This window comes from Ovis aries, chromosome 12 (assembly GCF_016772045.2).
Source record: "Ovis aries strain OAR_USU_Benz2616 breed Rambouillet chromosome 12, ARS-UI_Ramb_v3.0, whole genome shotgun sequence".
Lineage (NCBI taxonomy): Eukaryota > Metazoa > Chordata > Mammalia > Artiodactyla > Bovidae > Ovis > Ovis aries.
This window is the reverse complement of record NC_056065.1, coordinates 50,691,376-50,807,401: the sequence shown is the minus strand read 5'-3', so window position 1 is coordinate 50,807,401 and position 116,026 is coordinate 50,691,376. Positions and strand designations below refer to the sequence as shown.

At 55.4% G+C, this 116,026-nt stretch overlaps 6 protein-coding genes and 1 long non-coding RNA gene across 37 annotated transcripts; 3 read left to right on the top strand and 4 right to left on the bottom strand.

The window, feature by feature from the left end:
- Positions 1-14,247: 14,247 nt before the first annotated feature.
- On the bottom strand, positions 14,248-17,895 carry HES4 (hes family bHLH transcription factor 4). The gene is made up of 4 exons (XM_027975853.3): positions 15,208-17,895; positions 15,000-15,095; positions 14,826-14,913; positions 14,248-14,743 (listed from the first exon to the last, which is right to left on the bottom strand). The coding sequence occupies exons 1-4, from the start codon at positions 15,313-15,315 to the stop codon at positions 14,367-14,369; spliced, it is 669 nt and encodes a 222-aa protein (XP_027831654.1). The 5' UTR covers positions 15,316-17,895; the 3' UTR covers positions 14,248-14,366.
- A 6,437-nt stretch (positions 17,896-24,332) lies between these two features.
- ISG15 (ISG15 ubiquitin like modifier) lies at positions 24,333-25,388 on the top strand. Its single transcript, NM_001009735.1, is given in 2 exon segments — positions 24,333-24,404; positions 24,851-25,388. Coding segments are annotated over 2 exon segments (474 nt in total). The 5' UTR covers positions 24,333-24,401; the 3' UTR covers positions 25,322-25,388.
- A 2,214-nt stretch (positions 25,389-27,602) lies between these two features.
- Positions 27,603-66,649, top strand: AGRN (agrin). Of its 9 annotated transcripts, none has more exons than XM_042229387.1 (39): positions 27,603-27,879; positions 30,054-30,315; positions 48,271-48,318; positions 51,786-52,001; positions 52,294-52,518; positions 52,711-52,935; positions 53,121-53,327; positions 54,389-54,607; positions 54,682-54,876; positions 54,968-55,168; positions 55,251-55,399; positions 55,486-55,591; positions 56,291-56,407; positions 56,494-56,658; positions 56,814-56,957; positions 57,064-57,188; positions 57,264-57,369; positions 57,462-57,794; positions 57,874-58,011; positions 58,467-58,594; positions 58,731-58,845; positions 58,924-59,043; positions 59,451-59,582; positions 59,699-59,891; positions 60,000-60,215; positions 60,678-60,907; positions 60,996-61,127; positions 61,225-61,321; positions 61,424-61,588; positions 61,703-61,814; positions 62,021-62,032; positions 62,264-62,380; positions 62,537-62,729; positions 62,809-62,896; positions 63,061-63,084; positions 63,760-63,792; positions 64,078-64,302; positions 64,768-64,871; positions 65,224-66,649. In XM_042229387.1, the coding sequence occupies exons 1-39, from the start codon at positions 27,673-27,675 to the stop codon at positions 65,379-65,381; spliced, it is 5,982 nt and encodes a 1,993-aa protein (XP_042085321.1). In that variant the 5' UTR covers positions 27,603-27,672; the 3' UTR covers positions 65,382-66,649. The 9 variants fall into 9 exon arrangements, with proteins under 9 accessions (XP_042085321.1, XP_027831651.1, XP_042085322.1 ...); XM_027975850.2 differs by having other exon boundaries at positions 59,235-59,582; XM_042229388.1 differs by lacking the exon at positions 54,389-54,607 and having other exon boundaries at positions 59,235-59,582.
- Positions 36,218-44,528, bottom strand: LOC132657471 (uncharacterized). Its single transcript, XR_009595733.1, has 2 exons — positions 44,429-44,528; positions 36,218-43,299 (listed from the first exon to the last, which is right to left on the bottom strand). It is a non-coding gene; the product is annotated as an uncharacterized LOC132657471 (long non-coding RNA).
- A 1,562-nt stretch (positions 66,650-68,211) lies between the features above and the next one.
- On the top strand, positions 68,212-80,234 carry LOC101107037 (tyrosine-protein phosphatase non-receptor type 11-like). 6 transcript variants are annotated; one of them, XM_042229381.2, is made up of 14 exons: positions 68,212-68,316; positions 74,094-74,216; positions 75,236-75,433; positions 76,118-76,304; positions 76,380-76,499; positions 76,699-76,812; positions 76,952-77,048; positions 77,283-77,329; positions 77,659-77,814; positions 78,027-78,158; positions 78,880-79,034; positions 79,141-79,208; positions 79,339-79,657; positions 79,823-80,234. In XM_042229381.2, the coding sequence occupies exons 1-14, from the start codon at positions 68,303-68,305 to the stop codon at positions 79,875-79,877; spliced, it is 1,785 nt and encodes a 594-aa protein (XP_042085315.1). In that variant the 5' UTR covers positions 68,212-68,302; the 3' UTR covers positions 79,878-80,234. The 6 variants fall into 6 exon arrangements, with proteins under 6 accessions (XP_042085315.1, XP_042085319.1, XP_027831642.2 ...); XM_042229385.2 differs by having other exon boundaries at positions 77,250-77,329; positions 79,339-79,450; XM_027975841.3 differs by having other exon boundaries at positions 77,250-77,329; positions 79,339-79,461.
- Positions 80,235-81,452: 1,218 nt separating this feature from the next.
- Positions 81,453-84,371, bottom strand: RNF223 (ring finger protein 223). The gene is made up of 2 exons (XM_027975843.2): positions 84,127-84,371; positions 81,453-82,692 (listed from the first exon to the last, which is right to left on the bottom strand). Exon 2 carries the CDS (start codon positions 82,681-82,683, stop codon positions 81,934-81,936), a length of 750 nt encoding a protein of 249 aa, XP_027831644.1. The 5' UTR covers positions 82,684-82,692; positions 84,127-84,371; the 3' UTR covers positions 81,453-81,933.
- A 4,248-nt stretch (positions 84,372-88,619) lies between these two features.
- On the bottom strand, positions 88,620-113,723 carry C12H1orf159 (chromosome 12 C1orf159 homolog). 18 transcript variants are annotated; one of them, XM_060396156.1, is made up of 11 exons: positions 113,696-113,723; positions 98,107-99,877; positions 97,626-97,732; positions 97,445-97,533; positions 95,848-95,923; positions 93,641-93,727; positions 93,263-93,328; positions 91,678-91,812; positions 91,015-91,040; positions 90,880-90,910; positions 88,620-89,794 (listed from the first exon to the last, which is right to left on the bottom strand). In XM_060396156.1, exons 4-11 carry the CDS (start codon positions 97,514-97,516, stop codon positions 89,697-89,699), a joined length of 591 nt encoding a protein of 196 aa, XP_060252139.1. In that variant the 5' UTR covers positions 97,517-97,533; positions 97,626-97,732; positions 98,107-99,877; positions 113,696-113,723; the 3' UTR covers positions 88,620-89,696. The 18 variants fall into 18 exon arrangements, 17 of the variants coding, with proteins under 17 accessions (XP_060252139.1, XP_060252142.1, XP_060252140.1 ...); XM_060396159.1 differs by having other exon boundaries at positions 98,929-99,877; XM_060396157.1 differs by lacking the exon at positions 113,696-113,723 and having other exon boundaries at positions 98,107-98,344; positions 98,929-113,070.
- Between the last annotated feature and the right edge of the window lie 2,303 nt (positions 113,724-116,026).

The following is a 116,026-nucleotide window of genomic DNA, read 5'->3' as shown; positions in this document are numbered from 1 at the left end:
ACATTCAAAAAACAAAGATCATGATATCCATTTCCATCACTTGATGGCAAATAGATGGGGAGACAATGGAAACAGTGAGAGACTTTATTTTCTTGGGCTCCAAAATCACTGCAGATGGTGACTGCAGCCATGAAATTAAAAGATGATTGCTTCTTGGAAGAAAAGCTATGACCAACCTAGACAGCATATGAAAAAGCAGAGACATCACTTTGTGGACAAAGATCCGTCTAGTCAAAGCCATGGTTTTCTAGTAGTCATATATGGATGTGAGAGTTGGACCATAAAGAAGCTGAGTGCCAAAGAATTGATGCTTTTGAACTGTGGTGTTGGAGAAGACTCTTGAGAGTCTCTTGGACTGCAAGGAGATCCAACCAGTCCATCCTAAAGGAAATCAGTCCTGAATATTCATTGGAAGGACTGATGCTAAAGCTGAAGCTCCAATACTTTGGCCACCTGATGGGAAGGGCCGACTCATTGTAAAAGACCCTGATACAGGAAAGATTGAAGGCAGGAGAAGGGGATGACAGAGAATGAGATGGATGGCAGAGAATGAGATGGATGGCATCACCGACTGGATGGACATGAGTTTGAGCAAGCTCCAGGAGATGGTGAAGGACAGGGAGGCCTGACATGCTGTAGTCCATGAAATCGCAAACAGTCAGATATGACTGAGTGACTGAACAACAGTTTTAAATTTTAAAGTTGTCCAAGTTATCAACAATTTCCTTTATGCTTATCACTGTTTCCGTCTTTTTACAGAACTCTTTGCCTGCCCCCCCCCCAAATCATGAAGATTTCAAGTTTTTAAAGCTCCATCATTTCACCTCTCTCACTGGGAATACAGCCCACGTAATCTCATATCAGTGGGCAGTGGGAACTGATTTCAGTGGGCGGTGGGTGATGGAGGTTCTATCACAATTTTGTTTCCAGATGGGCACCAGTCGTCCCAGCACCACGTCAGGACTCCATGGCCCAGGTGTGTGTGTGTGTGTGCGCGCATGCATGTCTACAGAAGCACAGCAGTAGAGTCCCCCCATGGGATTCACACAATAAGGAGGTTTGGAGAGTTTGGGGCAGGAGTTTTTCAACAGTTGCCTTGACTGCCCTGGGAGAAAGTAACGTTCTGCGGGGAGGCAGAGGTGCCTGGTTCCTGTGGCTGGAATTACCCGAAGTGCTCCCTTCCATTCCCCCTCCTCAATCATGGGCCTCCTTGTGGGAAGGTCTCTGGAGAACTTCTGAAGCACGGGGCCTTAGGTCTCCCGGGATACCAGTAAGGAGTACGAAGAATGGATCTGTCTGGTACGCGGCCAGCGGTACCGCAAGGCGCCACCAGAGGGCGCGCGGGCTCCACCGGAAGTCGAGCTAGTGTGCGGTTCCGGGCCCCGGTGGGGTGGCAGGTAAGGGAACATTTCGGGGGCGCTAGCTACCGTCTATGGGGGTCGCACAGAGTCGGACACGACTGAAGCGACTTAGCAGCAGCAGCAGCAGACCTAAAGGAAGCAGAAGATATTAAGAACAGGTGGCAAGAATACACAGAAGAACTATTCAAGAAAGATGTTAACGACGCAAATAATCTCGATGGTGTGATACCTAGAACCTGACATCTTGGAGTAGGAAGTCAAGTGGGCCTTAGGAAGCATTGCTACGAAGAAAGCATTGCTACAAAGGAAGCGAGTGGAGGTGATGGAATTCCAGCTGAGCTGTTTGAAATTCAAAACATGATGCTGTTAAAGTGCTGCTCTCAATATGCCAGCAAATTTGGAAATCTCAGCAATGGCCACAGGACTGGAAGAGGTCAGTTTTCATTCCAATCCCAAAGAAGAGCCATAACAAAGAATGTTCAAACTACCACACAATTGCACTCATTTCACATACTAGTAAAGTAAGGCTCAAAATTCTCCAAGCTAGGCTTCAACAGTTCGTGAACTGAGAACTCCCAGATGTTCAAGCTGGATCTAGAAAAAGCAGAGAAACCACAGATCAAGTTGCCAACATCCATTGGATCAAAGGAAAAGCAAGAGAGTGCCAGAGAAATATCTTCTGCTTCATTGACTACATTAAAGCCTTTGACTGTGTGGATCACAACAAACTGGAAAATTCTTAGAGATGGGAATACCAGACCACCTGACCTGCCTCCTGAGAAACCTATATGCAGGTAAAAGAGCAACAGTTAGAACCAGACAGGGAACAACAGACTGGTTCCAAATTGGGAAAGTAGTACATCAAAGGTGTATATTGTTACCCTGCTTATTTAACTTAAATGCAGAGTACATCATGTGAAATGCCAGGCTGGATGAAGCACAAGCTGGAATCAAAATTGCTGGTAGAAATATCAATAATCTCAGATATGCAGATGACTCCACCCTTATGGCAGAAAGCAAAGAAGAACCAAAGAACCTCTTGAAGAAGGTGAAAGAAGAAATTGAAAAAACTGGCTTAAAACTCAACGTTCAAAAAACAAAGATCATGATATCCATTTCCATCACTTGATGGCAAATAGATGGGGAGACAATGGAAACAGTGAGAGACTTTATTTTCTTGGGCTCCAAAATCACTGCAGGTGGTGACTGCAGCCATGAAATTAAAAGATGATTGCTTCTTGGAAGAAAAGCTATGACCAACCTAGACAGCATATGAAAAAGCAGAGACATCACTTTGTGGACAAAGATCCGTCTAGTCAAAGCCATGGTTTTCTAGTAGTCATATATGGATGTGAGAGTTGGACCATAAAGAAGCTGAGTGCCAAAGAATTGATGCTTTTGAACTGTGGTGTTGGAGAAGACTCTTGAGAGTCTCTTGGACTGCAAGGAGATCCAACCAGTCCATCCTAAAGGAAATCAGTCCTGAATATTCAATGGAAGGATTGATGCTAAAGCTGAAGCTCCAATACTTTGGCCACCTGATGGGAAGGGCCAGCTCATTGGAAAAGACCCTGATGCTAGGAAAGATTGAAGGAGGAGAAGGGGACGACAGAGGATGAGATGTTTGGATAGCATCACTAACTTAATGGACATGAGTTTGATAAGCTCCAGTAGTTGGTGATGGACAGGGAAGCTTGGAGTGCTGCAGTGCAAAGAGTCGGACACGACTGAGCGACTGAACTGAACTGAAAGTCAAAGAAACAGATCCAATATGGAGTCTAAATTTGCTCTTCCCTGTAGCAGTTGAAACTCGTGGGCTTGGTTACCTGGAGGCATGTGGAATCTTCCTGTATTAGGGATTGAACCCATGTCCCCCGCATTGACAGGCAGATTGTTAACCACTGCACCACCAGAGAAGTCCCTGGTCTTTTTATAATTAGTGTTCCATTGTTGGACATGCCAAGATTTGTTTATCCTTTCACATGTTGATGGACATTTGGGGCTATTATATATAAAGCTGCTAGAATATTTGTGTTTAAGTCTTTGTGTGAACTTACAAAAAGAATATATAAAGAACTCTTGGGCTTCCATGGTGGCTCAGCAGTAAAGAATCTGCCTGTAATGTAGGAGTCCCAGGTTTGATTCCTGGGTTGGGAAGATCTCCTGGAGAAGAATACCCACTCCAGTATTCTTGCCTGGGAAATCCCATGGACAGAGGGGTAGCAAAGAGTTGGAAATGATTTAGCAACTAAACAACAACAAAGAACTCTTAAGACTCACCAATAAAACAAATAGTACCTGGTGGTCCAGTGGTGAAGAATCCACCTGCCAATGCAGGGGACACAAGCTTGAGCCCTGGTCTAGGAAGATTCCATATGCCATGTGGCAACAAATCCCATACACCACAACTACTGGAGCCCACACCTGCACCACCTGGGGTTGCTTGGCACGGTTTGTTGTCCCTGCTTGGCAGGACACTGCCGGCAAAAATGCCCCATTTGGCCACAAGAGAAACATTTTTTATTTGTAGAATCGTTTCCATTACAATTAATCTTTTTTTTTTTTTTTTTAGCCTGGGTGAGGCCCCCCTGAGGGGGTTTTCTCCAAGGAGCAGGCTCTGTATATTGTGCATGTGTCTGCTTTAAAAGCGCCTTTGTTTAAAAAAAAAAAAAAAACACTCTTTATCTTTCTCAGCCTTAGGCAATGCTCTGGGAGGCCTTGAGGGCAAAGTGGGGAACTCCTGAGCCCTGGGAGGCGCAAGCGGAGGTGGCGGTTTTCACCTTAAATCAGAAAGTGGTGGATAAATTTTTAAAGGTTTGCGTAGAGGGGGAGGAGGCTCGCCAGGGCGCCCAGCTGCAGCGTCCTGTAAGCCCTCTCCTTCCTCAGGATGTAGAGCACAGTCTCCCTCCTTTTCTTCGTCAATGGCAGAAAACATGATCTGCGCAGAAGGTGGAGATCCACCATCCACCGCTGTAGCCTCCCCCATAGGCTATCTAACAGCCTCATGACGGGGGTCCAGGACATTTCTAATCATATTCCACAGAGCAAAGGCATCTACAGGAACCTTTTCTAGCCCATAGGTGAGATAAGGTAAGATGAAGTTGCTCAGTCGTGTCCGACTCTTTGCGACCCCGTGGACTGTAACCTACTAGGCTTCTCCGTCCATGGGATTCTCCAAGCAAGAATACTGGAGTGGATTGGCATTTCCTTCTCCAGGGGATCTTCCTGACCCAGGGATCGAACCCGGGTCTCCCGCATTGGAGGCAGACGCTTTAACCTCTGAGCCACCAGGGAAGCCCTTTCTGGCCCATGCAAAGTATAAAACAAACATAGAAATTTAGACAGTCTTCCTGTGCTTACTTTAACGCCTCTATGGGCTAACATATGAAGTAATATTTCAATTGGAGAAGGAGGTGGCGGCCCACTCCAGTGTTCTTGCCTGGAGAATCCCAGGGACGGGGGAGCCTGGTGGGCTGCCGTCTATGGGGTTGCACAGAGTCGGATACGACTGAAGTGACTTAGCAGTAGCAGCAATATTTCAATAAACATTTGTCTATCCTTAGATGCAGAGAAACCCATTCTTCTAGAGAATATTCTTATTGCTTCTGTACCCTCCTTACCCTGCCTAAACTGCAGAGGGGTGCTGGCCACCCATAGGTGCAGTCCTAACCGTCCCGCGTTACAATCTCAGATTACTTACTCTTCAGGGTGCCCTGTTCTGGGCGCCACTTGCTGGAGTCCAACTCCAGCAGCCAGGGATTCAACCTGAAAAGATGGATGGTGTCGGCGAGTGAGACAGCCTCTCAATTTTCTTTTGGACTGCCTGTTTATTCCAAGTTTAAGATTCTCTTTTATACTTTTACAAAAACGTTAGGCCAGAGGTTTGACATTTTCAGCTCCCCCTCTCCCAGATTTATTATCTCCATAAATCATTATTGCTCTTCAAACAGAGTTCCTGCTTCAGGGATTCTCTCGGAATCAGCCTTATCATCTATTATCTACCTCTTCTAATGTGTCCTATAGTTAACATTGTAACTCATGCTGCATTCCTCAGTTTACTACTTATCTTCCTAAATCCTGTTTGCCCCTAACATCCTGAGCTATCTCTTAAAAAGGCTTGTAGCTATAGTGTCTCTAAAAATTCCTAACTTCTATAAGCTATAGTAAAATATGCTAACTACAACATTCTTTAAATCTTTAACTTCTAACTATTTTAATTATTTCTAAGCCCTAAATTCAGTAAACTCCCTTGACATAAACATTCTCCTCACAAATAGGCTTCAGATATCAATCCCTCCCATGGCCTCAAGCTACGGCCTATGTGCTCATCCTGGAACACTCTTTTGTAAAAGTCCTTGAACAAATGTCAGCGATTAGCTTTATGAATTATTTTCTGAGCAATGCTGCAGAAGGCTTTGTGCCTTCTCATTCTCCTCTCAAGAACAATAAGCACCTTAATATTCCTTTTCAGTCAACTCAGCCGAAGAGAGGAAAAGACAAGTCAGAATTACAAGGCCTAACTCCTTCATCCCGGGATCCGTGCCTGTGGAATGAGGAGAGGGGGTCTGGGGCGGTGCCTCCATTTTGTCAGTAATGCCTAACGTGGCTCCCAACAATTTAGGTCTTTTAAAATTTTTTCTAAATGAATTTAGAATTTCTAAACAATTAATTTCTGTCAACAATGTTGTATATAGTTTTCAAAATACGTTTTGTTCTTCTTTTATTAAATTTATTCATAACATTTCTATTCTTTTTGATGTTATTATAAATTGAATAGATTTTCTTATTTCATTTTCAGATTGTTAACAATGCATGGAAATATAATTGATTTTAAAATATTGATCTTGTACCCAGGAAACTTGCTTAACTCATTTATTAATTTTAAAGGTTTTTCTTAGTGCATTCCATGGAATTTTCTACATATAAGATCATATCATTTGAAAATAAAGAGTTCTATTTCTGTTCTTCAATATAGATGCATTTTATTTCATTTTCTTGCCTAATTGGCCTGGCTAGAACTTCCCACACCTTTTGGAATTTTTTGTCTGTTTCATTTTTGTTTTGGCAGTTCTCTAACTTTACTGGACAATCAGCAGTTAGTGCTTATCCACATCAACTGTCTGTAGATTTTTTAAAGTGGTGGCATGTACATAGATAACCAATGTATAGAGCTTGTTTGGTGAATCTTCATCTTCACTACGCTTGAAGTCACTTAGTCGTGTCCGACTCTTTGCAACCCCATGGACGGAGGAGCCTGATAGGCTACAGTCCATGGGATTTTCCAGGCAAGAGTGCTGGAGTGGATTGCCATTTCCTTCCCCAGGGCATCCTCCAGACCCAGGAATCGAACCCCGGTCTCCCGCATTGCAGGCAGACGCTATATGCTTACATCTTTGAACAGAACTGGTGAGAGCAGAAATCAGTTTTATTGCTGGGTTTCAGCTATTTGATTATGATGTTTTAAAATGTAGTTATCTTCCAACTTCTTGTGCTTGGATCTGTGGGCTTATCATTTATGTCAAGATTGTAAAGCTTCCTGTCATTATTTCTTCAAATGTTTCTCACCTCCCCCTACCCCAGAAGCCAATGACACGTATGTCAGGCCCTTGATGTTGACCACAGCTCACTAATGCTCTTTTCTCCACTCCTAGTTTAAAACTGTTTTATTTTCAATAGCTTTTATTGTTATATTTGCAGTTTACTAATAGTTTCCTATTCTGTGTTTAATCTCTAATTTGCATTACTTCCACCCAATGTGTTCCTTACGTAAGACATCATAATTTTCTTTTATTTATTTGGCTATGCTGAGTCAGTTGCAGCATGCTGAATCTTCCACTACAGCATGTGAACTCTTAGTTACAGCATTTGGGATCCAGTTCCCTGACCAGGGATCAAACCCAGAACCCCTGCATTGGGAGTGTGGAGTCTTAGCCACTGGACCACCAAGGAACTCCCCCCCATCATAATTTTCTAAAAGTTCATTTGGGGTTTTTTATACCTTCAATGTCTCCAACACATTCAGTCTTTCCTCTAGCTTCTCAAACATGTGAACTACAGCTCTAACTACTGTTTCAGTGTCCTTGTTTATCATCTGTGACATTTCTAGGGTGCTTTAACTTGATTGAACTTTCTCCTTATCATGGGTCAGATTTTCCTGATTCCCTGTGTGCCCAGTAATTTTTTATTACTCAACACCAGATATTAATTTCAATGTGTTGGGTTCTAGATATTAATTTTTTTTCTGCTATGAACAATCTTGAGCTGTTCTGTGTGCAGCGTTACTTGGAAACAGCTTGAGCCTTTCAGACCTTGTTTGTAAACTTCGCTGGGCAGGCCTGGGACAGTGCTTCACCTGTGCTGAGTGTTCCTCACTGCTGGACAAGGCCCTGTCGGCCACTGGGCCACCCGCCCTGCAGTTGCAGGGTTTCTGTTCTGGCTGGTGAAGACTGGAACTCTGTGAACCCAGGGGTTGCTGTCTAACCCTCTGGGGGTCCTTTCCCTGGCCTGGAAGAGTTTCCTCACAAGAGTGTTCTCATCAGGTCTGAGGGTCCCCTGCAGCTCTCTGGAGTTCTGTTCTGGCACCTCTCTTCTTTCTGACCCCTGTGCTATGAACTCCAGCTGCATCTGTCCCTTAGGACTATCAGCTCCATCTCCTCGACTCAGGGAGTCTGCCTGGTTTCGGGCCCTGCACCGGCGCCCGAAAATTGTCTCCAGGTCGTCAGCTGGGGCCGTGTAGGGCCCACTCCACTTCTTTTCCACTTCCCAAGGACCAGTCTTTCATTTTCAATCTATGTTTTGGGAATTTCATGGTTGTTCAGTGGTTAGGACGAGGGCTTTCACTGCTGTGGGCCCGGGCGATGCAGTGTGCATCGGCGTCACACAGGAACCAGAGCTCCTCAAACAGGCACCTGCTCCGCAGAAAAGATCAATTTGTTTTCTTCAGATGTCAGCAATGAAACTTCTTAAAGAAGAGTTCTTCTCCAGCTCTGTAGGGGGTCGTGGTGACTTGCTGCTCCTGTGTGAGTGCTTACCTGGACAACGTATCCTTGGTGCCCATTATGTAAAATATCAGTATGTCATTTTGATGTAAGATGCTTTGTCTCAAAAATGTCTATGAGGGGAGTTCCCTGGTGGCCTAATGGTTAGTATGCTGGGTTTTTCACTGCGGCCCAGGTTCAAATTCTGATCAGGGAATTAATATTCCACGAGCTGTGCAGCGTGGCCAAAAAAAAGCGTAAGACTATATCTTTGATGTCATTGGAAAAGACCCCAATGCTGGGAAAGACTGAGGGCAGGAGAAAGGGGCAACAGAGGATGAGATGGTTGGGTGGCATCATCGACTCAACGGGCATGAGTTTGGAGCAAACTCTGGAAAATGGTAAAGGACAGGGAAGCCTGTCATGCTATAGTCCATGGGGTCGCCAAGACTCAGACACGACTGAGCAACTGAACGACAACGAAGGTGAAACAGTCCTCAGAACTCTCTGAGAATCTGCTTCTCAGGCTATAATCCTCAGTTTGGCTCAAATAAAATTCCCTTTTTTCCTTTTTGATAGTTAAATGACATTTCATTGACACATTACAGGCTTTATTTCATTCACTCCACACAATACTCCCCAGCTCCAGGCTGGGGCAGCTCCAACTTTCCCCAGGACCCTGGGGTTCAGGCTGGAACTCCTCCCAACCCAGGAAGACGTCGATCGCTAGGTTTGCACAGGAGTCAAATCTGTGTGGCAGGGAAGGACCTGGGCACAAGAAGCACCAACCCAAATACTCAGAACTCCTATTCCTGTCCTGGGAGGGACAGTCAGAAGCCCATTCCTGCCTCCTGTCTATGTAATAACATCAAGTCCAGGGGTCCTGGTCAGCCGGGCTGCCCTAACAGCACAAATCAACAATAGGAACGCAAAGGCAAATGCCAGCACGGGTGTGCGCTCCATGAGGACCTCTTCCCAGCGAAAGCTTGCCTTCTGGCCGTGTTCTCACAGGGCAGAGTGAGCGTGAGCTCTCCCTTCTCTTCCCTTTCGAAAAGGAAGGGCACTCACTAATCCCATCCGTGACTGAATTCCCTTCCAGGGGCCCCACTTCCTAAAGCCACCACCTTGGTGGGTAGTATTCAACATATAAGTTAGCAGGGCAACGGGCAGTTTGCAGACAAATATTCAGTCCATAGTACCTGGGCTCTGCTCTGGAAAAATCTAATCAAAGAGTTTGGGCTCCAAGTGGACAGACTGATCAGCTCAGTCCTGGGACGTTACCCTCACCTCTTAATTCAACAAAAGAAACTTCGGGGGACACAGAGAGAAGAAAATCCCATGTACACAGAGCCAGATGATGCCTTCTCCCACCTGGGGTTTGGTCCAGAACCAGCCTCCTGATCCAGGTAGAGGAAGAAACTCGGCCAGGTCTTCCCTAATACGTTATTGATCCTGGGCTGGCAGGAAAAGTCCAAGCCTAGGGCCCCAGAGGCCTGTGCTTTGAAAGGCTATGTGAAGGGAGGGTCAGGAGCTGAGGGACCCTGGCTGGAGCCCAGCCCCTGGACATCATGTATGGCCCAGGTCATGGTCAGCTCATATGTCAGGGGATGGACATGGCGGCTAGGAGAGGACCGTGGTGCCTCCCCACACCTGGAGCTGCTGAGCCCTATCCCACGTGCTAGACAGAGTAAGGGGTGCTGGGGGATCCTAGCGAAGGGAAGTCCTCCGCTTCACCAGCCTCTGGATCACTTGTGGGTAAAGACGGGAAGGCAGGAATTGGCCCCCACGTCCCCACACAGACATGCAGACTTTTTGTTTGAAGCAGGAACCCAGGAGGTGAACCCAAAGTCACCAGGTGGGTGGGTGTCAGGGTCAGGCAAGACACCAAAAAGAGACCTCTGAAGCAACAGCAGCCAGTTGCCTCTTGGTCACCACGGACACCAGGCTGCAAAAAGGGTTGATGCGCCCACTGGGGACAAGCCAGTGTGGCCCTGGGGGCAGGTTGCAGGGTTTGTGCTGGGAATGGCAGGGCAGATGGGAACAGGCCTCTCTGGGCAGGGCGGTCAGCTCTCTGGTTCCCAGCATGGAGCATCGCCCACACCTGTTTTTGTTTGAAATCTGGGGCCCCGGAACCCTCAACACCATGTTCTGATACACTGTGCCCCCTTAGTTACTGAAACAGAAATGGCCCTCAGCCCTGACCACAAGCCACAGGGAAGGGGCCTGGGCTGTGGCTGGTCAGCTCAGGATGGGAATGGAAGGGGACAGGGGGCTGGCCTGTCCCTACACGCCCAGCTGGAACTCACAGGGGAACTGCTTCCCAGTGGACATGAGTCCAGTCTGCTCTGCTCATCACCACCACTGCAAGGGCTGTTTCTGGGCCTCGCTCCACCCAACCTCTTCCACAACCCCATTATCAAGTGGGCACGTGATGCTGGCGGCCCTGGGTGACTGTGGGCACATTAGTTGTATATTGCTATTGTTACTTACAATTACTTTAATTTTACATAAAACATTATTGTTAATTATAGCTGTACAACAAATTAACCTACAATTTACCAGTTTAAAACAACAAACACATTATCTCACACAATTTCTGAGGGGTAGGAGTCCTGGAACTGCTCAGCTTGGTGGTCCTGGCTCTCAGTCTCTTCGGATTGCTGCTGAGATGTCGGCAGCAGCGGGGGTCCCATCTGAAGGCTGGAAACCAGCTTATAAACCCCACACTCTGTTGGCCTCTCCATAGCAAAGGACAGCCGGCCTCCTCCAAGTGGAGGATGTTAGAGACAGAGAGAGACAGGCCAGGATGCCCCTGCGACCTCATCTTCTACAGGACCTTACTGCTGATGCAGGTCAACCTCCGTACATTCAGAGGTAGAGTACCAGGTTGGGGCTCTTGGCGGGGAGCGGGGTGGGGGGGGGGGGGGGGGGGGGGTTTGCCTCCTGGGAGGCTGTCAACCCCAGGGCCTCTTTCCTTGCCCAGTGGTGCCTCCCAGGATAGGTATGGCCCTTAGAGCTTCAGGGGGCAGAGAGCGGCCAGGCACAGCTCCAGAATACCTCTGGGCTCAGCTTCTTTCTTGGGGGAAAGGGGAGCAGGTCCTGGAGCCTAGAGGCGGCTGTTGGGGCCTGGAAATAATCAGGCGATCACAGGAGCTCTGGTCGGGAAGCTAAGGGCTCTCCTTTCAAAAGTTAAGGCTCCCAGGAGCCCCAGGTCCTACCCCACTTCAAATTCCCAAGTGTCTGGAGTTTTATGGGCCTGGAGAGGCTGACTGCTGTCACCGTTAGGACCAACTCTTTCTCCAGACTTCAAACACCTATGATTTGCTGTCTTTGTTGGTCCTCAAGCCCTGACCTCACTGGCAAGAAAGAGGGACCCAGAGTCACAGGGTTCCACAGGGCCAAGACACCCACAGAGGCAGGCAGAGCGCCTGACTGCACACAGGAATTCAGCAAACATTCATTGACCCTTGGTCCCCGCCAGGAACTGGGCTGGACGGAGACTACAGAGGAACGCAGCTCCACCTGCCAGTGGAGGGGAAAAGGGGCCACACCCTCCCCCAAGAAGGAGGAAGTTCCCCACCCACTCCGCACGCTTGTCCAGAGAAGGTGCTTCCTCTATTATTCATCAAGAAAGTCTGCAAGACAAAAGCCAAAACACATACTTGGGGGGCGGCGGGGGGGGGGGGGGGCGGCGGGGGGGGGCGGGGGAGGGGGGCGGCGGGGGGGGGGGGGGGGGGGGGGGGGGGGGGGGGGGGGGGGGGGGGGGCGCGGTGCAGAGGAATTCCCCAGAGCCCCTCTGAGGCAGGGGAAGGACAGGCAATGGGTGGAAGAGCAGGGAGGGTGGGAGGAAGAAGAGTCCACCCCAGCTCTCCACACCAGGCAGGGGTCCAGGCTGTGTGTGGAAACCGCCATGGCTCCACCCCTAGCAGACGCCATGATACTGCCCTCAGCTGCCCAGGGGCAGCCTGGGGAGGGGGCCCAGCCTCAGCTGTGGTTCCTCAGACTCCCTAATCTAATCAAGGGTGACACTCCTTTCACACAAGCTAATTAATGAGGTCTGTATGGCCTGAGCGTCTTTCTGTTCCAAGCAGGTGCTGGGGATAGGAGTGAGTGACACAGACAGGGCCCTGGCCTCCAGAGCCCTCAGGGCCTGGGGTGGCCACCTCAGGTGGGAAAGTGGGGAGAGGGGCAGGGAGGGGGCTGAGTAGGGAAGGGACAGAGGGGGCAGGGAAGGGACAGAGACAAGAGGAACTTGCCTGTCTGAGCAACAGTGTGGTTCTCTCAGAGCCGGAGAGGTCCCTGGAGGGCTGACAGGGGCCTCAGCACAAACACCTCTTTGGCAACAGCGTCTTGAGGACAGATGACCAGGAATAGGAAGTAGGGAAGTAAAGGGAAGCACAGCCCAGGAACAGGGGGATCTGGTTTGACACTGTGATTGCCCTCTCCCTGAGGAGTGATGACCTAAGCTCCAGGTGACCTTCCTGGGCAGCCCTCCTCCCTCTGGCCACCAGGTGGGGAGCTCCCTTTTATTCCTTCAGGCCACATGGAACCCAGGTCTGAGGAGGCCTTGTCCACCCCTCTACCCTCCCAACCACCTGGCTTCATATCCCAACATCCCTTGCCTTCCCCTCCTGCACTGAGCCTCCACCCCAAACAGCTCCCGTTCCCCAAACAAGCTGAACTTCTGGCTCTTGAAATGGACCCTCTGCAACTCTTCTGCTGGGAGGGCCTCCGAGGCTGGTCAGCAGTAACTCCCCCATAGTCCTGCTGGTGACCCAGTGCAGCTCCTGGCCCACATGGCTGCCATTGCCTCAAACCACTGGCCCAGACACCCAGGGAGATGGGCTAGGCAGTCAGAGAGCAGGAGGGGACTGGCTTGGCGGGACTTGGAGGGCCCTGCTTGGTGTGCACAGCTGAGTCCTGGAGGGCAGATGAACCTTGCTCAGGAACTGTTGGGGCCATTGGAGGAAGAGATAAGCCTCTAGCAGTGACTCACCCTCCTCTTCCCTGATGCTCCCTGGCCCGGCAGGTGGCTGGCAACCCTCTGATGAAATTGGCTGTGGATGGGAAACCCATCTTGCCTTGACCTCAGAGGGCTCAGGATGAGACACTGCAGTGTCAGCCACATGACTCAACCACCTCCTCACTGCCCCTGGAGCACAGCCCCCAGCAGCAGCCTGAGACTTGGGACCACAGGACAGTGGCTCCCTGCCAATGCCCCACGCCGGCTAGGATCACTGTATTGTGGGGTCAGCACACAGCCAGTGTCAAGACAGGAGCATAGGCCTGCCAATGAACCCCCAATTCCTTCCTACTGTCGGGGGACTCCCCTCTCAGGGGAGGACTGGACTCTGGCGGGAGGTGAGCTCCAGTACAAAGGGCCCTTTGTCAGGCCGGTCAGAGGCCCTGCCTCTAGGACTCAGATGCCCTCTCCTGCTGGTCCCCATCTGCTAGGCAGACACTGGCTTGGGGCAGGCTTGACCCACAGGTGCGCAAGAGTATTTCTGTGCTCCCCCGAGAAAAGGCAGGCCGTGCACCAGGTCAGAACCCAAGCTTCAGCCCAGCTCAGCCGCAGAGACAACAGCGTGCACACGTCTCTGCCTTCTAGGGGCCTCAAGAGAGGTTGCTGGAAGAGAACTGTGCCCCAGGATGATGCACGACCTCTTCTCAGCACTGAGAGACGCTCTGGGAAAGTGGTAACTGTTCCAGTCCTGCCTGAGCCCCCCAGGACATCTCACACACACCCTCCTCCCTCGAGGCGGTCCGCTTCAGCGCAGAGGGACACAGCCAAACTCAAGGCCGGGCGAACCCCCTCGCGGCGCACCGGCCGGCCCAGGTGGGAAATGAATAAATCCCCACGGCCCGGCCCGGCCCGCCCCACCCGTACATGAGAAGACATCAACCGACTCTGCCGCTGGGCCTCGGCCAAACTGGACCCTTCACAAAGAAGACAAAACAAAATTCCCCACCCGGTCTCTGGAAATAACCATTTTCTGGCACAGTCTCAGTCGGTTCTAGGGCCGCGGCCTCACCGCAGCCACGGCCTCCAGGGCGCGCTCTGGCCCTGGGCCCCGGCCCTGGGGGCGGCGAGGACCAACCTCGGCAGGAAGATGGGTGCCAAGGCCGCCCCGGGGCGCGGCAAGGGGCAAGGGCCGTCAAACGCTGGCGGCGGCGGGCGGCCCGCGTAGATCTCGGGCTCCTGGGCTTCGGTGGCTGGGGCCAGTGGAAGCGGGCGGCGCGCGGGCCCCAGCCGGGCCAGGCAGGCTGCCAGATGGCCGAGCAGACGAGACCGCACGTCCGCAGGGACGCCCTCGCAGCCAGCCAGGAAGCGATTCACTTCGGCCAGACACTCATGGAAGCCGGCGCGATACTTGCCCAGGATGGCGGGGTCCGAGCGGAGGGCAGCTGTGGGGGTGGCAGGGACAGGCGGTCGGCGCCCGCGGCCGCAGCCCTGGCCCCTGAGCCCTCGCCGCCGCCCTCGCCTCACCTGTCACCTGCACGCGCCGCAGGCTCTGCAGGTGCCTCACGGTCAGCTCCAGGATGTCCGCCTTCTCCAGCTTCGAGCGGCGGGAGCTCTGAGGGCGGGGCCGGTGAGGGCGGCGGGCCGCCCAGGAAGGCAGGGATTCCAGGCTCCCCGATCTCGCCCCCACCCCCAACTCACCTCTTTCCTGAGGGCGTCCAGGAGGAGGCTCTGCAGCTGAGCCAGACTCTCGTTGATGCGCGCTCTGCGCCGCTTCTCCATGACGGGCTTGGAGGACTGCGGAGCCGGCAGCCACTGAGTTCTGCAGGCGTCAGCTCCCCTCTCCCTTTTGCGCTCCCCCCACCCCCGCCCCACGCTCCTGCCAACCCACGCCCAGCCAGGTTCCCACCTTCCGGTGCTCGGTCACGCTCCGGGGCTGGTCTGGAGTCCGGCTGGCGCCGGCCGGCGCTCCCGCCCGCGGCGAGGCCCTCGGCTTCCCCGGGGTGTCCGCAGGCATGGTGCGCCCCCTCGCCGCCCCCAGCCGAGGGTAGGCTGGGCGCGCGGTTTCCCAGGCCCTTCTCCCGCGGGTCCCAGGCTCAGCTACCAAGCGCGTGTCTGCAGCAGCCCGGCTATTTAAGGCAGCGCGGCTGCGGGGCGTGGGAATCCCTCTCCGCGTTCTTTCCCACACTCGCGCCAGCCAATGAGCCGCCGGCGCCGGGCAGCCCGCCCCCGGCCGCTGCCCCCGCCGGCTGTCAGTCACGAGTCAGCTCCCGGCCCACAGACCCCGCTGGCGACAAAGGCGAGCCGGGGCACCCCGCCCGCGTCTGCCTCGGACTACGCCGGCTAGGCGGGAAAATCGCCGCGCCCCGGTCCCCCGTTCCGAGCGATGCGCCGGGAGGGGGGCTCTCCGGGAGGGCGGAGGCGCGAGGCTCACCTTCAGGCCGAGCGGGGACCGCGGGAAGTCTGAAAGGAAAACTCGCCAGGGGCACTTATGCCCTCACGAAGAACCGGCGAGCCTCCGCCTTCCGCGAATCCGCCGGGGCCTTGGACCTCCGCGCGGCCTGCGGATCTGACCCTCGCCGCCAGCAGCACCTGCACGATGCCGGGGACACAGTGGACATGGAACACCAGCCGCTGGACAGGAGAGAGGCTGGCTGGCAAGGTCGTGAGGAAGGCAGAGTGGCATCACAGGGCCAATGAAAGAGATGCCGCAGAGCAGATAGTGACGTCATCACAGGCAGGATGATGTCATGGTATGGAATGTAAGGATGTAACTGGTCAGGCTGGTGATGTCTCCAGGTAATCATAGGTGGTGTCTCAGGTTTAAGGTAGATGATGACACAAGCCAGATGTAATGATGTATGGCCACTGGTGATGTCACTCTCTTCTGGGTTACCCAACAGTGATGAGCCAAGCAGCAGCTAAGAAAGTAGAACTCACAAAAAATGAAGGATAATTGTTACATTTCTGTTTGTTATTTCAAAGAAACACGTGGAGGAAAGAGGGCTAAGCTTATTTTCGTGTTTGATGTTTTCACTTTGAATTCCCTTGTGGGGCACAGTCATCTTTTGAGTTCTGGGATGCCAGCCCATGGTGGCCTGGGCAGTCTTGTCTGCATCCCACAAACCTCTCTGGAGGCCCACTGTGGGCCCGACTGCCCTTGGGGCTGGGGAAGCATCTCCTGGACTCTGAACTGATGCGGGAGGAAAAGGCAAATGAGCAAAATAAATAATGACATGGTTTCCAGAGACAGTAAGAAATGTGTAGGTTTTGGGGGGAGCAGAAAGCCTTCTTTCCACTGAGTGGTCTGGATGGTATTTTTGCAGTGAGCTCTGCTGGAGAAGGCAATGGCAACCCACTCCAGTGTTCTTGCCTGGAGAATCCCAGGGACAGGGGAACCTAGTAGGCTGCCATTTATGGAGTTGAACAGAGTCGGATATGACTGAAGCGACTTAGCAGCAGCTAGCTGCAAGTCCAGAGGAGGAAGTGGCATTCCCAGAATGGAAAGGAACCACAGGACCAAGGGAGGAGGAGCAGGGACAGGTGGGAGCGGGGCTCTAGTGGCTTCAGGTCCCCAGACGGGTCTAGGAGAGTCATGCTTGGCTTTTCTGAGCAGCAGAGAGGCCCAACTGGCAGCTCGGAAGGGCCACCTCCCACACTACATTCTACCTAGTGGGTGGCGATGCTGGCTGGCCCCCACCTCAATACCCTTTCCCAGGGGTCCAGTCTGGGGCCCAGTGCAGACGCCTGTGATGCAGGTTTGATCACTGGATGGGGGAAGACACCCCGCCCCCTCCCTGGAGGAGGAAATGGCGACCCACTCCAGTATTCTTGCCTGGGAAATCTTATGGACAGCCTGGGGGGCTACAGCCAAAAGGGTCGCAGAGTCGGACACAACTGAGCAACTGAAGGAAGGACCCTCCTGTACCTGTTTCCTCACCTGTAAAATGGGCTGCCTTTTCATTTAGCCCTGGGCTATAGTCCATGGGGTCACAAAGAGTCAAACATGACTGAGCAACTAACACTTTCACACTTTGACTGAGAAGATGAGATCTGATTTTGAAAGCACCCAGCACATGCAAGCAGGACGGAGTCACCTGGATTCACCTCTGCCACATGCCCCACTGTACCCTCTACCCTCTGAGACACCCCCTCCCTACCTGGGGTCTTCAGAAGCCTGTTTCTTGGCCTTTCCAGCCCCAACAAGGAGCCTTCTGTCACCCAGAGCAGAGTGAGTTCCCAGGGGTGTCATCTACATCCTTACGTCCTTCCCACTGGGCTGCACCCCCACTCTCTCTCTGGGCCCTCGTACCTCTGGCTGTCCGCCCCCTGACTTTTACATCTGGATTTGATCTCTGGTAGGACCTGGGACTCCTGGGGACTGTAGGGGCTCCCTTGCTCTGAGTAGGGAGGGAAAGTCCTAGGCTGCAGTGGGGAAACTGTGCTGAGAAATACTGATGTGGAACACTGCATTTTCCAAAGATGGCTACAATACATCCACCCCAAATACTCTACCTGTGTGTCCTTGGTGAGATTTTGTGATGACATTAACCAGCAAAGACAGGGGCAGTGGTGAGCTATAAATTCTGACGCTTGACTTTAAAAACGTTCATTTTGCTGTCCTGGGAAACTCACTCCTGGAAACCACTGGCCCCTCTGTGAGGAAGCCTGAACTGACTTCCTGGAAAGGCCCCATGGAGAAGCCTAGTATAAGTGTTGAGCTAGGAGCCTAGAAATCTCAGCTGCCAGACAGGTGATCCCAACCTGCCACTTCAGAGCCCTCACTCACACTTTCCCAGCTGCCCCTGTGTGCTCTGTTCCACTCTTGATTCACATGACTGGTGTTACCGTGACCCTTTGGGGTCATTCGTTATGAAACAATAGTAATTGGAACAGCTAAGATGGCCCAAGCCCTGGACCCACCCCCCTCCCCAGCACCCCCCTCCCACAACCTTGTTCCTTCCTTTCTCTGGTATTTACAGAGTCGCAGAAGCTTCCAGCACTGGCTGTCCATCTGACAAGGTGACTTTTGCAGCTATCCAAGGCCAACTATCTGTCCTAGATCCAGGCTTGAGTTGGCGAAGTCCCAGTAGGCTGATGGTCCCAGGGGCATCTCTAGGGACCACTGTTGGCCACCAGGCAAGAAAGGTAGTGGGGGAGTCTGTGTGGGAAGATAAGTGTATTTTCCAGTCCAGACCACTGGGCTGCAGCCTTGGGCGGGGGGGGGGGGGGGGGTGTCGGGGTCTTTCTCACATCTGGCTCCCATGACAGCATTCCACAACATTCAGACAGTGTCCCTCAGGGGCCTGCCAGATGCTGTCTGTGCATGGGCCCCTCCCAACTTCTGACGGGGGCGTGGCACCTGCACTTGCACCCTGCCCCTCAGCATTCCACAGGCACATGGGTCCCAGGATATCAGAGATACCATAGAGCATGATCGGCAACCCCATCCTCCTATTCCCTCCTCTCCTGCCAAGGGGCAACAGCCTGTGGACTCAGGCAGCCAGAACCAGAGTTGCCATGTGACCAGGCTAGAGTCATTGCAGGGTCTCTCCTGGAGCATGGGAGTTGGGTGCTGGGATGATAGAGTGGCAGAGACTAGGGCTAGAGGAACCCAGGATTCAGTATAGAGAAGAAGGAAGCAGATGACCAGGACCCTAATCCTAACCCTGAGAGGCATCTTTCATTTTTACGGGCCAGTGGACCAAGACACCTTCCCTTGGCCCTTGATGCTGGGTAGTTGGAGCATCCCCCCAACACCTGATGCATGATAGCACCTCCACCAGGTGGAGGCCCACCTGGTGGACGGCCCACCAGCTCTGGGCATTGTCAACATCTTTCTCCATTCTTGAATGTTGACACCTCTCCACACTGGGGAAACCACGTCCCCCCAGTTCTGTGTGGTGACAGAGCTTCCCACTCTGTCTGCCTCTGCCTGTGATGCCACCTCCCTGTGGGCTTCCAAGGGTGCATCTGTCTCCAGTCTCCTTGGACCACCACTCTCTGGAGAAGTACGCTTCGCTCTCCTGCTGGTCACATCGAGACTACTTTCTTCTTCACCAAAAAAAGCCCCAGCTTTGAACCTCATCTTATTAACAGATCTCACCTTGTGAAGTCCACTGCCACCCTGGGGGCGCCTCTCCATACCTTCTGAAGGTTCACTCCTGATTCTCTGTCACTTTCTCCAGCGGCTCCTGTCACAGTCCTTGTTGACTTCAAAATTCACATGGTTGATCTTCTGAACTTCCTGGCCTCCATGGGGCATCCTGGTATAGAGTTGGCAACTAAGCTTCCAATCCTAGGTGCTGGGTGTTGACTGTAGCCCTCAGATTCCCATCCACCCTGGAGGACACGCCCACCAGGAAGCCCCGCCCACAGGGCTCAGGTCAGAGTCTGCAGTACAAGATCCCTGCTGCTTTTCCAGGGTGACCTGGGGTCCTGCCTCCTCCCTCCACACTCTCAGCCTCTTGTCTCAGGTTCTGCCTCCCTCTTCTCCTTGTGCCTTTCAGTCCTCTGGAACTTGGGGAACAAGTCTTCACCCTAACCTTTCTATCCACACAGCTGGAGCACTCTCTGCCCAGTGGTGGCAGAATCCTCCTCTGAATCTGACTGTTCTCAGTTCTCAGACCAGCATTCTGCCATCATCCTTGACCCTCAGAGTTCACTCCCAGTGCTTTCTGGCAGGTCTTCCAGTGGCTCTATCTCCCTGATGTATACACACACCCACTTCTGACCTATTGCTTTTCCACCAGTGGCTGCAAGCCGCCACCAGCTTCGGCCTGGAATTTTGTAGTTCTTTGCCGTGGCAAGGCAGCCAGTCTTGGAGCCAAGTGCTCAGTGGGGGCAGGTGGACAGGAGAGGAGATTAGAGGGTCAGCAGAGTGGTCAGAAGAACAAGCCTAAGCTCCTCTCTTCTCTCGGAAGATTATGGGAAGCCATGGGAGAGAAGGTTGTGTGATCACTCTGGCTCTTGGCTCCACCACAGATTACGGGGTCAGCATAGAAGCATAGTCACTTGGCTGTATCCACAGCAGCCTCAGTGGACGAGGCGCATAGGTATAAGTGAGGTCATGGATGTTCTTGGGAGAGTTTTTTGTTGTTGCTGCTGCTGTTAGATGGTTGAAGGGCTTAAAAATAAAAGCAAGTATATTAAATGATATAGATACTGTTTTAAAGGTTTTAGGAAGTTTAAGTTAGTTTGTAAATGAAACCAAATATTAACCAAAGACCCCTTTATAAGTGGTCATTGTAACTTCATAAATAGGATATTCAGGTTTTTGTCTAGAATATATGTATTTTGTGATCATGTTGTTAGGTGCATACAAATTAAAAATAATTTCATTTTACCATTGAGCTCAACCTTTTATTGTTATGCAACCTTCTGCATCTAATACGACCATAAGGTTCTTTGTTAATCTGTTAGTAAAATTGTTAATATGGTCACATCTGCTTCCTTTTAGTTAACATTCACACAGTAGGTTTCCTTTCATCCTTTTACTTTCAGTTTCCTGTACCTTTATATTTCATATGATTTATGTCTTCTGTAAGCTGTGTAAAATCAGATTATTTTTAATCAAGCTGACAATCCTGGTCCTTTAGTTCCCCTGGATTTCACACCTCTGCTCTTTAGACCTGTGAGGGAATACATTTCTGTTGTTTTAAGCCACCCAGTTTGTGGTGGCTTAAAAGCCTCCAAGATACGGAGACATGCTATCAGGGCTATCATTTTGCCTGCCTAAAGCCTTTGCTTCTAGTTCCTCTTGTCCAAAGCAGGTGACATTCAGTGAAGTAACTAAAAGAAAATGAAGGTTCTATTACTGTATATACCATATTTTTGTTATCTTTTAAAAAATTTTTATTACTTAAAGTTTTTTTGAATTGTTGTTTCATTCCTTTATCTTTGTGCCATATTTAATAATGGTCATCTGGGGACTTTCCTGGTGGTCCAGTGGTTAAGACTTAGTGCTCCCAGTGCAAGAGGCATCAGTTCAAACCCTAATCAGGGAACTAAGATCCTGCTGGCTGCATGCCATGCCCAAAACAACAACAACAACAACAAAACACAAAAAACAGAATCAAAATAATGGTTTTTTGAAGAAGACAGGGATTTTCACATTCTGTAATCTTTGTTTTGTTTGTGGCTTTCTTTTTATAATACTAATATTATTTATGCAAGGAATGAGTCAAGTTAGAAATTTAGAATAATATAAACAGTATTTAAACTGTTTTATGCATGTTAACAACTTTGGTGCCCTATAAGATTATTTTGGGGGAATTAATGAAATGATTAATTCATATGAAAACAATTTGGTTTCCCCCATTCCTTTCATTTATTTAAAATTTATTTAGTTTAAAATTTATTTTTTAAATATTTAATTATTTTTAGGTATTTATTTTTATTTTATTTATTTATTTTGGCTGCAGCTTGTGGGATCTTAGTTTCCCAACCAGGGATGGAACCTGTGCTCCTGAAGTGAACGTATGAAGTCCTAACCACTGGACTGCCAGGGAATTCCCTAAGTATTTATTTTTATTTTTAGCTAACATATGCCTGAGATGTGCTATTTGTAATAGTAAAAATGTGGGAACAACCAATATTTATTCAAAAATATGAGACTGGTTAACTAAATTATACTTTATTCTATAATGGACTTTGTTGCTATGGACAACAGATGCACATATGCAGCCATTAAAACAACTTGCATAAAAGTATGAGGCCTTACAAATAGCTGAGAAAAGAAGAGAAGCTAAAAGCACAGGAGAAAAGGAAAGATATACCCATGTGAATGCAGAGTTCCAAAGAATATCAAGGAGAGATAAGAAAGCCTTCCTCAGAAGCCTTCCTCAGTGATCAATGCAAAGAAATAGAGGAAAACAATAGAATAAGAAAGACTAGAGATCTCTTCAAGAAAATTAGAGATATCAAGGAAACATGTCATGCAAAGATGGGCACAATAAAGGGCAGAAATGGTATGGCTCTAACAGAAGCAGCAAAAGAGGTGGCAAGAATACAGAGAAGAACTATACAAAAAAGATCTTCATGACCCAGATAACCACAATGATGGTGTGATCACTCACTTAGAGCCAGAGATCCTGGAATGCCAAGTCAAGTGGGCCTTAGGAAGCATCACTATGAACAAAGTTAATGGAGGTGATGGAATTCCAGTTGAGCTATTTCAAATCCTAAGACATGGGGCTGTGAAAGTGCTGCACTCAATATGCCAGCAAATTTGGAAAACTCAGTATTGGCCACAGAACTGGAAAAGGTCAGTTTTCATTCCAATCCCAAAGAAAGGCAATGCCAAAGAAGGTTCAAACTACCACACATTAGCACTCATTTTCTCACACACTAGCAAAGGAATGGTCAAAATTCTCCAAGCCAGGCATCAACAGTACAGGAACCAAGAACTTCCAGATGTTCCAGGAGTTGGTGATGGACAGGGAGGCCTGGCGTGGTGCAGTCTTTGAGTCATGGGGTCTCAAAGAGTCCAACACGACTGAGTGACTGAACTGAACTGTGAATGAAGCAGGTTTCAAAATGTTGAGAGTAGCAGGAGGATTTTTTTTTTCAATTTTCTTTTTTACTGAGGTGAAGCTCATGTAACATAAACTTAACCATTTTATAGTATATAATTCAGTGGCATTTAGTATATTTAGTACAACCATCACCTCTATCTAGTTCTGAAACATTTTTATCATTCCCAAAGGAGGCCTTATCTCCGTGAAGTGGTGTCTCCGCCTGCCTCCTCCCCGCAGCTATTACTAATGTATTTCAGTCTCTATGGACTTGCCTATTGTGGATGTTTCATATCAGTTGAATCACATGCTTTGTGGCCTGTGTCTGTTATTTTTCACTGAGCATCATTCACACTGCAGCCTGCGTCAGTGCTCCATCCTTGGTTATGGCTGAGGAGCATGCTACTATAAGGAGGCACCACACTTCATGCCTCCACCTGCTGATGGGTTTGGTTCTTCCCCCCATTTCAACCATTCTATGACTAGAGCTGCTGTTAACATTTGGGTGCAAGCATCTGTTTGAACACCTGTTGTCAGTTCTCTGGGCATACTCTAGGAGTGGAATTGCTGGGTCATATGAAAATTCTATTTAACCTTTTGAGGAATGACTAGATTGTTTTCTGCAGTGGCTACATAATTTCACAATCCCATCAGCAATGTATGAAGATTCCATTTTTTTGACATCTTCACCAACACTTATTATTCTCTTTTTAATTATTATTATATTCATGCTAGTGGGTGTGACATAGTACATCTGGTTTTGATTTGCATTTCCCTGGTTCTCATCATTTCCAACGATGTTGAATATATTTTCATGTGGCTGTTGGCCATTTATGTATTTTCTATTTTAAAATGTCTATTTAAGTCATTTGCCCAACTTTTAATTGGGTTGCTTATCTTTTAGTTGTTGAGTTGTAAAAGTTCCAGACGATGCAGATACTAGACTCTTATCTGACACATGGATTGCAAATATTTTTCCCCATTTTGTGTAGTTTTTTCACTTTCTCAACAGTGTCCATGAGTTCATTTTTATAGAAAAGATACATTCTTTTTCATTAAAACAATCTGAACACATATTGTCATAAACACACAGTGATTATCTCTGAGTAGATTGTCAATATTTTGTTATTTTGGAATTAACCCTGGAAATATTTTTCAAGGTTAGTAATTTTGCAAATTGGTAAATGGAAAGTGAAAGTTTCTGATTCTTAGCTCATGTTATTACGATATGTGTGCATCTTGGAAAGGACCCGAGGTGTGGAACATGCAGGGATTTCTGAACACTCAATCCTGGAGGTGGGGATGCTATCACAGTCCCAGACCCAGCTGGTCAGGTGGAAAGCCCCCCTGCCCAGCCCACCTCAGTTCCTTGTGTCATCGGCATGGTTTCCATTTCTCACTCTGGGGCTGTCCTGGGAAAAGGAAACCGAAACTGAAGCTGAATTAGCCTATGTAACTCTGACGTGGTTTGCTCAGGCTTTTAAAGGGCTGAGCTGCCAGCGCTGGAGAGCGCTGAGAGCGCTGAGAGCGGAGAGGCGGCTACAGCCAACCAGTGTCTGCAGAGAACCTGGCACCAGAACCCACGGCCATGGTGAGTGGTGAGGCGGGTTTGACAGGTGGGGCACGTGGGCGCTGTACTCCCCTGCCTGGTGGCATCTCCCAGGAGAAGAATGCCTACATATGCACAGGCAGGTAGTGCTACTCAAAGCATCCAGTTCCCTAAGTTTGAGGGGAGGAACAAGGCTCTTTCTGAAATCAGGGTCTGGGTCCTGAAAGGTGGCTTCTGCCCAGCAGCCAACTCTGAGATCCCTTGGGATCAGCACAGGGCAGGGGGGTATTTTGTTGGAGAGATGACATGAAGGTTGTGGGTAGTGGCTCTTCTGCTCCCTTGCATTCTCCAGTGCCTGGGGTCCCCCTCCTGGTGGATGGGAAGGGTGGAGAGGAGGGAGCTGCATCCCTGGGGTCTGACACTCACCCAGCTGTCAGTGCTGCATGTGCAGTAGTCCCAGGACTTCTAAATCTGTGTGATGCCCACAGGGCGGGGACCTGAAGGTGAAGATGCTAGGGGGCGAGGAGATCCTGGTGCCTCTGAGGGACTCCATGATGGTATCCGAGCTGAAGCAGTTCATCGCCCAGAAGATCAATGTGCCTGCTTTCCAGCAGCGCCTGGCCCACCTTGACAGCAGGGAGGTGCTGCAGGAAGGGGTGCCCCTTGTCCACCAGGGCCTGAAAGCTGGCAGCACCATCCTGCTGATGGTGCAGAACTGCAGCGCCACCCTGAACATCCTGGTGAGGAACGACAAGGGTCGCAGCAGCTCCTATGAGGTCCAGCTGACGCAGACTGTGGCTGTGCTCAAGCAGCAGGTGTGCCAAAAGGAGCGTGTGCAAGCGGACCAGTTCTGGCTGTCTTTTGAAGGGAAGCCCATGGATGATGAGCACCCGCTGGGGGAATACGGCCTCACGACCGGGTGCACCGTGTTCATGAATCTACGTCTGCGGGGTGGGTAGGGAAGGGCCAGGAGGGCCTTAGGGAGGGCTCCCCATGCAGCGTAGTGAATAAAGTTGTAGCAAAGCCAAATGTGAAGTGTTCATTCCACCCTGTTTAGCACCCCACGTCATCAGCCCTCCATTCGGCACCCTTCTGGTGAGATTGGGGGAAGGGTGGAGGAGGGACTGGGTGAGGGGACCCAGGGTCACTGGGTGGTCACCAGGCTAAAGTGGCCAAGTTAAGGGACAAACCTTGTGGGATCAAAATGGTGACACCACCCCCACCCTCTGGAGAAACTGAAGATGTGTCCTCAGCTCTTTGGGAAATTAACTTCTAGAGAAATAAAAAGAGGCAGGTCTGTTGAAGCCCATCCCTGTCTTCCTGTTGAGCCTCAGTCAGCCCTGCACAACTGGTCCCCACCCTCACAGCTGGGTCAGCAGATAGCACAGGGAGGGAAAAGGCCTGGCTGGGTCCCAAAGGCCACACAGTGAGTGTCCCTGGAAGTGGTGAGGGGCTGAGTCCCTAGGGCCTTCCTTGGCCAGTTGTAAGGGAGGCTCCCCCACACCAGCTGGGGGCTGAGGGCCTCCAGGACCCATCAGAATACACTGTCCAGCCTGCATTGGTCTGGAGGGAATTGCGGACTGGGCCTTGGGCACACACATCACCATTAGGGTGAGCTGCTCCTTCAGAGTTCACTTCATGGCAGGGACAAGCCAGCAGGTGAGGGAGCACCCACGATGGGGGTTCCTGTTGTTCACATGGATGGGAGGGGAACAAACTACACCTGCTTCCAAACTAGATGGTTCTTTCTGTGCCAGTTTCCCAAGTGAGTCAGCCATGGACAGAACGAAGTGGGCAGGGAGGGGGACATAGAACCTACACCTCTTGGGCCAAAGTCCATGACTCTGGGAACACTCAGACCTCAGCTTTTGGACTCTTCAGGGGCATTTGGCTGGAGACCCAAACCCCTTTCTGATCTGTAGGAGTTTGCATCTCAGCAGGGGGACCCCCAGGTCTGGCTTGCCTGTGACACTTATGTGTAGACACGCAGGTGTGTGTGTGTGTGTGTGTGTGTGTGTGTGTGTGTGTGTGTGTGTGTGTGTGTGTGTGTGTGTGTGTGTGTGTGTGTGTAGGGGGACTCCTGGCTCTAGCCTTCCTGGGCCCCCATCCTCACCTCTTTGTCATACTGTAACTTAACAAGTGTGAGCACACCCTCTCGGTGACACCCTCCTTTCTTGAATACCTTCAGCAGGGTCTGGGCGAGGTAGGGTCCTTCTCCAAGGTGCCTCTGGGCTGCTCACCCTCCATGGCCTCTGGCTCAGAGATCTGTGGTTTGCTTGGGTGAGGGGGTGTGCAGCAGACTCAGCCCTGGAGGAACAGAAGGGATCTCCTCTCCTCCCATTCCCACCATCTTCAGCTAGGTCGGGTTCTAATTTGCACACTCTGGATCTCGGTTTATCCCCCTGGACCCAGCGGGAATGGCTGGAGAAGTGACTCAGGGGAGCTGGGAAGGGGGCGTGGCTGGCCGTCCATCGCTGCTGCTATTCCCACCTCAGTCAACAGGGGGAGCCCGCCGCCCTGCAGAGGGCTGGGAACCGACCCGGGATCGCGAGGTGGGCGGGGCTGCGCTTCGCTGCGACCAATCGCCGCAGCTCCCAGCCCGCATTGGTCCCCGCTGGCCGGTGGTCCCGGGCGGCCGAGCTTCCGTCCCCAGTTCCAGTGAGGGACTAGGGTCCCCCGTCAGGTTCCTCTCGCCGGGGGAGGGGCGCAGCCCTTTAGGGCGCGAGGGGCGGCAGGGCCTCGGATCCGGCAGCCCCTTCCTGCGGCCAGGGAGCCCCCGCCGCCCCAGCCCTGGCGCAACCTGGAGCCCCTTGGAAGTCCCGTCACGTCGTCTCCAGATTATGCATTAACCCGATTTCAGCCGCATTTCCTGGCGGGGGGGTGGGGGGGTGGAACGTCCGCGCGAACGGGGGAGGGGCGTCCGTGGGAGTGCGCCGCAGCAGGGAGAGCACCCTCGTGCCCGCCCCAGCCCCGCCCCTCGGCCTCGCCAGGCCCACCACCCACCTTGGCCAAACCTAGACCGGCCCCCTCCCTCCCCCAGCCAGGCCTCCGCCCGGCGCCGCTTTCCCGGCGCTTTGTTTGCGGCTGCCGCTGGTCGCAGGGCGCCGGGAGGGCCGGGGGCGGGGGCGGGGGCGGGCGGGCCGGGGGAGGGGGGCGGGAAGGGGGTGGTGCTGCCTCAGGGCCCGCCCCCGCGCCGCCCGCGCTCCCGCCGCCTCCCCAGAGCTGCGTCCCGTCCTGTCCAGTCCCGTCTCCGGCGCGGCCCGGTCCGTGCGCTTGCTCCGGCCGCCTTCCGCCGTCCTCTACCCGCGCCATGGCCAGCCTGCGGCCGTTCAGCCGGGCCCTGCTGCAGCCTTTGCTGCTGCTCCTGGTGGTGGCCGTGCGCGCCCTGCCCAGCGCCGACGGGACGTGCCCCGAACGCGCGCTGGAGCGGCGCGAGGAGGAGGCGAACGTGGTGCTCACCGGCACCGTGGAGGAGATCCTCAACGTGGACCCGGTGCAGCACACATACTCGTGCAAGGTGGGCCCCCTGGGAACCCCCGGGACCCTGAGTCCCTTCAGACCCTTCTAGAACCCCTGGTTGGGGGCCTTTCCCCCGCGATCCCGGACCCCTAGCCCGGAGGTCTTCCCGTCGCGATGCCGGCCACCCGCTGAGACCCCCGCCCCGGGCCGTGGGAACGAGCCCTAGACGTTCTGCAGCGCCAGCTCCGGCTCCCGCTCCCTTGGCGACCGCCGACCCCCGGTGGGGGGGCGGGTGCGGGTCTGAGAAAACTCGCTAGCGCCGGAGGGAAAGTTCCTGCTGTGCCGCTGCAGTCCCGCTCGCGGTGCCCGGGCCCTGGAGACCCGATGGTGTCTATTCCTTCACCCCAAACCCACTCCCTTACTGGAAACAAGTGCGCCCCGCCCCCCGGAGAATGTTCGGCTACCGCGCCCCTTCCCCACTGGCCAAAGGAAAGGGGACGAGGGGAGGTGACGCTTTCTGCATGGGGTGGAGGTGGTGATTTGGCCTGCGGTCAGTGCTGTCGCCCTCTCCGCAGAGGTGAGAAGGGGTGGTCCTGACAGAGAGGAGGGGTGCACACCTATCTCCCAACCGCGGGGGTCCTGGTGGGGCTTGCTGCAGTGATGGGTGTGGGGTCCGAGCAGAGAAGTGGGCGGGGCCGTTGCTGAGCCTCAAGTGCGGGGGGGTGCAAGGCAGGTGCCCCATCCCTGGGAGAGCTGTATATATCCCCTGGCCTTAGGGAGAGGGGCCTTGCCTGGCCTCTCCTTCAGTTGGATCTGGGAGCTCCCGGGGTAGGTCTGGTGGTTTTTTCCCCACAATCTGTTCCTAGGGAGGGCTGAAGGGACCCAGGCCCCTTCTCCCCTCTGGCCCCTAAAACCACCTCCCTGACCAGAAATCGGATCATTCCTCTTCCCTGGAGATGGGGAGGGGTGGCAGCTCCTTTCAGACTGGCCTGTGCTGACTACAGCTGGGATCCCCCGCCAGGCCCCCTCCCCTCCACCACCGCCAGGGCACTTTGCCAAGTCCCTGCAGGATTTTCCCGACTTCCTCCCCGCTGCTCCTGGGTGTGGCTGGGGTGGGGGGAGGCGATGAAAGCCGCCCAGCCCGCCCCTGCTGGTTATTGGCCTTCCAAAGCCTACTCTGTATCTAGGCATGCGGGGTGGGGGGAAGAGTTGGCACCCCCACCGTCCCTGGGCCACTGGAGGGTGGAGGGAGTCCCTGTAGATTTTGCAGACCCAAGGCTCCCAGCAGGAGGGGCCAGGTGGATGGGCCACTGTTAGCTTTCTCTCCCCTTTCCAGAAGTCCTGGCCCCCAGAGATCCTGAAGAAAGGGGTGTCTTCTCAGAGACAGCATTCACAGGCAGTCCCCATGGGCCTGTTCCTTTAGGGCAGCTCATTCTGCCTGCAGTGCCTGTGGCCCTCCTGCCCCCACTGCCAGTGGTCTGTGGGCACCCCAGGGCTTGGTTTGTCTGAACAGGTGCCCTCAGGGCCCTAAGAGCAGAGTGTGGAGGGTGGGGCTGCCCTGTGCTGCCCAAACTTGATTTTGTGGTTCACAGGCTGCCTTGGCAGCGCTCACTGTAGGAGCCTTGCAGGAGGAGGGGTCTTTCACCTCCTGGCTGGCCCATGTCTTGGCCTACCCACAGGGCTGCATGGAGCCAAGCTGGACAGCAGCCTTGAGCTCAGAGCCCATCACCTTGAAACTTCATCATCCCTGTTAGTTGCTCCTGGCTCTTCCCAGATGTGGGCCCAAGTACTGGGTAGGTTGACAGGGAGAGTAGGGTGTGGAAGGCAGGCACCCCAGGCTGGATGGGTCCCCTTCCCATACCTGAAGTGAGGTGGACATTTAGAACTGGGGTGGCTGGGGTCACCTAGACCTGAGGGTTGGGGGGCTGCTTCTTGAGGGAAGGGGTGTGTTCTCAGGCCAGGTATCCTGGAGTATAACAAGGGCAGCGGCATCTGTCACGTGTGTGTGCTTCCCTGAAGCTTCCTCCTGGGCAGGGGCGAGGGGCACTGACTCCACATATCTGCCCAGGGTTTGGGTATACTCTGGACATCTGGCCTGAGCAAGTGAGGTGGGAAAAGAAGGAAAAGTCCAGGCACCAGTCTAGTGTTTGCCTCTGGCCTCGCCACCTCCCCTGGTCTACCCAGTGAGAAGAGAACCGCTGACACTTGAACACCCCCTCATGTCCACTCTAGGTTCGGGTCTGGCGGTACCTGAAGGGCAAAGATGTGGTGGCCCAGGAAAGCCTGCTGGACGGAGGCAACAAAGTGGTGATTGGCGGCTTCGGAGACCCCCTCATCTGTGACAACCAGGTGTCCACTGGAGACACCAGGATCTTCTTTGTGAACCCTGCCCCACCATACCTGTGGCCGGCCCACAAGAATGAGCTGATGCTAAACTCCAGCCTCATGCGCATCACCCTGCGGAACCTGGAGGAGGTCGAGCACTGTGTGGAAGGTGTGTGGGGGGGCCGAGCAGAGCACGTGACTTGGGGGCGGAAGAGAACTTGTCCTAGGCTAGGGCACATGGCATCTTGTGGTCTGACCTTTTCTGGGTCCTGGCTCCCTGGTTTCCTGGCCACCTCAGCTCCAGACTCAACATAAGCAGCACTCCCCACCCTGGCCCTAGCAATGCCACTATCTGTCATCTTGGAGTCTCAGCCCTGCAAAGGGATAGGCCTCCCATTCTTCCCTCCGCCTCCCCAGCTCTGCACACCCCTTCGTGGAGTTCCCTCTTCTAGGAGAGAGGCTGGGACCAGGTGAATGAACACCGGTTGTTTGTGTTCTGCAGAAGCCTGAACACATGTCTAGACGGGGCCCAGATGTTGAGCCATTGGGGTGGGGCTTAACGATTGTGCTGGAGGGGAGGCTACCCTGTTATGTGTTGCCAGAGGCCTGCCATTTCTGGGAAGGGACAGTTATGTGGAGTGAGCTGCTTCTAGGAGTTTGAGGGGTTGTGGAATCCCCTAACAGAGGTGAAGTATCTTTCCTTGTCTGCTGTCCCCATGTGTCTACTCTGAATGGCTCAAGAGCAACCCGCCCTCATCCTAACCTCTGAGAGATGAGCAGGAATCACATGATGGCTCACCCATCCCCTTCACCCCAGGAGAATCCCAGTTGGGGGCTGAGATCCTTGGCTGAGGAATGTAGCAGGGAGAAGTAGGAACTGCCTGTCGCCCTCACATCCTGTCTGTCCCCTTATGGCTGCATGGCGAGGGATGTATGGGAGTAGGCGGAGAGATCGCTTCCTCCCAGGGCAGCAGGAAGGGTCCCTGACTTCCTGTCCTGGGAAGGCGACCCTGTCCCTGTGACTTGCTCTGTTGTCCTGTAGGGAAGTTCCATCTTCTACCCAACTTACTGCTGTGGTGCTGGCTTGCTTTTGTGGGATCCTGGATGGTGGATTCATCTGGCCTGGGGCGGACTATGTGTGTGGGGGGATGGTGTGGAACCTGAAGTGAAGAGCCCTGTAGCATCCTGCTCAGCCTGTAGTCATTTGCTCCTGGGACTGCATCTATGGTCCTGATGCAACACCGCATAGAGATGCCAGCAGGGCTGTGTCCCTGGTCCCTTCCCAGCACTAGCTTAGCTGAGGGGTCCAAGCATGGCCCTCCCACAAGGTGAGGACTGGAGACCCTGACTGTGCTTTGGAAGCTTGTACTCTAGGGGAAAGATGGGAGAGTGGCATGGAGAGGAGGCAGGTTGTGGAGTGTGATCCCCAGGTTTGGAGGATGAGTTGGAGGCTAAGGAGAGGTGGGAAGAGGGGGTCAGGCTGCAGAAAATCTGTTTCTGCAAGATCAAGAAGACAAGTCATTAACTCCATAGCCGGTAGGGTCTAGTTCAAGGATCTGTGGAATCAGAGGGCATGTGGCAGGGGGGCCACCCCAGGCAGAAGAGGGTCTGCCATCTTGCCAGGTCCTACTCTACCCAGGCCAGGCCCTGGCTCTGGATATGTCAGGCTGGGCACAGGACCCCTGGAAAGGAGGGTCTGCAGAGAGAGCCCCCAGTGAGACTTCATCTGCTGTCTGCTGGCTACCCAGGATAGGGACCAGTCTAGGGCCCCAGCTCCAGCTGAGCCAGTATGGGGATGGTGGTAGAGGGGAAGCCCCCAGGGAGGGAGGGGCCCAGAATGAGAAGCTTGGGGTCCACTGTAAGGCTCTGGGGAGCCCTGGAAGTTTTGAGCTGGTGACACGGATCCCTTCTTTGGAAGGAAAGCAGTGCCATAAGGGGCAGGGGGCCAGGGAGAGGGTAGATTAGATGCGGTGCTTCCCTCTAAGGATCCCCAAGGCCTGAGGGACAAGGCTCTCAGGAGCTGGGGCCAGGCTTGAGGAAGGCACAACCCTCTTCCCACCTCCCACAGCAGGGAGCAGGCAGGAGAAGGGCCTGCCTCTCATTCTGTAGGTGATGCCTCCCATTCCGTAAGAGAGATAAAGACCTCTGACTCCACCGCAGGCTCTCCAGGGAGCCAAGCCTCACCTTAGCATGGGGGTTAGGGTTAGGGATGGGCTGAGCTTGAGCTCCAATGACCTCTCATCTGACCCTGACCCTTTGCTGCTCCTTGGGGCCCCACAGCTGCCCCCGTCCCTTGGGACCCAGAGTGAAGGCTGTGAAGCTACTGATTGTGGAGGTCACCCCAAGACCTGTGTATCTATCACACCTGTCCCCTGCCCCTAAAAGGCCCACAGGAGCCAAGGTCAGGGGACACATCCTGGAGGCCCACCCCCCTGGATGCCCCCACCTCATCCCTACCTGGACCCTGCTCCCTGCAGGGGTACCTGCTGCTGGGGGGCATACCTGGTCCCCAGCTCCACTGGGATTGTCTTCCTCAGTTTCTCCCTTAGGGCCTGCAGGGTCTTCCTGGCTTCCCCAGCCTCCAGTCCCCAGGAAGCTCCTCCTCCCCAACCCTCTGCCTGGGGAGCCACATTCCGAGCATAACTGAGACAGGTATGTGTCCCTCCCTCTGCACCACTTGTGGGTGAAGGAGACTGCAGGTTTGCTCCAGGAAGGAGGGAGACCCTCCCGCCCTGCTTTGTCAGGGAAGTGGCCTGGCCTCTTGCAGTGCCAGCTGCCCACGCACCATGAGCTGCCCAGGCTGGCAGCTGAGCGGGCATCTCCTCCAGCCCTTGGCCACTATACCCTGGTCCGGATACCACTCGTACACTCCCGCCACCCTCCTCTCCCCCACCTAATGAAGACTGGTTCTTGGCCCCCCTGAATCCCCTAGGAGGGATGCAGGGTTGGGGCCCTTCCCCAGGCCTTTCCCTCCCCAACTCCGAGCCAAAAGCAGAGAAAGGAAGTGTTGTCTGCCCTCTCCGGGCCTGGCACAGGAACAGGGTCGGAGAGTCTGGCATTAGTCCAGACCAGCCCTGCCCAGTCCTGAAGCCGGGGGTCCTGGTGGCCACAGCCTAGCCTGGCCTGCCTGATTCCAGTGAACACCCTCCCTTCTTCCCTGCCACGCCAACTTTTGGGCCTTTGGGGAAGGTAGTCCTAGGCTATAGCTCAGGCCAGAGAGATGCTGGGTCCCGGGCCGCCGGCCTTGGCCTTGGTGCAGGCCCTGTGGCCTGGGAGCCGGATGTGGACACAGACACCCCCAGACAGGGACTGGCTCCGCAGAGCAAAGCAGGGCAGGTAGGAGCCCAGGGCAGGTTCCAGGGCTAGCTCCCTCAGGGCCAGAGCTGGCTCCCTCTGCTGTCTGGCATTTAGCTTCTGTACCCCCAAGTCCTGAGCCCGCCCTACTCCCCCACATTCCTCCCTGCCGAGGTGGGAGGTGGCTTCTTCCTGTCCCTGTTTCCCTCTTGCAGACGTAAGTTCTCACCCCACCCCCTCCAGACCCGCCCCATTGCAGCCCGTGGCCCCTCCCCCAGGCAGGTCCTTGGAGCAGGGGCAGGCCCAGGCTGGAGGCGGTGCGCCTAGGCTTTCTCCTTCCTTCCAGCCACTGGGGGCGGGGCATCTGCTCAGGTGGAGCGTGGCCTCCTCCTGCACTGTCCTCTCTCACCTAGGGTCCCTGGTAGGAAGTCTGCGAGAGCATGGGCTTGTGGGACCACAGCGGGCTGGCTGATACCCTCACTGGGGTGGCCCCAGGGCTTGGGGCGCAGTGGGGGGTGGGGAGGGGGGGTGCTGCTGAAACCAAAGGGCTTTGGATCCATCACTTCAAGGCAGTGCGCTCCTGAGCTGGTAGAAACAGCTCCTGACTTTTTCCAGACCCCACCCCATCACCCTGCTCCCCACCCAGAGAAGTGCCCCAGCCTCCATACTCCCCAGCAGATTGTAAATGGAAAAAAAAAAAGTTGTTTTGAAACTGTCCTCTCCTCCCCTGCTGTCTATACCTGCCTTCCCCAGGGCTCTGGACAGAGTAGATTCCAGTGGGGCCTGCCTGTGGAAGGAAGGCAGAGCCATGGGGGTGCTCGCAGCCTCTCTGGGGTGCTGGGAAGAACTGGATCACCTGGTCAGGGCTAGCTGGTCTGGGTCTGGGGCTCCAGCCCCCTGCCCCGCCAATCCTTTCAGACTGAGGTAGGGAGAGTGCAGAGGGTGGGATGAGGCTGCCCCAGGTAAGGTTAGCAGGGGAGTGAGCCCAGACTTTAGGGTTGTAGATCTAGCCAACTGTTGCTTGCCCTGTACAGCCTCCTCCAGCCTGTTTTGCTTCCTTCCTAAAGGGTTAATCCCCCAATCCCCTGAGAATCAAAGCCTGCCCCCACCCCATCACCACAGGGGGGTGGAAAACAGCTGGTGAAATTGACCTCTTTCCTGCCCCTGCCCCCCAAGTCCTTTGCCTTCACCTGAAGGCCCAGGCCAGCTGCCCAGAGGCCTGAACTGCTCTGCTGGCCCCAGCAACCCCCTCAGCATTGGGATAGGGGAACTGTGGCTCCCCACACAGGCCCCTGAGGCCCAGCCCAGCAAGCTGGGGACTGCAGGCACAATCCCTGGAGTAGCCCCAATAGCACTTGACACTCCAGAGTCCCAGGAAGTGCCCACCTCTCACAAAAAGAAAAAGGGATCTCAGAAATGAGACAGTGACAGCCACCCTGATGAGAGTGACCCAGCTCATCAGAGAGTACTGTGTCCCCATAGGCTACAGGGGGCTCAGGAGGGATCTGGGCCCTGTTCTAGGCTGTGGCTAGGAGCTGGGGAGGGGTGACCTAGGCCTCTGGGGGGCCTTAGGGGGCCCTAGGCCTTCCAGTGGGGAGGGAAGCTCCCCTCAAAGGGGCCTCTCCCCCCAGAGCAGAGCCTGAGAACTTCCTCTGAGGAAGGCCCCCTGCTAGGGGGCTGCTTACAGCTGGACCTGGGAAGGGGAAGATGGTCCCTCCCATTTCCCCTCCCACTGAGGCATGGGAGGGGCAAGCTCTCTGTCCTCACAGGCAGCCGGCTGTTTCCAGCTGTGTGGCCTACACTTGTGTGTGTGTGTGTACATTTGTATGCACGTGTGCCTGCAATCTCAGGTGTACCAACCAGCACACAACAGTTCTGGTTGAAACTCCAGCTGGTGGCCTGTGGTTCCTGCCACCCTTGTATTGCAGGACTCAGCCTGGGGAGGGGACCCTGCAGATACTCTGCCAATGCGATGGTACCCGGCAACCTTGGCTTGTGTCCCAGAGTTCTGAGAACAGGGCTGTGGGCCCTCTGTGGGTCCCATCTCCTGCCTGTTGCCCCAGTGTCCAGCTTTGCTCCCCTCCCACCACCCCATCTCCAGCAGAGAGCTGGGCCCCTCTTCCTGTGGGCTCTGCCTCTAGGTTTCTCAATGCCAGAGATGGAAGAGCTGCACTGGACAGGAAGAGTCCCTGGGGTCACTTGGGTTCCCTGCCCCCTCACATGCCTGCTGGACCCTGTGTCTGGCTAGGTTAGGGAGCAGGGCAGGTCAGGAGAGGCGGGTCTGCCTTTGATGTGAGGTGGGCCTGAAGCTCCCTACCTCTCCCCTTAGCAGCTGCCTCTGCACTGCCCCCTTTGCATACCAGGCCCAGAAGCAGCAACCTGCTGTGGCTCCCTGAGGCACCTGTCCCTCTGGCAACAGGTACATGATTTCTAAGTACACTGAGGAGACATAAAGGCACAACATCTGGGGCAGATTATGGCCTGTCCTGACCCACGAGTGGGGAAAGGATGTGTGTCCACCTCTGTTCCTGGAGGTGGGGGCAGTGAGGCTTGCTAGAGTCCACTCATGACTCCACCCATCAGTTCCTTCCTCACCCACCCGTCCACGCAGGGCCTAGCAGCAGACCCTCACAGGACCACTAGAAGAGCTGCTGCAGCTACCCATGTGGCTCTCTCCTGTCTGGTCGGTCTTTCTGTCCCTTTGTTCCCAGCTTCTCTTGGTTCCAATGTTGTAGCCACGCGTTCTGGGAAACACACTCACTCAGAAGGACAGTGCAGATAGTGGAGTGCAGTTTATTACACCGGCGGGCCCAAGGCAGAGTCTCTTCTTAGCCAAGGACCCCAACCAGTTTTTCTGAAAACTTTATATACCCTAAGTGTACGTGCCCAAACCCACCTCCCCAAATTCCCTGAAACTAGTCTGAACAAAGGAAAAGAAAGATACGATCAAAGTTAAACCGTGATTCATATGCCTTAATCCTAGGTAGTTAACGTGGACAATTATTAATAGGCCTGTGATCATACCCCAATAAGCATAATATAATTTATGATTCTATTTGGTTACACAGATAATTAGGGTATTCTTTTAGGTAACAAACAGTCTAGGAACGAGCCCTGAGGCTCTTCCATCCGGGGGTCTGGTTTTCCAGTTGGTATGTCATTTCCATAGATACTGGGCATAGAGCTCAAAGTCCACGGTCCAGCCCAAGATGGAGTCCTGCTTTCAAGATGGAGCCTGTTCTGTCTGTTTCCTCCTTCAGTCCCTCTTCTTGATGCTCTTAACTCATAGTATGAGCAACATTCATAGGGGTAAATTGCACCCTGACTCTCCGACCCCCAATTTGGGAGAACAACATCAACCTTTGGCTTACAAAGTTCATAATACATTGTAAAATAAAGGGTCCACAAAGCAGAACTATCAAGGCAACTATAACAATAGTAAATATAGTTTTCCACCAATCACACTTTACCCAACATAGGACTGAAGTCCAAAAAGGAAGATTATCATCAGACATAAGTTTTACCTGACCTTTCATGTCATCTAGGGTGGCTGATATATAGCTAGATAAATCAGGAATATATATACAACATTCAACTTTAATTATAGCACAGGTCCCTCTTTGTACTGAAACTATGGTCAGTCTCAAGATGATACCAGCAAGTCCTTGTATCAGCAGAGCTTCACCTCTTGTTCTTCTTTAAGGTGATCTTGGTTTCACGGGGATCAGAGGGGTCCTTTGTGTAGTCTACTAGGCGTCCTCCGGGTCTGTGTGGTATGCTCTCTTCACCCTTATGTGGTGGATCCAGGGAGTGACACCTGCAACTTTAACTGCAGTAGGTCTGGTTAGAACAGCATATGGACCCTTCCAATGTGGGGCCAAGGAGTCATGTTTCCAGTCCTTGACCACACCTGATCCCTGGGCACAAATTCGTGAATCTGTTCCCCAAGGTGGAATGGCACCCTTTCTTGTACAACCTTAGTTACCTGATTTATTACCTTACCCAGTTGTTCCATCTGCTGTGAAATCTCATCTCCCCTTACCTGAGGCAAATTTGTTGACACCTGTTTTATTATGGGAGGGGCCTCCCATACACAATTTTGTATGGAGAAGAGCCATGGGACTGTGGGGTCATCCTGAGTCTGAACAGAGCTGTTGGAAACAAGTCCACCCAGGAACAGTCAGTCTCTAAGATCCACTTGGAGAGTGTCTCTTTAAGTGTCCGGCTGGTTCCTTCCACCATCCCAGAACTCGGGGGCCTATATGCCGTATGTAATTTCCACTTGATGTTTAAAGTTTTGCTTACTTGTTATACTAAATCAGCTACGAAAGCCGGGCCATTGTCCGATCCAATGCTGGTAGGAAATCCAAATCTGGGAACTATTTCCCTAAGCAGGCACAGGCTACTTTTGATGCTCTTTCAGTCCGGGTAGGAAAAGCTTCTACCCATCCTGAGAACATACATACTATGACCAGCAAGTAATGGTAGTATCAGTGAGGTTTCATTTCAGTGAAGTCCACTTCCAGGTGTTCAAAGGGCAGCGTGCCTTTTACCTGAATCCCTGGAGGTTTCTGTCTGTGCCGAGAGGCAGCATTGACCTCAGCAGGCAGTGCAGTTCTGAGATTTTGTCCTGCATAGGGAAGAGAGGTGGGGAACCAAGAAATAGTTTCAAATTAGCTCTTCCAGTTTATCATGGCCTATATGGGTCCCTTGGTGTGTTTGGCTTACCAGAGTGGGTGCCAGCTCCTCCGGTACCAATAATTTGCCACTTGGCAATTCCCACCATCCCTTTTCAGTCTTGATGGCCCCTTCTGCTTTGGCTAGTTGGTTTTGGGCTTCAGTGTATTTTGGAGAGTCTAGTGTTAGCTCAGGTAGCTCCGCCAATATGAGAGCTTTAATAGGGGCTTCATTTGTCACCCCCAAGCCCTCGGCTGCTGATTTAGTGGTCTTATCTGCCAGTCTGTTCCCTGAGCCCGGGGGGTATCCTCTTTTTGATGTTCTCAGCAGTGTATGACTGCAATCCTTTCTAGTTCCCAGGCAGCATCTAATAGGGTCTCAATTTCTTATTTTTAATATCTTTTTCACTAGCTGTCAAAGGCCTCTCTCCTTATACAGGGCCCTGTAGTATGGCAAAAGCATACTTGGAGTCTGTGTAACTGTTTGTCTTCTTACCTTTTGACAGCTGGAGGGCCTGGATTAGAGCATATAGTTCGGCCTGTTGAGCGGACCAGTGTGATGGCAGAGAGTGAGCCTCAACGATGGTTTCTTCCATGACTATTTCATATCCTGACAGTCATTGTCCTTGTTTTACCAGGCTGGTGCCATTGGTACACAGGACCAAATCTGGGTCCAGGATTGGCTGGTCTCTCAAGTCAGGGCTGCTGGCATATGTCCTTGGAATCATGTGAGGGCCCACATTCTTCCACAAGAAAGAGTGGCCAGATTCAGGGCCTGACAAGGCTCAGTAGTAACATGGGGGTTCTCACATAACAGTCCCAGGTATTGCATAGTCTGGGATGTTGACAGCCATTTATGGCGGTCTCCTCACAGGAGAGTGTTGACTTCATGCGGGACTTTTATGAACAAATCTTGGACCAAATCAGCTTGGTTGCCTCCCGGACCAGTAAGACAGTTGCAGCAACTGCCTGTAAGCATCCCAGCCACCCAGTGTCAACATTGTCCAGCTGATTAGAGATAAGTCACAGGTCTGTCCCATGTCCCCATAGTCTGGGACAACACTCCTATAGCCACCTTGTCCTTTTCAGTCATGTAAAGAGTAAACGGCTGAGCAAGGTCTGGCAGGCCCAAGGCGGGTGCTGACATAATTGTACCAGGTTTGAGTTCTGTTACCTGTGGGACTTGTTTTGCAAGCCTGGGGGGGCTGTCTTCCGCCCAGACCTCAGGGAATTTGTTGAGTTAACTTTCTCTCTCAACTGTTTAGCCTGTCCAGTTTCCCTTCTGGGAGATCGTGCAACCTCCATTCATCTTGAGGGGTTACTGAGAGGAAGAGTAAAATAGGTGGTTGGGCCTACTCGAACAGTGGGTCTTTCGTGGGGGGAAAGGTCACTTGTGCCCCCAATTTAGACAGCAAGTCTCTTCCTAACAAAGGTACTGGGCATTCAGGGATGTATAAAAATTCATGAGTCACTTGGTGTCCCCCCATCTGACATTTTCAGGGTAGGCTAGAGACCAAAGGCTGCATTTATCACCATCTGAGACCCAGCAGCCTCTGGCTGGGTCTATTGGCATATAAAATCTATAGGCCTCGCATAGTCTTTCACAGAACTCAGAGGGTGATTAGCTTTCCGTTTGAATCACTTCGGAGGATTTTGGGATACTCATAGCTTTTCCGGCCCCCCTCTTGAGACCTTGTAAAATAGTAACGCAGTAACTCTCCAGGTGGCCCCTGCCTTCCTCTGTGTTACAGTCTCCATTGGGCCTCTCATTGGTGGTGGCTAGCTCTGCCCACCGCTGTGGGTTTGCAGTACCCTCAGGTGCCATTTCTCTTAACCATTTTTAGCTCTCAGTTAGGATCCTGTGTGTGTCCTCAGTGCTGAAAAGGGAGACAAGTAGTTGGATTATGTCATCCTATGTAGGGCGGTGGGTTCGAAAAATAGTCTCCATTAGCCTAATCATGGCTTGTGGCTCCCCCGAGTAAGGTGGAGCGTGTCTCTGCCAGTTTCACATATCCGTAGAGGAAAATGGCTGGTAATAATAGGCTACAGGGGGCTGATGGCAGTGCCCCATTCTTCCTGAACTGGAGGCTGTCGTAGCTCTCTGAGGGGCATCTGTAGTGGGGTTCTTCCCCCTGTTCCTTGGCAGAGCACAGCCTCTAGCTAATTGCTGTGTTTTCTTCCCCCTTCCCATCAGTACTCACCGGATACAATCTAGGAGGTCCAGCTGAGGTGGAATTCTGGGGGCATTGACCAGAGGTCTTCATTGCTGGGATTGGAGCCTGCCGAAACGGCGGCTCTACGAACTCCTGGAGAGCTGGTGGAAGAGCAGGGGCTGCTGCAGGAGCTTCACCTGGCCCTGGATTGGGCAGTAAGGCAGCCTCCGGTCCTGGTGGAGCACTGGGAGGCAGGCCCGTCATTATCCAGTATGGAGGAGGGGTCAGGTCATCCCCGTCCAAATCCTGTATGATTTCCTTTTTTATCATCAGTCAATTTTTGTGCCATTAATATTTTCCCCTTTCCCTTCTGGATACAGAACCTTGTCTAAGTAGGAGGGTCTTGAGCTAACCCTAGCCATGAGTCAATATATGGATATTGATCCAGGTGTCCTGGCTCTGCATAGTGACTGAGGTGTCCTGTCCTCAATCTGTGACTACTGTATAGACTACTTCCACTATTTTTAAGTTCATGGTGTTATCTGGCGGCCATCCTACTCCCACAGGGGGCCATTCAACCTCACAGAGTATGTGGAGGTGGTTAGGCTTCATCTTCACCCAGTTCAGTTCAGTTCAGTTCAGTTGCTCAGTCGTGTCCAACTCTTTGCGACCCCATGAATTGCAGCACGCCAGGCCTCCCTGTCCATCACCAACTCCCGGAGTTCACTCAAATTCATGTCCATCGAGTCGGTGATGCCATCCAGCCATCTCATCCTCTGTCATCCCCTTCTCCTCCTGCCCCTAATCCCTCCCAGCATCAGAGTCTTTTCCAGTGAGTCAACTCTTCACATGAGGTGGCCAGTCTCCTCCACATCCCTTCTTTAAATTTTTAATCATGCACTTCAACACAGTTGCCTTAGATTCACTTCCCCCCATCTTGCTTACCTTCTCGGACCTTCTACTTTTCCTTTCGTCCTGTCTACAAAGTTCTTAGTAGTACTATGTACTTCCTGTGTACTTCTGATATTTCCACTCAATGACATTTAAATTGCCATTCTGCCTCCTTCCTAATTGGGGTGAGATCCCAGGGGGAGAAAGGGGATCAGCGTGTCTTCACCTGCTGGTCAGCACAGCCTAACTAGAACACTATGTGATCTAAGACTGTTTCTCCCTTAACTTTCAAAGTCCATTCTGCCTTGGTGGGCTTGATCAAGTACAGATGAAAATACAGATGGGTTAAATATCCCACGTCCCAGGCCGTCTCCGGAAAAGCCGATTCGTACTCACTTATGTATCCCCCTCCTAGCCTGACAATTCCGAGGGGGTCGCACAGAGTCGGACACGACTGAAGCGACTTAGCAGCAGCAGCAGCAAGAATTTCATAGCAGATGGGACACCTCCTTGGGGAGGGCAGAATACGAGCATACAAAACCAAGTGTCTTCTCCTAAAAATCCCCTGGCAGTTGGCTTGGTAATAATTTTCCCCAAGATGGCGTGGACACCACCTCCTAAATGACCTTCACAAGTTTCCTTCCTAAGCCCTAACACACTCGTCAACCTGTGTACCAAGCAATCGTTGCCACCTTCCTATTTCAGGCTTCTGTGGGTCTGTGCCCCTTCTAGTCCCTCCCAGGGGGGTGATCAGGCCCCCTGTTCCACCCTGCCAGGTGGGTTCCTCCTCACCTGAGCGCTTAGTTCCCCTGCTGCCATCCACTACCTGCTAACATGAAAGATCTGGGTGTTGAGAAGCAGAATCCTTCCAGAAGGGCAAGGCGCCTTCCCCCTCTAGAAGATTTGAGCCACAAGGCCTCGGGGTAGTCTCAAATGGGACTTGTCTCCTCAAAGTGAGGAGTTTCTCGGCCAGTGCACCAAATGTTGTAGCCATGCGTTCTGGGAAACAAACTCACTCAGAAGGACAATGCAGATAGTGGAGTGCAGTTTGTTACACCGTCGGGCCCAAGGCAGAGTCTCCTCTTAGTCAAGGACCCTGACCAGTTTTTCTGAAAACCTTATATACCCTGAGTCGGGAAGATCCCTTGGAGAAGGAAATGGCAACCCACTCCAGTTCTCTTGCCTGGAGAATCCCATGGAGGGAGGAGCCTGGTAGGCTACAGTCCACGGGGTCGCAAAGAGTCGGACACGACTGAGCGACTTCACTGTATACCCTAAGTGTATGTGCCCAAACCCACCTCCCAAATTCCCTGAAACTAGTCTGAACAAAGGAAAAGAAAGATACAGTCAAAGTTAACCCATGATTCATATGCCTTAAGCCTAGGTAGTTAACAGTGGACAATTATCAATAGGCCTGTGGCATATCCCAATAAGCATAATAGAATTTATTATTTTATTTGGTTACACAGATAATTAGGGTATTCTTTTAGGTAACAGACTCTCTAGGAACGAGCCCTGGGGCTCTTCCACCTGGGGGTCTGGTTTTCCAGTTGGTATGTCGTTTCCATAGATACTGGGCATAGAGCTCAAAGTCCACAGTCCAGCCCAAGATGGAGTCCTGCTTTCAAGATGGAGCCTGTTCTGTCTGTTTCCTCCTTCACCAATAGGTGTCTGTCTGTCACTCCTCTTCATCTTGACATCCAGCTGGTCAATACCTCCAAGAAGCACCGCCCCCCAGCTCAGACCTTTGTGCTGGACTGTGCATCTCTCTTGGCCTGCCTGTGGCCCTCAGCAGGAACACAGGGTCTCCTGACTCACTGGCACTGACCACACCTGGGTGCCACCCTGGCTCCTCCAGCTTTCTGTTTCCTCCTAGACCTGGGCAGGACCTGGCTGAAAGACGTGGATTTGGGGCTGTCCTAGAGGGGAGGGACAGAAGGTATGGATCAGCTACCTCCACCCCATCCCCTACCTCACGGGTCCCCAACTCCCGGGCCATGGACCGCTTCTGGTCGGTGGCCTGTTAGGATCCAGACCACACAGCAAGAGGTGAGGGGCTGGAGTGCTGGTGAACAAGCAAAACTTCATCTGTGTTTACAGCTGCTCCCCATTTTGGCATTACCAGCTGAGCTCTGCCTCCTGTAAGATCAGTGGCGGCATAATAAATGTAATGCATTTGAATCATCCCCAAACCTCTCCCCACCCAACTCCCAATTCGTGGAAAAACTGTCTTCCACGAAACTGGTCCCTGGTACCAAAAAGGTTGGGGACATTTGCGCTACCTTTGATTTCCCTGGTGGCTCAGACGGTAAAGCATCTGCCTACAATGCGGCAGTCCTGGGTTCGATCCCTGGGTTGGGAAGATCCCCTGGAGAAGGAAATGGCAACCCACTCCAGTACCCTTGCCTGGAGAATCCAATGGATGGAGGAGCCTGGTGGGCTCTACCTTTTCTCCAGGTGTCTACTACCCACTCTGTTCGGCTGGCGCCCCCTGGTGGTTGAAGCCTGTCTTGGCAGGCGTCCCAGCCCTGGGTTCCCCAGGCCTGCTGGTCTAGCCTTGGCCTTTGTTTCCCTGAGGCCTCACTGGGCTGGCTTCTCCTGGTCTCGTGCAGTCTCCTGAGCTTGTTTTTACTGGGCCTCTGTAGTTGGCTCTGTCTGCATGTGCAAATCCCTCGACCCCGTCCTTCGGGTCTCCGTACAGATATTCCCCAGGTAGATGCTGTGATCTAGGGCAATCTCAGCTACAGAGTAACCTCCCAGGGGCAGAGAGCTGACCTGACTCGGCACCTGCCTCCTGCACTGAGCCCACCCCCGGAGGAGCTTGGCCGGGCCTGGGCAGGATGAATGCTGAGTAATGAAGGAGGAGAGGTGCCGGGGTCAGCGGCCGCTGCCTTGCGAACCAGCCCCAACTCTTCCACAAGCTCTCACTTAATGCCACCTCCCGACAGCGCGGGGTAACCAGCAGTGTGGGCCCTGCCTGGGGGCTCGTGGGCGGGCACACAGCCCGCGAACTCAAATGGGCGCCTCCCGGCCTTAGCCTCACCTGAGGGGGCGATCGGGCCGGGCTGGACGCCGCCTCTTTCCCAGCGGCTGGCCTGAGTCCAGCAGCGACGTCCCGCTGTGAAACGCCCATTGTCTGCTGAGGCCGAGGGGGAGGGGATGGCCCTGAGACCCGACTCTAGGAGGCTGGGGGAAGGAGCCGCCCTGTCCCGTCCTCTTCCCCTCCCCCACCAGGGCGGCCAGACACCTGTGGCTGGAGGCCACATACCTGCACGCGACTGTTCGACTGTTCGATGCACTTTACACACTAACGGGGTACCCTCAAGGGCTCAGGAATGGAGACTGGTGGAGGTCCCCACAGCAAAGGTGTGTGCGCATGCGTGGAGTGTGCCTGCCGCTGGGAGGGCGGTGCCGCCCCACTCCCACCCCATCCTTTTGGAGCGCGCCGGCCCCTCCCCTACGGAGTGAAAGGGATCAGAGGGAGGCCAGTAGGTAGGACTTTCTATTCTCTCTGGACTTCGTTCCCCATCTTCCTCTCAGGGCCAGGGGAGCGTCTGGAGGGGCCCAACTACACGCGTGTATGTGGGGGCACACCCGATGTGTGCTGTGTGGATGAGGGGCAAGTTTTGCATTGCATGAAGGTGTGCAGTGTGTATGCACGCAGGTGTGTGTGTGACTGCACGGTGCCTGTGCAGACTTGAGTGAGTGGTTGTACATATGTCTGCATATGGGAGACCTGGAACATGGAGTGTGTGTGTAGCATGTGAGCACTAGCATGTTGCTGTGTTTAAGCCTAGAGGGGGTCTGATTCTTGGCTTGGTTCATCCTCTCTTCCTGGGACCTGAGCCTGCGTGGGCTGGTCAAGGCTGAATGACTTTGAGTCTGGAGATCCTAAAATAGCCGGAGTAGCCTGAGCCCTCCTCCCCCTTGACTGGATCTGAGGCCTCAATGGCCCTTTGTCTCTCTGAAGGCATCCAACCCCCGTGGGGGCTCAGACTGGAGCTGAAAGACACCAGGCTGCATGCGGTTGCCTTTACCCCAGGCCAAGCCCGACAGGGCACCCAGCACCACCGCCATGGGAGCATCTAAGGCCAGCCCATTTGCGGGCAGATTCCAGGCTCTCGGCCTGGGGGAGGCTTCCCCCAGATCCCAGGCCTTACCCCTCCCACATTCTGGTTCCCTCCCATGGCCCACCCATGATGCTCCACAGCTGCAGTGGCTGTAGCAAACAGGGCTCCTGTGCAGGCATGTGTCCAGTGGGCAAGTCCATGGTTTAACTCCTAGCACTGACTGGACCCCTCCCCAAATCAAAGGATCAGATTGCAGTCCTAGGGGGGCTGCAGTGAAAAGTAAACGGGAAATGTGTCACTGCCTGAACTCACCACACCATGTTCTGGGCTCTGGGCCAAGCCCTGCCTGGAGGAGATAAAAAGTCAGACCCTGCCCTGGGTGCTCCCAGTCTGGGGCACCGCCAGTATCAGTGTGGTGTGGGCAGTGCCAGGGTGAGGTGAAAGGGTGGGAGGCTCCTCTGAGGAGAGAGTGAGGATAGCCAAGGGCAGGGTCTCCAAGTAGCCTGACTGCTGCTCTGGGTGCATTGTCCCACTTTGTGTATTGGCTTTTCCTACAAGTTTCGGTAGAACCCTAGGTTCCAGGGCTTCTCTGCCGTGGGTGATGGGGCACCCGGACAGGGTGGGCTGATCCCGCTGGGATTTGGCAGCAGTGTGCCGGGCCTTGGGACGGAAAGGAGTTCAAGGAGATGGACCTGACAGAACTGAGAGCTGGCTGGCAGGTGGTTGTCCCAGCCGAGGAAGGTTGGGAGGCATGAAGAGCCCACCTGACGAGGAGGGGGTGAGCGGGGTGTGTGTGTGAGAACTCCAGGGAAGTGTTCGTGAGGCAGCTGGACACGTGGTGGGGAGGACGCGAGTGCCAGGTGGGCTGCGCGTCCTGGCCCGCTGTGACGTCACGGTCCCGACTTTCCCGGACGGCCTCTGGGGGGCGTTCCGGGCCTGCGGACCGGGCTTGGAGCCCCGACTATTTGCATAACGCTTATTTACATGGGACTCATTTGCATGATCCTCTCTGCTTGGCGGACGCGAGTTGGGAGTGCGGGGATAATTTGAGATGCTGATGTCAGTTCCTAGGGAGGGGTGGCCCACTCTCTGAATTGAACCCAGCCCAGATCCCACCTGTGTATATGCACTTGGAGGTGCTACCCCCACAGTACCAGGGTGGGGCCGGCAGAAGCAGAGATATTGACACGCACACGCGGTGACACGCAGCCTGCAGCCCAGAACCGGGTCTTTGGTGCAGGCCGAGCCCCGCTGCGGGGACTCAGACCCTCCGCCGCGCCGTCGCTCACACGCACAAGACAGCCCAACCGGTTGGGAGCGGGAGGGAACCCGTCCCTGTCCCGCCCCACTCTCGCCCACCTACTCTCACCCTCTCTGCAGCCCCCCACCCCACCCCCACACCTGCGTCTCCAGCTCCAGCCACCGCTCCCCTTCATCTCCCACCCCGACCCCGGCTCCCCAGGCAGACCCTGCACGCTCCCTAGCCTCAGCGCCCCACCTCTGCGCCCTCCCCGGACCCTGCTCCTTTCCAGCCTCGGCTCCCACAGCCGCCCCCCAGCACCCCCAGCCCATGCGTTCCCTTTTGTGCCGCCGCCTTCCAGTCCTCATCCGCCCCATCCTTGCGGCGCAAGCCGTGACTCCCCACGGACGCTGGGGTCCCCGGAGGCGTCTTCCTTTGTCTCTGCTCCCCGCCCTCGCTCAGCGGCGCCCCTCGCCCCTCACTCACCGCCTCAGCCCCGGCCTGGGCGCGGGGAGCGGGCGCGGCCCTCGGCAGCCGGCTCTTTCTTCTCTCCGGACGCGCGCTCGCTCCTCCCGCTCGCTGCCGTCGCCGCTCCCGCCTCTGCCCGGGACTGAGCAGCTGGGACCCGCCGCCCCGCCGATCGCCGCAAGTCCCCCTCGGACCAGCCTCTCCCAGGCTGCCGGGCGGGCAGGATCCGGGGCTGTGGGACTACCGAGGCTGGCTCCGGGAAGACTGAGCACAGCTGGACCCCGGCCGAGAGCTGCCGGAGCCTCTGGCCCAGGCCCTGACCGGTGTGGACAGCAGGGGTGGTGCTGGCCCTTGGTTGTTCCTCCGAGTCCAATTTTGGGATTTCTGCTCCAGGAGAATTCTGCACATCCATTATAAGCCTCAAGGGCTGTGGAGGGGGCTGGTGCTTCCCACTCCCTGGCTGTGACTAGAGCTGAGCTTTGAGAATAGAGCGGCTGTCAACTGCCCCAGGGGTCCAAGAATGGAGAGAGTGGCACGGAAGAGGCCCAAGGGCACCCCGTGAGAAGCCCCACACCTCAAGAGTGGGGGCTGAGGAGCCTGGGTCATGCCTCCACTGCTGCTGGAGCGGGACCGCCGGCAGCGGCGCAGGGTCTCCGTCCTGGTGCGGTATTTCATGATCCCCTGTAATGTCTGCTTGATCCTCCTGGCCACGGCCACGCTTGGCTTCGCGGTGCTACTCTTCCTCAACAACTGTATGTGTCTGCGGGTGTGACTGCCTCTTGGACCCAAGTGACCCTGCCTCTGCTGGCTGAGGTCCCCTGCCTCAGCCAAAAGATTAGGGAACAGGCAGAGTTACAGAGAGGCCATTAGCTGCATCTTCTTGGAACACCATGGGTTGTTCTCTGAATGCCTGAGTCCCCAAAAGCCTGTCCATGGGCTGGGTGGACAGGTGGGAGGATGGTGGCCAGCTCTCATCCTGAGCTGCATTGACAACTTTCTTTGGGATCTGGGGAGTTGGGGCAGCTGGTTACATTGGGAATAGGGGCTTTGGAAGGGCTTGGGGCTCATCTAAGGAATAGATGGTGCCTACACCTCTGCCACTGGGCCTTCCTGACAGGTGTCAGGCCAGGATGATACAGCTAGAGGGGCAGAGAAGAGCCAAGGCCTCTGTCTTTGTCTACTGCCAGGCCTTGGCTGGTCTTCATGGCTCTGAGTAGAGCCAGGGGAGGGATGTGTACAGGCAAAGGTGACCATCTCCAGGTTGGACAATGGAACAGGCTAGGGAAGGATCAGCTCAGGGGGAGCTAACTTGAGATTTGTGTTTTTTTCCAGACAAACCTGGGACCCACTTCACGCCAGTGCCCCCAACACCTCCGGATGGTGAGTAGGGGTTCACCTAGTGACAGACTGAACTTGGAACTCTGTGCCTGGATGGGCAGTGGCACTCGTGAGGGGGGAGTCAGGAGCCATCCTTGGGGTGTGCACATGAGATGTGTTAGGAATATCTGGAGCAGAGGAGCCTGGAGGAGGAAACCTGAGGAGTCCATAGTAGTGGACAACAAAAGGAACGTGGAGTCTGGAATCCCTGGGCCTGGCTGCATCTTGGCCTGAAATTTGGGACTGGAGCCCCCAGGTTGTGAGACAAGATGTGAACAGAGGGGTTGGGGGCTGGGGACTCAGGGGGAGGGTCTCAGCAGGACCAGTGACAGCTCTCTGAGGAGAGATACGGGGGTCTGTCCCCAGACTGAGCAGGCTGGGCCTGGCCTTTTTGCCCTGTTTTGTGGGCTGGGTCCCAGCCCCCTGGGTGCCTCCTGCTGTGCAGGCTGCTGTAATTAAGCTAATGTGAGAGCAGAGGAGAGGACGCTGTCATCGCTGCAGGAGGGCAGGGGTGGATGCCGTCCTCTTGGGAGACAGGGGCGTTCCCAAGTTTGCTTTCAGTGCCTGGGAACCCTGCTGGGCAGGCAGCTGCCCAGGTCCCCCAAAATACACACACAGAGGGCCATCCATAATGGGATGAGCTATGGGAAGGGGCAGGGCTGCACTGGACAGGGAGTTTGGGCCCAGGACTGTCTCCCATAATCTGTGGGCAAGAGGCCTGGAGCTGGTTGGATTTAAGCACCCTCTGTCCCAGTTATCCTCAGTCTCCTCTCCTCAAGCCCCAAGGCCTGCCATGTCTCACCTGTCATGTCTCTTTGCTTTCACACATGCACTGCCCCTCCCCACAGCCTTCTACGCGGGCCCCACACCTGCATTCTGAACTCATTCTGAACTCGTCACACGTTTGGGGACAGCTACCTTCGCCCCACCCCCATGACCATCGTCATTCCTCCTAGGCACACACACTGCACATTCTCGGCCATAGGCAGGGCTCAGGGCAACAGCTCCATCCTCCAACCTACCCAAGTGTGGGGAGAGAGTTAAATATACCCACTCTAACCAGAGGCTATAAAAAGCCACTGCCGCCTCCAGCATTGCATGTTGTGAGGGGGGCCTTGGGCAAGCAGAGAGTGAGGCTCCTGCAGGAGGCCAAGCCCCAGAGGTGACCTTTAAGGGCCACGCTGCCTGCAGGTCTCTGGGCACTCCTCCTGCCCTAAGAAGAGGCAGTTTACATTATGAGGATGAAGGTGTTGGAGGACGAGGAACCTAGTGGTCATACAGAAGCAAGTGTCCTTGGCCCAGGGGCTGGGACCTTGAGTGGTATCTGGCTGAACCAGGGTGACCAGAGGGAGAGTGAGGCTTGAGCCCAAGGGCACAGACACAGAGCAGTTGAGAAGGGAGCCTGTGGTACAGTGAGGTGACCAGGTCCTCAGCCATGGGGTCAGGACCCTGGAGAAGACCTTGATCAGCAGGTCTAGTTGAAGCCAAATAAAGCAGCCAGCCAGCCAGAGGAAATGCCCATGGATTTGGCCTAGGGATCCCCAGGGCCTTGGGCAAGAGAGGGCTGAAGGTAAAAGGAAGTGCTGAGGGGAGAGAGGAGATGGTTGAGATGGAAAGTGAAAGGAGGGGTCAGAGTGGACACAGTAGTGTGCCTGGACAGAGGAGCGGCTGACGTGCTGGGAGCTCTTACAGCTGTGGTCCTCGGGGGGTTGACCCACACACAGTGGCATCCTGGGCCTCTGTGAGCCTTTGCAAGTATTGGCCTATTTAGCCTCACAACAACCCGGGTGGGGGGGATAGGTTTATTGTCTCCATTCCTGGGAGGAGATCCTGAGGTTTGGCCAGGTGATAACTTGCCCGTAGTCACATGGCCAGTGAATCCTGGCTCCAGGATCCAATGAAGGATCTGGGTGGTTGCCCATATGAGGTAGAGTTAGGACAGGGGTGTTGCAGGGACTTCAGGCTGGGATATCCATGCTAACCCCACCCTTGCCTCCAGCCCCTGTTCATTCAGCCTGTGTCGGGTGGGGGCAGGGACTCCCAGACAAATACACAGGAGCCCAGGTGGGCTGTTGCTATGGTGACAGCTCCAGCTTCCTATGTGGCTCCACCCTCCTTGGAATTGAGGGTACTTCCTCTTGCCCCACTTCCTGAGTCCCCTGGGAAGTGACGAGGGGGTGCACCCCTGCTCTCCATAACTTATTAATGATAACTGGACCCAATTAAACATTTATTAGATCCAGACAGCTGCAACCAGTAATGGGCCTACCCTGCCTGCGGGGTGTCATCCTGGCCAGGAGTCCTGAGGATTTCACTGCTTTGACACTGCTCAGGAGGGATTGTCCTGATGGCTTTGTAGCTCAGTGAGAGGATGTGCACTGGCAACACTACAAAGTCAGGAATTAAAATGTTTTAAGAAGGGATTTCCAGGTGGTCCAGTAGTTGACTCTGAGCTCCCAAAGCAGGTGGCACGGGTTCGATCCCTGGTTAGGGAACTAAGATCCTGCATCCTGCACAGCCCCCCAAAAAGTGATAAAGTGTTTACAGAAGAGAAGGGGTCTGCAAAGCCTTGTGTAGGCTTGGGTCCCTGAGGAGGTCATGCTGAGTGTGATGTGGGGCGGCAGGACCTGAGTTTGGGGCTCAGGAGGACAGGTGGGGAAGGATGAGGTGGGTGAGTACAACGGGCCCCAGGGAAAGATTGCAGCTAGGAGGCCTAGGAGGGTGGGCGGGCTAGGAGCCACAGCAGAGCATGCCCCTGGGGAATGCTGGCTGGGGGGCATGGAAGATGGGGAAGTGGGCAGAGAAGGGCTCAAGTGGGGACAGGCCTGAGGAGAGGGGAGGCCTCTAGAGAAGCAGGAGGAAGAAGAAGTGAGAAGAGTCAAGGAGCCCTGGAGCAGGCAAGGCACTGGGCCAGGGTGGAGCATGCGACCAACCTCAGATACTCCCACCCCCTGTCCTACAGCTGAGTGACATCAGGCCTGACCCTGAAAGGCAGGGGAGGTGGTCCCTGGGGAAGTGACAAGGGCCAGGTGTGGGGGTGGTCACTGGAGCAGTTCCCAGGGATGTGGTGGGGAGGGCCAGGCTCTGAGGAGTAGGTCACAGTTGGATGAGGGGCTTCCGTTTTGATGAGAAGGCACTGATTCCCTGTGACAGAGTTGGCCTGGGGGCTGTCTGCTCTCTGTGTGGGGACTGGGTCAGGAGCAGATGCGATGCCCTTCCACAGTTGAGCAGAGAAGGCTCTGGTGGGAGAGCTCTGCGGGGCGGGGGAGGGGGGATTGTTGAGAGGGGGAGGCTTGAGGCCCTGGCTACATGGGCACACCAGGGTTCCTGTGAGCACTAGCACGAACATGGGTGGGCACGCATATGCAAGGTCTGGGCAGGTGTGCAGACATTGGTCCGTGTGCGTGGTGACTGGAGGCCTGGAGATGGCAGAGGCCAGGCACCCGTTGCATCTTCCACCCCACACGCAGCGTGCCGAGGAATGCTGTGTGGCTTTGGCGCTGTCTGCGAGCCCAGCGCAGACGAGCCGGGCCGAGCCTCCTGCGTGTGCAAGAAGAGCGCCTGCCCCAGCGTGGTGGCGCCCGTGTGCGGCTCGGATGCCTCCACCTACAGCAACGAGTGCGAGCTGCAGCGGGCGCAGTGCAGCCAGCAGAGGCGCATCCGCCTGCTGCGCCGCGGGCCCTGCGGTGAGTGGGCGGGGCCCTGCGGTGGAGGGAATGTAGGAGCGGTTCCCGCGGTGAGGGGAAAGCGGGGGTGGGGGTGGTAGGGGGGGTGGGGGGCGGGGCCTGTGGGGATGGGGCCTGGGCCTGCGGTGAGGGGGGTTGCAAAGGGCTGGGCAGGGGCGGGGCCTGTGGGGATTGGGGTGCGGCCTGCGGTGAAGGGTTGCGAAAGGCTGGGTGGGGCCTGAGATGAGCGGGTATGCGGAGGGCCACTGGCCAATGTACGGAGGGCCGCTGGCCCACCTTGCTCTGCCCACAGGGACCCGGGACCCCTGCTCCAATGTCACCTGCAGCTTTGGCAGCACCTGTGTGCCCTCTGCGGATGGACTGACAGCTACGTGCTTGTGCCCTGCCACGTGCCTGGGGGCCCCGGAACGCCCTGTGTGCGGCAGCGACGGCAGTGACTACCCCAGTGAGTGCCAGCTCTTGCGCCAAGCCTGTGCCCACCAAGAGAACGTCTTCAAGAAGTTCGACGGTCCTTGCGGTGAGCGCTGCCCTGCGTGTGTAGCCCGACCTCCCTCAGTGTGTGCACACAACTGGCAGTGCCCTGACCTCCATCTTCCTCAGTGTGTGCACACAACTGGCAGTGCCCTGACCTCCATCTTCCTGCCCCCAGACCCCTGCTCAGTGTGGCACACAACTGGCAGTGCCCTGACCTCCATCTTCCTGCCCCCAGACCCCTGCCAGGGCTCCCTCAGTGACCTGAGCCGTACCTGCCGTGTGAACCCGCGCACGCGGCAGCCGGAGATGCTCCTGCGACCAGAGAGCTGCCCTCCCCGTGGGACACCCGTGTGTGGGGACGACGGGGTTACTTACGATAATGACTGCGTCATGGGCCGAACAGGGGCTGCTCGAGGCCTCCTCCTGCAGAAAGTGCGCTCTGGCCAGTGCCAGCCTCAAGGTGGGCGGCTCCTTGGGGAGGGCCCCTTCCTGGGACTCTGCATGACCTAGGGACCTACTCATCCCCACCTTCCCCTCAGGTCTCCTGGGTCCCCAGTCATCACCCCATGTACCCATGGAGCCCCTACCCATCCCAAGGAGGTCTGTTGTGGTTCTCTGACTCTTCTGATCTCCCTGGTCCCCCAGACCAGTGCCCGGAGCCGTGCAGATTCAATGCCGTCTGCCTGTCCCGCCGAGGCCGCCCCCGCTGTTCCTGTGACCGCGTCGTCTGTGACGGGGCCTACAGACCTGTGTGTGCCCATGACGGGCACACGTATGACAATGACTGCTGGCGCCAGCAGGCCGAGTGTCAGCAGCAACGTAGCATCCCCATGAAGCACCAGGGCCCGTGTGGTGAGCATGCGGGTGGGCTCCGTGCCGGGAGCAGGCTGGTCCGGCGGTCCACGCTGCCTGTCATCACATGCCATCTCCATGCTGAATCATGCTCCTCCTGGGCTGGGGGCAAGAGCTGGTCACTATGAGGAGGGCTGGCAGGGCTTTTGTCTGTCGGTGGGCTCTGGGGGTGGGATCTGTCAGGAAGTTGGCTGCAGCGCCTGGGGGGATGTTGGGTCCAAGGCTGGTGTCTGTGGGCAAGGTCCTGGGTACCTGCCTGGCAGCTCTCAGGTCTTCTGGGTCGCACGCTCTTGGGACACACAGCCACATTAGAAGCAGAGTCTCAGCGGAACTTCAGTGGGCCCGGAATGGGCAGAGACAGCGTGTCCTGTGTGCACTGGGGCTCTGCCCACCTCTCACTCCGTCCCCGTCAGTTGGTCTGTCCATCTTTCTGGTCTCTCTTTCTGCGTCTGTATCCTCTCCTCTGCCCTCCCTTCCCTCTTGGCTCCACCTCTTGTGTCTTCCAGCCTGACCTGCTGGCAGGATGAGGTACCGCGCCTGCCGCCAGGAGCCCACAGCCCGAGGTCTGCCCCCCGCGCGGCAGGGGGGGGGTGGCTCGCTGCTGCCTGGCCTTGTGGTCCTCAGAGCAAGTGGACAGACACCTCCTCCCCCGTGTGGCCCTGGGTGTGGCTCTGGGTTACAGACTCCTCCACCCACAGAGAGACTCCCCCCCCGCACATGCATGAGTCCCAGGGCTGTGTCAAGGGCCAGTGGCCTAAGTGGGCGAGTAAACCTGGCCCTCCCATACCCCTCTGAAGTCAGTCAAGAAATCCTGTGCTAGAGGACAGCCCCATCCCACACTCATACAGGGGCCCAGGGCCGTTTGGGTCTGTGTCCCTGTCCATGTCTCTCCTGTGTCTGTCCCTTTCTCTGCTGTGTCCTGTGCATCTGGTCCTTCTCCTGGTCCACTCTTCCTCCACCATCCCCACCCTGGGTGGGGGTCTGCTGCCTGGGGCTAGGGGCTTTGTGCATTGCCTAGGAGAGCAGGTGGAGACCTTGCTGAGTGCCCATGTTCTCCCCAGACCAGCCCCCATCCCCATGCCGTGGGGTGCAGTGTCCATTTGGGGCGACGTGTACTGTGAAGAATGGGGAAGCCGAGTGTGCATGTCACCAGGTGTGTTCAGGCGTCTATGACCCTGTGTGTGGCAGTGATGGCGTCACGTATGGCAGTGTGTGCGAACTGGAAGCTTCAGCCTGTGCCCTTAGGCGGGAGATCCGAGTGGCTCGCCGAGGACCCTGTGGTCAGTGGTGGATAAGTGGGCCTGGTTGTGGGGAGGCCATCTCTGTCACCATGGTGATGGAGTCTTCTCCCCAGACCGCTGTGGGCAGTGCCGCTTTGGAGCCTTGTGTGAAGCTGAGACTGGGCGCTGTGTGTGCCCCTCCGAATGTGTGGCCTCAGCCCAGCCTGTGTGTGGCTCTGACGGGCGCACATATGCCAATGAATGTGAACTACACGTCCACGCCTGCACACGTCAGATCAGTCTGCACGTGGCCTCAGCCAGTCCCTGCCGTGAGTGAAGCTGGGTACACTTGGTGGGTTGTGGTCCCGAGCGTCCTTCAACCGATATCCACTGACCCCCTTCTGGCTCCACCTTCTCTAGAGACCTGTGGAGATACAGTGTGTGCCTTTGGGGCTGTGTGCTCAGCGGGGCAGTGCATGTGTCCCCGGTGTGAGCGCCCTCCACCCGGCCCCGTGTGTGGCAGTGATGGCGTGACCTACGGCAGTTCATGTGAGCTCCGTGAGGCTGCCTGTCAGCAGCAGACACAGATCGAGGAAGCCCGGGTGGGGCCATGTGAGCAAGGTACGCTGGTGGGCAGCTGAGGTGGGCTGGTGTGTGCCAGCCTAGGCCAGGACCCCAAGGTGACCTGGCCTCCTCCCCATAGCTGAGTGTGGCTCCGGAGGCTCAGGTTCGGGAGAGGACGGCGAGTGTGAGCCTGAACTGTGCCGGCAGCGAGGTGGCATCTGGGATGAGGACTCGGAGGATGGGCCATGCGTCTGCGGCTTCAGCTGCCAGGGCGTCCTGAGGAGCCCGGTGAGCATCCCCCGCAACCCGGCTCTGATTGGGCAGTGAGGCAGGGGCCATGGCCGCCCACACCTGCCCTGATGCCCTTCCTTCAGGTGTGTGGCTCGGATGGAGTCACCTACCGCACCGAATGTGAGCTGAAGAAGGCCAGGTGTGAATCACAGCCAGAGCTGTATGTCGTGGCCCAGGGAGCCTGCCGTGGTGAGTGAGTTTGTGGGCATGTTCGGCTGCATGTGGGCCATGTGTGCATGCTTAAAGGTACATGTGCCCATGGGTATGAGGGAAGTGGGAGTCTGTATTGTTTAAAGTTGCTGTGTGTGTGCCGGGGTGGGTGTGTGTGAACATGTGTGTTGTGTTTGAAGTGTACAGTTTTGGTGCATATCTGTATTCATGCAACTGTGGTGTGTGGATGTGTGTGCCTACTGCTCAGCAGGTGTTTGCTGAACACCTACTGTGTGTGAGGGCAGCAGTGAACCAGTGAAGCGCACCCATTAGGCTCTTTCTCTCGTGGGAGGAGACCGATGGTGACCAGCAGTCATGTCTTTATGCATGCACAAGTGCTCCTGTGTGTGTCTGCATACAGGGGATGTGCTGGGTGTGTGTCCTGCCTCCTTGCAAAGGCTCACTAATCTGAGTATGGCTCTGGTTGTACACGTGTACACAGGGCTTCACATCCAGAATCTGTGGTGTCATGTATTGCTGGTCCTTTGCGTATAGATATTCTCTTTCTTGTGTTGTATGAGGTTCTCACCTGTGACCTGAGCTGCAGTCCAGAGGCCCCAGTGGGAACTGGCATCAGGAGGGCTGAGTGGTGATGGCTGGGGAGGTTGAGGCAGAGTGATCACACCCAGGTTGGGCATCCAGTCCTGCCTAGCCCCTAACCCCCGCCCCTCCCTGCAGGCCCCACTTTGGCCCCATTGCCACCTGCGATTCCCCTGCACTGTGCTCAGACCCCCTACGGTTGCTGCCAGGACAACATCACTGTTGCCCAGGGTGTGGGCCTGGCTGGCTGCCCCAGTGAGTACCCGAGCTCAGCCCTGACCCACAGCCACGCAGAGCCATGCACCTGACTGCAGTGACGCTGTCTTGTCCTGGCCTTGCAGGCTCATGCCAGTGTAACCCACACGGCTCCTATGGCGGCACCTGTGACCCAGTCACAGGCCAGTGCTCCTGCCGCCCGGGTGTGGGGGGCCTCAAGTGTGACCGCTGTGAGCCTGGCTTCTGGAACTTCCGTGGTATCGTCACTGATGGCCGGAGCGGCTGTACCCGTGAGTGACAGGGCCCATGGTCAGTCCCTAGCTGAATGCTCCTGCCTGTCCACCCTGTCCCTGTGTCCCTTGTCCCACCTGGCAGGAGCTGGGTCAAGCTCCGGAGCCCATGGAGAAGCCAGCACAGACCTCAGCCTCCTTCCCCTGCCTCCCAGCCTGCAGCTGTGACCCCCGGGGCGCCGTGCGGGACGACTGTGAGCAGATGACTGGGCTATGCTCCTGTAAGCCTGGGGTGGCCGGGCCCAAGTGTGGGCAGTGTCCAGATGGCCGTGCTCTGGGCCCTGCTGGCTGTGAAACAGGTGAGGACCAGATCTGGCACTGCCCCAGGCCCCTCTGCTAGGGGGTAGATCTGTCATAGGGATGGGGCCTCCTGAGCCAGTGGACTCTCCTGTGTCTGTGCTCCAGACTCTTCGCAACCCACGACTTGTGCTGAGATGCTTTGTGAGTTTGGGGCATCCTGTGTGGAGGAGGCTGGCTCTGCCCACTGCGTGTGCCCAACACCCACCTGTCCAGCGGCTGATGCTACCAAGGTGAGGGATGGGGAATGTGGAGGGTGGCAGGAGTGGGGCGGGCCCTACCCTCTACATCTTTGCCCTGTGCCTCAGGTCTGTGGGTCAGATGGAGTCACTTATGGCAATGAGTGCCAGCTGAGGACCATCGCCTGCCGCCAGGGCTTGGAGATCTCTATCCAGAGCTTCGGCCCCTGCCAGGGTGAGGCCTTACTCACTGCCCTAGACTGACCAGGAAGGCCTGACTGTGCTCTGACCCTGGGCCCTGCCACCTGGGTTCTCCTCTCCTTGCAGAAGGCATCACTTCTGGTCCGCATCAGACATCCGCATCTGTGGCCCCCTTAGCACTTGACCTGAACAAGGCACCATTGCTGCCCCCCAGCGCCTTGCCCCTGGCTCCCAGCAGTACCCGCTACAGCCAGCCCACTGCTCGAGCCTCATCACAACCTTGGACCATGGCCAGCATCCCCAGGACCACCGCAAGGCCAGTGCTGACCATGCCTCCCATGGCCCCCTCCCCGGCAGCCAGCCTCGTCACCTCTGCCTTCGGCGAATCTGGCAGCGCTGATGGGAGCGGTGACGAGGAGCTGAGCGGTGACTTGGAGGCCAGTGGGACTGGCTCAGGAGGTGAGCATGGGCTCTGGGACCTGGGGGCAGGGCCCAGGAGGGCTGCACCTGCAGCTGGGCTCAGACTGTACCTCCCCAGGACTTGAGTCCCCGGAAAGAGACAGTGCTGGGACCCCTGGGCTACCCATGGAAAGGGCTTCTTGCTACAACTCACCTATGGGCTGCTGCTCAGATGGCAAGACACCCTCCCTGGACGCAGAGGGCTCTAACTGTCCTGGTGAGTAGGGGTCCAGGGGCTGGGGTGGAGCGTGAGGCGTGGCCTAGCCATGGCTAGAGACGCCATCTCTCTTCCCAGGCCACAGGCCTGCCCAGCAGGTAGGCACCCAGGGTTTGTGGTCTTCTGATTTTATTAATAGCACACATGTGCCAGTGGTCCTGGGGATTCAGCACAAGCACATATATGTGTATTCTCGGCCCCTGCACACGCATGGGTGCCCAGGACCCCATGGCTAACGTGTTTTTCCTGTTGCAAGCCAGCCTGGGGCACTGCTCCAAGGAGTCTGCCTGGTAACCGAAGCAGTTCTGCCCTGGGGTCCCCACTAACCTCATGACCATCTGACTAACCGCCACCTGCCCTGCACCCTGCGTGGCTTGCTGCTGGGGCCTATGTCCATGGCTGGTTCAGAAGCCAGGCAGGTGCCAGGCAGGACCTCACTGGCCCCTCCTCTGCAGCCACCAAGGCGTTCCAGGGTGTGCTGGAGCTCGAAGGGGTCGAGGGGCAAGAACTGTTCTACACGCCGGAGATGGCGGACCCCAAGTCTGAGCTGTTTGGGGAGACTGCCAGGAGCATTGAGAGCGCAGTAAGTGTGGGGCTGGGGTTGCAGCCCTGCCAAGCCACCAGCCTTTCTCCAGGACTGACCAAGAGAAGCGCTGGGGGGTGGGCCTTAGCTCCAGCCCGGGCAGCCTCCCAGAGCCTAACTCACTCCCCACCGATAGCTGGATGACCTCTTCCGGAATTCAGACGTTAAGAAGGACTTCCGAAGTGTCCGCCTACGGGACTTGGGGCCAGGCAGCTCGGTCCGGGCCATTGTGGAAGTGCACTTTGACCCCAGTGAGCCCCCACCCTGGTCCCCCTGGGGGGTGGAGGGGCACCCTAGGCTCCACCATGCTCAGGGTTGCTCCTCCCCAGCCACAGCCTTCAGAGCGTCCGACGTGGGCCAGGCCCTGCTCCGGCAGCTCCAGGTGTCCAGGCGCAGATCCCTGGGCGTGAAGCGGCCTCTGCAGGAACACGTGCGGTTCATGGACTTCGGTGAGTGCCTGGTCCAGCACTGCCATAGCTTGTTCCCTCCCTGTGCCCCACCTGCCCGCGGGGCCCCTGCTCCTTGTGGATCTTAATGGCGTTCCCTCCCCTCAGATTGTCCTCACCTTCCTGTCTCCCCCATCCCCGCACTGCCTTGGGGACCCTTCTCTTTCTGGCTCCTGATGGCATCCCCTCCCCAGACTGGTTTCCTGCATTCTTCACGGGAGCCACCCCAGCTGCAGCCACAGCCAGAGCCACCACGGTGGCCCGCCTGCCACCTTCAGCTGCAACCCCTCGGGCCCACTTTCCCAGTCACACAAGCCGGCCTGTCAGCAGGACCACACCTCCCCTGACCACGCGCCAGCCCCCCACCACTGCCCCTAGTCGAGTGCCTGGACGCCGTCCCCTGCCCCCAGGCACCCAGCAGCCCCGAAGGCCCTGTGACTCCCAGCCCTGCCTCCATGGGGGGACCTGCCAGGACCAGGGCTCAGGTGCAGACTTCACCTGCAGCTGCCCAGCAGGCACAGAGGGTGCCGTCTGTGAGAAGGGTAAGGTCTTACATGCCAGAGAGGGACAGGGAGGCAGAGGGGGCCAGGGTGGGGTGAGGGGCGGGTTGGACTTTGTGGCCCCCATGCCGTTTACTGCCCTTCCCTGTCTCCTGCAGCCCTGCACCCCTCCGTGCCAGCCTTCGGGGGCTCCTCCTTCCTGGCCTTTCCCACCCTTCGTGCCTACCACACCCTGCGCCTGGCGCTCGAGTTCCGGGCGCTGGAGCCCCAGGGGCTGCTGCTCTACAACGGCAATGCCCGGGGCAAGGACTTCCTGGGACTGGCGCTGCTGGGAGGCCGCGTGCAGTTCAGGTGGGTGGCGGGTGGTGGGGGTCAGGGATGGGTTTTAGGGACGGGGGACAGGGCCAGGCAGTGGTCCTGGCTCCGTTTGGCTGTCCTGAGTGCCTGCTCCTGCCCCAGGTTCGACACAGGCTCAGGGCCCGCGGTGCTGACGAGCTCCGTGCCCGTGCAGCCCGGCCAGTGGCATCGCCTGGAGCTGTCTCGGCACTGGCGCCAAGGTACTCTGTCCGTGGATGGTGAGACTCCTGTCCTGGGCCAGAGCCCCAGTGGCACTGATGGTCTCAACCTGGACACTGACCTTTTCGTGGGTGGCGTCCCTGAGGATCAGGCTTCCACGTGAGCATGGCGGAGGGTGGGGTGGCCCCAATCAGAGACCCCCCAACCTTGGCTCTGATCCCCAACTCTTGAGGGTGGCATCCAGTAGGTCCAAGGTCCCTGTGGGATAACACAGGGGTGGAAGGATGGGCGTGGACAATCACTGTGACCCTGGCCTCAGCCCCAGCCCTTGACAGTGACCCTGATTCTGTCCTGATCCTGAGGACCCAGCTGCAGTGTGACCACCAAAGAGGGGCTGGGCTGGCCTTGATCTTTAGTCCCATCACTTGACTCTCAGCCCAGCCCCCTCCTGATTCTGTCCTGTTTGTGGGACTGCCCATCTTGTGAGCACCAGGGTAGGGGGTGGGGTTGTGGAACAGCCCAGGCTCGTGGCCCCGACTGCATGAGGAACGCAAGTGTCACAGTTGGCCATGAGAGAGGATGCCTCTGGTCTCTGACCCCTGCCTCTCATTTTGGTGGCAGGGTGCTAGAGCGGACCTCTGTCAGCGTCGGTCTTAGGGGTTGTATCCGCTTGCTGGACGTCAACAATCAGCGGCTAGAGCTGAGCAGCTGGCCGGAATCTGCGACTCGAAACTCCGGAGTGGGCGAGTGTGGGGACCACCCCTGTCTGCCTAGCCCCTGCCTCGGAGGGGCCCCGTGCCAGGCCCTGGAGGCAGGCAGGTTCCGCTGTCAGTGCCCACCCGGCCGCTTTGGTGAGGGCAAGACGGGGCTGGGTGTTGGGGGGCTGTGTGTCTGTCAGCAGGGCTCAGGTCTCCTGGAACCCATCCTGCCTCCATCCAGGCCCAACTTGTGCCGACGAGGACCCTTGTCAGCCGAACCCCTGCCATGGAGCAGCCCCCTGCCGCGTGCTGCCTCAGGGAGAGGCCAAGTGCGAGTGCCCCCATGGCCGGGAGGGCAGCCTCTGCCAGACAGGTGGGGGCAGCGGTGCTCAGGGTGGGGAGGGTGGGAGGTGAGTGGGCTCCAGGAATCAAAGCCTGGAACCCTGTGTGACCCTCTCCTGTCCTCACAGTCTCAGAGCCAGAGGACAACCAGCCGTTCCTGGCTGATTTCAGCAGCTTCTCCTACCTGGAACTGAAAGGCCTGCACACCTTTGAGCGGGACCTGGGGTCAGTGGGCAGAGGGGTGGAAGAAGGGAAGCGCCCCCCACCCCACATCCAGCTGTGAAGTGAGGGGCATCAGGTCACCCGCCTGCCCTCCCATGGCCCCAGGGAGAAGATGGCGCTGGAGGTGGTATTCCTGGCTCGGAGCCCCAGCGGCCTGCTCCTCTATAATGGACAGAAGACAGATGGCAAGGGTGACTTTGTGTCTCTGGCGCTGCACAATGGCCTCCTGGAGTTCCGCTACGACCTGGGCAAGGGGGCAGCGGTCATCAGGTGGGGGGGGGCACTGCAGTGGGCAGGACTGGGCCTGCGCTCAGTGTTCCTGGGGCCCCTGGCACGTAGACTGTTAGAGCCCACCGTCTATTCACGACACCTGTTCTTCTCCAGGAGCAAGGAGCCGGTGGCCCTGGGTGCTTGGACCAGGGTCTCCCTGGAGCGAAATGGACGCAAAGGAGCCATGCGGGTTGGCGATGGGCCTCGCGTGCTGGGGGAGTCCCCGGTGAGTCAGTGTCTCCTGGGCCACCCCCCTGCTCCCCGCCTCCCTCCTCCTCCTGGGAGGCGTGCAGCCCCCGCCCCATGGCTGGCGCTCACTGGACTATTTTTTCTCCCCTCTATCCTGGGCCTCTGTCTGTGTCTCCTCTCTGCTCCCACTGCTCTCTGGCCCTTGCTCTGCAACCCCCACCCCGCTCGCTCTTCGGATGTCAGAAATCCCGCAAGGTACCGTCTCCTCTCATCCTGCTCATCCATCTTCTGCCGCCTCCACCCCTAGAGTAGCTCCTTTCCCACTAAGCCTCCACATCGCGGCCACATCTGTGTGATTAACTGCCTCCACCATGCTGGAGGGCGCGGGGTGGGTCACCACAGACGGGCGGGCCCTGGTGTGGGGCTCACATCCTGTTCCTGCTGGTGGGTAGGCTTCACTGCCCCTTACCCTGCACCTCCCCACAGGTGCCACACACCGTTCTCAACCTAAAGGAGCCACTCTTTGTTGGGGGGGCCCCTGATTTCAGCAAGCTGGCCCGAGCAGCTGCCGTGTCCTCTGGCTTTGATGGAGCCATCCAGCTGGTATGTATGGTAGGGATGGGACCCTGGGGAGCCCAGGGTCGGGGGGATGGCAATGCCCTGGTACAGTTTCAAGGAAGGGCCCATCCCAGGAGGGGCCTCTGTCCTCTGGGCCAGAGGACACAGGCAGGACAGAAGCTGTCACGCCCCACCCCCCAGGTCTCCCTGAATGGCCGCCAACTGCTGACCCGTGAGCATGTGGTCCGGGCCATGGACGTCTCGTCCTTTGCAGACCACCCTTGTACCCAGGCCGAGGGTCAGCCTTGCCTCCATGGGGCTTCCTGTCTCCCCCGTGAGGCCTCCTATGAGTGCCTGTGTCCTGCAGGCTTCTCGGGGCTGCACTGTGAGAAGGGTGAGTGCTGCCCACGTGGGCCGAGGCTGGACATGGGAGGGAACCTGGCAGAGGCTGCACTCACCTCGCTGTCTCTCAGGCTTGATTGAGAAATCAGCTGGGGACCTGGACGCACTGGCTTTTGATGGACGGACCTACATCGAGTACCTCAACGCTGTGACCGAGAGGTAGTATGTCTCCTGGAGCCGGGCACCCCTCAACCCTCCGTCCCATCTGCCCAGCTGCACAGGACCATATGCGTGATACTCCACACCTGCCCCTGCTCTGAGCCCACCTGTGCCCCTCTTCCACCCTCCTTTCTTCTCACTGTCTCTGTCTCTTTGTTTCCAAGCGAACTGACCAATGAGATCCCAGCGTAAGTAGCCCACCTCCACTCTCACCAGTAGTCCATTTCCTGGTCCTCTGCTCCTCCCCCTCCTGGCAGCACATCCCAAGGGCGAGGGCAGAACTTTCCATCCCCAGTGGAGGAGGATGGGGGTTTGTGGGGTGCTGCGTGGGGCTCAGTTTCCTAGCTTGGAAGTAGGGAGTCACCCTTTCCGAGATGTGTGTTGGATGTCAGTCTATCCCTCCACCCCTGCAGCCAGGCCCCTCACCACAGGGCAGCAGCACGGTGTGCAAGCATGTGCACACCCACATCTGTGTGCACACAATGCAGGTGTGTCACAGTGTGCATGTGAGTCCATGTGCCCCCATGTGCGCACACATGCACGTGTGTGGGGGCCTATCCAGGGCTGTCTCCCAGCCAGGGGCCCTCGGTCACTATTTCACGCTGCCCGTGTGAGAGCTCTTCCCTCTGCACCTGGCCTGGGCCATGCGCACCAGCTCTGTGTCTGCCCATGTGTGTGCACGTGTGTCACTGCCAGGCCTTTGGGGTGGGTGGGGCCAATGTTTCTCCATGGATGTTTGTCCCCCCCGCCTTCCATTGGTGAAGAGGGGGTGCAGGGAGGGCTGCTGCTGGGTCCTGCCCCACCCTGCGCTATAGTCTGTCTGCCCTCCTGCTTACCTGCCTCCCTCTCTTCCTGCTTCTAAGCCCTGAAACTCTGGATTCCGGGGCCCGTCCCAGGTGAGCAGTGGCCCCTGGCCCCTGCTGTCTGCCCACTGCCTTCCCATCTCTCCGAGCATCTCTGTCGATCTCTCCCTCTGTCTGTCCACTTCACTCCTCTGATCGCTGACTTGGCCCCACCATCTGTCTCTCGTCCCACTGGCCATGTCCACCACTTGCCCACCGAGCTGCTCTGGTGGCAACACTGCCCTTATGGCCTCTGGAGTCATCCCCCTTACCCTCCTCCCTCCCCTGCCCCATCCCCACCACCTTCCCAGAGGTCCTGACCAGCCCTCTGCCCACTAGTGAGAAGGCACTCCAGAGCAACCACTTTGAGCTGAGCCTGCGCACTGAGGCCACACAGGGGCTGGTGCTGTGGAGTGGCAAGGCCACGGAGCGGGCTGACTACATCGCACTGGCCATCGTGGACGGGCGCCTGCAGCTGGCTTACGACCTGGGCTCCCAGCCCGTGGTGCTGCGCTCCACCGTACCAGTCAATACCAACCGCTGGTTGCGGATCAGGGCACACAGGTCAGCAGGGAGCCCGGGGCCACCAAGAATAGCAGCGGGTGGTGTCTGGACTTGCCCGGCCAGGGCATGCCTGGCCACCCGTGGCCAGGGTAGGAGTTTGGTGTGTGTGTTGGGGGGAGGGATGGTGGGTAGGGCTAGTGGTGGCCCGACCTGAGGTCACTGCCAATGAGGAGGGAGGGAAAAGAGGGTACAGGAGAAGCAGTGATGGCCAAGAAACCCCTGATTTGAAAGGGGAGTCCCTGCTCTGCCCAGATGCTGGTCTGAGTCTGGCTGCTCCTCCAGCAACACTTTTCTCACAGGAGGTCCCCCCATCCTTGGCTACTAGCTGCTCTCCTGGGGTTGGTGCCATTCCATCCTGGCCCCCAGGGTGACACTGGGTGACAGTCCCCAGGGTGTGGTGTTGGGATGAAAGGGATGGGGGTCAGGATCTGGAGCCCTGACAGCCTCCCTCCACCCACACCCCAGGAAACAGAGGGAAGGTTCCCTTCAGGTGGGCAACGAGGCCCCTGTGACTGGCTCCTCCCCACTGGGTGCCACGCAGCTGGACACAGATGGAGCCCTGTGGCTGGGTGAGTGATTGTGGGGGAGGCCAGGGAAGGGGCAGCCAAGGGTCTCTGAGGGACAGGTTCCGCCCCCTGGGGCTGGCAATTAAGAGGGGCACTGTATCAGCCCCATCCAGGACAGTGGGCGGGCTGGCTGGGCTAGGGTTGGGGTGGGGTCCTCCCCTTCTGTCTCAGCCCCTGCTGTAGCCAGGAGGGGGTAGGGCCAGGAGGCTGGAGCACACCTGCTGGCCGCCTGGTCTCCCCAGGGCACTGACAGCCCTCTGGTAACTCACCTAGTCATTTAGCCTTTCTGCCTACCAGTGCCCAAACTGCCCATCACTGAGTCACGGCCTGGGGCCTTTCCTGTGTCTTCCTGCAGGTGGCCTGGGGAAGCTGCCCACGGGCCAGGCCCTGCCCAAAGCCTATGGCACAGGCTTTGTGGGCTGCCTGCGGGACGTGGTGGTGGGCCAGCGCCCGCTGCACCTGCTGGAGGACGCCATCACCAAGCCAGAGCTTCGGCCCTGCCCTGCCCTGTGAGCCACGCTGCAGCCGCTGCCCACCCTGTTGTAATTATTTTCTATTTTTGTAAACTTGTTGCTTTTTTGATATAATTTTCTTGCCTATGTGACGGCTGGAGGGACTGCTGGCACGGCCTCCCTCCTAACCAGGCAGGCGAGCTGCAGAGATGGACTTGGTGCCGAGGGACTCTCAGGGTCAGGAGGGTAACTCGGCACATGGAGGACTTGGCTCACTCAGCAGCCTTGGGATGCGATGTGACCCTCTGCGTTGGGACACTGTGTCCTGGCCTCTCAGGCTGTGCCTGCACAGTGCCCACTTGTGCTGGCCCCTGTTCTCCAGCCTGTCGGCGGACCTTGCATATACACATTGCCCACATTCCCTCTGGCGAGGCCTGTCCCTAGAGCAGCAAGGTGCTGTGGGGTTTGGAGGGGCCCTTCCTCTGTGTAGGCCTGAGGCCTTTCTGGATTCCAGCTGAGCTGCCCCTCCTCTCTGCCTGTGCTGGGTGGGGCCAGCCTCACTGAGCCTCATGAGCCCAGGCTTCATGTGCCAATCCTGTGAAACAATGTCATTGTTGGGGCCATGGTAGCCCCTCCCTCTAGCTATGCCCACCCATCCCAGGGCACTGGAGAGCAGAGGCCAAGCCCAGGCCTGTTCAGGGCACCCTGGCCCACGGCTGGCCCTGCCCATCTACCCAGCCACCCTGGACGTGGCTGTGACCCCTTTCCACTGCCCAAGTTCCTGTGAGGAGCCCTGAGAAGGAGCAGGGCCACTTGTGATATGTGGACTGCTTGATTTTGGCCAGCATCCCCTCTCAAGGATGCATGTCCAGGCATGGCCACCAACCTCAGAGTCTTTATGTATGGATTTTATTTGATACCTGGGGTGGCGGGCCTGTTGTCTTTCTTGTCCTGGCCCGAGGACAGCTGAGGACACCACATAGAAAACATTTTGTCCAGTTCGGGGGTGAGGAGTGGTTGTCCTTATCCAAAAGTGACCAGGAGTAGATTGGGTGTCTTACCAAGGCCAAGGAGCAGGTGCAGGGGTGGCAGAGATGGCTGTGAAGCCAGAAATGCCTTAAACTGCAATGTTAGGTCTCATCTGGTCCCGTCCCCCCAGCTGCCCACACCTCTCGTGGTGGGGGTGGCAACCCCAACCCTCCTGCAGCCTCTCTCACAGCCCAGCCTGGGCTGTCAGGCTTAGAGGCTGGAGGAGCCTTATATGTCCTGTTACTAACTCCAACCTGTGTCTGTGTCAATCACCGTGAAATAAAGTCTGAACACTTTCAACAGGTGCTTGTGTGTATCCACACCAATGCCACTCCCCTCAGACCCGCCTGGCCCTACGCTCTCCCACTTGGCTGGTTTCTGTCCTGAGAGCGCCATGATGCTCAGCTTCATGGTGGCATGCAGGCTTCAACCTCCTTTTGCTCTGGATGGAGGAAGGGTGCTGAGTTGGGGGCTGCTTTTGGCAAGGAGACCCTGTGCAGTGAGTGCACACACTTTTGTGCATGGGGCTGGCCAGGTGGGTCCATGAGGCCTGCACCCCAGGTAGCCTCCTTAGGGATGGCAGGTCCTGCCTTGTGTGCATATTTGCACACATATCTGCCAACATCTGTGTGTCTGAGCACAGGGTGGGAAGAGGAGCTATGAGGACAGCAGGTTGGCTATACTCAGGGTAAAGGGGGCCTATGGGGGGTCAGGATGGGGTGGGGGGAACCCTGGTGGGTGGGGATGGGGTGGGCCTGTGCTGGGCCGGACATGGGGTGGAGAAGACACTGACTGAGTTGCTGAAGCACCTAGGGGGGCCTTCCTGCAGCATCTGGAGTGGCTAGGTTTGAGGAGCTGAGGCCACCTGAATGCAATCCATGAGGCCAAGGGTTACCAGGCAGAGGGGAGTCTGGGCTGAGGCCAGACTGGGGAGTAGGTGGCTCTGCTTGGTGTTGAATAAGGGGAAAGGAGACCTCCATGCTGGGAGGACCAGGAATGGGTGCTCTGGGAGCTGATGCTTCCAGGAGGGGCTCTCAGGGCAACCAATGCTGAGGGTGCCGGGCCTTCAAAGTTGTCAGGAGCATGAGGAGGAAGAGCTCAGGGTAGGGATTTGGGGTTGGGGTTGCAAGCAGCAGAAGGTTCCAAGCCATGGTGTGGTGTACCACTCCTGAGAAGGGGAGGAGCTGGGGTGCTGGGCAGGTGCTGAGGCTCCTAATGGGGATCCCAAAGTTAGGAGCTCAGGCAAGGAAGGGTGGAGCCCCCACGCGATTGGCCAGTGGGCACAGGGGACAATCGGACCTGGCAGGGGCATCTGTAGCAGGAGTAAAGGCCCCGCGGTCAGAGAGGTGCAGCATTGCCTAGGAAGAGTGGCAGAGGTGGGGAGAAGGGAACTTAGAACGGAACTTAGCAGCCCAACATAGGACTGGGTAAGAGGAAAGGACACAGTTATCAGGTGGGCTCCCACCTCCGCCCCTTTGGGGCCCTCTCTGGGACACAGGGCGGGTGGGGCCTGTTTCGCCCACTTCTCTAGCTCCCAGCCCCTCCCTCCAGGGTGTGGGGAGTGCAGCCCCTCCTCACTCAGGACAGAGGCAGAGCCAGAAATGTTCTTGGAAGGAAAGCACCCAAACGAGCAGGACCCATAATTAATCACTTTCTGTGCAGCCCCGGCCAGGGCCGCCTGGCACCTGCGCCCTCTGAGCCCGTAATATGGTGTGAACTCCTTGTCCTGAAGCTCGGAGCGACCTTAGGAACTGGTGCTGTTAACTCAACCTGCCAGCAAGGCAGCGAGACCTGAGGGCTCGGCTCCTTTAAGGGAGATATGGAGGGGCGGGACCTCCCGATGGGCGGGGCTCCATGGGCGGGGCGGGTCCCGGTGGGCGGGGCTCTGATGGGCGGATCCTCTGGGTAGGCGGGGCCCCCTCAGAGCTGCCAGAGAGCTGGAGCCCAGCAGACATGACCTCGCGCAGGTGAGCCTGGCCACCCGGTGGCCTGACGCTGGACCCCACCATATGCGCTTCGGGCCGACGGGTGCAGTCAGGGGGTGCGGGAGAGATGGGACCCAGGACGTCTCCTGCTCCTGACCGGTGGCCCCCAGGCCTGACCTGACATGTCATCTCCACATGTGACCTGTGACATCTCCACAGCCAGGGCCAGATGCCTGGGTCCTGGGACAGTGAGGCCTAGCCTTACTCCGGCCGGTGGAAAGGACTCTTTCAATCTGGGGCTGGGCCTGGGTGGAGGTCAGAGGTTCCCTGACCCTAGGGAATGGATGGTGCTCTTGCGTGGCAGCCGCTGGAGCCTAGAGTGGACAGCAGGTGTCAAGTCACTGACAGACCCTCTCTCTCTCACTCTCCTGGACTCCTTGCCTTCCTTTTGGTCACCAGAGATGTTTTTCACCTGGGGGTCTGCCCTTCCCCAGTTTCAGGACTGAGAGCATCCTGGAAGCCCCTTGACCTGCAAGGTAGGCTCATCCCTTCCCAGGCTCTCCTAAGGGCCAGGTTTAGGGGCAAGATCTCTGGCAATGGTGTGTGTGCAACCTGGGACAGGACGCAGCTCTGCCCCCATGAAGAGGAAAGGTGGGGCATGTGCAGGAAGGGGCCCTTCCTGCCCTTTCTACCAGATCCCCACTCCCTGGTTGTGCACACACACTCATGTGAGCTCAGACTCTAGCTGGATGTGGATGTCACTGGGGAGCCACACAGGTGTGAGATGCCTGTCACCACTTCTTAGCACTTGGTACATCCAGAACACCTCTCTCTGGAGCTGGGTGAGTCTGGAGGTCACAGGAGGGGTTGCCCTAAGACCCCGAGGGACTCCCTAGATCAGTGAGGGGCTGGACAAGATCTGATCTGTGGGTCTAGGGCAGTGCCTCAGTGGTGAGGGCCCCAGAATCCCTACGGGGGGTGTGGTGGGCCTGGCAAGGTGGCCTCTGGCAGGGCCAATGGCCCTCTAAGGCTCAGGAACAGTGGAAGTGAGTTGATCTCCAAGAGTCTGTCAGCCTAGAGCCCTGTGGTTCCAAGATGTAACATCCAGCTGGAGCTCAGGGAGGAGGGCATTTGGGATCTGTTTGGAATGACCTTCAGGCTCCCCTGAGCCTCATTTCTTGGTTCCCCAGGCAAGTTCTGGTGCTCAGAAAAGGTCATGTCTGTGTCATGTTCATGTGACCCTGGGCCAGCCTGGGAAAGCCCCGGGTGGGGCTCTGCCTGCCCTTGCCAACCCTCCTGCCCCACCCTGTGATGACCATCTGGACTGTCACTCCTCCGACCCCTGGGTCACTGCCCACAGCCCTATCAGGCCTGGGCAGGCCCAACCAAATCCCAAGCGAAACAGATCCCCCCTCCTGCTTACTCCCACCCAGTGGCCCCTTCCCGTTGCCCTGTGGTTTGTGGGTCAACGGGCATCACCATTGGCACCAGTCGCCCCGGGACTCTGGCTGTGGGCAGGGCTGGGCTCAGGTCTTGCCTAGCACTGAGGTTTGATATGTTGATATTGGTGCTTGGGAGGGGGCTGGGTCCTATGGGGGTCTACTGAGCCCCCTCAAGTTCCCCTTGTGTTCCAGGTTGGAGAGGAAAGCATGTCTCTGGTTAATTCAGTTCTGCAGACAGGACAGGCCTGCATAAACAGGGACCAGAAGGGGCTAGGGGTAGGGAGATGGAGGCAGACACTAATTGTGCTCTGTGGTCCTCAGCCCTGGAGTTCCAGCCTGGGGCTCTCCCCTCTGTTCTGTGTATCTCCCATCATGCTAACTGTCTTTCCTGCAGGTACTGTGTATATAGCATGTCCACAAGCCATTCATGGAACTCCCAGGGTCCCAGGGTGTCCCATCTACTGATGAGACACCAAGGCCACACAGAAAGCTGGACCAGACACTGACCAGTGGGTTCAGGCTGGGCTATTCTTGGGCTCCTGAGCATCGGCCAGACTCAGTTGGACCTTGAAGGGCCCAAGCTGTTTGACTCGGTGGGGAGCCCAGGGTATCCTGCCCACCCCACCTGCCCCTCTCCTGGACCTGCCTGACCATGTGACAAGGGCAGAACTGAGTCACTGACCTGCCACAGAGCAGGAAGCCTTTCGGCACAGAAGTGACCCTAGTGTGGAGATTGGAAATGGGACTTGCAGCTTCCACCTCCTCCCACCCCACAGCCAGAGCTATGGCTGCACGAACCTGCTGGACACCTGACTCCAACTCTCAACCTAGTGGGGGATGTGAAGCCTGCCTCAGCCTGGGGTTGCAGGCAGGCAGTAGTGTGAGCTGCTGTGACCGCTCAGGATGCCCTCCCTTTAGGGATTTCCACCTGACAGACCGCAGGCAGCTTGTGGGGAGGACAGAGGGACAGAAAGTATGAGCAAGAGTCCCTGAAAGGACAGTGTGTCCTGCGCCCTGCTCTGTGGCTTGGGTGCCCCTTCTCCCCTTACCCCCACACTCTGGGCATCGTCCATCTTGGATAGGATTCGGAGGCTGCTGGGGCCTGGGGGTGGGCATCTGGGATAGGATGTGGTTCCGCAGAGTTAGTGGCCCCAGGATGGGGGTCGGAAACCTTCCTCTGGGTTCCAGCCCCCCACCACCTCCACACTGCATTGTCTCTGGCCAGCAGGAGGCCTTCACCCTTTTCCTGGTGGTCTGGCCTGCTCTTCTGCGACTGGCCCTAGAACTCATCCTATGGCAGCTCCTAGCCCAGGAAACCTTCCCTGGCAGCCTCACCTGCTGGACTACTCAACAAAAACTGCCCCTCTAGAGCCAGCATGGGAGGGAGCTCAAGACCCCAGGCCCAAAACATGCCCAGGAAGTGACTGGCTGGCAGGATACCTCCCTCCCCCTGGAAGAGCTGAATAGGAGTGTTGGGTGTCCCTGGGCAGGTCACCTGAGCTTCTGGGCCTCTCAGAACCTCTCAGAACATGGACCCTGGGGAGCCATGGAGGTGAGAACGGAGTCTGCCCTCCCCGTGATTCACATCTGATGGTGAAGACATGGTGGGGGGTGGGGGACAGGTAAACTCAGAAGCCTGTACACACCTGTCTGCTTGCTGTTGCAGCTGTCATGCATGGAAGGAGGGGCAGAGATGCAGCTGCAGGGTGGGGGCTGGGGTGTGTCTCTCAGAAAATGAACAGAGAGGGTGTGTGAGCCATGGCCTGCAGGACCAGCCGGAGGTGGCCAGATGAGGGGTGAGGTCGGAGAACAGAGGGATGAACAACGGCATGGGAGGGTGCTTTCCAGTGGGGGTGGGATCCTTGAGGCAGACAGGCATCCTGAAAGCCACACAGGACCACTGACAAGGCTTACGCAGCTCTGATGTGTGTTTTCTGAGAACCTGTCTGTCTGCCATGGCTCAGCTGGGGGTCACGGATGGGGCCTGAAATCAATACTGCAGTCCAGGCAAGAGCCAGTGGGTACTGGTCCCAGGGGAGTGAGAGAAGTGGTTGGGTCTGGGTCTGGGGAGTTTGGAAGTCAGGACAAGAGGGTGCAGCATTGGGAGAGTGCTGGGGAGTTGAGGGCAGGGACCTGGGCCATGTCAGGCAGTAACTCTCTTCACTAAGTAAGGACCGTGTGGAACAGGGCCTCAGGGGCCTTGTCAGGACTTTTGAATCTTGCAAATGTCAAGACAGAGATGCTGGAAAGGGTTGTGTCTGTGAGCTTGAAGCTCAGATCCCAGGTGGGGCCAGATCCCTGGGTGTGGTTGTGGAGACACATGGAGGGCAGAGTGGGGAAGTTCCAACACCATGGGGTCAGAAGGAGGAGGGGGACGCAGGCCAGGTGAGATGGGGAACCAGGAGAGTGTGGGGAACTCCCAAGTAGAGGTTGTGCTTCTGGGGACCTGACCACCAGTCCCAGGAGGCTGGAGGAGGCCCTGAGAGCCCAGGGAAATTGTCTTGTGGGGACTCAACAGTGTGGGCCAGTGCAGGACCATCCTTTCTGTGATGGTGGAAATGATTCTTTCCCACATGCAGTCGACAGCCTCCACTGGCCACACATGGCTTTCAGCAGTGGAATGTGGCCATGTGACCCAGGAACTGGGACTATGATTGTGCTGAATTTTGACCCATTCACCTGCATACCCCACACCTGCCCTGGGCTGAGCATCAGATGGTGAGGTATAGACGGCACAGATGGCTTGTTGGAAGAGTAAGGAAGCAGCTGAAGGCAGGGACAAACGGAGCACAGGATGGGGCAGAGGGAGGGGCAGGAGGACCTGGAAGAGGCGTGAACTGACTCCCATTCCAGAAAAATCTCTGTGGAGCAGGATGGTCCAGGGCCATCTGCAAGGACAGGACAGGATAGGGTCTGTCCAGGGCACATCAGCCCCTGCCTCACTTGTGCCCAGGTTATGACAGCGAACAGCTGCGTGGGGCCTGGAGGTAGCAGGTGGCAGAATTGTAGTCAGGGTGTCCCACTGGAGGCAGGACAGGGGCAGGACTACCCTGGACACCGTGTGTCATCTGTACAGTGAACCAGGGACACACACCTCTGAACCAGATGGCGCAAGACCCTCCTGCAGTGACTTTTGTGCCTCTATGGGAGACTCACTGTTGCCGGTGGAAGTCCAGATACTGGGTTACAGGGTCCCACTGGGGGGTCAAGCCAGGCCCCTGCCCTGAGATGCTCTGGGGCCCCCACACAAGTAGATTTAATCCCCGGCCCAGAAATTCTTGCCCTAACTGGACAAAAGAAGCCACCCAGGTAAAGAAAACAGCAGTTATGATCTCAGCAGTGGGCACCTGTGGAGCCCTGATGATGGTCCCCTGAGCTGTCCCCCCATCTCACGGGGATGACTGTGAAGGGTGGTCCCAGGGCAGCAGCAGGGGAGGGCAGGGTTGAGCCCCTCTCAGCCTGGACCTCCAGCGGAATAAATGATGACTCTCTGCCTTCCTGACCTGCTCCTGCCAGCCACCCAGCCCAGCTCACCCACCACCCACCACCCACCTTGGGCTCATTAATCATTCACTTCTGAATTCACGTCTGTTTTTTTAATACCCAGGCTGTTTTCTACCCTGGTGTACACATTGCACGGAATGTTTTCACCCCTCGTGGAACTTAAATCCTCCCGTAGGATATAGATAAGCCAATAAATATGTAACATATGTCAGGACGGCTATGAAGAACAATGAAGCAGAATACGCATCCAAGAGTGAGGGGAGAGGGGCTCGGTCACGCAGTGTGGGCCGGGAGCAGAAAATAGCTGGTACAGGGAGCCCTGCGGTGCACGGCCTTGTGTGGTGAGGGGCGGAGGCTGGTGGGCAGCAGCAGGTGGAGGGTGGACCTGGGCCTGTGGGCTGTGCTCTTCTCCCAGGGGCGTTGCTCAAATGACTGACAAGACCTGCCAGTGTGCCTCAGGAGAGGGGTGGAGAAGGCAGGAGGGGCGGGGCCCCCGCGGTCCGCTGCCAGGCTGTCAGGGGAGGAAGGGAGCTCTGGGTGGCCATGGGGGATCCCGAGTGCCTTTGGCCGAGCTGGGATGCCTGGTGGGCAGTGAGTGGGGGAGACGGCAGAGGGCTAGAGTTGAGGTTCCTGCTGGTGTCCTTCTGGGAGGGGATGTCTGCCCTGCCCACCTGCCACTGTGGGAAAGGTTCTGCCCATCTATGTCCCTGGTCACTCCCAGCCTCATCTCCTTCCCCACAGACCCCAGACCCTGTGGTCACAGACCAAGGATGGGGGTCAGCACAGGGCGGCCCCAGTGGGCATCGTGGGTGTGGTCAGGACGGCCCAATATCTCCCAGCTCTCTCATCAGCAGCTCTCCCTCTTCATTTCAGGTGGTTTCACCCCAACATCAGCGGAGTTGAAGCTGAGCAGCTACTCATGTCCAGTGGCCAGCACGGAAGCTTCCTGGCAAGACCCAGCAAGAGCTGCCCCGGGGGCTTCACACTGTCTGTCAGGTGGGTGAGTGGTGCAGGGTGGGCAGGCCTGAGGCCCCGGGGGACCTCAAGGGGTGGCAATAACCTCAGCTGAGGGCACAGCAGGGGGTCAGGCTCCCTAGTCCTCCCAGAGAGCTGGTGGACAGCATTCTGAGCAGCAGGGACCTCTGCTGGAGGCTAGACATGCAAGATCTGGGGGTTCTGGTGTTCTGGCCAGGTGGCCCCTGGGCAGGTGGGGCCAGGAGGGGCCACTTAGACCTTCAGGGATGGCTCAGTGTGGTGGGCCCTGGTCAGCAAGATGCCCTCATCCCTCTGAGGGGCCTCACTGGCCATAATTGTACCTCCATCTGATGGGGATGTTGCTCACTGGAGATCTGCCCAGAGCCCTACAAAAGCCAATGTGTAGGGAGGATGGGCAGGAGGGGCCACGACCAGCAGAGTGGACAGCCAGGCCCATGTCCGCCCTGCATGAGGCAGGTCAGTCTAGAGTCTGGGGAGGTGGGGTCTTCCCAAACCACTCCAAGTTTTTCTGGGTTTTCTGCTAAACCTGAGGCAGCAGGTGGGACGAGTCCTCAGGGTGGATTTCCCTCACCCGAGAGACAGGCGTTCTGTTCTTACCTGGGGCTTCCCCAGCCACACTGGGCACCTGGGAGAATCAGTCCAGCCCCTGTCCTTCAGAACCCCTGGGGAGGTGGTCTGGGGTGAGGCAGAGTCTGTCCTGAGAGGCTGCCCCAGCCTCGGCCACCAGGCCAAGGGAGAGTTAAGCCTGTAGTCGCCAAACCCAGTCCTGGCTGCCCTGAGGGCAATGGGGGCAGGGTGCCCACCACCCAGGGTGAGGCCTGGACACTAACTGGGCAGGAACCTGCAGAAGGGAGGGAGCTGACTTTGACTGTAGCTGTTCTGGGCAGAGGGATGGCAGAGGCCAAGACATCAGGGCAAGAACACCCCTGGGGCTATTTGGGAAGCTGAGTGCTCATGGGAAGGAGGGTGGTTGGTGGGAACAGTGGCCCTGATGGCAGCTGGTGCACTGACCCTTCCAGGCGCCATGATGAGGTGACTCATATCAAGATCCAGAACACAGGTGACTACTACGATCTGTATGGAGGGGAGAAGTTCGCGACACTGGCCGAGCTGGTGCAGCACTACACAAGCCAGCATGGGGGGCTGCTCCGAGAGCGTGGGGGGGCCCCCGTGGAGCTCCGGCACCCGCTGGGCTGCCAGGACCCCACGTCGGAACGGTGAGCGGCTGCATCTGCATCTGACCGACATCTGTGTCTGCACTTGTGTGTGTGCGAGGGTCCGAGGGGCAGGGGTTGATGGACACAGCCTCTGGATTTCTTCTGCCCCCAGGACTCAAGGTCAGGCTTGGGCACCACGGTGGCAGAGTTGAGGGAGTATAAAGCACTCCCTCCTTAGGGGTTTTGGCCTTGGTTCTCCAGGTCCCAGGCACCAGGCACAAAGGGGTGCCTGTGGAAGAGCTGCAGCCGGCCTCCTCTCTGCCTGCCTGGCTGGTGACCTGGGGAGAGCAGGTCTCCCAGCCTCGGTTTCCCTGGCTGCACTGCGGAGGCCTGAGCCAGCTGCACCTGCTGAGGAAGCTGGGTGGGGCTGGCCTGGCCCCCTCCTTGCTGAGGACTAGGCTGCCACCTGGTGGCCACTATGGGGCCCTGCAGGGCCTGAGGGTCCCGCCTCCTGCCACTTTGTAGGTTGGAGGAGGTTTGGAGGAGGCTTGCAGAAGAGTTGAGAGGTGGGCAGGGCTGACCCAGGTTGGCCTCGGTGTGGGTGCTGCCTGGGGCCTACGAGGTCTGGGTGGCTGTGTGTGTCTCTTGGTGTCTGTGCCTCAGAGACTTCAGCTACCTGTGGGTCTGTGCCCCTCACCTGTCCAGTCCAGGGCCTCCTTTCTCACGTGTGTTGCCCTGGGCCAGGTGGTATCATGGGCATCTGTCTGGGAAGGAGGCTGAGAAGCTGCTGATGGAGAAAGGGCGTCCAGGCAGCTTCCTGGTTCGGGAGAGTCAGAGCAAACCTGGGGACTTTGTGCTGTCAGTGCTCACGCAGCAGCTGGACAGGGCAGACCGCCAGCCACGCGTCACCCACATCATGATCCACTTCCAGGTAAGAGGCAGGGGTGGGGTTGGGGGTGTGGCCTGGGGAGGGGGTAGCCACCAGGCCCTCACTGCCACCCCACAGCCAGATGGGAAGTACGACGTGGGAGGTGGTGAGCAGTTCGACACCCTTGGAGATCTGGTAGAGTGCTACAGGAAGAACCCCATGGTGGAGAGGTCAGGGGTTGTGGTGCATCTCCGGCAGGTATGTCTCCAGGCACCTGAACTTTGGGGTCTGAGTGAGCTTCTCCCTCTGGGAGACAAGGGACTCTGGCATAGCCCCACCAGGGAAAGAGGGCAGCAGGCAGTGCTGGGGCAGGGTGGCTGAAGGCAAGGGTGGGGGCCAGGGCGTTCTGGGGTCCACTGGGCCTTGCTAAGCTTGGACTCGAGCCTCTACTTGCCAGCCCCTCAAGGCCACGAGAATCAGCGCTGCGAGCATTGAGAACCGTGTGCAGGAGCTCAGCGAGGCCACGGATGCCAGCGAGAAGGCCAAGCAGGGCTTCTGGGAGGAGTTTGAGGTGTCGGCCTGCTGCCCACTGCCCCCCCTCAGACTCCCGTCCTCTGGGCTGTGGAGGGGTGTGGGTCAGGGCGTGTAAGGCGGGTGTTGAGGGCTCTGGGGAAAGGTCGGGGCTGCAGGCTAAAGCCCCACTCCTCCAGATGCTGCAGCAGCAGGAATGCCGGCTCCTGTACCCCCGGAAGGAAGGCCAGCGGCCGGAGAACAAGTCCAAGAATCGATACAAGAACATCCTTCCCTGTGAGGCTGGGGCTGGGGTCACATGGGGACCAGCCAAGTGCACGGCCCATCTGGCAGAGGGGTCCTGGGGGTGGAGGCAGGGGTCGTTCCCCACCACTGGTGCGATGCCCTCTCTTGCCCCTTCGTCCTCTGCCTCTGCTCACCACAGGTCAGCGGGGATCCCTCTTCCCTGGAGACCTGAGCTATATCTTCCCTTCTCAGTTGATACCACTCGTGTCATCCTTCATGATGTAGATGACAGAGTGCCTGGAGCCGACTACATCAATGCCAACTACATCAGGGTGGGTACTTGGCCTGCACCTGTGGCCTACATGAATCTAACCCTGGTCACTCCATTCCCCATAATAATGAGCCTGGAGCTCCTGGAGTGGTCTGTGGACTTTGGAAAGATAACAGATACTCGGGAAGGGTGCAGCAGTCTGCACTGAGTCCTCACAGGGGCAAATCCAGAAAATACTGGATTAAATATTGGTCCTAAGCCCCTTCCACCCTCCATGGACTGTGTGTGAGCCACTTTGGCTACTTTGCATATCATTTGCATCAACTTGAATTGGTCCTCTGGCACTTTAATTCCTGGAAAGACCAGGCAGCTGACCCCACCTTCTTTCAGAGTGACCCAGAGGAGAAGCCAGGCCTTGGACTGGGCAAGGTGTACATTGCCACCCAGGGCTGTCTGCCGACTACAGTGGCTGCTTTCTGGGCCATGGTGCACCAGGAGAACACACGTGTCATCGTCATGACCACCAGGGAGGTGGAGCGAGGCCGGGTAGGAGCTCTAGCTCATGTTCCTTCCATCCTCCTGCCGTGTGCCCCACTGGACCTGTGTTGGAGCTGGCCCAGCTTTGCTTCTTCAGTCTTAGAGATGCTGGGACACAGCGAGGGCCCTAGAGAGACCCTGTGTGTGCCCCTCAGGGAGGAGGAGGGGCATGGGTGCTGGTGGTCTTCCAACATGGCTAATGCCATGCCCCCACCCCCCAGAACAAGTGTTTCCGATACTGGCCAGAGTTGCACGGCAGCCAAGAGTACGGCCACCTGCATGTGTGCAACATGGCTGAGCACTGGGCCCAGGGCTATTGTGTGCGGGAGCTGCAGGTGTGGAGGCCAGACCAGGTGAGCCTGAAGAGCCTCAGGAGCCTTGGGACCAGGGTGACGTGCTCAGGAAGTCCCCAGGTCTGCACTGGGCTGGCCCAGCCTCCACCCAACCCCACTGGCTTTGGTGGCTTCCACATCGTTCAACCCAGTGGGCAAAATGTTGGCCTGGGCCTTGCTGGGCAGTGTTCCCAGTCAGGCAAGTTCTCAACCCAGCTGTCTGGCTGCAGGGTGGCCTCACACCCATACAGGCCTCTCCTTCCAGTTCCTCCCTGGGCGTCTCAGTACCTTCGGCCTTCTTTGTATGCCACTGGTGCCTGTTCCTCTCCCAGGCACATTTCCCTCCTAGCCAGTTCCCCTCCCAGGCACATTTCCCTCCTGGCCGGTTTCCTTTGATAACCACTGGGGCTCCTGCAAGCCTCCGCGTTTGGCCCTTCTTAAATAGAATGAAGTTCTTGGAAGCTGCTCCTCCCCAGGACCATCCTTCTTCCTTTCCCCAGGCACCTGGGCTGCCTGGGGCCATCTACGGGTCCTCCAAGCCCTGAATCCCATCTTTTCCTCCCACTCCCTCCCGCTCTGTCTGGGTCCTGCTGGTCACTCCTTCTGGCAAACCCCGCTGGGCCTCGCCCTGTCTCTCCCCGGTTCAGTCCGTGTGCCCCTCCCAGCCAAGGGTCACAGCAGCCCGAGGCGCTTGGGACAGCCCAGACCTCCCAGCTGGCACTCACCAGCCCACCCTGCCCAGGAGGAGCCGCCGCGCACAGTGAAGCACTACCAGTACTTCAGTTGGCCGGACCACGGCGTCCCGGCCGAGCCCACCGGCGTCCTTAGCTTCCTGGACGAGGTGAACCGGACCCAGAGCAGCATGCCGGGGGCCGGACCCATGGTAGTCCATTGCAGGTGCGACCGGGGATGGGGCGGGGCCAGCGGTACAGGTGCGACAGGGGAAGGGGCCACGGCTCTGTCCTGTCAACTGGCCACAGGCCTCCTTGGTCCGTCCCAACAGCGCTGGCATCGGACGCACTGGCACCATCATTGTGATTGACATCCTGGTGGACGTCATTCGCAGGCAGGGTGAGCAGCCCCAGGAAGACTCCGCCCCACGTAGCCCCGCCCCCTATGCTTGCCGGTCCCGCCCATTGCATCTAACCATCCCACCTTTTCCCTGCCGGCCCCTCTCCGCCCTGAGCATGCTCCTCCCCAGGGTTAGAGTGCGACATTGACGTCCCCAAGACGATCCAACTAGTGCGGCGGCAGCGCTCGGGGATGGTGCAGACCGAGGCGCAGTACAAGTTCGTGTACCTGGCGCTGCAGCGGTACATCCAGGGTGAACAGCTGCGCCTCCGCAAGCCTATGGGGGCGGGGCCGGGCCGGGGCGGAGCCTGCGCTGGCATCACCATGGTGACCAGGGGCCCCTCCCCTCAGCGTGAGCGGCCGGAGGAGCGCGGCTCACTGAACCTGGGCGTCTCGCCCGCCGACCCCGGCTGTAGCCCCGGACCCGCGCCGTCCCGGGCGCCGGCGGCGTGAGTGGAGCATCAGGGACTGTGGAGGGCAGAGTCCCGGCCCGGGGCGGCGGCGGGGTGGGGGAGGGGAACAGGAAGGCCTCGGGGGCGTGGCCTGGGCTTGGGGGCGTGACCGGGGGGCGGGATCGCAGGTGGGCCCCAGTCGAACTCTGTCTCCGCCAGCAGGACCCGGGAGGCCCCCCGCCACGAGTATGAGAACCTGCAGGGCCTAGAGCCGTAAGAGCCCCTCGTGCGCGTGCCCCGACTGGGGCTGGAGCCATGCAAGAAGGCGGGAGCCCAGCAAGGCCGGCCTCCGCGTTCCTCCAAAAGACTGTCTAGGATTGTGCAGACAGGCGCCCAGCCCTGAGCGCCGCGGAGTCGGGGTGGGGATGGGGGTGAGAATGGGGGTGGGGTCCCGGGTCTGCCGCTCAGACACTCCCTGACCAGGTCTGCACGCCCAGAAATGGTGAGGGGCGGGCAGATCCCGTGGCCCTGGCACTCCTGGAGGAGGGGAGGCAGAGCTGCAGGGCTGCGGTTTGACTCAGTTTGGGAGGCCACCAGTGACCAACTGCACGTTGCAGTAAAGACGTGTGCTACATGTCTGAGGGTCAATCTGTATGTGGGACACGAGACCAGCAAGTGAGTGCCAGTTTGTTCACCAGCATTTGTGACCCTCTCCCTGCTTTCTGAGTGCCCCCGCCCCTTCAGAGTTCCTTCTCAGCCCGGCCTACAGCCGTGGTCTAGGCTGTGGCCTGCCAGTGGCTCAGTCCTCCCACATCCAGACCTAACCCAGACTGTCACATTGCAGTCATGCGTAGATAAATGCTTGTTAAATGAGGGAATATGTGACGTGCTCATCTGACCACATCGAGGAGGGTGAGGCTCCATGAGCGCATGACTCGTTTGTGACGATGCGATGTCACTGGCTTGTGGTCCACACTGGCACCCTCCCATTATGGATGGCCCTGTGACTTTCTGGCCTCCTCAGTAAAATCCCTTCTCAGTTCTGCATCTTTGTTGGGGCTTGGAGAAAGGGTATCTGTGGGTCCCTATGACTGGGCCCAATTCCCCAGGGTCTTTCTGAGCCAGAGGTGCAGCTGGTTGGAGCAGGAAGTCCTGGGCTTTGGGGTGAGGAATGAGGAGGCTGAGACCTATGCAAGCCAGAACTGGCTTGGCCTCTCTTCGTCATGCCAGCCTGGCGGTGCAGCATTCCTGGACTGATAGCAGTACTGGGTGGGGGATGGGTGGGGTGGCAGGACTCCCGCCCATCCCCCAGGATGCTCGCTTCACCAGCCAGGTCTGGCCCTTCTCTGCTGGAGGAACCTGAGGCCTGTAGATCGTCAGGATACGCTGGTTGTCGCCACCTCTGCTTCTGTGCACCCTTGAGCCTCAGTTCCCAGGGGTTGTGAGGTCCTGTAGCCCTCCACTCAGGGCTCTGGGCAGGGCTGTGGGATCATGACTTCTGGGGGTTGCAGCCTGTTGTGACCACAGTGGGGGTGGGAAGGACTCTGGACAAGGCCAAGGCCCCATCCAGGTACCCGCTGCCCCAGGTGCTCCCGGCCCTCCCTGTCTCCCTCAGGCAGCCTCCCAGCCCCAGGAGACAGCCAAGCCCAGAACTGCTCCAGCCCATCCACAGTCCAGGCAGGACCGGAGTTGGACCCCCTAGAACTTGGGCCACACACGCTAGGGGCTGCTGGGAGTCCAGTCCAGCAGGTGTCCTTTTCAGAGCCTTTGTGGAAGGGACAGACTGGACTTTTCTGGAGAGAGGGGCTTAATAGTACAGGAAAGAACACAGAGGGTGAAGACCCCTTATCAATTGTGGGTACAAAATAGTTTATTTAAAAATGTACAATTCAGGATGGCAGGATAGGCACTGGGGAGCTGGGCTCCCTGCCACTGCCCTCTGTCCCTGTGGCCACCCAAGGGAAGGGGCCAGCCCTGCCTGGGGAAGCGAGGAACCATGGTGAAATGTGAAAATAAGATGAGGGTGGCAAGCAGCCTCCCTTTTCAACAAGGAGTAGGTCCTAGAGGTGATTCACAGTGTGGACAGGGAGGGGCCTTGCCAAGCTGTCTCTCCTGGGGCTCAGTTTCCCCATCTACAAGATGGGGGTTAGGGAGGTGGTCTCTGGAGCCCATAGCAATCTGATTCTTGGAAGCTCCGGGGACCATTTTGTCCACCCCATAGGACCCAGCCCCAGAGAGCGAAGGGTTGTGTGTGCTGAATGGGGTGGGGTTCCTCAGAGACGTGGGGGCTCCTCTGGGATCCTGAAGGGGTGGGCTGGGTGGGAGTGGTGACACTAATTGTCCGCCAGGGACCGGAGCGAGGAGGTGGTGGCGGTGGTGGAGGGAGGCCGGGGGAGGCAGCGCAGGCTCCCAGTCTTGAGTGCACACTGCACGGGCCAGAGAACCACACAGAAGAGCACGAGCAGCAGGGCTGTGATGAGTGCCACGCGCCTCCAGTCCCTGCAGCGTGCCCAGCAGCGGGCCAGGGGCCCCCGACGGTGGGCGGGGCCTGGGGTGGGCACAGGCGCAGCAGGCTCAGCGGGCTTGCTTGGGCCTATGTCCACGCACATGAAGCCGGGCTCCACCGGGCCAGGCACAGAGGGCGGTGGGTAATAGCACAGCTTGGTGCCCTCTAGCCACACGGGCTCCTCCTGCCGCAGGTGCACTGGCATCCGGGCCTGCAGCTGGCGGCTAGTGCGCAGCGCAGGGGCTCCAGCAGCGGGTACAGCTGTGGGTTGCCGGCAGAATGGGCAGGGCACAGCCTCGCTACCTGGCTGGCCTGTGGGCTGGGCAGCCGCCAGCCGTGCCAGGCACTCCAGGCAGAAGACATGGGTGCAGGAGAGCTCCTTGGGTGTCTTGAAGATGTTGTCATAGCCCGAGAAGCAGATGGAGCACTCCAGAGGGGAGGCCACTTTCTCTGAGCCTGGGGTGCCCGGAGACCTGGGGCTGCTGGCTGAGCTGGGGGACCTGGGCACTGTGGCTGTGGGGCTGCTCCTGCTGGTAGGCGGCATGGTCATGTGCCACACCTGTGGGCTTGATGACATGGTTCTGGGCTGTGGGACAATGGAGACCACTGTGAGTGACCTTGACTGCTCCTTTCCTGCAAGGTCAGTCAGTCACTCTCTCCCCATCCCTCTTCATTTTATCATCTCAGAGATGCCTGGGGGCACCTCTGCGAAATACCCCCACCCCTTTCCCCACCTCAAGGTCTTACTGCTCAAGTTGTACCCCAGCGCTCCCCAGCTCCTCACATGCTTTGTCAGGGGTCAGTACCCTGGGGTGCCCCAGCCTGGCCGGGCCCTGTGGACCACTGCTCAGTGAACCCCTCCCACCAGCCCTGGCCTACCTGACTGTGCCATTGGGCAGAAATAAAAGTGATGATGACAATGGCCCCCAACAGTTATTGTTTACATCCGGGCTCTTCTGGGCTGGACTCTGGTCATGTGACCAAGAGCCACGGTGCAGAAGAGGCAGCTCGGAGGGGTCCCGGGGTGTCACAGGAAGAGTGTGGCTCTGGGCCAGGTGAAGTTGGTTTGAACACAGATCCCAGTGTGGGTGGCCTATTTGGTGGGCGCACAATAACTGGCAGGCAGTTGTGTGAGGGTGGGCGCCAGCCACCTGACAGGCTGTGGGAAACCAGGGGACCTAAGCAAGGGTCGTGGCCATGGCCTGAGAAGGGGCTTTGTCTCCCCACCATGGCCTCAACCTGCAGGGCCCGCTCATCTGGCTGGTGACAAGAGCCTGGTGCTGGCCCTCAGGGCCTGGAAATGCTCCTCACACTTTGGCCAGTGGAGTGGGGAGGGTGGATGAGCCAGGCATCCTCTTTGGGCTGGCCCACCACCCGGGAGGGTCACATCAGCCACAGCTGCCGTCCAGGAGGCAGTGAGACGTTCCACTCCTCACCTACTGCCCTCTCCGTGGGAGGCCCAGCCTGTCTCCCTGATGAGGCTCAGGTAACCTGCCTGCTGCCCCTTCTTGGGCCTAGGTCTCTACCCCAGGAAGCCACATGGGTCCTGCTTGGAGGAGGGCAGGTAAGGGGGAACTCACCCATCACCTTCATGATGGACAGAGGAGGCCGGGGCCTTGGGACCTGACCACGTGACCCCATGGAGCCCATGAGCCCCCCATAGGTGACCTGAGCCTGACTGGCTGGTCAGTACAGGAGGGCTGGTGGAATGACTTTGCAGTGACGTGCCGCAAAGGCTCAGGTATTGCTGCCACCTGACAGTGACCACTGTGAGTCACGGTGGTATCACTGTGATGTCACGAGTGCTCTGGCATCACGGTGTGAGATGTCAATGTATTTTGGTGACAGCAGCTGCCACAGGCCAGGTACAGCTTCAGCAGGGTCTGGGGTACTGCAGCCGTCCTCCCCCAGCCGCTCCCCACATGACTGGTTCCTTGGCAGTGGGTCCCACCCTTCTGAGGAGGTGCCCCACCCTGAACCTGTACTGGTGAGAGGCGAGTGCCAGCTGAGCCGGCCTTACCTGGTAGCCAGGGTCAGAGGGGCCCGGGCATGACCCTCTTGGCTGATTCGGCCAGGCTGAGGCCCTGAGCTCACTCGTCCTGGAAGCGCTGGCTTTGTCTCCTCTGGTCCAGGCTGGCCTGTGTTCCCCCTGACTAGAGTTCCTCTCCAGAGCTGTCCGTCTGCAGCTGTGCCGGCCAGGTGGGGTGTGGGACGTGTGCGCTCCTTCAGGTGTAGAGCGCTGTCCGAGGCAGGTGTGAGTTCTCTGGGCGTGGGCTCCTGGCAGGTGTATTTATACGCTCGTTTGGGATCACGCTGGCCAGGGTGTGGCCCAGGGCCTTCAGGATTGGCTGGCCTCCCATCCTCTCCCTGACAGGCTGGGCAGTAGAGGGTGGGGAGTCAGAAGTGAGAGGTCAGAACCTGGGGTGGGGCTGGGGGTCAGTAGGCCTCTGCAGTCTGGGCAGGTCTCAGCGGGTGACTGGGTGCCTGGTAAAACCTCTTCCTACCCTGCAGCTCCTGAGATGCTGGAACAGCCACTCCAGAAACAGACCTACCTGCTTACTGGCCTTGTTCAAGGTGGGGGCACCTAAGCTCCTTGGGTGGGCCCCCAGAGGGTCCTTGCAAGGAGGCCCCCCACTCAGTTCACTGACACCCTCCCCTAGCAGCCCCTGTTCCTGCCCCTTCCCCCCAATACCCACCTCATCCGTGTGGCTGCCACTCAAAAGCACAGCACCCCCCAAATGGGCTTCTGCTGTCCCCACCCATCCCTTCCCACCTGCAGCCTTTGGGGGCTGGGAGGGAACTCTTTGCTCTGGGTCCAGGGAGTGGGGTGAGAGGTCAGGCTGGGAGTGCCCGCAGGGTGAGTGAGGGGTGAGTCAGGGGTGAAGGCATGTCGGGCAGCAAGCTGGCCACAGGACTTGTTTCAGGGGAGCATCTGCTGGAGGGACCTTAGTTTCGTAGGTAGGGAAGGGACTCAAGGAAGTGCCCACTCAGGCAGAGGATCCAGAAGTCTCCCTGGGGTACAGGGAGTGGTTTCAGCAGGTCAATACCAAGTCCCAGCACACCACAGGGCCAGCCTGCATCCAGGCCTGTCTGCGGCCAGGGTGGAGGGTGTGAGGGCTGTGCTGGAGGGGCCTGGAGCCTAGCCAGTGGCATGGGCTGTGACCAACCACAGTCACCCTGTTCCTGAGGTGTCGCAGCCACTCCATCTGATACCTGATCCTCCTGGCCACAGGGTCACAGCAGGCTCTCTCCTCCACCCTGTGGCTTCGCTGCTCACCCCCCACCCCAGCTTCACATACCACACCTCAGTGTGCACCTGATCTGAACTTGGGGCCCAGGACCTGAGATGGAACCCCATCACGAGCCTGTGGGGAGGGAGTGTTGGGCTTGGTCAGGCTGAGAGAGGGTTCCACCCTGGTGGGGGACGGCCCTGACCCTTCAGTGGATGGTTCAGGACCCCCAGAGGCTGCCCAGCCCCAAGAGCACTAGGAGAAGCACTGACGGCCAACAGAGGTCAGAGGTCATCAAGAGGCATTAGCAGATGGGTGCATGGAGCAGGCTGCCTGGGCCCAGACCCCAGGAGGAACCAGAGTGAGAGGAGAAGGGGGCAGCCAGGACTGCAGCCACAGGAGGTTGAGGTGTGGGGCAACTGCAGGAGAGGAAGAGAGGACCGGGGCTTCCTTGTGTGCTCCAGGAGCAGGAAGAACTTCATTGAGGGGCTTGGCGAAGGTTCAGGGCCAGCGGGGTTAGTGAGGGCCCAGAGAATGGGGAGTCTCGATGAGGGCGGGGCCCACCTGAGCAGGACAGGGCTCTGGTTCCCACGGGTATCGTGACTCAGGGTCTGATGCTCCTCCAGGAAGTGTCCTGGTCCTCTGAGCACGCCTCCCCAAGGGCTCCTGGGAATATCCGAGCTCTGAGATCACTCCGAGCTCCTCAGTGGACAGTCAGTGCCCGAGGCAAGGGGACAGGAATGCCCGAGGGGTGTGCCATTGGGGTGGGGCCAGGTCTCACCACACAGGACCGTGGCGCTCAGGGCGCCCCTGGCCCCACACACCTGCTCACTCTCATCATGATGAGGGAAGAATATCTGCATCTTGTGAGCGTGTGGGCTTCATGTGAGCAGGTGAGCTGCTTACCAGCTTACTCCGGCTGGCTGTGTGTGCACCTGTGTATGCACCTGTGTGTACGCACATGTGAGGGGAGCCTGGCTGCCAGCAGGTGACCATGAAGCTGGGGCTTACTTGCCAGACTGGGCAGAGAGCAAGGCCTGCAGTGACCATCCCTGTCCAATCATGGCTCTCAGATGGTAGGGGTCCCCAAGACCTCAGGACACCTGGGAGTCTTAGGCTGGAGGCAGAAGCTACTTTTGGCCAAATGAGCAGGGGAGAGGCCTGCCCCACAAGGCCCACTCTGGCCGTGGCTCCCCACACCCAGTACTTGTGTGAAGACTGGCTTCAAGACTCTGAGGGCTTGCAGGGGGCACAGAGAACAGCCAGTTTGGGGAAAGGTCTCAACATGGGTGTAAACTCTGGCATGCTCCACAGGCCAGAGCCTGGGAGGCAGAGGCTGGGCTGCAGCAGGGGCTCTAGGGGGTGCACTTGGGCTCAGCCTCCACCCCACCCTCTGCACTCTGGCTCCTGACAGGCTCAGAGTTGCCCTCTGGCCACAAGCTGACTCTTCCGGTCCTGTCCCTCCCACACCCAGCAGTGAGCCAAGTTCCCAGTCGGCCTGGCCTTGGGGGTTGGCTCTTTCTGGGGCCCAGTGCCCAGGCCCCACCAGGGCCTCTGTTCTCATGCCCCATCCTCAGGCCCCGCTCATTCTGCTCTGTGCTCCCACCTCCCAACTCTACAGACGGTACTGCCTCTTGCTGATCTCTGACGGCTCTGGGTGCTTCTTTGGCACCGAGTGAACAGATGAATGAATGGACGAGCTGCAGCTGTGACCCCAGGGCCATGCCCACTGCCCAGCCCCACACCAAGCTCGCCTCCTAGGACATGGGGCTCCTTGTGGTGGTTGACATGGTGGAGCACTAGGAGGGGACAGGTGCCCCACCTGCCTGCTTTGGCCAGAAAAGACCCCCCAAATTGGCCTTATCTTGGCATTTTACATGGAGGCATGGAGTCCAGGTGAGGAACAGGTGACAGAGGAGGGGACTGTGCAGGGTCCCCACACAGACACCCTGTCCCTGCCAGCTGCCCCACCCCCACCTGCTTTCTGGCCTGGATACCCATCAGTCACGTGCCCAAGAGTCCAGGAATGCCCCCCCAACTATTTGGGAGGCCTGAGACAGTCACACCCAGGCCCAGGGTGTCCAGCGGTAGAGGGGAAGTCAGCGTGGCTGAGGGCCCAAGAGGCCAGGCTACAAGAGGCCTGGAAGGTCAGGGGCAGCATCTCAAGTGTGGGGGCAGAGGGCTGCAGGGTCAAATTCAGAGTTGAGTGTTGCTGCCAGGGGTGGCAGAGAAGGCAATGGCAACCCACTCCAGTACTCTTGCCTGGAAAATCCCATGGGCGGAGGAGCCTGGTAGGCTGCAGTCCATGGGGTCACTAAGAGTCAGATACGACTGAGCGACTTCACTTTCACTTTTCACTTTCATGCATTGAAGGAAATGGCAACCCACTCCAGTGTTCTTGCCTGGAGAATCCCAGGGACAGGGGCGCCTGGTGGGCTGCCATCTCTGGGGTCACACAGAGTCGGACACGACTTAAGTGACAGCAGCAGCAGCAGCCAGGGGTGGAGCAAAGCTGAGGCTGGGGGCTACAGGGCCAGGAACATTAGAGAAGAGGCGGCTCTGAGGTTCCCAGGGGAAGCCAAGGATCATCTTGCATCCACAGGAACTCCATGGGAACCCCACAGCCCTCCAAGGCTGTCGGCTGCGGAGGCAGGTGGTTCCGGGCCACTGTCCCCAGAAGAGGGTGGAGCCTCCCCCAAGCCCTGGTACGCTGATGCACTCCCACATGCTCAGGCCCAGGGCCACACAGACACCCCCCGGGGGGTGCCCAATGGCTGCAAACCTCAGACCAGATGGTCCAGGCTCTCTGCCCTGCCCCCGCTCTGTCCTGACGACCGGCTAGGATGCCTGGGATGAAGCCACCAGTTGGCAAACATCCCTGTGCTCACCAGCCCCTCCAAGGGTCACCCACTCATCCTCGCCTCCCAAACGTGACAGCTGATGCTGGCCTCCACTCTGTGCCCATGTGTAACTTCCTCCTGGGGCTGTAAGCCAGGCACCACGGGTGCCCCATGGTTGTCGTGTCTGCACAGGCACGGTCTCTTCACAGAAAAACCTCCCAAAGAGGCACCCACACGCTTCCCTATCTCCGTCCTGACAACTGGGGGCCACTGCGATCTCCTACTCACATGAGGCCACTTGGGACAAGCCCCCTTCGCCCATGGCTAACATCCGCAGGGCTGGGGGCTGCCTGCAGGATGGGGTCTGGGTCCTCGTCAGGGGCTCCCCATCTCCCGTGAGAGGCTTCCTCCTTGCTGAGGAATAGGGAACCCTGGGGCAGTAAGAAAGGCCTGAGTGGTTTATTGACGCTAATTTCAGGTGGCTGCCGCTCATGGACACCAGCCAGTCATCCATTCATGTCCTGGTGACCAAGCTCACGTCCAGAAACTGCAAAGGCTCCAGTGGGAATCACGGTGCAGAAGTTGGGAGGCTGGCCACACAGGCCCTGCCTCGGGCGGCACGGACTCAGACCAGATCCTGAAGGAGGAGACAGCAGTCCCAATAGAGATTCTGGGGAGGCCAGGCCACACTCCACCCGCATGCAGCGGGTGCCCCAACACTCCTGTCTCCATGGGAACCTTGGCTGGTGCCTCAGGGTGGGGGCAGCCAGACAGGACTGCCAGCCAGTGAGGTCCTTGGGAGGCTGGCGTGATGAGCTAGTCCAGGCTTCCAGGCAGCAGTCACAGGTAAATGTGGCCCTGGGTGGACACGTCCCTGGGGAACCTTGACCTCCAGCAGTTTCAGGCCAGTTTCCATCCCCAGGTAGATGAGGACCTGTAGCGCCTGGGGCCCAGGCAGGGCTCAGATGAGGGCAGCATGCCTCTTGGACTTCTGTACAAAATGCGTTTCTGCTTAAACACAGACAGGAGTCAGCAGGAAGCCAAGCAGCTCAGTCCTGCAGCTCCTGGGACTGGGCAGCAATGCAGCACAGCCTGTGGTGCCTGAGCGGTCCCCAGGCCTGTACCACCTCCATGTGGACGCAGCTGGAACCTCAAAGGCCTGGGCCTTACTGCTCTCAGAGAGGATGCAAGGAATCTGCTCACCATGGACTCCAGGGCAGAGGAGCATCTGGAGTCCTGCAGGCTGTCTCTCCCGTGGGGCCCAGACCCCATGTGCCTGGCTCCCCACCTGGGCTCAAGGGCAGAGGCTGGAGTGATGCCCCGGGTTGGTCATACTGAGTGCCATGTGCGGTGAGGAAGGCCTGCCGGTGGGCGGCTCCCCCTGCATATGTGGCTGGAATCAGACGAGCCAAGCCAGGGCCATGTCTGAGCCCATCCCGAGGCCTCGCTGGGCAGCGCCCAGCCTTTGTGCATGGGGGCCCCTCTTCTGCAGTATGTGGAGTTGCGGGTGGACCCCGGGGTCAGACGTTGCTCACTCGGGCCTCCACAGAGGAGACAGTGGTGGGGCCTACATCTCTGTCCAAGGGCCGCTCACGCCGGACGTAGCGCGGCTTCCTCACTGAAATAGAGTCAGAGACAAGTGGGGTCAGAGCAGGGCCTGACGTGGCAGGAGGGCAGCGGGCTTCCCTGGGGCTCATGGGAGTGGGGGTGGGCAGCCACAGGGGAATGGGAGAGGAAGCCCACTGAGCTCCAACTCCTGGAAACCTGGAGCCCCTTGGCCAGGGCAAGGGTCTGGCTCTCCTGAAACACAAAGGTACAGGTCATGATATGCTATAGGGTAGACGGTGGCCCCCTGCAGTGTACCCATCCTAAGGCCCAGAAGCTGGGAATATGACCTCACTTGGAGAAATGGTCTTGGCAGATGTGATTATCTGATGGGCCCTAAATCCAGCGACCACTGTCCTCATGATAGGGAGGCAGAGAGCGGGAAACCCAGAGGGGAGAAGCCAGTGGAAGGTGGGCAGTGGCCAGAGGGCCACGAGCCCAGGGACACCTGCAATCCCAGAGGCCAGAAGAGGCAGGAGGGATCCACCCCCGGGGCTCTGGAAGGAACGGCTCTGCCCACACCTGGACTTCTGACTTCTGGCCTCCAGGACTGTGAGAGAAGACACTTCTGTCCTCTCAAGCCCCGATTTGCAGACTTTGTTATGGCCATCACAGGAGACAACGCAGGCACCTGTGCTTGGACACGACGCCGCTCAGGAGAAATGAGGTGTGTGTTTCACCAGACAGAGCAGATCTAGCCTTGACAGAGTAGCTTCTCTGTCCCCCAAAGGAGGACGTCCCCACCTGTCCCCACTCCAGATCTCTGCATGGTGGCAGGAACAGTCTGGGAAGGAAGAGGCTGACGCCTGCTCTGTGGCTTGTGGCTGCGACCTCTCTACTCATGGCATCAACCGTGACACAACTGACACAGTCAAACTAAAGTGCCCGTCACTCTGGAGGGGCCATGGGAGAGCTGGTGAGAGCCACCAGCTCCTGGCTCGGGCAGAGCTGGGTCCTGGAGAAAGGCAGAGGGTGGCAGAGGTGACTCTGGATCCATGTTGGGAATCCTTGACACATTGAGCATCTGAGGAATAAAAGGGAAATTCTCACCAGAGACAAGGCACCCAATAGGATGTGGGGTAGGAGGAGCTGACGTACCTGAGGACTGAGGTGGGGGAATCATCACGGCCTTGAAAAGAGGAAAAGGCACAGTAAAAACTGTGGGCAGGACGACCACCAGCCCAGACGGACATGTACAGACACAGGGCCTCCGCCTGCCCACTGGGTACTTACGGCTTCGCCAGGCTGCAGGGCGGGAGCTGCAGGGAGAGCACAGGTGTCACCTGGAGGCCACAGAGCTGCCTCAGCCTGGGGTGGGGGGTGGCGCGTAGCCTAAGGGAGCCTCAGCTTTGGGAGCCCTCAGCCTGTGGGGGTCCCTCAGCCTGGGGGGGCATAGCCTGGGGGAGCCTCAGCTTAGGAAGGGTCCCCTCAGCCTAAACAGGTATTGAGGGGTCATCAGCCTGGACAGGGGTCCTCTCAGCCTAGGCAGGTGTCCGTGTATCCCTCCGCTTGGGGATCCACAAGCCTGCAGAGGGTCCCCGGATCCAGGCTCACTCCAGTCCCCACTCCTGTGCCTGTGGGTGCCCTCAGCCTGCCCCTGAACTTGGGATGGTGCCCCCTCATCGCCTTGAATCAAGCCGCCCCCTCCCCTCCCCAGCATCCTGCCATGGAGCAGACAAGCCAGTCTGCAGAGTGTCTGCCACTGTCACCCTTCACACTGAGACCCCATGACATCCACACAGAGCATTCCCAGGGCGTGCCCCCCCATCCTGACACAAGAGCCATGTGACAACCCAGTCCCCTCCAGGCTGCCTGAGATGGAGCTTTGCCCCCAGACACCAGCATCTTGGCCCTGCCCCATGCTGTTCCCCTGGGACCCCTGGCAGGAGGGGGTACCTCTGTTTCTTCCATAGAAGACCTTGGGCAGCTTGCTGGCTCGCTTGAGGTAGAAGAATGCAGCCACAGAGAGGATGAGGCCCGAGCTGATGAGAAATGTCCCCAGGAAGAGGGAGGCGGCCACCTGAGGGCCCCCTGCAAGCAAGGTGAGGGCTGGTCGTGTGCACACCTGGGTTCCCGCAGGGCTGAGGGTCCTGCATGCAGAGGTGTGGGCCTCCCCTGCACTCAGCTGACTCCCCAGGTGTCAGCTGGGGAGTTCTGAGGGGGTGGGCTGTCGAGAGGTCCAGTGTCCCCAGCCCAAGCTCCCCATCTCCTCCTCATCACTTGGCACCGACTCAGGGCCCCACAGCTCTGGCACAAGGATGTACCCTGGCTCGCCTCACTGCAGCCTGTTGGCTGTCACCTGGGTGGCTTTCCCAGCACCAGGACACCAGCCATCTCCACCTCCACAGGATCAGGACAGCCAGCACACTGATGCCGAGCAGGGGGACTCTGTGTTCAGAAGCCTGTGGCAAGCGCCCTTCTGACCCTGCCATGTAGACAGGAGGCCAGCTACAGCCACACTGGAGCCTCAGGAGGGACGACTTCCAGCTAAACTGGCCTAGATTTGCCACAAAGGAAAGGGGCTCAACACTGGACTGCATGGGCCTTACCTACCACCCTCTGCTGCAGGGCCCAGCCCCATATCACAAGAGGTGGGCGCTGTCTGTGCCCAACTGCCCTAACACTGTTGTTCAGCCCACAGCAGCACAAGGCTACTTGCTTCCGGTTCTGAGACTCACAGGGAAGGCCTGAACCATTGGTCCAGGTCATGTCCTCTGCTGAAGGACCAGGGTCTGGACGATCATAACCCCCATCATGACCCCAACACCTCAGAAGAGGAGGTGGCCTCACTTATCCTCTTGAATCAACCTCAGGCCCAGGGCAAGTCCTGCTCCCTGACTGCAGTGGCCTCGGGTGGCCTGAGTACCACACCCCCGTGGCCTGGCCACTCTGTGGCTCCGCAGGTGTGTCAGGTACAATGGGACGCCTGGCAGCAGGAGTCGGCTGGGGCCCAGAGTGCCCAGGTGGCTCCTGTGTCTGCCCTGAGGACCAGGTGGCATGGTGGGCCCTTCTCTCTGCCTACAGTGTCTGTAGTCTCCTCAGAGACCTATGTCCTAGAGGAGCCCCCAGGGACAGGGCTGGGGTTTCTCAGGATGTCCTCCCATCATGGAGAACCATACGTCTTGGGCTCCCAGGGACTGAGGGGCTTGGGCGGGGTGGTGGCTATGAGCAAGGCAAAAGGTTAAGACATGCGGCCTGTTCAGAGGCATGCGGGGGCCCATGCCAAGTGACCCCAGCCACACCCACCCTTTTGAATCAACCCCAGACCCTGACTTCAAAGCTGATAAAGCCTCCAGACCATGGGCTCTGCTCTGTGAGCAGAGCGGGATCCTGTGCAGAGCTCTTGGCTGGGGTGGAATCTGCCCTTGACTGTAGACATGGCCCTGCCGAGGCCAGCATGGGTGACTGGGTCTGCGCTGGAAACGGCTCTGATGGTGCCCTGCATCTCCCCAGAACTGGTGTGGTGAGCTGAGAAACTTACCGACATTCTGCCGCCCAGGCATCCCTGTGCTCTTGTTCACAGGGAACTGTGCACCTCGGCCGGCAACTGTGGGGGAGCACAGCGGTCAGTGCTGCTGGAGGACCCCCAGGGAGCCAGAGATGCAGCCCAAATGCAACTGTGGCCCGGAAATGGGAAAGGGAGGTGGCTGTGGAGGCAGAGCAGCCCCTGCCCCACAGCTGCTCTGAGGGACATAAGGACTCAGGGAGGGGACTCCTGGGGTACCCATGGGGGGACAGTGGCCCAGGATGGGGGACAACAACCTGGATCCCCACCCTTTCCTCCAGAACTTGGAGGTGTGGGCCCCTGGTGAGAAGCAGGCCGGAGGATGGGGTGGGGAGGAGGGGCGGAAGGACATACGGCCTCTGCACTCGGAGCTGTTGTGGGTTCCATTCCTGCACTGGATGCAGCTGACGCTCCCATCCTCGGCCGGGCGCCCGTAGCAGCCTGTGCCAGGGAACAGAGGATGCAGGTCGAAGCACAGCCATGCCAGCTGGCTGCCTTCAGGGAGTGCTATGCTTTGCATTTGTAAAACTACGTTTATTCCAGAACACTAGTTCACCCATTCTGGAAGTTTGGATGGACTTCAGAAAAAGAAGCCCCTCCACAGGAACCACAGCTTGCCTTTTCTTGCCTGGGGATCCCCACGGGCCCCTTACTGGACGTCTCGGAAACGGCTTCTACAAGAATGGAATCTACAAGTATTAGGAATAAGCCTTCATTTCTTGTAAGAACTGGGCTTCTCTTCTGAAGCAGGTGGACTCTTTTTCCTTCACTTGCCATTTCTTGGGAAGGGCAGACCTCAGGGAGGCATCTCAAGGAGGCCTAGGAATGTGGGGTCCTGGGCACAGACCTGTCACCAAGGCAGCAATACTCTCGAGGGCTCCCTTGGCCAGCCCTAAGGTAACTGGGCTCCTTGGCAAAACTACCAGGGTGGCTGACCACGAGGAGGCCCTGGGCTGTGTGTGCAGGGCAGGACTAGTGACCAGACTTAAGGAACAAAGGTTGGCTTTATGGAGCATTATAGCACCTGGAAAAGGGCCCAGGGCCTGGCTCACTGGCTCTCCGCCTTTCCCAGTGAGTAAGGAAGGTCACCGCCCAGAAAGGCCAGGAACCTTGGCACATGGGGACTCAGGAAGGGGGAATTCACCCCAACCTAAAGATACTAAGGTGAGGTCTGGAGGTGAGTCCTTGGCTAGGCTTCCTGGATTCGAGAGGCCTTCAGAAGTCCCACCTGAGAGTCTCTGTGAAGAGGCCAGCAAAGTAGACTTCAGAAGAGCCTATGTGTCAATCGCTGCTTTGGCTAAACTTCTTAATCAGGCCCAATTTAAAGAGGATAGACTTATTTTAAAGACAGTTTGTGTCACTGTGATTTCCTCTGGTGGAAAGGGGTAGCTGTAGAGAGAAGTGATCTTTCAGTAGCAGACTGGTCTGGCTGATGGACAGCAGACTCCAGTCCTGCTCTTCGACCTTGAGGTCCAGCCCCCATAAACTGGCCTGGATCCTGAAATCCCCGGTTCCCCGAGTCTGGCTCTGACTCTCCAAACTAACGTTTCTGCCTCTCGCCCACCTGCTGACTTGGAATCACCAAGAACCAAAACTGCCTTTTCCCAAAGCCCTGCAAACGGATGTGACCTTCACCTAGTTGGCAGTCAACTCAACAGGTCATGGCAACCTGCTGCCATGCGGGCCTTCTGGAAAGTTCCAGAGAAAATCGGGCTGTATCAAGGATTACCATGCTGCCCCCACCTGCTGCCCACGTGCAGAGGCCTCACTGCGGATGGAGCCCACCCGCAACTCTCTTTCTGACGTGGTCTATGGGATGGCCTGTCCCAGGGCTGATGGTCAGCACAGCGTGGGAGCCAGTGATTGCCTGGTTCCATCTGCTTTCTTTCCCTTTTGCTGACCTCCTGTCGCACAACTTCTAACCCAAATCTCTCCATGGCTACCAACTTGGCTTTCAGTTTGTGACACTATCTGAAGGTAAAGGTTCAAGTGGGGACTGAAGGAAACCAGAATATGTCACCACTTCAGGACAGAGACTGTTTTGAGGTGAGGCAATGAAAAACAGCAGGTGCCAGAAGGGTGCTCTGACCTTCCTTTTCTTTCCAGAAGTAGGAAACAAACCCCATGAGAGCTGCCCCTTTCCCCCAACCACGAGGAGACAGGACTCAGGGGCCTTGTCACCATCCCCCTCGATCCCCTTCAGCTGCCCGTGTCTCAGTCCCTTGCCCACAATCACCTCCTCATTCAATTTGATGTGTTAGCACTGAGGTTCTGCCACTTGTTTGGGGCTTCATTTCCTCCTGAGTCAAAATGTGTGTAAAACTTCACACATTTGTGTACTTTGCTGCTCCTATCTTACGTCAGCTTGTCTCAACCCAGCTGAAACTCGCTGCGGGGAACAGGCAGTCTTGCCTGCCCCTCCCTCCCAGGACGAGGCCACTGTGTCCTCCTGGGGTTCTGCCCCAACTCTCAAGATGAGGCCCCATCAACCCTGCTGCCTCTGCCCACACCCCAGCCCCTCCTTCCCCAGGCCGTCTAGGCTGGTTCACACCAAAGCTCACCTGGGCCACACAGGCTAGTGCCTGGGCAGGTGGCATTGATGTCTCCCGCATCCACACAGCACTCAGGCTGCTGACCCTAGAGGGGAGACAGTGATGAGCTTCTGTGGCCAGGTGGCATGTGTGGGCCAGGCCCAGGGTGGTATCCACAGGGGCTCCCAGAGAGCTCACCCCTACACCCAGGGCCCAGCCTCCTGTAGTCAGCATCTGGGGACTGCACCTGCTGACCTAGAGCGAGGTCAGGACACACGATCATACCGCACAGACTCTTCCTGGGACAGTACTTGCTGTCTGGCAAGCGTTTGGAGATTGAATCAACAACTGAGGTGTCTGGTTGGGACCTGCTGGGGCACTCTCCCCAGCACCCAGACTCCCAACAGCAGGAAGGAGACTCCCTCGGGCTGACCCAGAGAGCCTGTCGGGGGGCGCTGGAGCAGCCTAGTGGGCAGGGATGGACCTCTCCTCCGCTGCCCGCTGCCCTCCCTCGAGCCCTCCATGTCACCCTCCCTTAGGGCCTCCAAGCCACTCTTTCTCAGGGATCTCTGGGATCGGGGGCAGAGCTGCTACCTCTCGCCTTGTGAGCTACAGGCAGGCACAGGGCAGGCATTTCAAACATGAAGTTATTAGTCGACACTTGCAGCTGGTGGCTTTGAAAATCAAAAAACGAATCTGCTAAGAAAGCAAGCACATGTGTTTCTGGACTGTGGTGACTCAGGAAGATAAACCCAGGCTTCCGTGGCCTCCCTGGTGAGAGGCCTGGGTGGCTCTCATGACGTGTCTGCCCCTTGCTCCCGACCAAACAGCTCACAGTCCTGGACACCTCAGTGATGCTCCTGCAATTCTACAGACACCCCCTGGGGGGGTTCCAGCTTGGCCCCCACAGAGGAAAAGTTTGCCCCAGGCAGCACTTCGGGGCAAACACGCTGGCCAGGCCCACATGCAGGAGTGGGTGGTGCGGGTGCTTCATTCACAGACCAGATGGTTAGAGGTGCCTCGAGAGGGTGTTCCAGGCAGCTCTGCTCCGTGTTTACCCAGGTTTCCCAAGACCCGGCCCAGGACTGGCAAGGAGCGCCAAAGGGTGGCCAAGAAATGGAGGGTGCCATGGGGGCCAGGCCAAGCCTGAGAAGGGAGGCTCAGCTATCCTGTCCCACCCAACCCAGCTGAGGCAGAGCAGCTGGAAGGCCCACCATCCTGGAGACGGGCAGCCGGGTGTGTGTAGACGTGGCCAGGCACCTCCAGGAACCACCACTCAGCACACCTGTCACTGACTTGGTAGTTGTCAACTGGCCAAGTTGAGCCTGGAGCGGGCATCTCTGTCCATCCCACTAGCTCTGGCCAGTGCCAGTGGGCAGCTGTGTGGAGACCCCATTTCAGTTCCAAGAAGAGGTCCAGCTGGGCAGCGGGAAAGGAGGGTCTAGCAGGCAGAGAGGAGCAGGGGCCATGGGTAGGCCCATGTGTCAGCTGCCCACCCAGAGTCACAAGCCCCAACCCTATAGGGTGTACAGTCAGTGTCTCTGGGGCTGGGACAAGGGTGGCGCCCACAGGTGGAAGGGCAAGACCCTCTGGTGAAGGGCCCACTGTCCACATGACAGGTGCTTACCGCAGTTCCTGAGGCTCTGCTAGCAACTTCCACCAGGAGGCCAGCCAGGAAGACGGCACGCCGGAGTGCCATGTCCCGGAGTGCAGGCTCTGTGAGAGAGAGGGGTGCTGTGTGGCCACAGGTGCCACCTGCCAGTGCAGGGCATGGTTGAGGGAGGTGGGGTGGGGCAGAGGACACTTACCTGGCCCTCTTGGACGTGGGCTGCAGACATTCAGGCCCTTGCCACCCTTGATCAGCAGTCAGGGGGTAGGTTGCTGGCTCCAGAGTGTCACAACCCTGGAGCCCAGCCTGCAAATCCAGGTGGACAGGTGAGGCCCTGCTGCTGGTCAAGCACAACCAAACACGTCTGGGCCTTGGCCTTGGGGCTCAGGGTGCAATCAGACTTCCCTTCAGGAGCCCCTAGGGCTCAGCCCGCCCGAATCAGGATCCGACAGACTCACTCCCTCCCACTGGCTTTCCACCGCCCATGCACTGGGTCTTCCCAGAAGGGAGGCTGAACCTGAGTGGAGGGGTCAGGGGAGGAGGCCATTCTACCCGCCACTTCATCCTGTCCTCGTAAGACTCGAATTCAATTTCCAGCATTTTCACCCAGAGATAGAACTGCCAGGCGGTGGGTGTGCCTCTGAAGGGCCAGGCCGGTCAGAGGAACATGAGCTGCCCACCTGCCGTCATCACAGAAGGGTGTGTGAGCAACCTCCAGCTGGGTAACGGCACAGGGAGTCCAGGGCAAGAGCTTCTGATGGGCAGTGGGTCCAGAGAGCAAACAGACGAAACAGGATCACCGGCCTCAAGTAAACTTCCTAACATGGAAACCACTCGAAACGAGACAGCCCAGGTGATTTAGTGCTCATGCTGCCACATCTCTAGAGTAACCAGGGGAACACACTAGCCTGCATGACCCTGGAAGTAAACGTTAGTTGGATTTTTAATCAATTTCTGCAAGGTGGGAACCACAATTATAATCTGTCCCAAACACACAAAAGTCACTTCTAAAAAGACTTCTCTCTTAATAAAAACAGCTGTAGGAGGAAGCTGTGCATGAGGAAGACGAGCTCAGGTTCAAGGGAGGGTGTGTCCCAAAGAGCGCACTTGGGCCTGGGGGATGACGAGCGGCTCCGTCCACTGGCCCAGGGCCCAGGGGTCCCAGGCTGGGGTCTGTCCTGTTGCTTGCTCTGTGCTGGGTTCAGTCCAGGCTGATGGAGCAGATGGCGCTCCCCCAGTCTGGAGTCAAGTACCCTCATTAAAAACACCAGCTCTTCCTTGGGGCAGCAGCCCCTTTCTGGGATGTGAAGTCCCCTCGGTGGCAACTACTGGTGTCACACGCTGCCAACTTTGATTCAGGAATCAGCTCAGCCGACACCTCCATCTGCTTAACAGACACCACTGATAGTGTGCACACCACACTGTCCCTCCTCAGACCCCACCACTACATGTGGACTGTGTCTCTTGGAATTTTAGGGGAAAAGACCACACCATCCACGCACCTTGGGTTGGGCTCCTGCCCATCAGCATGGCCGCGGGGATCTTTGAATTCCTCTGTACTTTGCCCTCTTGTGACTCAGTGGCATCCACTGTAGGACGCTTCCCCTGCCCACTGCCTGCCAATTGCCACATGGCTATTTCCACATTTTGGCTAACACTGCCGGAGACATTCTTGGGCCTGTTCCTGCATGGTCACTTGCCTTCTTTCTTGGGTCAACATCTGGAAGCACTGGGTCAAGGTAACTCTGGGAAGCTAATGCCCAGCTGTTCTCCGGCCATGGCTCCACATGCAGCCCCTGCAGCTCTGAGCGCCTCACCTGCTCTGGCCACACCAGGTCGTGATCACACACTGGCAGGTGGGCGGTGGTTCTCTGTTCCCATCTGTGTTTCTGTAACTAGATATGGTCAGCACCTCTGTCCTGCTTGTGGGCCGCTCACACACCTTACATCTCTTGTGATGAGTCTGTTCACTTCTCTGGGCCACCGTGTTCGGCTGAGTTATCTTTCTATTATTATGTGCTAGCTCTTCACATGTCCTTTGCCGGGTATGTGTACTGCAGACATTTCTCCCATTCTGTGACTTGTCTTTTCATTTTCTTATGGGTCTCTTTAGAAGAACAAATGTTTCATTTTCATAAAATTAACTGCGGGTTTTTTCTCTAATGGTTCTTGCTTTTTTCCATCCTAAGGACTTTTTCAGATTTCTTAGCATCTTCTATATAAATAATCATGTCCTATGCAAATAAATGCAGCTTTTACTTCTTTACTTTTCCTGGAAGCTTGTTTCAGGGCACAGCATTTGGTCTATGCTAGAGAACATGCACTAGAAGGAATCTGTGTTCTGCTTCTGATGGGTGTGGCTCTATAAACACCACTCAGGTCAAGATTCCAGGAGCACTGTTCAGACCCTCTATGTCTTCACTGATTTCTTTAGGTCTTTTGTTCTAACAACTGGTGAGAGAAAGATGTTAAAATTGCCTATGATTGTGGAATTGCTTATTATTCCCTTTATTGGGTACATTTGTAACTGATATGTTTTTCTGATGAAACCACCTCTTTATCACTAGAATTTTCCGGTTCTCTTTGGTAATACTCCTTATCTTGAACCTACTTTACCTGATATTAGTACAACCACTCCAGCCGTCTTGTGCTATTTGTATACATACACGTTTTGCATCCACTTATTTTCAGCTTGTGATTTTTATGTTTAAAGTGAATCTCTCATAGACAGCATGTCATAGGGTCTTGCTTATTACCCATTTTATCATTTCTTTTTTTTTTTTTTTTAGAGTATAAGAAATCTTGCTTTATTCATCTGCTTCCCTACCATCTGGCAAAATATTTACATGCATATGAAATGGACATGCCCAGATTACTGAATGTACAGGTTATACTTAATTCTACCCTTTACTCTTCCACTCAGGAAATCACGTGCATGCAAACTTGGTCCGGTCCAACTCTGTGACCCCATGGACTACAGCCCACCAGGCTCCTCAGGCAAGAATACTGGATTTCTAACTTGTAACTGGAGAGTTTAGTCCATTAATATTTAATGTAAATATCACTGTGGTTAGACTCAGGTCTACCATTTTATTATTTGTTTTCTACTTGTTCCTTTGTCTTAATACCTAAAAGATTATTTTTTTAAGAACAGTTTTGGGCTCATCGCTAAACTAAGCAGGAAGTAAGAGAGTTTCATACATCTGCTGCCCCCACATAAGCAGAGCCTCTTCCACTATTAACATCCTGCCCCAGGGAAGTACTCTGATGAACCTACATGGGCACATCACTCTTGCCTCAAGTCCATGTTTAGAACAGGGTCACTTTTGATGCTGGGCTTTGGCAAGTGTATAATGACACTATGGCTGGGTTTAAGGCTACTGTTTTGTTTTCTGCTCATCTCTCCAGTGTTTTACTTCCCTCTTTTCTGCATTCTTTCATATTATTTGGATTTTTTTTAAGTTCCCTTTCAATTTATCTTCTTTAGTTATGGTTCTCTGCATAATTTCATGGTTGTTGCTCTGACCCCATTTCACAGCCTGCTTAGAACACTGCAGCACGACACGCCAAGGCAGAACCTGCAGGTCCGTGGACCCCTCACCCGTGGCTTCATATGATGGCCATCATGCGTATTTCACCTGCATGCATTACAAACTCAAGACACGTTCTGGTTTTTTTCTTTAAATACATATTGCACGTTTTTTTGTTTTTTTTTTTGGGTGGGGGGGAGTCATGCGGCATGCAGGATCTTAGTTATCCGATCTGGCATTGAGCTAGTGCTCCCTACATACGCAGTGTGGAATCTTAATCACTGGACTGCCAGGGAAGTCCCTAAATACATACTTTAAAGAAGACGTTCCCCCAGATATTTACTCTTTTTGATGCTCATCACTCGCATAAAGATCTGAGTTTCACTCTCATATCATTTACCTTCAGCCAGGAAAAACTTCCTTTAGCATTTCTGACAATATACAGATGATGGCAACAAATTCTATCAGCTTCCCTTTTTCTGAAAATATCTGTATTTAGCACATGCGGCTGGGAGGCTGACTATCTTTCCTCCAGCACTCCACTGGCCTTATGTGATAAGTTCCCAGTGTTTGTAGCACTGTGTGTGTGTAATCTGTTGTTTTTCTCTGGCTGCTTTCAAGATTTTTAAAGTGAAGCTTAAAGTGTTCAGTAACTTAAAAATGATGTGCCCAGGTGCCGGTGGTAGTCATATTCACCCAGTTTGAGACTCCCTGAGCTTCTTTAATCGGGAGAGTCTGTTCGTCAAGCACTTCTCCTGCCCCACCGTGCCTCTTGCCTCCCCTCTGGGCTCCACAGTCACTGTGCATTTCACACTTGTCACTGCCCTCTGAGTCCCTAAGGCTCCTCTTGCTTTCCCCCATCTGACTACTTCTTGTCCTTTCCAGTCTATTATGCCCATTCAGTGAATGTTTTATTTCAAGTGTTATATTTTTCAATTCTAAATTTCCATTTGGCTGGTTTTAAAAAACATCTTCTATCCCTCTGCTGAGATTTCCTATGTTTTTGTTCACTAGGAGTGTCTTTTCCTTTACGTCACTGAACACAGTTACTCCGTTGGCTTTGAAGTGCTTTCTGATCACCCAACACCTGAGTCATTACATGATGACAGTCTGTTGACTGTATTTTCCCTTGAGGATGGTTCACAGCACCCCAGCTCTTTGTATGTGGAGTAACTTTGGATTGCAAAGACTCTGCAATCTGTTATGTTGCAGAGACTCTGAATTCAATTATATTCCTCTGGAGAGAGGAATGGTTTATGATTTGGTGGTAGTGGTTTAGTCGCTAAGTCGTGTCTGACTCTTACGACCCCATGGACTGTAGCCTGCCAGGCTCCTCTGTTCATGGGATTCTCCAGGCAAGAATACTGGAGCGGGTTGCCATTTCCTTCTCCAGGGGATCTTCCTAACCCAGGAATCAAGCCTGGGTCTACTGCAGTGCAGGCTGATTCTTTACAGAGCTACAAGGGAAGCAAGGGAAGAGAGTTTATGGTTATGATTTAGTAGGTAATTAATTTCATTAGATTCAAAAAGGAAACCGTCACCATCAATGTTGCGATAAGCAGTGGCCTCACTCTTGGTTGAGGTGGCTTCCCACCTGCCCTGTGTGTGCCTGGTTCAGGGCTTAGCCAGAAATCGGAGCAGAATTTATTTGCGGAATTCCTTTTTCTGGGAATTCTCTTACTCTGAAGCAGCTGCATCTGCCCAGTTCCTCCCCCTGTCTAACAAGTAAGAGTGCGGTCTTTCCACCAGAGTTCTAACCACCCCACACCACCGCTGCGACTGCACTGCCCTCAAAGTTAGGACGTACAAACAGGAAACACACTCTGGGCCTGCCACTTCCTCTAAGTTTAAGCTGCCCTCAGAGCCTGCCTGCCGTGTCCCTTCTCAGGTGTCCTCAGGCAGCTGCTCCCCATAGCTTGTTCTTGGTTGATAACTGCCACCTGAGGGAGAGTCGCTTTGTTGGAGCTAATTCTTCTACCCTGGGAACAACTAACTGCACTGCATGGTTTTTTAATTCAAAAACCCAACGGTGGGCACAGAGGCTGTTTCCGACATGCTGCCCCTGGTCAGCAGCAGGGCTCATGGAGAGAACTGCTGGGCCACGATGGTCTTGTCTCCACTGGGCAGGAGTCAGCCCCAGGGAAACAAACAGGGGATGGATGCCCAAACACTATTCTCGTTTAAGAGCGTGACTCCAGTTGCAAAAAGATTAATTTAAAATAGTAAGTTACACTGAACGTTACTTTAGTAGCCCCTTTCATCTCTAAAACATTCCCCGAAGGATGATCAAATTAATCATCTGAGGTTTATTCTCCTATGATATGTATTTTCACAACTTAGAGATTTGTCGCAGTCTCTTTTTGCTGCAGATCCTGGATCTCCAAGGGATGTGTGTAACCACAGCAAGAACAGCAACCATACAGTACCTGCTGTGTGCCAACCACCACTCTGAGTTCTTCACTCATATCGACCCATTCGACCTTCCAACAATGCGTACAATAGACTCCTTTTAAAGAGTGGAAAATGGGCTTGCACAAGACCACATGGCGAATACATGGCAGGGTGAGGACCAGCCAGGCCTGGTGCCAGAGCATCTATCTACCCACCACACTGACTTGGGGTCCAAAGGTTTCTCCTGAAGCCAGTGGGCACTGCTTGTTTTACAACATTCAACTAATACATTCAGCATGTGCAGTTCTACAGAAATTCTCCCTTTTTAATTTTGGCTGCACAGAGAGACTTGTAGAATTTTAATTCCCTGACCAGGGATCGATCCCAGGCCCTCGGCAGGGGGAGCACAGTCTTAGCCACTGGACTCAGAAATTCTCAATGTAGTAAACAAAGGCATCTGAGACTTTAAAAATTAAATATAATACACCTCTATTTTTAAAGAATATTAGCTAAAGATAAAAATTGTGTTGTAGGATCTTCTAGCACAAGTAAAACATGCCTCCAAGAGTACAAGAAGTAGAAGGTGGTCACTGGGACCCTCTGTATACAGATCTCACATTGTTTGTGAAGTATAGGATTAATTTTTAAGGTAAACCATGACAAAATAAATGTCTACAGGAACCCCTAAAAAAGTAACATAAAAGGGCAGAACTAAAAAGTCAATAAAGATCAAACAAAATTTTTAAAAATCTGGATTCCAGGAAAGGAGGAATAGAGAAACAGATGGAAAAACGGAAATCAAACATGAAGGTGGTAGACTTAAACCCAAACATTTTAATAATTGTACTAACTGTAAATGGACTAAATACCCCATCAAAAAGTAGAGATTGACACTACTAACCCCTAGGGAAATGCAGCAAATATACTACTACACAACCATGAGGACGGCTGCTATCAAAAAAACCCAGAAAAAACGAATGTGGAGAAATTTCCACCACCTTTTCTGTTGCTGGGGGAAATGTTAAGTGGTGCAGCTGCTGTAGAAAAGGGCAGGGCAGTTTCTCAAATAAAACACAGAATTACCATATGATCCAGCAATTACACTTGTGATTATACACTCAAAAAAAATAAAAAACAGGGTCTTACACTGGTGTCCACAGCAGCATTATTCACAATAGCCACACATACACAAAAAGGGTAGAAACAACCTAGATATCCATCAATGAATGAATAAACAAAATGTGGGCCATCCATACAATGGAATATTATTCAGCCTTATACAGAAGGAAATTCTGATACATGCTGTAACATGGGTGACATAATAAAAAGTGAAATAAGCCAGTCACAAGAGGACAAATAATGTATGATTCCACTTATATGAGGTCACCAGGGTCATCAAATCCATAGAGACAAAAAGTAGGAGGGTGGGTGCCAGGGGCTGGGCAAGAGGGATGGGAGTTAGTGTTCAATGGGGATAGAGTTTCAATTTGGGAAGATGGAAAGTTCTAGAGGCAGATGGTGGTAAGTGTTGTACAATATCATAAAAATTCTTAACGTTATAGGCCACAGACTTTAAAATGGTAAATTTCATATTATGTATATTTTACTGCAATAAAATATCTACAAAAAATGAAAATACATAATATATATAAAGTGCCTCACAAATGATAGTTATTAAAGTTATTTTTTAAATAGAGATTGTCAGATTGAATAAAAAAGCAAGACCAAATGATATGTGCTTTATAAGAAACAAGTTTGACTCTTGTATAGATATATATAAATAATATGCATAATATACATATTCTAGAAAACTTATGAATTTTTGCCTAACTAAAAATAATTATGACAGTTTCATTCCACTTAACTTAGTATGAATAGACTGCTAGGTTTCTAATTTTAAAAATAGATATGTGACAAGCAACAAAGGTTTGCTGTACAGCATGAGGAATTATTGTCAATATCTTGTAATAACCTACAATAGAAAATATAAAAAATAATATGTTTATGTATAACTGAATCACACAAAAAAAGAATTCTACATTTTGAAATTTAGTAATGTTTATCTTTTTGCCAGTTTTTCTAAATGTCCTATGGACATCTAATAACGTATGATATACAAAATTTTAAATATTTTATGTAGGATATAAGATTAATATAAATTAAAGTAAGTAGAAATCTATATTTAAATTATTAATGACATCATTCAAGATGCTCCTATTCTTTTTTCTGCACTTGATAAAAGATTCTCAGAGAAATGTTAATATGTCTCACTATGATTATATTTTTTTCCCTTATATTTCTTCTGATTTTTGCTTTATGTATCTTTGTTCCTTTGTTGTTACATGTCAAATGGTTTTATGATGTCTATCTTCTTTGTGAACTGTACTTTTTATCATTAAAACTATTCATCTTTGTTTCATTTAAAAATAAATAAAATTTAAAAAGAAGCAAATATTTAAAAAAAAGAAACAAGCTTGAAACATAAAGACACAGAATATTGAAAGCACAAGATGGAAAAGATAGTCTATACAATTACTGAGCATAAAACACTCATGCCGATATACGGATACCAGACAAAGCAGACTTCAAGAAGATAACTGTCTTAGAGAAGAGAGGGACCTTTCACAACAATAACACAGGAAATTCATCAAGAAGATAAATGAATCTTCTTGTACTGATTTGTACGCACTCAATAAAACCTTCCAAATACATGAAGCTGACAGAACTAAAAGGAAAAAGATCCACAACTGTGATCGGAAACTTTAATATCCCTCTTTCAATAACTGATTGGATGAGTAGACAGAGAAAAAGAGAAAAAGGATATATCAACTGATTCAACTTAACTCACAAGTATAGAATATGACACTCAACAAAAGTATAATACACATTCTTAAGCGGAAACAAAATATTCACTAACAGACCATATGCTAGACCATAAGACAAGTGTCAACAAACTCAAAGGGTAAAAATCATACAGAATATATTTTCTAAGTGTAATGATAAATCAATAACTAAAGATACTCAGAAAATCTCCAAATATTTGTAAATGAAACAATAGACTTCTAAATCACTCATGGATCAAACACAAGAAAATTTCAAGTATTTTTAACAAAAAGATAAAGTGCAATCTATCAGATTTTGTGTAGGGAACTAAGCAGTGCTTAGAAAGAAATTTGTGGGTTTTAATGTCTGTATAAGAAAAGACAAATGTAAAATCATCGATCTATGCTTCCATCTAAGACAGAAAAAGACGACTGAATTAAACCATATAAGGCAGATGAAGGGAAATAACAAGAGTAGAAATGAATGAAACGAAAAATGAACAAAAGTTAGAGAAAATAAGCCAAGTCAAAAGTTGGTTCTTTGAAAAGATTAATGAAATTGATAAACCTCTAGCAAGAATAATAAAAAAATCAATGTGAATTATCTACATAGAAATTAAAAAGCAGACAGGCATCACTACAAATACTACAAACCTGATGGGACCATCAGTCAATCTTATAAACAATTTAAAGCCAATATATTCAACAACTTAGAGGAAATGAGCAAATTTATTTAAATACACAAATTAACAAAAATAAGACAGATGAAGAAGAAAATCTGAACAATCCCTTATATACATTAAAGAAATTGGGAGCTTTTCTGGTGGTCCAGTGGTTAAGAACTCACCTTGCAATGCAAGGAACACCGGTCCAATCTCTGTCTGGGAAGAGCCCACATGCCGCGGAGCAATTGAGCCCGTGCACCGCAACTACTGGGCCTGCACGCCTAGAGCCCATGCTCTCCAACAGGAGAAGCCACCACACCGAGAAGCCCTTGCTCTGCAGCGACACAGCAGCCACCGCTTGCCACAACTAGAGAAAGCCCATGAGCAGCAACAAAGACTGAGCACAGCCAAAAATAAATAAATATGTTTTTTAAAAAAAGAAACTGAATTAATAACATTAAAACTTCCCACAAAAAAAGCAATGAACCCAGATGGCTTCAATGGTGAAGTCTATCAAGTAATTAAGGAAGAATTAATGCCTATACAACACAAAGCCCTTCAGAAAGCAGAGGGGAAGGCATCTGTTCCAACTCGGTTATAAGCCCAGCAAGCAGGACTCAGACCCAGACCAGCAAAACCAGACAGAAAAAAGACAAAAACATCACAAGGGGAAAAAAAGCAGACTAACATCCCTCATGAACACAGATCCCCAAACTCTTAACAAAACATTAGCAAACTGCATGCCTGCATTCAACAAATAATGAAAGGTGACAAAACACGACCAAACAAGTTTCTTCCAGGAACATAAGATTGACTTTACATCAAAACCAGCAATCAACCACTTTAACAGAATAAAGGGGTTCTACTAAATATAACCATTTTAGCAGATGCAAAACAAGCATTTGACAAAATTTCAGGCCCATTCATAGTAACACTCAATAAACTGAAAACAGAAGGAGATACCCTCAGCATGAAGAAAGACATCCCCAAACAACCCACAGCTCAAGACAGGCTGACGGAGACGAGGCCGAGGACACTCAGCCTCTGCAGGTCTTGTCAACACTGCCCGTGGCTCAAGCCAGAGCAGTAACGACAGAAAACAAAGCAGAAGCCACAAGGATTAGAAACAGGAGTGATCCTGCCTCTGTGCTCACAGCATGATTGTTCATATGGGAAATCCTAGGAAATTTTAAAAACCTGCTATGATTTGTAGGTGAATTCAGCAATGTTCCAAGAATATAAAGTGAAAATGCAAAATCAATTGTTATTTCTATACACTGGCAACAAGTGACTGGAAAATGAAACTTAATAAATATTAATATCATTCACAATAGCATCCAAAAACAATCTATTGGTGGGAATAAATTTAATTTAAAAATGTGTAAGAGCTGTACACAGAAAACTACAAAATACTGCTGAGAGAAGTTCAAGATCCAAGTAATGGAAAGATATACTATAATGGTGTATACACATATATACATATATAGGCGCACACACACACACATATATATGTGTGATATCTCCATTAATCCATGTAAATGAACTGGAAGACTCAATATTATTAAGATTAATTCTCCCCAAATTGATCCAATATTTTATATAATCCCAAGCAAAATTACAGCAGGCTTTTTCTGAGGAACTGTCACAAGACAGTGTGGACTGATGAACAGAGATTAGTGTAACAGAAACTGACCCTCACAAAAACAATCAAATGATTTGTGACAAGGTGCCAAAGCAATTCAATGGGGAAAGGAAAATTTTTTCAACAAATGATGCTGGACAGCTGGTTACTCACATGGAATAAAAAGTGAACCTAGGACTTCCTTGGTGGTCCTGTAGTTAAAAATCCGCCTGCCAGTGCTGAAGACACAGGTTCAATCTCTGGTCCCATTATCACACTATGGAGCGTGCACTCTAGAGCCCACAAGCCACTACTGAAGCTTGCAGCCCCTAGAGCCTGTGCTCCGCCACTGCAATGAGAAGCTCGCGCATCCTGCTTGCCACAACTAGGAAAGCCTGCCTCCAAACGAAAACCTACCGCAGCCAAAAAAGGTGAAACTAGGCTCACAGCATACGAAAAATTAATTAGAGACGGCTCACAGACCACCTGATGTGAAGAGCCAACTCACTGGAAGAGACCCTGATGCTGGGAAAGACTGAAGGCAGGAGGAGAAGGGGACCACAGAGGATGAGATGGTTGGATGGCATCACCGACTCAATGAACATAGTTTGGGCAAGCTCTGGGAGATGGTGAAGGACAGGAAGGCCTGGTTTTTGGCCTTCAGTCCAAACTGGTTTTTGCAGTCACAAAGAGTTGGACACAACTCAGCAACTGAACAACACAGACCTAAACACAAAACTGAATCTATTAACTTTCTACAAGAAATTACAGGAAATTATCTTTGTGACTTTTGGTTGTGTGCGTGCATGCTCAGTCGCTTCAGCTGTGTCTGACTCTGTGTGACCCATATGGACTACAGCCTGCCAGGCTGCTCTGTCCATGGGATTCTCCAGGCAAGAATACTAGAGTGGGTTGCCATGCTCTCCTCCAGGGGATCTTCCTGACCCAGGGATCGCACCCACGTCTCTTCTGTCTACCTATATCGGCAGGCAGGTTCTTTACCATGAGCACCACCTAGGAAGCCCTTGATTTTTGGTTAGGCAAAGACTTTTAAATAGAACACCGAAAGCATGAACCAAAAAAGAAAAACTGATAAAATGAACTTCAACAATATTAAACACTTTTGCTCATTAAAATACACCGTTATGGTGGATATACACTCTATGCATTTGCCAAAACCCACAGATAGTTATATCATAGAGTATACTTTAATATACGCAAAAAAATCAACACCACCCACCAGGGATGTCAGGACGGAAAGCAGACTGTGGCCACCGAATCTAACTGCATCACAACGTATGACACTAACACACAGGAGGGGACAGGATGAGAGTGTTTGGAAAATACTCTTTGGAAATTGTTAAGACCAGTGATAAGAAGAAACAGAATATAAAACATTGTACTCAAGTTGATAATTTTGTTTCTCAAGGTGGGGAGGTGTATCGGTGAACAATTCTGAAACTGCTTTCTAAATACATTGGGGTGGGACAAATAAGAAAATGATGGCAATGGTGGTGAGAAGGTTACACATAAGCACTTTCGTTACAGATTACAGGTTACAGACACACAGGTGAACAGGTATATACTTACCTATCTGCTAAGAGGACTACAAGCAATGACCCCAGCAGCAATGCCCACACCCACTGCCTGGTTCCTGGTCTCTAAATCCCACTCTCCAGTGAAATGAACTAGCGCTCCCTGGAGAACTGTGGCAGGACACTACAAGAGGGAGAGAAGCCGGAGTGGCTGGCAGTGTGAGAAAGGGAAGTTCTTAAAAGTAGCAGCTAGGGGTTGATGACGTCCTGGTGGTCAAGGCTGGAACAGGTGAGCAGCCAGACAAACAGCACAGAGCTGGGTCCCCTCCAGAGTGCAGACACACACCCACAAGTCCGTCCTCCTCATGGAATTCCAGACCACACGGTGGGTCTTCCCTGAGCTTAGCTCCCACCCCCAGTAGGGTGGGCTGCCTCTCCCTGCATGGCTGCCAAAGAGACTGGAGAACAGGACAAGGAGCAACTCTCCTTGGCAGACACCACCTGAGCCAGGTGACCAGGCCAACACCCCCATGATGTCGTGCAAACGTCAGCTGCCCTGATGTGATGTGACAAGAGGGCCACCTCACTTCTGGGGTCCTCTTTCCAAAAATCCACAACCCCTATCCAACCAGAAGAAAACACAGCAGACAAACCCCAAATCAGGGACATGCTACAAACACCTGAGTCCTCCTCCTCATAGCTGTCATGGGATCCAGGGCAGAAAGAGGACCCTGGGGCAGCATGTGACCCAAAGCCTAGAAACAGTAACGGAGCGCTATCGTGTTTTAGCTTTCACAAATGTGCCTCAGTTTGCAACTTTTCTGTAAATCTAAAACTACTCCAAAAGATTTTAAGTTAATTTTAAAAAGACACAATAATGCGAATATGCAAGTTCAAACAATGGACAGTAATATCTATCTATCTGTATTAAACCCCAGTCTCCTGCAATATAGACAGATTCTTTATCGACTGAGCCAGGGCTTCCCCGGAGAAGGCAATGGCACCCCACTCCAGTACTCTTGCCTGGAAAATCCCATGGATGGAGGAGCCTGGCAGGCTACAGTCCATGAGATCATAAAGAGTTGGAGACATGGCTGAGCATATATATATACACACACACACACACCTGTCTCGGCTTGTATCCAGAGACCTAAAGGACCTGCTTAGATGCCTTGAGTGGGTGCAACAGGTCCAGCATCGATGTTCAAGCACATGCAAACGGAAGACACAAGCAAACACCTCTGCCCACCAGGCCCACACAGCAGTCTCATGCCCACAGAACAGACATGGAAGAATGTGCACAATTCTGTCACCCAAGGCAATGCCAGGAACCCACCCAAGTGCCCTCCAGGGACAGGTATCATGCTGAGGACAACCAAGGCCGCTCCACAGACCACAAGGTCTAACATGGCACCACAAAGGAATGTGGCAGAAGTCAGAACTGTGCCTGCTTCTGGGAGGTGGGTCTGGGAAGGCTTAGGAAGTCTCAGTCAGCCCAGGGCAGAGTAGACAAGGTGCTGCTCCTCACAGAACTGGGTCTGGGAGGCCCAAGATCTGGGTGCTGGCAGATCTGGGTCTGGTGAGGCCCTTTCTGGACTGCAGAAGGCTTCTTTCTCAAGATCCTCCAGGCCCTTCCTTGGTGTGCGAGCAACTGTGTTCCTCCTGTTGCTAGTGTATTGATCCCCTCGTGGGCCCCACCTTACCCTGAGCACCCCCAAGGGCCCAGCTGTAGACACCAACACATGGGGATCAGGGCTTCCACCCGCCGATCCAGAGGACACAACCCGAGGGAAGCTTTAGGGATGACAGAAGCGCCCTCTATCACCACGATGTGCCAGCTACACAGCTGTATACATTTGTCAAAATTGGTCAAACTGAATCTATGCACCTCACTTATGTGAATTATACTTAATCATAAACTAAATGATTGCAATTCATTTTCAATTTTGAAAATCTTAGCCAAAAAGCTAAGGAATTGGGTACAAAAACTTATTCAAGGTAATTAAAAATTTGGTGAGAATTTAAATTGTACCATGTTTTCTTTCACAACTCATTTTTCCTTAAAGGAATTGGTTTCAAGGAAGAAGTCACTGTGATTTCTGAACAAGTAACACAACCCACTCCAGTGTTCTTGCCTGGAGAATCCCAGGGAAGGGGAAGCCTGGTGGGCTGCCGTCTATGGGGTCGTACAGAGTCGGACACAACTGAAGCGACTTAGCAGCAGCAGCAACACTTCAGGTATCCAGGGGGGAATTATTCTGGCCCATCAATTTCCTGATGCTGGGAAAAGCTGAGGGCAAGAGAAGGGGGCAACAGAGGATGAGATGGTTGGATGGCATCACTGACTTAATGGAAACGTGTTTGAGCAAACTCAGGGAGACAGTGATGGACAGAGAAGTCTGGTGTGCTGCAGTTCATGGGATTACAAACAGTCGGCTATTACTGAGCTACGGAAAAACAACAACAATCAACTGGGGTTGGGTGCTGGCCAGAAAACCTCACGAACGCCTTTCCAACAGGAGGCCCTGCCCGGGAGATCACGGTGGGAATGCACGCTTCGCCAACCTTCCCCGCGGCTGTGGCTGGAGAACCGAGAGGGGCAGGGGGCCAACTGCTTCAAAGTTCACGTTGCTGATCTTTGCTTTTGCTTCTCCCACTGGATCTCCAGCTCCTCAGCGAGGCCACCGCTCATCAGCGTCTCAGCAAGTAAAGAGCGCCGAGGCGGAACTTGGCTCTCGGGACAGAATGAGAACACAGACTCCTCGCTCACATGCTGCCCGTTCCGAAAATCCCCCCGCGCTCATGGAGGATCATCAGCGCAGTTATCGATCTGACAGCTGTACAGAAAACACTCCAGGCTGCTCACATGCTCTGTGGCCTCAGCAGCGCCGAGACGGTGCTGCCGGAGGACCCCTGGAGACTCGCTGGAAGGGGTCCTTGGTCTTGGGGACGCAGAATTCTCAGTGATGCGGTGACCAGAGGGCGTTGTTCAGGTGAATTACCGGACAAATCACAGCTTACCTCGCGGAACTGGGCAATACAGGAGAGGCGGCAGCGCCCTCCGGGTGCCGGTGACCCTTGGAGGCGCGGCCGCTCCGCCTTTGGGAGGAGCGCCCGGGGCGGGGTGGGGCGCGCATGTGCCAGGAGAAACTTTCCGGAAAACCCAGGTTTTATTTCCTCCGAGGAGCTGGTGAGATCACTGTGGCGGTTCAGATTCCGGCTAACACAGACTGCTGTGGGGGTGCTGGGAGGAGCGGAGAAGGATGGGACCCAGCTCTACCCTCGCAGGCACGGGGACCCCGGAACAGGACAAAAGGGCCACCTGGGCGCTCGGGAACCTCCGAGGAGCGCGTTACCCCGAACGCTGCGCCTTGAAACGCAGTGAGACGCGCGTCCGAACCCCGGTATCAAATAAACGGAAACTAAGCGTCAATTAAATCGTCCTGATGACAACGCACACAGACCCTGCTGAGCCACAGTGGACAATCTAGGGCGATAAACCCACTCGCTGGCCCTTCCGCGCGGCTGAGGCGTCCGGAGCCGGTGACCGGGACGCGGAACGCGGAGGAGCAAAGCGGCCGGACCCCGCGCCACCGCCCCACCCCGCCACTGCAGCCTTGCCTGGGGGCCGCACCCTGAGGGCTGCCCCAGCCCCTGGCCCGCCCCCGCGCGCCCGCACCGCCCCCCCGCCGGCCCCTCACTCACCCCCGCGCCCTTCGAGTTCCTCTTTCGTACCCCCCGCCCTCCAGGCGGTCGCGTTGTGCCCCCTGGGACTTGTAGTCTCCCCGCCACCCGAGCCAGAGCGCCAGGGAGCGTGGCTCCCAGCCCAAAACTACACCTCCCAGCGGTCCACGGTAAAACCGCCCAGTCAAGTGGGTGACGGCCCAGAGTTCTCGCGAGATCTAAAGTTGCACGCAGAGCGATATGGGAAGTGTAGTCTAGGGCCTGGATCAGGTCTGTTCATTTCGGTTCGGTCGTTCAGTCGAGTCCGACTCTTTACGACCCCATGGACTGCAGCACGCCAGGCTTCTCTATCCATCACCAACTCCCGGAGCTTACTCAAACTCATGTCCATCAAGTCGGTGATGCCATCGAACCATCTCATCCTCTGTCATCCCCTTCTCCTCCTGCCTTCAGTCTTTCCCAGCATCAGGGTCTTTTCCAGTGAGTCAGTTCTTCACATCAAGTGGCCAAAGGATTGGAGTTTCAGTTTCAGCATCAGTCCTTCCAATGAATATTCAGGACTGATTTCCTTTTAGGATGGACTGTTTGGGTCTCCTTGCAGTCCAAGGGACTCTCAAGGGCCTTCTCCAACACCACAGTTCAAAAGCATCAATTCTTCGGCGCTCAGCTCTCTTTATAGTCCAACTCACATCCATACATGACTAGTGGAAAAACATAGCCTTGACTAGACGGACCTTAGTTAGCAAAGTAATGTCTCTGCTTTTTAATGGCTGTCTAGGTTGGTCATAGCTTTTCTTCCAAGGAGAAAGCATCTTTTAATTTCATGGCTGCAATCACCATCTGCAGTGATTTTGGAGCCCGAAAAAATAGTTTCTGTTTCCATTGTTTCTCCATCTATTTGCCATGAAGTGATGGGACCGTATGCCATGATCTTAGTTTTCTGAATGTTGAGTTTTAAGCCAGCTTTTTCACTCTCCTCTTTCACGTTCATCAAGAGGCTCTTTAGTTCCTCTTCACTTTCTGCTATAAGGGTGGAGTCATCTGCATATCTGAGGTTATTGCTATTTCCCCCAGCAATCTTGATTCCAGCCTGTGCTTCATCTAGACTGGCATTTCACATGATGTATTCTGCATATAAGTTAAATAATCAGGGTGACAATATATAGTCTTGACATACTCCTTTCCCAATTTGGAACCAGTCTGTTTTTCCATGTCCAGTTCTAACTGTTGCTTCTTGACCTCCATACAGATTTCTCAGGAGGCAGGTAAGGTAGTCTGCTATTCCCATGTCTTTAAGTATTTCCCATAGTTTGTTGTAATCCACACAGTCAAAGGCTTTGGCATAGTCAATAAAGCATGCTAAGTCACTTCAGTCATGTTCAACTGTGCAACCCCATAGACGGCAGCCCACCAGGCTCTGCTGTCCCTGGGATTCTCCAGGCAAGAACACTGGAGTGGGTTGCCATTTCCTTCTCCAATGCATGAAAGTGAAAAGTGAAAGTGAAGCCACTCAGTCATGTCCAACCCTCAGCGACCCCATGGACTGCAGCCTTCCAGGCTCCTCTGTCCATAGGATTTTCCAGGCAAGAGTACTGGAGTGGGGTGCCATTGCCTTCCCTGCAATAAAGCATAAGTAGATGTTTTTCTGGAATTCTCTTGCTTTTTTGATGATCCAACGGATGTTGGCAATTTGATCCCTGATTCCTCTGCCTTTTCTAAATCTAGCTTGAACATCTGAGAGTTCTCGGTTCATATACTGTTAAAGCCTGACTTGGAGAATTTTGAGCATTACTTTGCTGGCGTGTGAGATGCATGCAGTTGTGCAGTAGTTTGAGCATTCTTTGGCTTTGCCTTTCTTTGGGATTGGAATGAAAACTGACCTTTTCCAGTCCTGTGGCCACTGCTGAGTTTTCCACATTTGCTGGCATATTGAGTGCAGCACTTTCACAGTATCATCTTTTAGGATTTGAAATAGCTCAACTGGAATTCCTCCACCTCCACCATCTTTGTTGGTAGTGATGCTTTCTAAGGCTCACTTGACTTCACATTCCAGGATGTCTGGCTCTAGGTAAGTTATCATACCATCATGGTTATCTGGGTCATGAAGATCTTTTTTGTATAGTTATGTGTATTCTTGCCATGTCTTCTAATATCTTCAGGGCCCTGACAGAGTAGCGGAAGCAAGGGGAGGCCCACGCTGCCCAGGATCTCTCGCATGCAGCTGTCTCTGGCATTGCCAGGAGACGGGGAAGCCAGGCTGTCAGTGCCAGAGCATCTGGCTCCTGGAGTTGGGGGCCCGAAACCCCTCTGCGGATGCTCAGCGAGGCTGCTCATTGGTGTCCACCAGGGTAG

Coding starts and splice junctions, on each gene's coding strand:
- HES4 (XM_027975853.3), bottom strand. CDS start 15,315: ATGCCTGCGGACACCCCGGGGAAGCCGAGGGCCTCGCCGCGGGCGGGA. Junction 14,914..14,999: donor TGGACGCCCTCAGGAAAGAG/GTGAGTTGGGGG, acceptor CCCCGCCCTCAG/AGCTCCCGCCGCTCGAAGCT. Junction 14,744..14,825: donor GCGGCGCGTGCAGGTGACAG/GTGAGGCGAGGG, acceptor CCACCCCCACAG/CTGCCCTCCGCTCGGACCCC.
- AGRN (XM_027975850.2), top strand. CDS start 27,673: ATGGCCAGCCTGCGGCCGTTCAGCCGGGCCCTGCTGCAGCCTTTGCTG. Junction 61,322..61,423: donor ACCTTTGAGCGGGACCTGGG/GTCAGTGGGCAG, acceptor CCATGGCCCCAG/GGAGAAGATGGCGCTGGAGG. Junction 64,872..65,223: donor AGATGGAGCCCTGTGGCTGG/GTGAGTGATTGT, acceptor GTCTTCCTGCAG/GTGGCCTGGGGAAGCTGCCC.
- LOC101107037 (XM_042229380.2), top strand. Junction 78,159..78,879: donor AGGTGTGGAGGCCAGACCAG/GTGAGCCTGAAG, acceptor CACCCTGCCCAG/GAGGAGCCGCCGCGCACAGT. Junction 79,035..79,140: donor CCCATGGTAGTCCATTGCAG/GTGCGACCGGGG, acceptor CCGTCCCAACAG/CGCTGGCATCGGACGCACTG.
- RNF223 (XM_027975843.2), bottom strand. CDS start 82,683: ATGTCATCAAGCCCACAGGTGTGGCACATGACCATGCCGCCTACCAGC.
- C12H1orf159 (XM_060396147.1), bottom strand. CDS start 97,516: ATGGCACTCCGGCGTGCCGTCTTCCTGGCTGGCCTCCTGGTGGAAGTT. Junction 93,728..95,847: donor CACTAGCCTGTGTGGCCCAG/GTGAGCTTTGGT, acceptor TCCCTGGCACAG/GCTGCTACGGGCGCCCGGCC. Junction 93,329..93,640: donor CAGCTCCGAGTGCAGAGGCC/GTATGTCCTTCC, acceptor GCTCCCCCACAG/TTGCCGGCCGAGGTGCACAG.